Source organism: Lissotriton helveticus, chromosome 7 (assembly GCF_964261635.1).
Source record: "Lissotriton helveticus chromosome 7, aLisHel1.1, whole genome shotgun sequence".
NCBI lineage: Eukaryota > Metazoa > Chordata > Amphibia > Caudata > Salamandridae > Lissotriton > Lissotriton helveticus.
Window position 1 is genome coordinate 1,315,800,745 of NC_136068.1, and position 144,179 is coordinate 1,315,944,923.

The following is a 144,179-nucleotide window of genomic DNA, read 5'->3' on the forward strand; positions in this document are numbered from 1 at the left end:
GACGTCGTGCTCTTCCGTCCAAGCCAGGATTCTGTTTAGAATGATCCTCCCGGCAACCTTCGTCAGGCCATCGAGTAGCGAAATTGGATGATAGCAAGTGGGGTCATTTCTGTCCCCTTTTTTGAAGATCGGTACAATGATGGCCTCTGGCCAGGTTGAAATGAATCCGGTGATGTTTGTGGAATTGAGCACGTTGGTGAGCAAAGGTGCCCATAGGTCGATCTCTGATTTAAATACATCTATAGGGACACAGTCCGGTCCAGGAGCCTTCCCTGAAGAACTTTCTTTCAGTGACCTGATGACTTCCTCACATTGAAATATGATACCCAGGGGGAAGGAGCAAGATAAGGTATGCTCCACAGGAGCACTGACAGCATTGCCCTGTATAAATCCGTGTCCTGCAAGCTCTACTTTGTCATATAGGCCTTCAAAATGTGTGACCCAGGTTTCGCCCGGGATTACTAGATCTATGTGTGCCCCCTTATTGTTTTGCAGGAAAGGGGCATTTACTGCCTTCCAAAAGGCTATATTGTCCCTCCTCTCAGAAGCTTCATGGAGTGCCTGCCAGGCCTCCTTTTTTAGTTGTTTTTTCCTGCTGATTATAGCAGCTCAATAAAAGCGCCTGGCTGTCTGGATGTTTTCCTGGCATCTTGGTGAGGAGTGAAGAGCTTGCTTTAGGGCAACAAGTGCCCTGGTGCAGTTCTTATCAAACCAGCCTTGACTTTCTTTTGGGGCGTGGCGGGTCACCCTGGTTAAAAGTCTTTTAATTTCTACTGAAATTGTTGGAATCAGTGACAATCTGGTGCTCACCGTTATAAGTGAGGCATGTTTGAAATTCCTAGGTATTCTTGACTAAGGTTTGGAGAAAATTCGCAGGCACCACCTTGTCCCATTTAATGCAATACCCGTTACTACTAGCTAGCCTTGGTGTCAAGTTATATATGATGTTATTCTTTAAGTGTGCTACAGGATCTTTAGATTTCATGGTGATAGAGATGGGATAATAGTCACTAAGAACAGTGTCTAATGTATCCCAGTTAAGTAGAGTCCCTGAGTATCTAGATGATAGCAGCGTGAAGTCTATAGTTGAATTACATTCCCTAGTTTGGAGTGATAGAAATGAGTCGGCGCCTCTTCCTTGGAGTCACCCAAGCCACAGACGCCCGCCTCCCCCCGAGGGCAAAGAGGCAATTGAAGTCCCCTACCCACAACAAGGCCATGTCTCCCTCCATCTGCTCTTCTATATGTATGAGATTTGCCATTAGATTTTTTACAACAGACTCAATTAGTGGAGTTGGGATGTTATTATAAAAATTGACTAGTGTCAGGTTTTTTAAAACTACCCAAGGTGTAACAATGATTTGATAAAATTCTGTTGTAGAAAACTTTACAGTTGATGATCCTACATTGGACGAGATGTATGTACATAGCCCCCCCTTATGTCTACCATGACGGCTGGGGATGGCTGGAGTATGAAAAGTTTTGTATCCCAGTGTTAGACCTGGCATCTTTGGCGTGGTTTCCCCTATCTTTTTGCCTCTACCTCCTGTATTTTTGATGCTGTGCTGGATTTCGTTTTTGCTGGTTTAGATGCTTTGGACACTCTGCCACTGCTGATCAGTGCCAGAGTGTAAGTGCTCTCTAAGTAAAGTGTTATTCTGATTGGATATACATGTTTGGTATATTTGTGTCACCATGAAGTCCTTAGTTAAGTGCACTGGGTGTGCCAGGGCTGGTGATGACAAATGCTACTAGTGGGCCTGCAGCACTGATTGTGCCACCCACAGGCGTAGCTCTAAAATAGTGTCTAAGGCCTGCCACTGCAGTGCCTGTGTGCAGTTTAGAAACTGCCATGTCCTCCTGGTCAGTGTCCCCACTGACTAGGCCGAACCCTTCCCTTTTTGTGCGCATCAGTCACCCCTATGGAAGGCCCAAGGTACCCCCCTGGGCAGGGGGCAGTGTATGTAAAAGGTAGAGCATGTACTAGTGCAGGTGACATGCTCTCATAGTGAATGGCAGTCATTTTCGTTTTCACTATTATAAGGCTATCTTGCTCAATAGATTAACATGGGGATGCTGGCTACAGTGGTTAACAGCATTTCTTCCCATAGGAACAAGATAGGACATAAGTATCTAGTATCCCTGAACTCAGGATTTAATAACATCTTTTAGGAAAGGTTGTTTTTAAATCCTGTGTTTGAGAACAGCACTTTTAGAAAGTTGCTGTTCTCTTGTCTGACCTTTCTGTGTGCCTTGGCCTGTGTGTGGATTGACTGTCTGGTTTGAGAGTGACAGAGGCTGGGGATGCCCCAGGAGGCTGGCTGAGTCAGCCCTAGGCTGAATGACTGCATTTGCAACCAACTGGAGTGGTGGGAGGAGTTAGCACCTGGGCCTGAATAGGGCTGTGCCTGCCTTCCACAATGCTGGCTCCACCTCCTGCTGGGCGGCTGACGACCCTGCCCCTCACTCTGAAAGGAAAGAAGAAGCCAGCAAAAGAAAGTACTCAGGAGACACCCAGAACTGGTTCAGACCGGACTCAGGGCCCACATGCACAAAGAGAACAAAGACTTTTAGGGGTATAAGTACAGGACCCCTGACAACAGAAAATTAGATCATCCTGGAATCAAGAAGGAACCTTGGCCAAGGACAAAGCTGAATCTGAAGAAGGAAGACTGTCCTGCTGTTGCTCTGCTGGACTGACCTGTTGCTTTGCTGCCAAGGAGAGGGGAAGGACTTTGCTAGTGTGCTGTGTCCCCTGTCTTGAAGGAATCTCCAAGGGCCTGAGAAGAGCTGGCTCCCTGTTCTGAAGTCCCAGGAACAAAAGGACTTCACCCCCAGCTTCCCTGAACTCTGCTGAGAGAGTTCTGTCCTTCCTAAAGTGCTTGATCCAGTTGTGGGGCCTCTGGAAGTTGTACCTGTGCTGGGAAGCTCGCATCCTTCGTTTGCGGGACGCACCAGACCGGTGCGGGAAAGTCGAACATCGCTGCGAGTGTCGTCGCAGAGCCTGTCGTCGCTGGGTGAGATCGCCGCACCGCTTGCTTGCGGACCGCGTCACGTCGCTGCGAGCATCGCCGCAGAACCATCGCATCGAGGAGCTGCGAGAAAGAGGATCACCGCTGGACTGCGCATCGTCGCCCTGGAGATCGTCGCAGCCGGTACGAGATCATCGCATCGTGCCTTTGCGAGAACAAACTTCCTACGGAACCTACGCACCGGAATCCATACAAGTGGCCTTCTTCCCCATACAGACCGGATTCGTCGCAACACGCCCGCTGCTGCAGCGGGGTTGTCGCATCGCCTCCCCAGGGTCTCAAGAGCAACGCATCGCTTGTTTTCCACCGCACCAGCTTCTGCTTTTGGAACTTTGTTGCAAATAAAAGGTACTGTCAGTAAACGTGACACAACTGTGAACTTTTCATGCATCTGAGGATTATTCTATCGCAACCTAAAGAATTTTAACGCAACCTTAAGAACTCTTTTGAAACCATATTCTTGAACTGTGTATGTTGGATTTTTGTCGTTTTTTGTCTTGTGTAGTTTAGATTAAATACCTTTATTTTTCTAAACTGTTGTGGAGTCAATTTGTGGTGTTTCACTGTCTTACTGTGAGTGTTGGTACAAATACTTTACACATTGCCTCTGGTTAGCCTAGACTGCTCGTGCCAAGCTACCTAGAGGGTGAGCAGGGGTTATCTCAGAGGGTTTCCTCCTTACCCTGACTAGAAGCAAGGGTCCCTATTTGGACAGTGGTACCTACCTCTGCCAACTAGAGACCCCCAGTTTTAACACCCAGGATATATAGTTCATTGCTGGTCCACGTTTCTTGTGGGCATATAATGCTGTGCTTGAGTGCAATTTCTAGCCAGAGTGAGTTAGTGATTTTTTCAGACAGACCCGCCACATTCCAACTTAGGAGGTTATTGATCAATGGTGTCTCTATAATGGAGATGCTTTTGTCCGTCCCTACTCTAGGGCCCTCCACAATTCCCAGGGTTTGCATGGGACTTATGCGCAGTGAATGCTCGTTATAATGTATTGAGTTATTAATTACGGGTATTTTGGCTAAGTGCACCTCACTCAAATTACTAAGGTCAACAGATATAGGGAGAATATTAGAGACCATATTTATGTCTGAAGAGTTGGCAAGTTCCTTCTCCTGAACTTTATGTGGTTTATTCAAAGTTGGACTAAAACAATTAAGATGATGTTCCTTATTTCTCGTCTCCCTGAGTTTGGTTATAGCCATAGGTTCATCAATGCCTCCCTCAGTGGTAAGCAAATTGTGGTTAAACAGGGAATCCTTATCTGCATAATTTCTAGCTTCTTTCCTTCCCCAACTCCCTCTCCTTAAAATACCCTGTGGGATAGAATTAGTTTCGGCCAAAATATACTATAGTCCGTCACTATAGACATTTCGTCATCGCATTCTCCCTTAGGGGCAGGTAGTAAATCAATATGCTCAGGTGCATACTGGTACATTGACTTCTCATTTGCGAGTCAATCTACCCCTTCCAGCCCCGAGAGTGTAGCAAATCGATTAAAGGTGTGGATGTTGAAACTAAACTTCGCAGCATTGCTCTCATCTGGGTACAGTGGTCTTGATAGTTTAGGCAAGAGAGATCGGGGGTAGAAGTAGCTCAAAACACGGGGGGATAATATGAGGATCACAATTGATGACAAAAGCAATATGTTCACAAAGACAGTTTAAATATTATCACTTGATGGGAAGATACGTTCTTACTTTCAATGTCCCAGATTAGGTGTTTTAAAGGGAAAGGTCCAGCCCGACCTCCTCGGCCACGGACGGCCACAGACGGCCCGCCCTTTGCCCAGGCTTAGCCTGGCTAGTCCCACGCGCGTCCCGCGAGGCGGGAGATGTCACGGCTTTTTAAGCGCCTCCGGGCGCGATATGGGCGTGCTGAGGGCTGAGGGCTCCTGGGAAATGTAGTGCTTTGTTTCCCCCTCTTGGCGGCTGCGCCTGCTGTTCAATGGCAGCGGTGGCGGGGGGAACTGCAACAAGGCAGCAACAGGCAAGTGCCCCGGTTGGTCTGGTGCGGCAAAGTCCCAACTGGTGCGGCAAGTCAGGGCAAGACAAGGTAAGTGCTGGACTGAGCAACCCAACATTCAACTAAAAGGACTATTTCATAAAGTCTATCAGGGGGAGCTACTCTAGTGTCAGCTGTCTCCACAACAACATAACGGTCAGTAGCTGTCACCTTCAGTAGCGGACGCAGGGCCTCTCACACTATGGTAATCTCCGCCGCACTGTGCAGCAAGGTCAGAGACCATGTCTGATTCCGAAGCTGCATTCTCACTATCTGTGGTATATCTCGCTGTTAAAGCGGCAACTTTCTTTTTCTGAAACTGGGGTCTCTTCGGTGTTGAATTGTCCTGCTTGCCTTTACCGTCCTTTGTACGGGGCTGGTCGCGTCCTTGCTGGCCACCCCGAACTCTACCGCCTCCTCCACCACCGGTAGATGAGGCCGATGATTCCTGAAAAAGAGCGAGGAGAGCGTTGATCAGAAACCTGAAAACGATCAGGTGATTTTATCGTCGCGCGATCGCGCAAGTCATAAATATGGCGCAGGCAATGGAGATGCAGGACGAGACTCCTGTTTCTGCTGTTGTTGTTTACCCTGTCTGGCAGGAAGCACCGCACCACCTGGGGCCCTGCCCGGGAGATTACGGGTAATGTATTGCACTAACGACCTAATCACGCTAATTGCGACTACATGTAGTCGTCTTAACTCAGCAACGGTACACGCCCCGTGCTGAGGATGAGGTGTAAATCCAGCCAAAACAGGCCAAGTCGCGCCTGGAATAGACAAGGGACCTAACCTCGGAGCTGTTAAAGAGTGAGGTAGGACGCCATTAAACCAAACTCGGTGCTGCCAAGCATCTATCGGAACTTCCTGTTCCCTATATGGAGCATACACCTGTAGCACAGCAGTGGGAGTGTACGTGTCGAACACATTGGTATTTGCGTTCACTGCCGGGAAGGTCACCCACGAGTAAAAAATTTTGTACGGGTAAGCCACCTCTGCACTCACAACCATGATCACAGCCATGCCATCCTCGGGGACATTATAAGTCTGCAAATGATTGCGCACCGCAATGCGACTATGTTGCGGAATGTCCACGTGACACAGAAAGAAAGAGGTACAAAGAAAACTACATAGCACAACTGGGTAGTAATTCAAGGAAACCGTTTTGAAAGAATCCAGCTTCAAAAGACCTATTCAAATATAGGTAGGTTTTTCTGACACTACCGCTAACCGGAAACAATAGTGAAGGGTTAAGGACTGAATATTGCACTACTCAAGTGTCATGTAATCAGACCACCAACGATCGGGCGCCATGTCGCAGGGATTCTGCTCCTACACAGAACTGTGCATAGAGAATTGGAACTTCAGTGAATTAGAGTGTGCCAAAACTCACCTTAGTACCCAAAATCCCCTACCAGACTAGCTATCAGTGTCTCATTGGTTCTTACAAACTCCCAATGTTTAGACAACCCAGAACATGGACTTAGAACACCTCAGGTAACGTGGAACACATAAATACTCTTTCGTTATACAACCATATCAAACCAGAACGAGGAGTAAATGAAGACACGTGCACATTTGAAATGTTTATTTTCTAATGCAGTGTTCTCAAGCGCAGTATCTTAGCTAATACAAGCAAACATATTATAAGAAACAAAGTAATCAGCATAGTTACTAGTCCATAGTATACAAAGGGGAAGAAGGCTAAAAGATACCTAAATCTCACCCTCCCTTGCTAGTATATTATCTTATATCTAAGAAGGTCTCTTTGGGTTTTAGCAGGGCGGCCCCATACCTCTGATCATAGTGGAAAGGGATCACATCATCTTCCACCAGCTCTCTGCATGCGAAGCATCATCACGTGTGTGTGTATGCTCTGTGCAGTGTAATATGAAACGTGCCTAAAGCCAGAGTTGGCCGCAGCTGCATGTATGTTATGTCTAGAATGTGCGAAGATCAGACCTCACAACAACCACTGTGTTGGAATATCCTTGAAGGCCTCGGCTCTTACTGTACAGACATAGGTTACCAAGCAAAGCTGATCCATCCAGGGTGGGAAATGTAACCATCTATTCCTGCACTGGAGTTTTTGGGGCTGATCCACAAAGGTAGTCTGAGACAAAAGTCTATATTTATGACCTTTGGTATTCACAGAAGTAATTTGCGACTTTTGGTATTCACAGAGGTCATTTACGAGTCATATCTTTACGTCCGCAGTCGGGTTGAAATCTCCGTTTCTGGGCCGTACTCTCCACATCCAGGCCGAACTCTTCAGTTGGGGCTGTACTCTCAGGCTCGGGCCGGATGCAGTAAAATCAATAGGCTGGAATACAATTTTTACAAAAAAGAATTTTAGGAACGTGTGATAAATGGTAGACGAGGTCGTGAAAAACAGTTTGGGCAGGGAAAAGTGTATGGCCAAACACTACATCATAACCCAGAAAAGTTTGCTACTTTGTATCATCTTGCAATTTGCGGCCTCCTCTGTGTTGACTGTAGTGTAAACACTACAGTCAACACTAAGGGCACTCCCCTCAGTGTTGACTGTAGTGTTGATACCAGAGTCAACTCTGAGGGGAGCGCAAATTGTGCACTGCATGTACCATGATCCGAAGGAGCAAGCCTTTCTGGGATATAATGTACTGTCTGGCCACACCCTTTTCCCTGCCCAAACTGATTTTCATGACCTCCTCTACCATTTATTGCACATTCCTAATGTTCCCTATTATAAACATTGCATTCTCGCCCATTGATTACACTTCTTCCGGCTCGAGCCGGACAGTACAGCTGGAGCTGGAGAGTACGTCGCGGGTGCGGAGAGTACAGTCTGGGTGCAGAGATTCTGGCCCGACTGGGGACGTAAAGATACGACTCGTAAATGACCTATGCGAATACCAAAAGTCGTAAATGACTTCTGTGAATACCAAAAGACGTAAAGATAGACTTTTGTCTCTGAATACCTTTCTGAATCGGACACTTTGGTTTCAGAGGTGGAATTGAAAGGAATTCTGTTTTAATTGGGTTGAGTTTTAAATGATGGTAGACATCCAGTTTTGAATCTTTAAGAGCATAATTGAAAGCTGGCTAACATCTTCTGGAGATTCTATTTTCATGTATATTTGGGTGTCGTTGAAGTAGAGGTGGAAGAGAATCCAGGAGTTTCTGAGAACCACACATAGTGGTTTTAGGTAGAGGTTAAAGAGGGTTGGGGAGAGGATTGAGCCTTGAAGGACCTCTTGATATATGCTGACTGGTCTTGATAACAAGCTACTCATTTTCACAATTTGGGAATGGTTGGTTGGGTATGAGTTGAGGACTGTGCCTCCACATATGATAAGTTGTTCTGGAGTGCAAAGGAGGCCTAGATGCTTGACTGTGTCTGGTGCAGTGGATAAATCCAGCAGGACCAGAAGGCAGGAGTTACTGGAGTCGAGGATTCTAAGGGAGTTATCGACTATTTAGAGGATCACAGGTTCTGTACTGTGGCGATGGTGGGGCTGTGATTGGCGAGTGTCTTGGAGCTTGTATTCTCAAATGTGTGAAGTAAATTGGGATGCTGCAACGTTCGATGACTTTGCCTAAAAATGGAAGTGTGGAGACTGGGCGATACTTTTTCATGCTCTCTGGATCTTTGGTTGTTTTCTGTCTGTCTTGGCACTGTGTTTGTATGATTAAGTTGTGTGAGTGCAGAGAATGTGTATGGTTTCAGTAACCTTTGGGATGTACATGTGCATGCATGTGTGGTGTTTATAGTATGTGGGTGTATTGATTTGGAGAATATTACGAGTTTGGATGTCAGTGAACCGCCGTACGCGTGGTCCGACTGTCGCAAGCTCAGCGGTCCGATCGCTGTATTACTAGATGGGCAGATTAGTATTGCAAAGCCCGCGGCTGAACCACCGACAACTCCAGCACACTCCAGACCGCTTGGTTCTCAGTCAGGGAAAGGCAGCTGCCATAGGGTGCTACTGAGGAGTTTAACTCCCGTTCATATTACGAGTTGGGTTTTCAACGAGCCAATCACGGCAGTGGGACCGCCAGTTTCAAGTCGGTGGAAATGAAGGATTTGGGATGCATACTCACCTCTTTCCTGGTCTTCACATCAGATGTCAAAATGGATCCCTTTTTCCAGGTACCCCTTCACAGCAGAATCTTCACCCCGAGGATTAAAGCGGTGATATACAGGTGAGTCCTTTTTGTGCCATATACCATTGCATAGACTACCCACATATGAGCCACACTCCAGCAATGGGTAGATGGTATTTTTCCACATGTATCATGCATATGTGTACATTTGACACATATGGAGTCGAAATGTTCACATAGGCATCGATACATGTGGAACAATAATTACCACAACCGCAAGAACTCTGCAGCCATACTGCCGGCACCATGGTAAACTCATAATATGGTGGTCTGAAGACTGCCAGTGCTGTGTTCTACTGGCAGATGCAGCGTTCAGACCACCCAACTCGTAATCAGGCATTATATATAGATTGTGTATGGGAAGTATGTCTCTGCTGTGTGGTTGTCTTTTCTAGAAATGTGGTGGTGTGGGTGCTTGTCCCTAAATAATCTCCAATCTGCTTTGAAAGATGTATGTGTGAATATGTTTCTTTTAGAATCTGTTTCAATATTTTTCACAGATTCTGGAGGGTGTTTGGGGCACTCCGAGTTTGAAGCATGAAACTGCAAGTGTTCTCCACTTAAGTAGATGCTGCACACTTGGCTTTGCATTAAAAGATGAGATCCCAAAGAATATCAGGCTTTCCAATGCATGCATCCACTCTGCATGCCTTTAACAATGGTTTTTATCGCACATGCCGTTGCAACACAAATATATGTATTCCTATGTAAATAACTTTTACCATGCATGTCTTTACCACACGTATTTTGTTTCACGCTAGTTGTTTTATTTATGTCCGTTGTTTCGTTACTTTTATGGCACTGATGCTAAAAAGATTTTTTGTTAAAATAACTGTTTCTCATGCGAACTAAAGATGACCTCACCAAGATGGTGCCCTCAATGTAAAAAACATGAAAGTAAAAAAAGAAAAGACTTTGAAATGTGATGCACATAAAATACATGTTTAGTCATGAAGAAAATTATTCTTTTAATATACTTTTCGAAGCACTTTTTTCCTTTTAAAGAAGGATTTTAAATATTGTATATGGGAATGTCCACCATTTTGTGATTATTCTAGTCACTGTTTCGAGGGAGTGCACACAGCATTGACTTATCAGAGAGACCCTGCATGACAGTGCCATCTAGCATTAGAAAGAGGTAGGATATCATAAATATATTACAAAAAATCTGCCACTTTATATTTTAAAGAGTGTCCTGTACTGGAAGAAAATGTTATAAGTAAACAAATATGTACAGTAGGAGCCACAGACTCTTGTGCGGCCCCTTCTGTAATATTGAAAGCGCTGGTTCACAGACAGCGCCAGCGTTTTCTGAAAATGGCGTTACCTTATTTGCGTAGGGGCGTACCCATACAAATGAAGGAATCTCTTTGCCTCTGCGCCCGCGCCCTATTACAGATACGGGTGTAGAGGCAAAGAAGCTCTAAGGAAGTGCACTAACTGTGCACCATTTAAAAGGTGGCTCACTGTTAGTGTGCCCACCTGATACCAGGAGGGGAAAGGGGGTCCTATTGACCCTCCAGATCTCCCCTTGCAGGTGGGTGTACTCACTGCACCCACCTGCAAAGGGAATGCTAATCCCCTTTAAAAGTGCCAGCAGAGTGAAACACGGAGCGGCTGCTTCAAAGCCCCTCCGTATTTCACTAGAATGTGCTGCCCTGGGGGCAGGGCAAGTTCGTGGCTGCCCTGATGTCAGCGCATTCTATGTAATAGGTAACACTTTCTCTGTTTGCGCCGCACACACCTATTTTAAGGTGCGCCAGGGCCCCTGTAATATTTGCTGAAACAATATATAATTAGAATATCACTGATGTAATTTAATCAACATTTTCACCAGTGGAAGGCACAGTTAAAGACATAGAGATATATTTTGAAATTAAATATCTAGCCTCCCACTTGGGTTACAGAGATTGCTAATCAATTTTACAGCTTAATGGCTGCTGTAAATCAGTCTAAGACCAATATATTAGTCTACAGCCCTAGAAAGAATAAAATCAAAACCTGTATTGAAAATAATATCTTTATTAGTCCTGCTCCAATTTTCCCTCATATTGGGGTCCTATTCGAAGACCATTGTAGCAGGAGGCAGCTGGGATGCACAAGTTTGGCTGACTGCACAAGAAGCATTGAGAAATTATTCAATTTTGCTTCAAAACTGGGAAGTCAACCCATTAAAGAAATGGTGGCAGTGTACAAATCTAAATGTTTGTCAAATGCCCCTACAGTGCATGGCTCTGCGGCGTGCAGGATTGCGCAGAGATAGAGAACATAGAGAATGGGTTCCTGAGAAGACTTTTGTGAGCACCTTAGAATGCTTCTACTAATGTGTGTCATGTCATACAGACTGGAACTACATGATCACATTAAGCTGCACCCTCTTCTTTTATGATTGTCTGTTTGGACTAAGCAAGAAATCAGCTTTACCTGCCAAGTACTATCAAAGAGTCTTAAACTAGACAAGGCCATAAAGACGCCATTACTATGCTGAATAAAGAACGTGTGCCAGACGATGCAAATGACAAAATTGTTCAGCAACTAGGAGGCTCTATTTTCTTCTTGCAAAAATTCAGTAAGAGCTCACCTTTTTCCCTTGTGTTATAAGGCTAGAGAAAATACTGAACAGAGGACACTGTGATAAACAACAGCTTACTTACCACTGTTCCTGGTATGGGTCCCTATCTTACGTGGGTTTCAATTAACACTCAACCTAGATACATGTCGGAGGCTGAATACTGTACTATATGTGGCTGCCTTTGCAGAACCTGGTCCCTATTTTTGTAAGCTGCCCATATGCACCTCTGACTCCTGTTCCCCCCAGACAGTCATGCACTTCATGCTGTCTTGTAAATGTTATAAATCTCTCAGACAAGTTTTCCTGATTCAGATTCTGAAGTACACCAATTTTAGGCAATGCTGGCTAGCTATGCTTTTTATCCAATCTCTACTTTCTATTCATATTTGTTTGGCAGTAGCCAAATGTATTTAGTATGCAATCAAAAGGAGGATCACCCTGTGATAACACGTCTGCTGTTCTTGTTTGGTTTGTTATTCATTGCTTTTTTTGAATATCATCTATTCACCTTAGGAACTCCTACTGAAACAACTCTTTGAATTCTAAATATGTTATCTTGTTTTAGCATTTTTCTTTAAACTGCACAGTTTTGAACCTTGTTTATTATTAGTATAGTTACTATAAGATACTCTGTATTATGTTTTCTTCATTGTTACTGTATGTGTGAGCCTTTAATGGTCAAGTTGTTGACCGAATAAAGAAAGAATGTATTGATTGAATGCACAACTCGTTTTTTAAGGTTCAGAAATTGGTTTGGGGGAACAGACTCTTTATAAAAACATTCATACATTTTAAGTCACTAACAGCAAAGCATACATTTACAACTAACAATACGGAGGGGCCGAATCACACAACTAACTTAAGACAAAAACCTAAACGTACTACTTTTGGTATTCACAGAAGGCATTTAGTAGTAGTAGTAAAGTTAGGATTTTGTCTTAAGTTTGACTTAAGACAAACTTAAGAGAAACTAAAGACAGACTTAAGACAGACTTAAGACAAACTTAAGATAAAATCCTAACTTAAGTCTGTCTTAAGTTTATTTTAAGACTGTCTTAAGTTTGTCCTAAGTCTGTCTTAAGTTTGTCTTAAGTCAATTTAATACAAAATCCCATGCCTTCTCTGAATACCAAAAGTAGTAAGTTTAGGATTTTGTCTTACGTTAGTTCTGTGAATCGGACTCACAGTCTATAACACATTTTACCTGACAATAGTCGAAAATAATATTTTTTTTAATTGGCTAACTCTATCCAAAATAAATTCTAAACTTGATTCCCTCCCATCCACTATAAGAATATTAAAAATATATGATTGTCCTACTAGTAGCAATCTTTTTTCTTCAAGTGTTAGTAGGATTTTAAAATCCTCTCACCGACTCTACAGGGCTTGCCACAATAAATTCACAGGATCGGTTGTAATCCAGAATGAAGCTATCCAAAAAACGGAGCTAGGTTTTCTGTTTTTAACTCCAGAAGTATAATGCCTGGCTCTTAAGATTTACGGTTGTGCAGCCTACAATGGGAAGAAAACAATCTTCGGGTAAACCAAAATTCCAGCATTTACCATCAAAAACAGAAAAATATAATTTTTTTATTAATGTTTCATATGAGAAAAGATGTACAAACGGACCGTAATTAGGTGGGCATTTAACCCAGCACCCCATCAAAACCATCAATTTGCATATCTCATCGATCCATTGCGACAATCTACAAAAGTCAACTATTCCAGTATGAAAGCTTAAAAATTTCTAAAATATATGGGCCATATTATGAAGAACGGTGATAAGATTATCGCAGTTTTAGAGCAGGAAACAAGGAAGCAAGGAAGCAAGCGCTGACCTTATAGAAGTAGGCAAATGAGAGTGACAAATCTGCCAACCAACAGTAAGCAACGGGCGGGCTGTAAGCCCACAGTATGTAAACAAAATGTCTTGCAGAGACAGCGAATGCCCTGTTTAGATGAGACCTAAAAATGAATCATCCACCTCTTTCAAACATGGTAAATAAAGTGCTCCAAAAAATGCTAACATCGTTCTCGAAGAAAAATTCAGCTGGTGGACATCTTCTTTGGCAACCTACACAGAAATAAAACCAATGCAAAATACACAAAATACAGCTTTTCACAGCTGCTAACCTCCCTTAGAATGTACTTACAATATATTGGCACGTTATTTCATATTTTCAAGGGAGCATTTATCCCAGCAACCCAGCAGGATGCTTCTGTCCTTGACTACAAGCTTTCACAGACTAACAAAAAAGACGCTGAAACATAAAGCACACAGAAAAAGGGAACAGTAAAAGTCAAGAAGGGACAATTTCTCTTATGAAAAAGTAACAGAATAGCATGAACCACTGTTGTAAGTAGTGTGTTTGTAATGGTTTTTACAGTTGTACTGTTTTTATAGTTATTAGTGTAGGTATAATAACAAAAATGTAATGAAAAATGTGTTTTATTATTTATGTAACAAAATGAACTTTAATTAAACTACCATCTGTTTTTTATTATTAAAATATTTTTACCATTATAATAAATGCATGAACAAATGTTTTTAATAAAAGAATAGAAACAAGTATTTCTTTTAAAAAGGAAGCATTTATATCCCTAATAATTTTGACATTGATCATTACAAACAAACCACAAAAGAAATACCCAAATAAGATAGATATAATAAAACAAATATTAAAAAAAGAATACTGACGTATTAGGAAGCCACACTCCTTTTTCAAAAACTTCCTAAAACCTCCCAATAAATAAACACCCTCACCAATAAAATGAAAATAAGTATATAAATGAATACGCCAATATTATAACCAGGGCCGGCTTTAGCGCTGGCGCCCTGTGCGACAATGTCTGTTGGTGCAACCCAATGACCACCTCCGTGCCTCTCAAGTCTCCATAACCACTGTCTCTCAGATTCATTTAGTTTTATAGCACCATTCATACCAGTGTAAGGTGTCTTTACACTTTACATCACACACACTGCACACAGACAATCATATGTGTGTAAATCAGTGTATATAAAATGTTACATCAGACAATACTACAAGGTGTAGTGTAGGAGTAGCATGTCATCGATACTGGTAGGCAATATAGTTAAAGTTCCTATTCAGGAAAGGCACAAATTCAGAATTTAAAAAGCAACATCATTGTTAAGGGTTCTCTTTCATAATAACAATTATTTTCTACCCAAATGAACCCTGACAGGGCAAAAAACATATAGCTCTAAGATATACCTTGGAGTTTGCAGCAGCTCTAGGGTGACAGCTAATAGCTCAATGTTCTATATTAGGAGTTTGACTTAGAAACAAAAAGTAACAACAGGAACTCTCTTACAGAAGCAGTAACCCACTGACATATTTACATTATATGCACTTTGTTATCTACGGCCCCTCGCGGCGGGATGCCTGGCTTTCACCTTGTGGATACCCTGCCGGGGTATCTCACAGGGGAATACCAGGACGGGTTCCCATAGCAAGCGCCTTGATACCTTCGGGTGATACGTGCGCTATATAAGTCGCAATACATATACATACATACATACATTTACATACATTATCTGCATGGTATACGTTCTTAGCAGCAGACATTTCAACCCTCTGCTCTACTGTAGGATGAGTCAAAAATTCCATTAAACAAAGCTCTCTTTCCAGGAAGACAATTAATCACGGGACGTCTCTTGACATTTTAATTGATATCTGAAAGTTGCTGGAGGCCAGCAACGAGGCAGCAGGTGCTTTTAAAATGATGATACACATTTTCAAAAATGACGTCCCCACCCCAAGTCAACGACCGGGGCGGTTGCACCGATCGCACTGCCCTAGAGCCGCCCCTGATTAGAACACTCCTCACTAATTGCTCTTCTGTCCCTTGGAACATGCTTCTTAAAACTAAAACTATGTTTGCTAACTGTTTTTAAAATATTATCTATTTTATAAGAAAAACACACCCAGACCCCTATTAAATATGAATGTCCAAGTATTAAATTGTTGCATCCCATTTTTTCACAAAGAACCCCAAACTAAATACCCTCACAATATAAAAAATAAATACCCAAAAATTAATATACTTTCCATGCTTCCACTGCGACCCACTACTAAAAATATAAAAGTGCAAAAAATTGTTTGCATGCTGTTATCTTTTATTTCAAAAGCAAGCCCATAAAAAATGAATACTCTATTATTTAACAGCCACATGCACTTTAAAAAAATAATAAAACCTGCATAATAAATACTCTCCCACCTAAAACAAATAACCCAAATTACTCCTTGAGTCCTTCTTTTTTTTAAATTAATATTACTGTTTTACTTCTTACTATTGGCAGGATACCCTCCCTAAAACCCCCTTTTTCTCAATAAATATTACTCCTTACTTTTGGAGGGTAAGCACTCATCCACTTAAAAAGAAAATGTGACTCCTTTACTCCATATTAATTATTACTAATAATTTACTCATTTACCCCTACTTGCACCCACAACCCTTACTTACATCTACTTATTTATACTTAACTCAGTGTGTTGTAAAGGCATGTGTGGTAAAGAAATGGGTGGTACATGTATCTGCAGATTAAAGACTGTGTGGTAAAACCAATTTATGGTAAATCATGAGTTCTAAAGGTAATATACTGATCCCAAAGCTTTGATTCTCTATGGTACCTTGGTGAAGCAGTTAAGGCCCAGAACGGGGAAGGAGAGGGAAAGGTTGAGAACAGATACTGTGTCAACAAAATCAATATTAGATGCAAAATACATTTCAGTGTCAATTCTTATGTAAATTAAAAAAAAGGAATCCATCCCAGTTACACTCACTCTTAGCCAGAATGGATAAGAGTGAGTACACTGGTTGTGAGTGAAAGTGAGAATAAATGAGTGCATGAAAGTGAATGTAAGTGAGCATGAGTGAAATGAGAATATGTCTGCTGCTGGCCCTGGCCTACTGAAGGTAACTATAAGCATATGAGGCACCAATGGCAGAATTCTGGCCCTGCAATACTATAGGTAATATTTGCATATGAACTACCAACATTTGGGATCTGCTACATGGTACCTTCCTGACCGAGACCTGGCTGACTCCATCGCCTGCTCCTGTCATGGTCGCAGCATTCCCTCCCTGCTACAAGAACGCAGGACAAGACATGACAAACAGACCTGGAGGGGGAATCACTTACATCTTCAAATAATGCATCCAATGCTCCACCACCTTGGAAAGCACCACCAGGAGCAACATGAAACACTTAACCTTCAAACTCCTTATTGCCACCAAAAGTATCCTGAGTGGCACCCTCATCTACCGTCCTCCTTGACTATGCGCCACATTCAGCAGCCCCCTGAACCTTGACTCCATCACCTTCATCCTCTTTGGCAACCTCAACCACCACCTGGAGGACCTCACCGATCCCAACATAACCAAACTCCTCGAGGTCCTGACCAGTACATGCTGCTGGAAACCTACTGTATCCTATATTCACCAGCTTCAGCAACATCACAGTAGACAAACCCACATCGATCACCCGGTCCGTCCATACCCTCATCATCTTCAGAATAACCATCTTACGCCACCATCACCAAATCGTCACAAATGGAATACAACAAGAACCCAGAAGTATCCTGGTCTTCTGAACTCCTACACCACTGGTCTCGACAAAATAACAGCCTCCCAAACTCCATTTCCAACTTCAATGCCTGGATCACTGCCAGTGCAAAGCCTTTCAAAGTCTGGCTCCTCTCAAAGTCAACAATGTCATGAGAACCAGACAGCAAGTAAGCTTGCACATGAAAGAGCTCCGGCTCATTAAATGCCACTGCAAGCAACTTGAATGCATTTTGATGGAAACAAAGTCAAAATACCAGCTAGAGCATCTACAAATCTGCCCTCAGACAATATAATTACCAAATCACAGGCACCAAATGCTCAGCTCTTGCCAATTACATTGAGCAGCAACAACAGTGCCAAGCAAATTATTGCAATAGTGAAAGACTTCACCTCTTCAAGCAGCAAACTCCACTAGCGTAGCTCCTTCTCCGGACCTCTACACCCACCAGTCCCTATTCTTCAACAATAAGATCACCAGCATCCACAAAAACATAGAGCCCCAACGGGACCCTTACACCCTTGCTGCTCTCCTGCCCATCTCTACCAACAACCAATTCAACACTCTGACCCCTGGCCCACCATGAACACTCAAGTAACTACAACCGCCATGCAGTCCATACATTCCAGTGCACCAACGACCCATGCCTTAAGCATGTCTTCTGTAAAAAGAACAATTGAAATGCCGAACAATGTTAAACATTCACCCCACTGCAGAGATCAGGGCCTAAATCCATCTTTCTTTTGCTCCCCATGCCATTCCAGTTCAATGGGAACTGTCCAGCCCAAACTGCCAGGCCAGATCCTCCCTGGCATGAAACAAGCATCCTAGGACTGGTTTCGGGGTATCACCCCTCACTAGCCAGGCTAGCTTGACACCAGTGGTATGGAGAGCAAGGGACCCACATCTGGTCACACCCATCCCACTTGGGGTGACAAATGCAAAAAAAATAATTGATGGACAGAATGCGGAACAATGTCAAACATTTACCCCAGTACAGAGATCTGGGCCTAAATCCATTGTATTTTTGCTCCCCATGCCATTCAGTTTAAACCCAGCCATATGCAAATCAATCTTGATCCTCCACCCTCTGGGAACAGTCCAGCCTGAACTGCCAGGCCAGGACCTCCCTGGACAGAAAACACCATGTCTTCATAAAAGGACTGGACCGCATCAGCACAGCCCTAACTCTGATCCTCAATGACTCAATCATCACTGCTACCTACCCGGACACCTAGAAGTACACCACATCACTCCCCCACCACAAGAAACCCGCAGAAGACCCAAAGACAATAGCCAACTACTGGCCTCTATCCCTCCTCCACTACCAATATAAAGTCTTGGAAAAGATGATACACAAGCACCTAGCCACCCACTTCCCTGACAGCCGCCTCCTTAAAATGACTCAATCTGGATTTAGGCAGCAACCTCAGCATCTACGTCACCCTCAGCACTGCAAAGGATGGCATCTGGATGATCAAGGACAGGAGTGACACCATGGCACTCATTTTAGTGGATCTTTCAGCAGCCTGTGACACCGTCTCTCCTCCCATCCTTATCCAATGAATGCGCGGCGTGGCATCAAATGTCCGGTAATTCATTGGGTTTGCTCCTTCCTGACAGGCCGCACCCAGCATGTCAGCCTAGCCCCCTTCAAATCAGACACCTTTAACCTCATCTGCAGAGATATGCAATGATCCTCACTGAGTTCCACTCTGTTCTATGACTACTTGACCCCACTCACCAGCATCATCCTCGAGCACTGAATCAACATCCTATGCTGATGACACCCAGTTCATAATCTCCCTTTCTGACAAAACGCAAAACACCTGTACTAATTTCTCCCCCTACATGACCGAACTCATCAGATGGATGAAAATCAACTGCCTCAAGCTCAACACAGTCAATGCAAAAGTAGAAATCGCCTGCAAAGACACCTCGCTCTGGAACTCCATCTGGCATTTTGAAGGATCTGTAGTTTGTTCAAAAAGTGTTTTTGAATGTTGATAAACAACACATTACAATAGTCCAATTTGAAAGTAATAAAAGCCTTGACACCTGCTGAACCTGGACCCACACCCCTCCCGGCAACCCATACAAAGCACTTCAGAATAGTAATCGACAGCCAACTCACCATGACCTACCAAGCAAATGTATTCTCCATCTCTTGATTCCTCACACTCAAGAAAGATTTTCAAATGACTCCCCATCATCACTCACAGAACCTTCACTCAAGTGTTCATAATAAACACACTGGACTACAACAATTAACTCAATGCTGGAATAAATGCTTAATTGACGAGAAGACTCCAGACCATGCAAACCGCTGTGGCCATACTCACCCTGCACTCACAGCTCCACTGGCATCCAATCCAAAAATTAGCACTTTTCAAACTCCTGATGTACATACACAAAGCTTTACACAACATTGGTCGCATAAACTAATACAAACATACCAAACACCACTGCTCAGCCGTACTCCTACTCATACACCCCCACTACCTATGCAGAATCACATCTGGACATTGTGCCTTCTCCTACTCTTTTTTTTTTTTTTTGTAAAACAATTTTTATTGCAGAGATATTGTCAAACATACTGTATAAACATCAGCAAGAACTCTAGCACAACTGCAGGCACTGCCCAATTATCGTTTGTATACACAGCCTTTCGGCCCACATCCCGGAGGCTGGGCGGCGGTCAATCTTGTAGCGTGGAGCAGTTAGTACCCGCAGAAACAGCACAACTGTACAATGTTCTCCGCTTTTATTTCGTCAATGCCTATCGTGCCCCCCTGCTCTACAGTTGTGTATAAACTCTCTCCCTCCAAATAAACAGGTCAATTTTACTCCCCTCTTCCCCCCCCCCTACCTCCCCGTCCCCCTGGTGTCTAAGCCTACTTGTCCAGTGTAAAATCTCGGGCAAAGCTGTGTGAGTAGGATTGCGGAAACAGTACTTTAGGTGCTTGTGTCAGGTGTCCGTGCAGGGTCCGATACCTCCTCCCTCGGGGCTTCCTGTCGTGCCACTCCCTCCTCCTCATCACTCAACTCTACACTATCTCTGAGCGCCTGGACTAGGGCCTCCCAAGCCAGTGCCGCCTCCTGAGCCTTATCATTTGCTGTCCGCCGGGCCAGTTGGTATCTGAGTGTGCTTTCTGCCGTTGCCCATTTCAGAAATTCGTTCAGCCATTTTGTGTGTGTCGGAGCTGACTTTGACTTCCAACCCCTAGTGAGCTCCCTCTTTGCGATCAGAAGGCCCATGTCAATAAATTTACTCGACAGTTTTGTTTTGCGCGTGTGTGGGAACCAATGTAGGAGGACGACCGCGCTATCATAGTGCAGTGTTCTATCCGTGACCTCATTTAGGGCGTCCCCAACTCCCTCCCAGTACTCTTGAATGCGCGGGCAGGTCCTAAGCATGTGTTGCAAGTCTGCGCCAACTAGCGTGCACCTGGGGCATGCCGCATCTACTGCGCCAAAATATCTCGCTATCTTATTTGGAGTGAGGTAGGCTCTGTGTAGGATATAGAGGTGTATTAATTGGAAACGGGCGTTTCTGGTGCTCTTCCTTGCTCGCTGAAGCAGTTGGGACCATGTTGTGTCTGGGATTTCCTTCTGCAAGTCCTCTTCCCATTGTGTTTTGAGACGTGTTAGTGGTGGGATGTGTTCTGTATGCATTCTGGAGTAAAGGCATGTAACCGCCTTCCTCATTCCTGCTGACATCATCGTATATTGACATGCCAAGGACGTCACAGGTTCCATCAGTCCCTCTCCCCAATGTGCCTGAAGCGCCCGCACTATTGCTGCATGCACCAAATAGTCACCCCGTGGAAGATCATAGCGTTCCTGCAGAGTACGGAACTCCATCAGCACCCCGTCGGAGTATAAGTCCCCCACCATCTGAAGTCCCGCCTCTTCCCACAGTTGGAGGTTCGACCAATCCCCCCCATGTGGAAGTGCCGTCAACATCCCCAACGGTATCTCTGGGGCATAAGGGTGACCAGGACCTGCACGCTTTTGCATGCGAGTCCAACATAATCTTAGAGTCTTTTCTTCCTGGGTCAGTCCACTCAGCAATAACTTCTGCTGGAGGGCTATATAGGCCAGCACATGGCGGGGGGTGCCCGCGTCTCTCTCATGTTCCGGCCCCCTGTACACTCTTGCCACTTCCTGCGTAAAGAATTGAAGCTGCGCTGCCAAATAATAGAGCTCAAAGTCCGGGACCGCTAGCCCTCCTTGATCCTTGGGCCGCATGAGAGTCGTCAGTGCTATACGCCGTCTGCCGCTTCCCCATAGAAAAGCTGTTATGCTGGACTTCAGGCGCCTGAACACTTCTCCCGGTATCCATACCGGCAAGGTTCTAAAAAAGTATAATAGCCGCGGTAGGGCGATCATTTTGAGGAGGGACACTCGCCCCGTCATAGACAGGGGGAGGGTAGCCCAGAAAGCCATATTGCCCTTCAATCCTCGGATACATCGCCCGATGTTCCCATCCAACAAGTTGGCGGGATCGTGGTATATGTAGGTCCCAAGATAGTGCAGGCAATCAGGTTCCCAGCGCACTCTGTTGGTGGTCGTCGGGCATGTCTCCCCTTTCCGGAGTGGGAATAAGCATGTCTTCTCCCAATTCACCCGTAAGCCTGAGAGCGCCCCGAATCTCTGTAGGAGATCCTCCGCACCCCTGGCTGCCTCATCAGCGTTATCCAAAAACAGCAAAAGGTCATCCGCATACAACGATATATGGTGGTAGGTCCCTCGCACTTCCAGCCCGAGGTACGCATCACCCCGTCTGGCCAGCATTGCAAACGGTTCCATGGCCAGGGCAAACAACAGCGGAGAGAGCGCGCAACCCTGCCTCGTCCCCCGGTTCACATCGTAGCGGTCCGATATCAAAGCTCCCACCCTCACCCTCGCACCCGCCCGTGCATAGAGCACTGTGGTCCAATTTATATAACCCTCCCCGAGACCGAACCCCCGCATCACTGCATATAGGTAGTCCCATTCCAGGCTATCAAAGGCTTTTTCGATGTCGACTGACAACACCATTGGGGCTAATGCCGTTTGTGGGGGGTCCGCCAATAGCCTGAGCAGCCGCCGAATGTTATGGGTCGTGTTCCTGGTTGGAATAAAGCCCGATTGGTCCCTATGAATCAATCCCGTCATATGAGTGATCAATCTCCCGGCCAGAATCGTGCTCAGGATTTTGTAGTCCGTCGTCAGCATCGACAACGGTCGGTATGACGTCGGGTTCGCGCTATCTCTGCGCGGTTTAAGCAAAGGGATCATGATCGCTTCGCGCATCGACTGGGGCAGCTCACCTTTCTCCCTGGCTTCATTATACACCATTCTGAGTCTCGGGGCCAGGAGCTCCATATATTTCACATAAAACTCAATAGGGAGACCGTCCATCCCCGGCGTTTTGTTTCGCGCCATCCTCTTGATAGCCCCTCTAATTTCCTCGAGGCCGATCGGCCCCCCGAGAGCCGTAGCGTCGTCCGGGTCTAACTGGGGCAATTGGGCCTCTGCCAACAGGGCTTCCGTCGCCTCAGGTCGGTTCTCCAACCCCTTCCCGTACAAGGTTCCGTAGTAATCTTGGAAGCACCGCACTATGTCCGGTTGCGTGTGATAGGTTTCCCCGTTCGCTCCCGCCAGGGATAGTATTGGGGTGGACCCTCTGTGAGGGTTGGCCAGCCAGGCTAGGAGTGTCCCCGTCTTATCCCCCTCAGCGAGTGTCCTGGTCACATAAGCTTTATAATCGAAGCAGCGCAGGCGCTCTACTTCAACCGCCACCGCCTCCCTCGCCTCACTAACTCTACTCTGCAGTTCGGGACGGCCGGGCCTCAATCGCTCGGCCGCTCGCAGCGTCCGTTCCGCCCTGTCCACGTCCTCTACCAACGTCCGTCTCATCCCCGCGAATTTCCCTATACAGTGCCCCCTTACCACCACCTTGAATGCGTTCCGTTCAGCGGCCCTGGAGGAGGCGGTCCCCTCGTTTTCAGTGAAATATTGGACGATTCTGAGTTCCAAGTCCGTTCTAAAGGGCGGGTCATCCAACGTGTCTGGCCGGAGCCGCCACGTTGGAATCAGAGCAGTCCCAGTCATCCAGGCCAGGGTGAGCAGCAGGGGGTTATGATCCGATATTGTACGCGTGAGGTATTCTGTGTGCGCAATTGCCGGGAGAACCTGAGGAGAGCATAGGAATGCGTCGATGCGGACATGTAGGTCGTGCATGCTGGAATAGAAGGAATAGTCCCGCTCAGCCGAATGTTGTGCGCGCCATGCGTCAGTGAGATCCCATTGCCCCTGCCAATGGACCCTATGTTTCGCTAGCCTGTGCACTGGGGAAGCATGGAGCGGTGGATGTGACCTATCCAACGTAGTGTCCGCTATAGAGTTAAAGTCCCCCCCCAGCGTTATCGGCCCCGCGAAGTAGGTTGCTAAGCGCGTAGAGAGTTTAGTGAAGTAAGGTGCTTGTTCAGTGTTGGGCGCATAAATGCTGCAAAGCGCTATGGCACGGCCCCTGAGCAAACCCTCAACTGCTACAAATCGACCCTCCGGGTCCTCTGTATGCCTAGTGACTTGGAAGGGGATCCCAGCCCGAATCCATAGCAGCACCCCCCTGGCAAACGCTGAGTATGTGGTGTAAAACAGGTGACCCCTCCACCGCCTTTGGAGCGCCACCCCCTCCTGTTTGGTCAAATGTGTTTCCTGTAGGAAGGCAATGTGAACCCCTCTGCGGACTAGGTATGAGTGAACCTTGTGCCTTTTAGTCATCGAGTTCAGACCCCGCACGTTCCATGACACACATTTTAACGATCCCACACTATCCATAGTCTTGACATTGAAGGCCAAGAGCCCTGTTCCACAGTGGCCAGACACCAGTAAAGGCCCCCCCGCCCCTCTTCCCCAATCTGTTCGTTCCCCACCTCCTTTGTCCTACATCCCTCCCCAACTCCGTACCCCTTCCCCTACCCCCCTCCCTGTCCTGAGTATCCCCAACATCTCCAGACATCCACCCCCCCTAGAACAGGACCTAACTGCACAAGAGTTACCCCCGTCCAAACAAATGAGCAAAGTGCTCTCAAAACTTTCTAGCCCGCAGTCTGTACTGCGGTGGCCTTAGGGGCCTCTGGGTGCGTGTACTAGCTACCGCAGCAAAAATTAGCGTCCCGTTTCCCATTCGCCCCTCCCTGTACAGCCAAACTCACGATAGATCAGTCTCACTGCAGCCTGCTCCATCGGCCAGTTTCGTCTGTCCCTCCAGACCGATGCCGCCAGCCCCCACACTCCCTAGTTCAATACTCAGCTGCCGAAGATCTCCTCCGCCGTCTGTGGCGTCACCGTCGGGCCCTTCACGCTGTCCACCTCCGACAGTTCAGTCTCCGACCCTGTCTGCTTGTCCTCCGAGATCGATTTCGAGTCCTCCTCCTGCTGTGGGACCTCCGATCCCGAGACCTCTTTCACCGCCTGCAGTGCTGCTTTCCTTTCCATCATTGTCTGTGATTCCGTCAGTCGCTTCTGATGTTGGCCCCTCTTCCGAATTCGTCTCGATCGCCTCACCGCGCCCCTTTGGAATTCCTCCGCGGCCGCCCTTTGGTGGGCCCCATCCGTTCCAGCCTTGTAGGAGTCCCACCAGGCCCAGGCATCCGCTGATGAATTGAAGAACAGTGCCTTCCCATCCACCGAAATTCGGAGTCTCGCCGGGAATAACAGTGAATATTGCAGTCCCTCCGTCCGCAGTTCCTTTTTAATGGAGAGGAATGAAGCTCGTTGCTTTTGGGTTTCAAAGGTGTAGTCCGGAAACAACGTGACTGCGCTATTGTCAACTTGGAACGGGCCCGCTTCCCTCGCACGTTGCAGAAGCCAGTCCCTGTCCCTGTAGTGGAGGACTTTGATCACCACCGGTCTCGGGGGGAGCCCCGGTTTGGGGGGTCGGGCAGGCACTCGGTGAGCTCTTTCCAGCGTGAAAAAGGGGGAGAGGCCTTCCGGCGCCACCACTGTCCGTAGCCAGTTGTCCACATAACCCAGCATGTCCGTCCCCTCGCTTTTCTCTGGAAGGCCCACCAGGCGTACATTGTTCCGCCGGCTTCGGTTTTCCGCATCTTCCGCCCTCCTTTCCAGCGTCTGGATATGTTCCAGGGCGTCCGTAAGTTTCCCCTCCAAGGCTTTCTGTCCCGGTACCACTTCCTTCAGGATTATTTCTGCGTCTTTGACCCTGTCGGCCAGTTTCCCATGGTCTGCCCGCAGGAGTCCCAGGCCCGTCGACACCTGAGCAATGTCTTGTTGCAAGGCGGTCCTCGTGGCCGCTATAGCTTCCAGGATTCTGTCCTGCATTGTGAGTAAGTCCGACTGGGTGTGCGGCATGGCGTCCGGGGCCTCCGAGGCTGTTCCTGCGTCATCTTTTGGCCCTTTCGGTTTCCCCATGCCTCCTCCGGGCCAACCGCCGGGCAAACGTGGAGGCGATCGAGACTGACAAGTCACTTAGCCGGTTGGCCGGTCACTCCGTCGATGCAGAGCCGTCGCTGACCAGTCTGTAATAGTCCGCAGTCTGTGAGGCCAGGGGCGCCCACTCAAAGCCGTCCAGCCGTTATCTGGGCCCAAGCTGGCTTCCCGCCACTGGCCAGTTTAAGCCCCCATGCCGCACACTGGCGTCGTCTCCTCGCTTCTCCCCCACCACCTCGGGCCGCCGATGCCTCTACTGCTGCGCAGGGTGTTTGCGTGGAAGGGATCCTCTCTGCCTCCGGTGCAGGCCTCCCAGCGGTGGGCCCGGACGTCGCTCCAGAAGCGGGGTCGCCAGTCTCTAATTTCACCCAGCCATCCGCCGGCGGAATGCACGGCCGCCAAGAAGTCACTGCTTCGCAGCTGTCGGTGTGTTGCCTAGCTCCTCGCCCGGCCCCAATCAACCCACCGCTCCAATGTCCACACCCAGGAGCTCACCCCACTGTGGCCAGGCCGTCCCGCTGGTCAGCGCCACTCCGACCGCCCCGCCAGGTCGTCGCAGGATGTCGCATACACCTGCCGGCTCCTCCTGGGTGGTGTGCAACGAAACGGGGCAGCTGTGCGCGGGGGTGGGGGGGGCACGGCCCCCGGGATTGGGCGCTCTGCCCGGATACTCAGGTCAGCGTTGGAGCCCGCCGGGCCCCCACTCGGGCTCGTCAAAGTGGCGCTGCTGGGTTCTCAGTCCGGGCTCGTTTACCGCCTCTCTGGTGGCGAGTCACTTCACGCTCAGCCTCCTGACCCTCTGGATCGAGTCCACTCAGGCACCTCAGTCAGTTCGTGGGGGTGCCCCACCGCCGCCCCGTGGTCTGCACACGCTAGCGCAGGAGCGGGCGCCACCGTGCCGCCACCAGGGCCGCCCAGGCCCAGAAGCCGGGACCTCGATTTTTGAGCCCCTCAGAGGTACGGGAGGCGCCCCCCTCCACAGCGCCGCCTCCGGGTTTCTCCCAGTCCACCGCTGGCTCTGCTCCGATCTCCGCGCTCCCGCAGCCACTCCAGGTCCGCTCTCACCTTGCTCAGTTAGCCGTGGCCGGTTCCTGGGCGCCAGGACGCTCAGGGCTCAGTCCGGTGGCTCCCGGAGATCCACGCCGCCATTTTAGGGTCTGTCCCGTCCGGGACCGGCGGGGGCCGCAGCACCGGCCGTGGGTGACAGACACGCTCGGCGCGCCTCCCAGGCAGGCTCCGATGTCAGGGGCGGACTCGACCCGGTTATCACGGGGAGTCCGCGCTGTTTGAGGGATAAAAGAAGGATTTATCGGGGCTAAGGACGGGAGCCTCGTTAGGCTGCGTCCGCTGGCATCGGCTGCTAGCCACGCCCCCCCGTGCCTTCTCCTACTCGCCCCTAAAGCCTGGAACAACCTGCCTCTGCACATCAGAGCTCCTTTCTCAGTTCTTGAATTCCACAAGAAACTGAACTGAGTATTCCTTCAATAGTAAGAAGAACTCCCACTATTCTAGATTAGACTATGTATTTATGGAGCAGGCGGATATACATAGGGTCCTTTTAATCAAACACATGCCCATTAATTTATCGGATCATGGTGCATTGGCCTTTAACCTAGACTTTCCTCCAGACTTTTCAATTAGGAGGTGGACATTGAATAGGAGGTTTCTCCTATTAACCTCCACGTCTGGCTTTTTGAAACTAGAAACTGATATATTCTTTCGGAACAATCTTGGGTCTGCCCCACTCTATATCGTCTGGGATACCTTTAAGGCGTGGCTTAGAGGGATACTAAAAGTGGCAGTCTGAGGCTGGGCCAGGTCAGAGAGGGAAGAATGGGCCGATTTAGAACTGCAGATAGCGAGAGTCGAAGCTGAGCTTAGGGTGAGACCTCCTGAAGATCTGGGGAAAGAGAGTTGGGTAAAGAAGGTGGAGGACTGTCAATTAAAATTTAAAGTAAAAACGTAAGAAATTTTGCGTCAAAAATGTGAGTTAAGCAAAATGAGGGAGTTTGATCAAGGGGAGAACTGCGGTAAGCTCCTTGCCATGAAGTCTAGGTTTGATAGAGCCAACATATATATAAGAAAGGTCAAGAGGGGTACACAAATAACGGAGGAAAAAGATGAAATAGCACAGGTTTTCACAGGGTTCTTTCAAGATCTATATCATGAAGATCTCCATGGGGTTGATGAGCTTACAGATACCTGGCTTAAGGCGAAACTACTTCAGCGGTTAACAGAGGCTAGTCAAGAATTTCTCTCTCGAGACATATCAGGGAGTGAGATATCGGAAGTGTTAAACTTGGCTAAAAAGTGGAAAGGTGCTGGGCCAGATTCAATCCCAATCGATGTGTATAATATGCTGCAAGACAAAATTATCCCGGTCTAGTCGGATGTTTAATGAAATTTTAAAGGGTACTTCACCTTTACCTGAGTCATGGTCAGATGCAGTTATCACCCTGATTTTGAAGCCTGATAAGGACCCTTTGGAGTGTCAATCGTAAAGTCCAATATCATTATTAAACGTGGACTATAAAGTATTTGCAGGGATTTTGAACAAACGGCTCTGCAAAATTATACCCCAGATAATCCATGAAGACCAGAAGGGCTTTCTTCCGGGTAGGCAAATGTCAGACTTGGTGTATACCCTGATTGGTTCAGTGGATCTGGCCTTAGCTTTGGGTTGCCCTTTGTCAATTATCACGGTTGACGCGGCCAAAGCTTTTGACCGCGTCAACTGGCACTTTTCAGACAGAACCCTGAATGTTATGGGCTTTACTGTAGGCTTTAGAGAGGTAATTAAAAAAATCTATAGTTCAGCCCATGCACGCATTTTAGTTAACGGTAGTCTCTCCCCGATCGTGAACATAGAACGCGGAACAAGGCAGGGTTGCCCATCCTATTTGATACCTATTTGGAACCTTTTGCTCAGAGTTTAAGGTTAAATGAAAAGATCATCCCATTTAAAGCGGGTGGGCTTGTCAGAAAACTTGCCATTTACGCAGATGATCTAGTCCTGTTTTCCTCGTGTGTAGATACTGCCCTGCATGAGCTTAAATATGAATCTGATACCTTCGGTAAGTTCTCAGGTTATGAGATAAATAAAGATAAAATGAAGGTAATGGCTTGGAATATGGCTAATCAGGGGGAAGCCTATGAGACTGAATTAAGATACCTTGGTATCACATTAACTCAAGACCTTAAAACAATTCCAACAGTGAATCTAGCTAGAATTTCAAGGGAAGCGGAGACTCTCTTAAAAAGATGGCAGAACATACCATTATCACATTATGGTCGTGTTAATTTAATTAAGATGTGTGTTCTCCCAAAATATACTTATCTTTTTAATAATATACCTTTGGAGTTTCCAAAAACTGAGATCTTGAAAATCCAGGGTAGGATTTCTTCCTTTATTTGGGCAGGAAAGGAGATTAGACTCTCTTGGAAAAAACGTAGGCAAAAATTCTCACACGGTGGTTTGGGCCTACCTGACTTTCAACTTTATTGTTGGGCCTATCAACTTAAAAACGCTTGGATGCTACTGCAGTCCCCGAATGATTCCCTGACTGGTATTATGTTTAAAGCCATGTTGGAGGGGGTGGGGGAATCTGGTTTTATGTATAAATTTGGGTTCCCCAAATTCTACAAAAAGGTGCGGCTGAAAACACTGGGAATGGCGGTCAAACTCTGGTTGGACTGTCGTCTCTGTCTGGGGCTTTCTTATTACAACAAGTGGGTCCCTGTGTGGGGCTCTCCTGGAACGCGGGATTGCCTTTTAGACGCCCTATCTTACCCACTAAAAGTGGCAGGAGTCTTAGTGTGGGGGGACCTGGTACAGGACAGTAAATGTCTTCCTGGGAGTTTTAGAATCAAACCACTGCTGGAACTTTGTATAGATTTAACCATTACCAGCTTTTGTCATGGTGTAAATCTCAAAGTTGGTCTAGTAGTCTGGATGATGATATGGAGAATGACTTGCAAAATCAATCCCCGAGGAAGAAAGAAGTTGCACTATGGTACACTTATCTTCTGGCTGCAGCAGAAAGAAGAATGGATAAGCCGTACCGGGTCTGGGAGATCTACTTGCCAGGCGAAGACTGGAAGGAGTTATGGCAAGTATCTATTGACATGCTTTATTCTGTGATTAAATCTGCTGCTCTCAGAAGAAATCATTTCTTCACAATCCATAGGATATACTGGACTCAGTTAAAGATTTCTAAACTGAAGGGTGGAGGTGCTGCAAGCTGCTGGAGGTGTGGTTTTCAGAGTGCGGATGATGTCCATATATTCATGTCCTACCCCAGAATACAACATTTTTGGCTGGATTTCGGTAAGACCATCTCCAGGGTTCTGGGTCTAGAAATAGAGGTAATCCCAATTCTTATTTTTCTTGGTGTCATGGACATGCTGGCAGGGATACAACCTCATTCTGGGCCCCAATGTAAATTGGTGTTCTATTAGACACTGGTGGCAAGGAGGGAGATTTGCCTGTTGTGGCATCAGGAAACGCCCCCTAGCTGGAATGATTGGTGGAAGTCTGTTAAATATTGTCGAGCCATAGACCAGAGGGTTACTATCTCAAGGGGTAGGCCTGATTCTGAGTTGTTCTGGAATTGGCTGGATGACCCCCTGAGTAGACACTAGATCATATATAATGGCTTAAACTGGTTACACCTGGACTTAGGACATTTACAATGATTAACACCTCTGGGTCAGCTCAAGTTGAGTATAAACGGGTATTCCCCGTTTAGATTAAATCAGCATAGACTAAGTATCCACCAAAAGCTATTTGTGCCAGTGGCGGGACAGGCCGAGAGGCGGCAGTAGCTACAGAGGTCATATGAGGAAAAAAAAAAAGAAACTGAAGATCTGGCTCTTCACCTATCCCCATCACTGGTTCGGCCCATACAGTTCCAGCTTCAGTGCCAAGATACTGGGCGTTCGGGCACTATACAAATACACATAACATAATGGGAAGCTTTGGCAAAATGCTAGTACTAGCACATGGGAGGTAATCCTTGACATAAGAAGTGCCCATGCCAAAATGCAGGCTCTGGTGTAATATACATACTACTGCCATCAATGGCAAAATGATGTTGCATGTATGCTGGAGGAAATTTCTGGCATAAATGCGTTCTATGGTATGAAATGATGGTAATTTGTTTTGTGATTGACTCTGATGAAAATCCACAGATCTTTCACCGACAGAGATTTATAAGCCAGGAGCAAATGAAACCTGAATTAACGCAATCTCATCATTTAAAAATAGTAAGAGAAAACCACTGGATTTCTTGGATTTGTCTTACAGATATTCAATATGGCCCACTCAGACTCAGTTTGAAGAAGGAAGCCAAAGTGGGAATGGTCACAGAGTCATGGCAGCATACTGGTCTAATGATATAGACACACATAAGGTCAGTAGAGATAAATTCAATCAAATGCTTATTTTTGTATATGTCAACAGATACAGACTGTTGCAAAGTCATCCTGTGCCCTGGGCAACCCCAACATTTTGATGACTGATACTGGTGGTAACTGACTCTGCTGACCCTGGGCACTGCCTAATCAGGCTCGAGCCAGTGCTATGCTGAAAGAGACACATTAAAATGGCATGACCTACTCTATAGGCCCCCAGTATATAATAGAGCAGGGGGGTTGAAACTACCTAGAAGAAACTGCTAACATCGGGACTTCTTTTGGGCTGAAGTGTACAATCGTGACCGCCCACTTCGATTGTTTATGGCCAGTTGCTATAATTAGACTACCATGTCATCCACCTACCACCGATCCCGAAGATGGTGCCCCCTGTCCTGATCTGGAGGATCTGCTGAGCATGAAAATAGAAATGGGCCTGCTCCTTTCCCAGGTTTCGATGATGTGCTGAGCATGGAAATAGAAATGGGCCTGCTCCCTTCACAAACTATGGTGGCCATCTTGGAGTGGTCATTCACTTTACCTATACTCACACTCCTGGTCCCTGCTATGTTTGCACAATATCACATACTGAGTGATGTCACCTATCTTCAAAATGGCGCCAGTCAGGTGATTTCAGGTCTATGCCTTGTGTGGTCCCCAGAGGTGAGCAGAGGGGCCGACTGGACATCAGACATTGTTTTCTTCCTCATCTTGTTTTTCTATGTTTATTCAAGACACTAGCAACGGATCTAACTGTAATGTAAATGCAGTTGATTTAACGCTGTAACATGCCTTAATCCTCATGTAGAGCGCTCTCATAACTCCGGGTCTAGCCTGGACTTCCTCATCTCCTAGCTGTGTCTCTTACTCTCTCCCCCACCTCCCCCCTCCTTCATTCTTTGCTTGCCTACCCTATTCCTTCCCTCTCTCCCCTCAATCTCTTTTCCCCTACCTTTGTTTATCCTCGTGCCTACGCTCTGCTCAATCTCCCTCCCCGTCGCCCTTTTACATTATACCTTTACCCTTCTGCACGCCTTGAACAAATGGATGTAACTCGTAATTGATGTACCGTGTGTAATAATGTGTAATTTGTAACCTATGCAACCCTACCATCCCGACTCCCTATTATGGCCTCTCCAGTATGCCCTTGTCCAAAGCACTCCTACTCCCCTTATTGGGGATGGACCCAGCATTTTTGCCCTGGAGTCTCAGAGACCCTTCTGAGAGAGTCCAGAGTGACAATGGAATCTCTGTCTGGGATTGATCCCCTTACCACTGGAAACCGTCTCCTACCCTGCCGGAAGTCGGACACTGTGTTCACACTGAGTTTTCTAACCCCTCCCCCTCCTCCTCCCTCCTTCATTCTTCTAAGTGTGCCCATGACCAAAGCACTCCTCTCCCCTTGTTGAGGAGGGATCCAGCATCACGAGGGAATCACACAAAGTGGAAGACTGGGAAAGATCCCTTTACCATGGGAAGCCGTCTCCCACCCAGCCGGACATCAGACACAGTTACTTCCTTGTCTCCTCGCTGTTTCTCCTACCCCCAACCCTTCCCTCCTTCATTCTTTGCTTGCCTCCCCCATTCCTTTCACCTCTCCCCTGAATCTCTCTCCCCCTACTTGCTCTGTTTTTCCTTATGCTAATTTTCCACTTAATCTCCCTCCCTGTTGCCCTTATACATCACCCCCTTACCCTCTACACGCCTTTAACCAACGCATGTAACTTGTAATTGACGTACCTTCTATAACAATGTGTAACTTGTAACCTATGTAACTCTCCTCATGCAAAGTGCTCTGATACCTCCGGGTCTAGCCAGCGCTATATAAAACTCAAGTAAATAAAATAAATAAATAAAGGAGTCAATATTGAGTGCTGAATCTGCCAAAGGAACAGCGAACTCTTTGAAAGTACCAGAAATGTTTGGAAAAAGGGTCTTGAAAACTCTAAAACTGAAGATCTGGAGCTGGAAGCTAGAGAGCCTCATATTAGTAAATGAGCTGCCATTGTCTCCTAAAATGTATATTGATCCTAATTTTCCATTCTCTAATAGATATTCTCCTCTAATAGCTGAGGAAACATCTAGCCAACCCTCAGCTGCACCTTGAGTCCAGAATTTAGATTCTTCCACAGCTAGGGTTAATCTTATTCCCACTGGGTTTGCTACCACAACTTCTACTACGCCTTTAGCACTCGCAGATGCAGAAGGTTTCTTTGCACTCCATCCCAAGTTGGAGGTGTTAAAGCATTTAGTAAATGTACTATGTGAACAAACTGCAAACAAGAAAAACAATTCTGGCAACATCTGTTGCTGTTCTAGTCACTGCAGGCCTAAGATTGTGAGACAACAAACAGGGGGCCAAAGCTGGAGTTAATGCTACTGCTGACGAGTACGTAAGGTCACAGAACCCCAAACAGATGCTTTCATGTGCCCAGAATCTGAGTTGTATCCCTCAAAGACTGATACCCCCTATAGACGTTTATCCCAGTCAGAGAAAGGACTACCAGATGAGTGGTCCACCGCATAGGTGGACCCATGCAAGATACATACACACCCTACCTTCTGTCAGATCCACTGAACCCAAGTACAACCAAAGCTCCTCTTCCATGTATTCACATAGTTTCAACCAGCCTAGAAACTCTTCCTTCTCTGCTGCACCGATCATACTCAACGAGAGACAATCAGAGGAGATTAATTAATCTGACTCCTTTACCCAAATTGGCTGACGATGTATTTGAGGACATTGCATATCGGTAAACAAGGCGATGTACTGGATTAGAACAAAACGTAACTGCCTCTCTGTGGTGAGATCTGATATTGAGTATGCCATAAGGTGCAATACTGGCTCATCCTCTTCTGATTACATACAGGTGACAAAAAAAATGAATTGCTAGTTGAAGGCCTTATGAAATTTGAAATCCGCATTGCCATCTTTCAGGCTCTACCAATTCCGAAAAATAGGCCAAAACAGGCTCCTCTGTCCTTGCACCATAGCACCAATAACCTGAAACTCTTCTCTGACCAGACCAGGATCTCCCCTTTTTTAATACCGAATGCACCTGGACCTGTAGCAAGAGACAGGGCTTCTAGCCTGTACTCAATTGATTGAATGAATCAACAAGTACACCCTGACGTAATGGTTAGTCAAACTGGGTTACTTACTGTGACTTTATCTGAATATCTCGGCAAAAAGAGTGTGGAAATTAGGAGAAACAAATGGGAAAGGAGGACCTTAATTTTATTGCCACTAGAATGACACAACATAAGCAAATAGCTGAAGATCACCAGCCTTTAGCGACGTCTGCTCCACAAGAAGCTTTTCCATGATTTCATGGAATCTGGAAGAGATCAAACTGAAACTCATTGACTCTGAATGAACTTCCTTCATAGGGAACCACACGATGTCTGTTTATTCAAGAAATATGGGCAGCAGAAAAAGTGTTTATAAAAGGCTTCATCTTATATAGGAAGGATGCAATGCCTCCAAAGAAGTTCCGTCTGGCTGCATGTATGTCATGTGTACATATAACACATAATACAGTTTAAACATACCTTTTCTGACTTCTCAATTACATAAATATTAAACATATCAAAACTTAATTTGAAAACACATTTTAAAGCAACTCATTTAACAACGAAGAAATACATGTAAAGACATGACATTCAAATATGTGTGCCCAACTACAAATTTAAAGCAGGAATATTACTAGGGATTAGGGGGCATATTACCAACAAGTAGCGATATTTATCGCTAAATAGGCTTGGCGAGGATTTTTTTATCGCTGAGCATCGCCGGAATTTATCGCTGAGATAACGTGCTATTAGCAACGTTTATCTCCAAAGTGATAAATTTTCCAGCGATAGCGGCGAAATGCGTGAATATCGGTGGGAATACAGCGATACTCACGCATTAGCGACAAAATGCTCTTAGCCATGTTATCCACCTCCCATTGGATAACATCGCTAAGAACTGGTCTGGGCAGGTGTTAGTATTTGGAGATATTCGTGCTTAGCCCGAATATTTCCATCGCTACGCCTGCCTTGCTAATAGGCGATAGCGATGTTAGCGACTGTTTTCAGTAGCTAACAGTTTGGGTACACCCACTTTGCATGTCATTAGCGATAAATATCGCTAACATGCAAAGCGGGCCCCAAACCGCTCGCTATCACCTAAAAGCTGTCGCTAACTGCTGTTAGCAACAGCTTGCTAATAGGGCGATAGAATTATCACCGCTTAGCGGCCGAAAACGTCCGCTAAAGCGGCGAAAATTCCCTATCGCCATCCTTGATAATATGCCCCGTGATTCTTTAGGGTCCCTCCATCATTTAATCCTCTGTGGATCATGAGGCCATATGTAGACAGGGAAAACAAGGGAGAAAGTGTCGCTGAAAGTGGTGAAGCGTCTTGCATACGACTGACTCTGTCCCAACTTTTCTGCCCTTTCAGAGGCTCAAACATTTCAGAAAGCATTCCATCGTATATGTTAGTCCGCCTCTGTTCGGATTCCCCTATGTACAACAATAGCTATTGCCTTGATCTGTTGTCATAATTACAATCTAAATCGTAGAGCTGACCTTCTTCAGATGCAGGGACAATTATAGATGGGCGTTTTTTCAGTCAAATGGCTCACTTCTTTGAAATCAAAGTATATTGATTAGACCAACGGACCAATTTTAGACCCCACTTCAGATGACCAATAGACGTATAGGCATGCTTGTTTCTAATTACATGGTGTGCTAGGAAAAGTGATCACTGAAACGGGCAGCAATGGGACGCTTGTAATAAACTTCACAAAAGAACCATAATCTGTCATTGATCAATCACTGATTATGGCCTCACTGATGTTAGCAGTTAAATGGGCGGTGTGAAGTTGCCGTGGAGACCGGGTAAAACAAAGAATCTGTGGATTGCTAGGCGTTGCTCAGATCAGAGCATCACCTAGAGGGGGTTGGGCGGGGAGAAGCTTGTTAGCTACATTCTTGGCAGAGTTTGCCTCGAGGTTCTCAGAACATATATTGCAGAATTCCTTGAGGGCCAGTGAAAGAAGGTCCAATCTATGTTGACTTATTTTGGGCTACCATATTGATGTAAAACATCTCTTTTGATGTAGCGCCTGAAAGTGGTGCCAGTATGTTTCTAAACATGACATATTTCTCGATCAGGTAAACGACCGGACAGCTTGAGTGATTTGCTAAGGTTAATACGCTTAGGTCTCTTTTAGAGCGCGTGTTTTACGGTGTCTGCCTAATTTGCCGCATTGCATGTAACTTATTGTGGCGCTTAAGGCAAGTGTTATGTCGTGGGCTCTAGGCCCACATACTTGGAAAGGAAAGACACAGACACCGCTTCCTGGTCACTGGTAACTGGCCACGAGCACGTGCACCCGGGCCCTTTTATTAGCAGGCTCACATCCAGCAAGGTGTTCTTCACTCTGCCCACAGGCGTGCCTAGTAATAACACAGCTCTAGGCATAAAACTGGTTGCTCATAGAGCTCCCCCGTTAAATTATCCCCACAAAGGGCCGGTCACAGGGAGGGGGCCGAGGGAGCCAATATTCAACAGGTCAGCCTCTGGCTGTCTGCACTGTAGCAGTCTAGTTGTTCTGCCGGCCGACAGAACCCCGGAAGCACCCACACACAATGTTTCACTCTCTGGCCAGGCGTGGCCAGAGGGTATAAATAAAAGGGCCGGGGTCGCTCATGGCTTCCGGTCCAACCAAGTATAGCACTGAGTCTGTCTCCGTTATTACTGCCTTTCCTGATCGTAGGCAAACTGCTGCCCCTCCCCTGTGCTGTCCGGAGCCTGGTCAGCGCACCATCAGTGAGGTCCCCACACTGGCAACGAGGGTGGGATGTCCTATTTGAATCGGGTGCCAGAACCTGAGCCCGGTAACCTGCGTCAACCTGAAGCGAAGAAGTATGGCGACGAGCCCAGGGCGCCTGCCTCGAATTCACGAGGTGGAGACGAGGCGCCAGAGCGAGGTCAGAGCAGCGGAGCAGGATGGAGGTGAGCGGCGCTGTATAGTAGAGGGGAAAGACTCACCGGAGCGTCCAGCGGGTCTCCGGCTCTTGCTGCAAGGCCTGCAGTGAGGAGAGATACTGTGCGCATGCACAATAGCAGGTTGGAGCCGCACGTGTGCAGGGAGGCAGCCACGCGTCGCGGTGAGCCAGAGAAGCATCCAGTGAAGGCAGGCCCCGGGAGAGATTCGGAGCAGCGCGAGCAAGGGCGCGCAGAGGCGGCAAGAAGGAAGAGCAACCCAATAAACATTGGCAAAGGCAAGAGAGTATTTGGACACGACTACCATAGTGCAGGCACTACTAACATTGGTTAAATCAAGAAAATGTCGATCAAATGCCTGCGCACACACTAGTGGCAAGATCATTGAGAGGGGTAGCATCACTGTGGGCAGAACCAGCAACACACAGGTTCCTCAACGTCACAGTTTGAACCACCTGATCAACAAGCATTGATACAGACAGTTTGAGACCCAGACCAAAAGAAGCAAATACAAAGCATTCCCACGTCCAAACACACTTCGCCACTGGCAAGAGTGCACCATGTCCAATCAACCAGCACCGAATGCACCTCAGCAACAGGCCGAGGCGCCAGCTTAGCCGCCTCCACCACCAGTGCATTCGCAAATCCAGGCACTACCCCTGTTCAGTGAGTTAATCGATCCGCCAACTGCCGCACCAAGGTGCACTTTGTGGGTTGGGCGTCTGGACAATTATTTTGTCCCTGCACGAGAAACTGATGGGGCCGTCAAGAGATCATTGTTGTTGCATTTCGGGGGCGATGAGATCTACAAGTTGTTTAAGCACCTCCCAAACACTAGACCCCCGAATGACTACGATGCGGTGGTTAGGGCCCTCAATGCCCACTTCGACCCCCAGCTGAACCCACATTACGAACGTTTCAAATTTCAGCAGTCGAGGCAAAGAGAAGGGGAGTCAATGGATGCTTTTCACGCAAGGCTCAGAGAGCTGGTGAGCAGGTGCCCAGAGGATGATCAGACGAAAGAAGTCACGGCACAACTAATCCAAGGGTGTCGAAGCAAACCACTGAGGACACTCATACTCCGACAGCCCCGCATCACCCTGGAAGAGATCTTGGTTCTTGCTCACTCCCATGAGCTCTCTGATGTTCGGGCGACGGCCATGGAAGCCGCCCTCAATCAATCGGCGAGTGTGAAAACGGAGAGGGTGGATGCTGTCCACACACCGAGGCGGAGTGGACGCAGAAGATGGTCTGCTAAGACGACACGACAAACCCCGTGTGGATATTGTGGCCAGGAGGAGCACAATCAGGATGGTTGCCCAGCCAGAGGAAAGACGTGCTCCAAGTGCGGAATCCCAAATCACTTCGCGAGTGTATGTCGTGGAGGGTTCCGAGGCAAGAACACCACGGGGAAGAGGTCCGCAGCTGGTGCGGTAAGTCATCTATCGCTAGAGGAGCCAACGGGTTCATGAGCGGTGAAGGCGCCGTCCCGCAATTATCAGCATCTGGACAATTCGTCGACGGAGGATGATGAAGAATGCTACTTCGTATCGTTTGCGAGCGATCTCAAGAGAAGTCGAAGGCCACAGCCCACCTGCAATATCGAAATTGACGGATCATTAGTTACAGGTCTCATTGACACAGAGGCCACGGTCAATGTAATGGGATTGCAGCACTACAAGAAATTAAACCCGAGGCCGCAACACACTCCATCCAAAATCCGCATCCTGACATATGGGAGTCAGAACCCACTTCCACTCCGTGGGAAAATGGTAGTCCATGTGAAGGCGGAAGACAAGGAATTTACGACCACGTTCCATGTGGTCGACCGAGAAATGGACCTACTGGTGGGAAGCCATACCGCAGAAGACTTTCAGCTAATAGCATTTGCAAATGCGGTGAAGATGCTCCAGACCGAAGATATCCTGGAGTTGTTCCCACAGTTGTTCACCGGACTCGGGACGATCAAGAGGCCACCCGTCAAGCTCCACATCGACACTGCTGTACAACCAGTAGCCCTGCGACACCGGGTGATCCCGTTCCATTTGAGACCGCTAGTTGAAAAGGAGCTCCTGAAGTTGGAAGAACAGGGGGTGATTGAGAAAGTGTCGGGCCCCACCCCGTGGGTCCGCAGCTGGTGCGGTAAGTCATCTATCGCTAGAGGAGCCAACGGGTTCATGAGCGGTGAAGGCGCCGTCCCGCAATTATCAGCGTCTGGACAATTCGTCGACGGAGGATGATGAAGAATGCTACTTCGTATCGTTTGCGAGCGATCTCAAGAGAAGTCGAAGGCCACAGCCCACCTGCAATATCGAAATCGACGGATCATTAGTTACAGGTCTCATTGACACAGGGGCCATGGTCAAGTAATGGGATTGCAGCACTACAAGAAATTAAACCCGAGGCCGCAACACACTCCATCCAAAATCCGCATCCTGACATATGGGAGTCAGACCCCACTTCCACTCCGTGGGAAAATGGTAGTCCATGTGAAGGCGGAAGACAAGGAATTTACGACCACGATCCATGTGGTCGACCGAGAAGCGGACCTACTGGTGGGAAGCCATACCGCAGAAGACTTCAGCTAATAGCATTTGCAAATGCGGTGAAGATGCTCCAGACCGAAGATATCCTGGAGTTGTTCCCACAGTTTTTCACCGGACTCGGGACGATCAAGAGGCCACCCGTCAAGCTCCACATCGACACTGCTGTACAACCAGTAGCCCTGCGACACCGGGTGATCCCGTTCCATTTGAGACCGCTAGTTGAAAAGGAGCTCCTGAAGTTGGAAGAACAGGGGGTGATTGAGAAAGTGTCGGGCCCCACCCCGTGGGTGTCGCCCATAGCCGAAAAACCGAAGCAGCCTGGCAAGATCAGAATCTGCATAGACATGAGGATGCCGAATCGAGCAATTAAAAGGGAGAGGCACATCACACCGACATTTGACGATATCCTTGCTGACCTGAATGGCTCGCAATGGTTCTCAAAGCTGGATCTCAATGCCGGCTATCACCAACTACGGTTAGCGGAGGAGAGTAGATACATAACAAGTTTCTCGACACATCTAGGCCTCCGCCGACACAATAGACTTAGCTTTGGTGTGTCATCAGCTGCGGAAATCTTCCAGAACACGGTAAAGGAAATCTTATCCGGGGTTCAAGGTGTACTGAACGTCAGTGATGACATTTTAATCCATTCCAAAACCATTGAAGAACATCATCGACGTATCAGGGCCACATTACAACGACTTGCAGAGCATGGTGTGATGCTCCACAAGGAAAAGTGCCAATTCTTCAAAAAGAAAGTTGACTTCTTTGGCTACATCTTCAGCTCTGACGGAGTGAAAGTTGATCTCCGAAAGTCGCAGGCCATTCAAAGTGCTCCTGCTCCAAACAGTGCTTCAGAAGTCCGAAATTTCTTGTGGATGGCAACATACTGCTTGGGGTTCATTCCCAACTTGGCAACCATCGCTGAGCCCCTAAGAAACCTCACCAAAAAGGAGACCCCGTGGAAATGGACTTCTGTTGAGGTCAAGGCGTTTAAGCAAGTGAAGGCGGCCTCATTAGACAGCACCACGATGGCCTATTTCGACACGACCAGACCAACCGAGATATTAGTCGACACCAGCCCTGTTGGGCTAGGGGCGCTACTCACCCAAGAGACTGAGCCTGGAACGTGGGCGCCGTTGTCTTTTGCCAGCAAAGCCCTCACTGCCACAGAATCGTGATATTCACAAATCGAGAGGGAGGCTCTAGCAGTGAAATGGGCCTGTAACCATTTTCACCTGTACGTAACCGGATACCCGTTCCGAGTGGTGACGGATCATCAGCCACTTCTTCCTTTGTTCAAGGGCACAGCGCCACATCCTCCACCCTGAATAGAGAGGTGGGCTATCCAGGTGCAACAATATCAAATGGACCTAGTATACCGGCCTGGAGCCAAGAACCCTGCCAACTTTTTATCTTGTCATCCTGCGGGAATAGATGTATCTGAGGCTGAACAGGAGTCGACGACCAAGGAGTTCATCAATATGATTTGATTTCCCACATGCCCGTGGGCCATGTCGATCGATGTGATCAAGGTAAACATGGAAACTGATGTTGTGCTACGATGAGCTCAGCTTCACCGACAAGGGTGAAGTACTCAGAGGAGCTCAAATTGTAATCCCGAAAGATTTGCAAGAACAGGCTACCCTTCTTGCGCATGAGGGTCATCAAGGCACAAGAAGAATGAAGTCAAGAATGAGGGTGAAAGTATGGTTCCCCAACCTCGAGGAAAGTGTGGACACGGTGGTTCGAAACTGCCAGTCATGCCAGCTCACCTGCACGTCAGAAGCCCCTGCTCCCGTCATCACGGAAGATCCTGCACCGTCCCCATGGTCATGGGTAAGCCTTGATTTCAGCAGTTTCCCGGATGGAAGGGTCACAGTAGTGATGATAGACAGTTACACCAAGTACCCCATAGTGGAGGTCGTGCTATCGACGAGCTTTACCAACATACAGCCGATTCTGACCAAGGTTTTTGCACTATTTGGACTGCCCCACGTCCTGAAAACAGATAACGGACCTCCATTCCAAGGGAATGAATTTAAAGAATTCCTGGAAGAACTTGGGATCAAACATCACCGAATCACCCCCCAGTGGCCGCAAGCAAATGGGTAGGTCGAACGGTTCATGCGAACCATCAACAAAGTACTGCGCATTGCCAAAGCCGAAAATAAAGACCCCGAAGAAGTTCTTCAACACTTCCTGCGAGAATACCGGAGTTCCCCGCATTGTACCACGCTGCGTTCGCCATGGTCTCTCATGCTGACTGGTCCAAGGCGGTCCAAGGCAGGACATGTTGCCCATGGCGGAGACCTGGGTCTCTGAGCCCTATGACCCGCAGTTAGCCCAGGAGAGAAGACAACACTCCAATGACAAGGACAGTCGACGGCGGAGGGCTAGTTTCCGGATGTTCGTCCCCGGAGATTTGGTGCTGATACGTGCCAGACGACCCGAAGGAAAATTCCGGACCCCGTATGAAACGGGACCATGGACTGTCAAGTCAACGAAAGGAACAGCCATCACCGTTGAGAGAAATGGTGAGTTAGTGACCCGCAACGTGTCGTGGTTTAAGCAAGTCGCTCCAGTGGTTGATGAACCTACCGGTGCCGAGGTGGTACCAGCGATAAGTCCGGACGTGAGTGTCGTGGAAGCTGGTCCGAGCGGATCGCCAGCCCAGGAGCACCCGTGCAAGCTGATGGTGATGAAAGCTCGAGGCGAGGGACTGAGGACAATCAACGGCCATCCAACTTGAGGCCAAATCCTCAGCCAAGCCAGAGACTTGCTAATTTCTTGTGTTGAATTTTATTTAAAACAAATGTTTATTAAAAACTAACTTGGGATGGGATGTAGCAGTCTAGTTGTTCTGTCTGCCGGCAGAACCCCGGAAGCACCCACACACAATGTTTCACTCTCTGGCAAGGTGTGGCCAGAGGGTATAAATAAAAGGGCCGGGGTCGCTCGTGGCTTCTGGTCCAACCAAGTATAGCACTGAGTGTTTCTCCGTTATTACTGCATTTCCTGATCATAGGCAAAGGGCTGCCCCTCCCCTGTGCTGTCCGGAGCCTAGTCAGCACGCCATCAGTGAGGTCCCCACATGCACTTCATGACGATGTCCTTGCTTCATATGGAACATGGGCTGCACACTGCTGCCGGCCCTACTCGCCAGATCACATATCCAGTAGATCATGTATTAGCTACAATACATCTCTAAAACACCATCTCTCCACTAGACAGCACCTTATCCTTACAACATATTTACTGCATGATATTTTCAGCAGGTCCTATATCTTCTGCACATCATTGCCCCTCACTGCTCATTAGAGCACAGCTTCACCCCAGCACACCTGCAATAGACCACATCTGTGTGGTGTCTGGATAGAATGCCCGCAGGCAGGATTTGGAGGTAATCCTTCATTGTGGGAATCCCTATGGTACACATCAACGCTCGAGCAGGAGCTAACCCCCCTGCACACCTGTCACAGTCCCCTTTCGAATCATCATTCCCTTCTCTCCCCCCCTACTCCCCCGCTGCAGATATTCTGGCCATTACTGCAATTCAATGCAGATATTCCAGCCAGTACCAGAAATTCCGCCCATTGAGATCATCTGCATGGAATACAGCATTACCCATAATCAGGGAATCCGTGATCAATGTTACCGATTGAAACACTAATTAGTTAAGTTGTTTTTCGGATTTTTCTCCTCAATTTCACTAGTGATAATAAAACAGGTACTTGATTTTTCATAGATGATATGCAGATTTTTCATCATGTATTAATTATAACGAACTACTGTTAAGATTTGTCCTGCACTGGATCATGCACTAAAAGCATATTTTTAAGGACCCTCATTATATGTTAATCCTTCTAGCCTCGTGGGTGTGTAGGTTTGCGGTGTCTTGATTTGGAAGTGGATTATGAAGTGGTTGGTCCAAGTAAGAACTGATGTTGAGGTGTACTTGATGCTATTGCATAAGGTGAAGATGCGGTCCAGCATGTATCTGGCGATGTTTGTGGCTTTTGTGATGAGTTGGGTTAGTTCAATGTTGTTCAGGGTTTGATGAGTGCTGTTGAGCAGGGGTTGGTTCTGTCATCTCGGTGGACATTGAGCTCATTGAGGAATATGAAGGTTTGAGTGTAGATGGTGAGAGGGGAGATGAAGTCTGTTTTGAGGCTGTAGAAGTTAGCTAGTGGTCCAGGTGGTCTGTAGACAAGGATTCCATTTAGGGTAACATTTTCAGAAATTTGCAGTCTAAGGTGCAGGTGTTCCATGAATGGGGTGGCTTGTTCTCTGGTCATTGAGCACTTGATGGAGTGTTTTTAGATGATGGGGAGTTCCCCTCCTGTCTTGTGAAGGCATCCTGTCATGCAATCTTATAGCCTGCTGATATTGCAGTGGCAATGTAAGGTGCTGATCTTGGGTTGAGCCAAGTTTCTGTGAGGAAGAGGAGGTCTGGTGAGTCGCTACTCAGCAGGCCATTGATAACGGTTTTGTGTTTGCTGAGCGAGCGGATATTGAGTCGCATACATGTGAATGAGGGCTGGGGTGCATGTTTGCTGTAGTGTGTGGGTGTTGATGGTGGTCTGGTGTTTGTGTGGACTGTGTGCGTAGAATGCTGCAGGTGAAGCAGCAGTGGGTGCAGGTGTAGGCACCTACGATGGTGTGTGGCATGGTGTGGCAGCATCAGGAGGAGAGGCGTCCTGAGTCAAGTGACCAGAGTAGTGCTATGGTATATTGCTGGAGGGTGGTATGGACCAGGGTTCATAGTGAAGAGTGCGGTCCAGGCATAGACAGGTTCAGACTGACTTCAGCTTGCACACAATGCAGAGGGACTGCAGCAACATTAAGTAGGTCCTGGTAGGGGGTGGAGTGAAGAGGCCGGTGGGAAGGGTATGTGAGATATAGAAAGAAGATGCAGGAGAAAGAAGTTTGCAAGGAAGGTGGGAGGACAAAATTTGTGAGAGAGTAGTGGGGGGCTGAGGGTAGCGCACAGACAAGAGAGGAGAGCAGAAGACTTGAAACTGGGAGAAGAAGAAATAGCTACAGTGGAGTTAAAAAGCAGAGTGAAACAGAGACAAAGAGCTTCAGTGGAGGCAAAGAGTGGGGTGAAAACAGAGACAAAGAGCTTCAGTGGAAACAAATAGGAAGGTGAAAGTAGAGTAAAAGAGCTACAGTAGAGGCAAGAAGCGTGATGAAGAGGGCAAAAGAAAGGCTAAGAGAGAACATGGGGTCAAGCAAGAGCAAAACTTCCTGAGCCAAGCCCAGAAAGTGCAAAGAGTGCAGAAGAAAAAGGTGCGAGAGTGAAAATAGATGAAAAGAAGGTGAGAGGGTGAGAGAGAGAGCGAGACAGAGAGAGATGAGAGAGACAAAGAAAATGGTGAGATGTGTGAGAGAGTCACAGGAGTGAAGCAGGAGCCTAGAGGTGAGAGAGTGACGTCTGAAAGGGCCTTGGAAGGCTGGAGGACAGGTCACACGTAAGTGGAGGGTGGGTCAGGCATCTGTTTAGAGGAGATGTGCAGCACCCACCATTAAGTAGGTCCTGGGATGGGGAGGAGCGTGAGGGGTGGTGGGCTGGGCTATGCGAGAGCTAGAAAGAAGGCCCAAGAAGAAGACTCAGAAGGAAGAGGCAGGTAAGGAGTGGGAGAAGCTGGAGGCAGAAAATTCTCCGGCAAAAGGTTGGCGGGGCTGAGGATAGTGCACAGAGGAGAGAGGCGAGCTGAAGGCCTGAAACACGGAGAAGCAGAAAGAGCTACAGCGGAGGTAAAAAGCAGGGTGAAACAGAGACAAAGTGTTTCAGTGGAGGCAAAGAGCTGAGAACAACACAGACAAAGAGCTTCAGTGGAAGCAAAAAGCGGGGTGAGGGAAGAGAAAAAGAGCTAAAGTGGAAGCAAAAAGTAGGCTGAATAGGGTAAAAGAGCTTCACTAGAGGGTAAGAGGGAAATAAGGTTCAAACAATAGAAATACCAACTGTCCTAATCCAACGGCAGCTGGCATGCACCGATGGTGGGGGGGGGGGCACATAAATAAACGTACCTCCCTTTCTTTGCCTTGCAACATCCTCCTCCCTCCAGCATCTTCTGTAAGCCTCAAAAGCAGCAAACTGCACTACCCAATCCTGGCACTGCATTCACAGCATGAAAGCAGCACCAGGACTGCATAGAGCGGCCTCTGAAAGCGCTCCTAAGACCACTGCAGGCCTGCGCTTTCTCTAACTCAGCTGTTGAAGACAGCTGAATTAGAGAACTTTAAAATGCGCATGTCTGTCTGGCCGGCCCAAGCCGTCCAGCCAAAGAGACATTCACAGTTTAAAGTGCATAGCTCTCTGCACCTGCTACTCAGGAGCACTGGTGCCACCTCATCCTGACACTTAGTTCAGGACAGGTTGCTGAAAAATAAAATGGTAATAAATAAACGTTATTACCAATTTATGTTTCACCTCTGGGGCTTGTGGGGCAACAGTGGCATAGCTAGACCTACTGCCACCCGGGGCAGCCCATATGTTTGCCGCTGGGGTGCAGGTAAGAGCAGGAGGGTGTAGGCGGACAGATGCCTTGTTCTTGCCGGGCCGGATTGATGGTGATAGTCGACAGACACGTATCCCCCCCCTAGCTACTCCACAGTGGTGCTACACTCCTCTGCTCAAGTGAAGGAGCCGTCCCTGACCTAATCCCAGAAAGTGCAGAAGAAAAAGGTGTGAGAGGGAATACGGCTGGCTAGAAGGAGAGAGAGAAAGAGAGAGAGATGTGCGAGAGAACCAGAAAAAATTGTCATTTCCAAAATAATATTTCTAATGTCTGGTCTTGGTTTGGTACAGAACACAGAAACCTCTATGCAGTCAAGCTTTCATTCATCATAAATGTCCCTGTTTTCATAAATTCTTTCTGAAATCGGAAGCTATGTTACCGTGTTCAAAGTATTACATCTCTTAAAAGAGATTCTTTCATCTGCAAGGATGACTTGCTCATAACGTGTCAACCTGCTATTTGTAATATGCTGTGTTCTTGTTCTTGGCAATAGAATCTCAACCGAGTGAGGGACATAAACAAATAACGTACAACCCATCACTCACTATTCCTTTACTTTGTTCAATGGCAAAACAAACAGCTCCAACTGATTTCAAACAGCTGCAACTGATTTCAAACAGCATGGAAGACTTCTAATACAACTGATAGATATGGGCCTCATCAATCCACCTTGACTTTGGGTATGGAAGGATAACACACATCTGTTTCTTTTGTGACAAAAGAAGAAAAATGTTAGATTATAGTCTGGCTATCCAAGTGCTGATACATGGCAAAAATTCTCTCTCAATTCTTGGAATGCTTCAGAACATTCTTTGTTAAATTGTGCAAGACATTGTATATCACTGCGGGTCTGCTTCACTTAAGGTTTTATAATCAAGGAAAAGTTTGGAACTTACTGACTGACAACAGTAGCCAACAATTCCTAGGAACATCTGAACCTCCCTGTGGGTGGATAGCGGGCTCAAATTGCAGAAACATGTTCTTTTGAGACTTTCCTCACACTTTTTTCAACATGTTGTCTAAGATAAATCACTCCCATTTTACAGTCCTGCATTTTAGTTTGAGAGACCTTATATCCACTGTCAGATAAATAATTTAACAAGGCAAATATTTCAAGTTTCCAATCCTCTTTTGTCTTAGATGCTACTAAGATATCATTAATATACTGCACTAAGACTGAGTTACAGGGCAACCTTAAACTTTCTTGATCTTTCTTCATGATTTGAGAAAACATTGATGGACTTTCAGTATACCCTTGTGGGATATTACACCAGCAAGAACTTTATCAATAAATTAGAACACAGATAAGTATTGACACGCCTCATGTGGTGGAATCCAGAAGAACACTTGACATAGGTCAATGACTCTATACCAATCTGCACCTGAAGGAATTTGCAAAGAAAATCACTGCCAGATTCAGTGCCACAAGACAACAGTTTTATTAATCTTTGCGCAAATCCTGAACTATGACCACTTACCTCTCAGTTTTCTTAATTACTATTGCAGGAAAATTACAAGGACTAACAAGTACCTCCTGGAGGACTCTCAATCACTGGCCTCATTCTCTATTCTGCTTCTTTTACAAGTTTGCACTGTGTAGTACTAGGGAATATTGTCGGAGTGGTAGTGAGTTCCATGTTGTTGGGCCTATTTTAGAAAAGCTTCTGTCCCCATTTCTTACCGTACGAACTTTTGGGACTTTTAGGAGGTGTTTGTCTGAGGATCGTAGGGTTCTGGTTGGGCGGTGCTCTTGGAGTTTTCTTTCCAGATACTTAGGCCCTTGACCGTTGATGGATTTGTGGACCAAGCAGCATATTTTGAATTTAATGCGATTCTTTATGGGGAGCCAGTGCAGTTTCCTAAGACAAGGGGCGATGATGTGCGGGGCGGGATGTCAAGGACCAGTCTTGCCGCTGAGTTTTGAAGGGTCTGGAGTTTGGTCAAAAGATTGTCATTAATGTCAGCAAGCAGTGCGTTTCCATAGTCCAGACGGCTTATAATTAGGCCCTGGACTAGGGGTTTATGGGATGATATAGGGATCCATTTAACCCCTTCCAGGCTGATGACGAGCTCAGCTCGTCATGTAACGCGGTATTTTTAAAATTACCGCGTACAGCGGGAAAAGCCGCCGCAGCGATGCGGTTAAAGATCTTTCTGAGGCTGCGCATTAGTCCTATACTAGTGTGCACTACTTTGTTTATATGGGATGACATAGATAGTTTGTTGTCGATTGTTACTCCCAGATTCCTTACTGAGTTTTTCGGGGCAGGACAGAGGCCTAGTGCAGGTGGCCACCAATCGTCTGTCCAGTATTTATGCGCATTTCCGAACAGCATGATTTCGGTTTTTTCGGCATTGAGCATCAGATAGTTGTTAGTCATCCATTCTTTTATAGAGGTCCTGCACTGTTGAAATCTGGGTTTAGTGTCAGAAGGGTTAGGGCCTAAGGTGATTAAGAGCTGAGTGTCATCGGCGTAGGATACTGTTTCAAAGCCGTAGGCTCTGATCACCTTAGCTAGTGGAGTTAAATATCGGTTGAAAAGGGTGGGTCTTAGTATGGATCCCTGGGGGACACCCTTATCATTGTCCACGTTAGCTGAAGAGAATGGTCCAAGTTTAACCTTTGGTTGCCTACCGGTTAGATAGCTCTGGATCCAACGTAGGGCAGAGCCTTCGACACCAATCTCTGCAAGGCGCTCTACAAGAATGCTATGTGAGATGGTGTCGAAGGCTGCCAACAGATCGAGTAGGATCAGGATGGCTGATTGTTTTGCATCAATGGACAAACGGATGTTGTCTAAAACCTCAAGCAGGGCAGTCTCAGTGCTGTGGAACACTCTGAAGTCTGACTGGGAAGGCGCCAGTAGCATGTTTTCTTCCAGATGCTTAGTTAACTGTTTGTTTATTAATGATTCCATGATTTTCCCAAAGAAGGGTAGGAGAGAGATCGGGCGATAGTTTAGGGGTTCTTTTTGGTCGGCATTATTCTTTTTTAATATCGGTCTGACTGTGGCCTCTTTCCAATGAGTGGGGAACGTGGAATGGGCTAGTGAGAGATTCAGGGTTGCCGTTAGTTCAGTGTCTATGACCTCACAGACTTCTACAACTCCACTATTTTTTAACTACTTGACTCAACAGCCGCCCTTCAACAAAAAAACTTTTCCACCGAAATCTCTAAACCATGGTTCAATCAGAATCTGAACTCTGACCGATGCAAACTAAGATCAGCAGAAATAATATGGATATTGGCACCCTCTATGGAACACCTAAATCACCTTAGAGCACTGAGGAATTCATACAACAGGAAAATCATAAAGGCAAAGGCGGTCAACCTTCTTTAGAACTCAGCTGAACCAAGCCATTAATCGTCCCAAAAAACTATTTGAAATAGTTAAGCAACTATCGTTCAACTCATCAAACTCTATGCAACAGAGAGAGACTGCTACCTCCAACTGCGAGGTCATGGCCAATTTCTTCTTAGAAAAAACAAAAACCATTGAACTAGACATAAAATCTAAGAATGCTCTCCTACAATCTTCTGATCATGACTCTACACTCGACACCGAGGTCAGGTACCAATTTACTACACCGGTGGGAGTCCCAAAAAACAATGCCTCCTGGCACACCTTCGCGACCTACACTTAAAATTACATCTATAACATCCTTTTAGCGATTAATCCCTCCAATCACTTCATCGATCCACTACCTCCTGCCATATTCAAAATGATAAAAAAACGTTGATTCTTCTCTCAAAGATCGTAAATGCCTCTCTTAAGCAAGGCACTATTTCTGACGGCCTCAAAGTAGGGCAGGTTACACCCATACTAAAAAAAAGCCAATTCCCTCTCCTCAGAGCTCAACAACTACCGCCCTATATCCAACATCCCCACTCTGGCGAAACTACTAGAAAAATGTGTGCAAACTCAACTATGCAACCACATTGAGAACTTCAATCTTCTAGATCCTTCCATCAAGGACAAAGTACTGAATAAGCACTCACCCACATTACGGATGACATACTAAAAATGCTACACCATAATGAATCGTGTCTTTTGATACTTCTAGTCTAGTTCCTATTTCCCTTAGAGGTTCTGCGCATTGGAATAACATACACGATAGGCTTGGCATAGGACTGAGGTCAGTATGCCCCTATTATGTATATTAAACTTAATTACTGTGTACCAGCTAGCTCAGAGCCCACTAGAAACTTCTTGAAGACAAGAAGGGAATAGCTTCTGGCAACCACATAACATAAAACCCTGACCCCTCAGGTTCGTGGAAACAATATACTACTTTTCATTCAGTCACTCATCTCAGAGAAGTACATAGAAGAAACAGTCGGGTGTGTTTACAATAACATTTATTGCACAGCTGTTATTCCAGTACTGGTTATATGTGCTGCGACAACTGTTGGACAGTAGCAGAGAATTATGGCCAGCAGTGCAGTTAAATAAAAAGGCATTGTATAGTTCTACCATTTTGCAATAGTAATGAACACATACATAAAATACAGAATGCATTAAGATAAAGCCTATACCCCTATGATGCCTAACTAGGTGTACCTAAGTGTACCTAGCATGTGTGTAGGTCCTAGAGAGCCAGGAATCCCCCTAGGATTTAGTCCAACCCCATTACCTTAGTGGGACTTCATTCTGATCTCGAGCTGGACACCCAAAGATGGGTGATGGACCTCTGCCAGCTGGAGCTGCGGCATGATGCAGGTTGCAGTGTCTCAGGCAGAGTGTCGCCATGGAAGTCTCGGTCTCCTCTCTTTTGCTTGGGCAAAGGGAGGTATAGTTATACCAGATAGGTGCCTTGGATCGACGTAAAGTTGGTCAGAGGAAGATGAGTTCTTGGAGAGAGGGTCTGTTTCCAAGAATTTGTGTTCTTGGAGAAAGGGCCTGTTTCTAAGAATTTGTTGTGACGTAGGTTAGTCACTGTTGGACATGGAGATTACGTATTTAGGATGGACCGTCTTCTGCGCCCAGAGCACACATCAGATAAGGGACAGCCTCTTGTTGCTTGTTACTGTAAAGGGAGGGCTAATCTAGGTCAAAGGGCCTTAACTGTGTGAAAGGGCCTGCCTGTCTCTGTGACACGAAGGATTTGTGCCTCTGAGGCAGAGTACCTATGTTAGGGCCTCAATTTCGTTTATAACACCCACTCCAATCTATGGATAATCGTGAATAACCCATTAAAAGCAAACTACATGACTAAAATAGGCATTTGCATATAATTGGCAGGTAGTTGCATGAGAGTGTTTTATGAGCTGATAAAATAGCAGCTGCTAAAATATGTAAAATTAATATAGACTCTGTGGAGACAGGAAAAATCTATAGTGTCATAAAAAAAAATATATATATACTCTTTAGAGTCAGTAGTTACTTATAAAAGTTTCTGTTTATAAAATAGAACTCTCATATGCTGTTCCTGAAGACCATGCTTTCTTTAGACAAAAAATAAAGTCAATTTAGAGGGAAAGCTCCAAGCACTCGGTGAAAGTTGAAACAATAAGAGAAAAATGTGTTTCAGGACATGTTTTGCAAAAATAGAGATAAAAAGTGCTGGCTGGCAGTCACAACATTTTCGTTGCTAGCTGCTGCAGTGAACAGACCTTTTTAATACCTCGCATAATCGTGGGAGCACAGAAAAAACAGTGCTGCCAGTCGCTGGTTCTGAGGCAGCCGGTGCAGTAATCCATACCTTGGTGCAGCTAAAGGAAGCAGAAGGCACCCACGATTTGCAAGGAATGCTTTGGTTTGATGGGAATACGTTTTGACACAGCCAAGCATGGGACTTCAGCAGACCCAGCCTGGTGGTAATTGCCACTGGCGTTTTCCTTTGGATGTGTCAGACAGATGATGACCACGCATTCTTTATTGCAAGAAACAGGCATCAGGGAACAGGTACGTTGCAGTCTTTTCAGACTGGTCTTTTAAATATTAGAAACCATGAGAAGCATAGTTCCTGTTCGAGGTATTCCCAAGGTGTATCACACTGCTTGTATATGAAAGACAACATTTATCAAAAAGGAAAGAGGGGCAGTCTGTATTTAAGAGTGCTTTTTTTTCAAAAAGGAAAAATATTTCTTTAGCTGATGTAAAATGAAAAATAAAAGTGCTGCACAAGCATGGTTTTCAGATTGCCGTAAGCATTGAATTTTACAAAGGAAACTTTCGTTTCACTACTGTCAGTGTTGGGGCTTTTTTTTAAAAAGGCACAACTTCCCTACACTGTAGGATTTCACTACCTCTGGATGTTATCTGTGCATAACGTAGGTCTGGCCTATGTATACTGAGTCCCTTGGTGACGTTCAGGAATCATTTCTATGACAGGTATTTGTGTCAAAAGGCCAAACCACCCATACTTTCCTAACTGGTTCTGACCTGATGTGTTGTAAATGGCATCTAATGTTGCCCCTGCTGATGTGTGTCAACTATCCCACCCCTGTGCAATGGTGTTTGGTGGTGTTCCTACTTGTGTTTAAACAACCACATTTCTAGATGCATTTCAATTCTGTAGGAGTTGATCACCTTAATGAAGGTAACAGGTATAAAGCGTTGCAATATGAATAAATGTCTAACACCTCATGATCTGAAAATGTAGCAATTATTCCTAAAACAGAGAGCATAGTATACACTGTACACATCAGTAACCCAATTTTCAGAAAAATATACTGAAGGTAATGACATCACTGAATGAATGATAAAAATAAATGAAAATGAATGAAAGTTCAAAATACATTAATCAGAATTAAAAAACTGGATGATTAAGTACATCATTTAGAATATAAAGGCTTGTTCAGGTCGAATACATTTATAAGTCTCTTTTGCATTTGAATTGAAAATGGACGGGGCTTCAGTTTTATGTTGATCCTTTGTTGTAGAAAGTGTCCACTAAGAGTCATACTTAAAGCTAGTTCTAAGCAAAGCCAGAACAGAAAAAGATGAACCCAGAAATACCCTATAGTTCTACCCATGGTGAAGCAAGGTCTGTATATTTTGGAAAGGAAAAGGTTCAAAAGTTTGTACTTGCATGTTTGTTATTTGTTTTTGGGCTGGCTGTTGCTTCCTGTTCACGTGGAGCCATGGAAAACGTATCACAGTTAATGAAATAGCCAGTAGCTGTAAGATCAATTGTTGAAATTGCATCGTATTTAGTTGAAGTTATTTCTGCTGTTTTTGTTGAAAAACGTTGAAGCTTTTATTATTTGATGCTTTTGTTGAAAAACTTTGAAGCTTTTATTATTTGATGCTGTTGTTGAAAAACGTTGAAACATTTATTATTTGATGTTTTTGTTGAAAAAAAGTTGAAGCTTTTATTAATTGATGCTTTTGTTGCAAAACGTTGAAGCATTTATTATTTGATGTTTTTGTTGAAAAAACGTAGAAGCTTTTATTAATTGATGCTTTTGTTGAAAAACGTTGAAGCATTTATTATTTTATGTTTTTGTTGAAAAAACGTAGAAGCTTTTATTAATTGATGCTTTTGTTGAAAAGCGTTGAAGCATTTATTATAATAATAATAATAATAATACTGATACTTGTAAAGCGCGAACAGCTACCTCACAAGGAGGTGTCCCGGCGCTAAGTGAGCACATCAGAAAAGGAGGCAGGAGGCACGGGGGAATAGCTTAGGTTTTCTGCATAAAGAGCCTGATTTTTAGAAGCTTCTTGAAGCTAGACTCTGTAGTAGCCGATTGGATGGCAGAGGGCAAGGCGTTCCAAAGTTTCGCCGTGCCGACCGAGAAAGATCTGCCCCCAAGTCTGGCTTTTTTAGCTCGTGGGGCGAGTATCTTAAGCAGGGAGTTAGAACGCAAGTGCCTCTCCTGGGGGTAACGGGGGAGTCTACTTTTTAGGTAGCTAGGGCAGGTCCCTTTTAGTGCTCTAAACGCCAGGGTAAGAGCTTTAAATTTTATTCTGCTGGCCACTGGGAGCCAATGCAGTTCGTGCAGATGCGGAGAGACATGCTGTCTGAAAGGAATGTGCTTTATCAGTCTCGCTGCCGCATTCTGCACGATCTGCAGGCGTTGCACCAGATATTTAGGCAAGCCGAGATAGAGGCCATTCGCGTAGTCCAATCTGGATGTGACTGTCGCATGGACTACCATTTTGCGACACTCTTCAGGTAGGAAAGAAAGGAACCTACGGAGATTTCTGAGGTTATGAAGACATCCAGTTGTGACCTGCTGTATGTGAGATGAGAAAGAGAGGTTCTCGTCCCATTTTACTCCCAAGTTCTTTGCATTGGTTCCGGGGGAGGGTGGTGGACCCATTTCAGGAGGCCACCACAGGTCCGCAGGAGGATGAGTGTTTTTACCAAAGAATATTACCTCCGTTTTACTTGCATTAAGTTTCAATTTGTTTGCATTCATCCAGCTAGCCACATCTCGAAGGCAGCCCTTCATTTTGCTGAAAGCTGCCTCTGACACATCCAAATAGGGGAAGACTAATTGCGTATCATCAGCATACGAGATCGCCTTGACCCCCCAGTTGGCAATCAGGGTGAAAAGTGGGGCTAAATAAACATTAAAAAGAAGGGGGTTGAGTGCCGACCCCTGAGGGACGCCACACCAAAGACGTTTTGGTTTTGAAGAGAAGGAGCCCAATGCTACTTTCTGGGAACGATCTGTAAGATAGGAGTGAAGCCAGCTCAGTGCCTTATCTTCCAGGCCTGTGTCCTTCAGTCGTAGCAGCAATCTGCCATGGTCAACCGTATCAAATGCGGCTGATAGATCCAGGAGCACCAGCATAGCTGATGCTCCTGAGTCTAAGGACCACCTGATCGACTCAGCTACCTCAATAAGGGCGGTCTCGGTGCTGAAACCGGACCTGAAACCTGACTGCGTTTCATGTAGAATCCCTTTATCCTCAATAAAGCTGTTCAATTGTCGTTGTATCAACTTTTCAAGCATTTTACCTGGGGCTGCTAGTAAGCAGATTGGGCGAAGATTACTTAGGTCTTCGGGAGCGCTATTGGGCTTCTTTTTCAGAGGGAGAAGTGTGGCATGTTTCCAGCACTCAGGAAACGTGCCTGTTTCAATGGACGTGTTCCAAATATGTAGGAGTGGTACCACAATTGCATCCGACATCATTTTCCAGAGTTTAGGCGGGCAGGGGTCATCAGGTGCCCCTGACTTACATTTTTGTAATTCCTTCACGGCTTCGAGGAGGGAGATAGGATGAAATTGAGCTAAGGAGAGAGAGGGCAACTCATTTTTAGACGTGTCCGCCATAACTGTGGGCTCAGGGCTCGTGAAGGTATCATAGACTTTCATATTTTTTTGTCAAAGAAGCCCGAGATGTCTTCACAGAGTCTCACCGACGGGGTAACTTCAGTTTCAATAGCCCTGGGTTTAAAAAAGGATTGAACAATCTTAAAAACGTATTTACTTGATTGCTCCGCTTGCTGAATGGAGGTCACAATAAAAAGTTTCTTAGCTTTTTTTATGGATTGATGAAGACCACGTAGGGCTTTTTTATAGCAAGTTTTTGCTGAATCACAATAGTTTTCTCGCCAAAGGCGCTACAGCCTTTTACAATTGCTTTTTTCAGCCATCAACTCTGTGGAGAACCAAGGGGCGGAAGGGGATTCTCTGCGCGACGTAGCGACTTTTGCAGGAGCAATGGATTCCACCGCGTTGCCTATCCAACGATTGAACGCCACTGTAACAGAGTTCACGTCAGTAGAGAGGGCTGGGGGGGCAACTGCTAGAGCAGGGCCTAGGGTATCAACTGATATGTTATCCCAGTTTCTACGCACATAAGAACGTGTTCCTATTGTTTGGCCGTGGGCTGGGAATGAAATTAAAAAGGGAACTAAAAAGTGATCCGTCCATAACAATGGCTGCGGAGGTTTAGCCGTCGTATCCAGTATGTTGGAAAAGATAAGATCCAGCATATGGCCTGCCCGGTGCGTAGGTCCAGAAATAATTTGAGTTAGGTTGGCGGCTTGCAACGTAGTGATAAGTTGAATGGCCTGGGGACAGTCAGGTCTATCCACGTGGACATTAAAATCACCTACTATAATACAGTGTGGGTGGGCTAAAGAACTTTGGACTATGACGTCCATAAGTTCACAGGTGTTTGTAGAGGAGCAATCCGGGGGTCTGTAAATAATCAGGCCGGCTAGAGACAGTTGGGGGTTGATTTGAAGGCAAAAGTGTAGCCCCTCTATACCAGAGATAGTGGTAGGTGTAGAGGACGCTAGTGTGTATTTATCCTTAAAGATAATAGCCACTCCGCCACCCCTTCTGTCCTCATCTCTGTTCGAAAAGCTAATTTTGAAGCCCGGCAGAATAGCTAGAGGAATGGAGGCCATATTGTCTTCATTAAGCCAAGTTATTGTGAGAAACAAGGCGTCCCACTCTAAATCCGCCATTAGCAGCCACATATCATTAGCATGCCTAGGGAGGGATCTGCAGTTCAGTAATCCAGCCCTAAAAAGAGTGGCTGGGGAGTTACCTGTACGTTTACTTTTTGTTTTTAAATAGGAGTTTTTTTGAGACGCACCCTCACATAATGTTTTGCGACAGAGCACGCATGATGGCGGTAAATCTAGAGTGGCTAAGTCGAGCCTGGTCGCCTGACAGGGTTTGGCTGTGTTCAGCGCCAATAGTTCCGACCTGGACCAGACCAGCCTCCTAGTATCTAACCGCTCACCGGCAGCGTGGCTGGTGCTGGTCGCGGTCTGGTCGCGGACGGGCGCAGATGGGCTTGCCTTAGGCGCGCCTTCGGCGCGCAAACGGCGCGCCCGCTGCGCTCGTCCGCTGCGCGTCCGAGAAATGCATATGATTTATACTGTGCAGGGGGGGCATGGCCTGAGGGTGGTGGGCGTGGCCTCACACGCGAATGGGGGCAAAAGTAAATCATTGCCCTCGCAGCGCTAAGGTCCGCTGCGGGAAGTGCACAGGGAGAGTGACGAGTGAGTTTAAAATACACAATTATTACACCAACAATAGTTAAAAATATCAGCTTTTCTCCTGGCTTCCGCCTCAGGAGATAGACAGTGCTCTAATCGCGCTCGTAGTCAGCGCGCCTAAAGTACTGGATGCGGGGGGGCGTGGCCTGAGGGTGGTGGGCGTGGCCTCACACGCAAATGGCGGCAAAAGTAAATCGTTGCCCTCGTCAGCGCTAAGGTCCGCTGCGGGAAGTGTACAGGGAGAGTGACGAGTGAGTTTAAAATACACAATTATTACACCAACAATAGTTAGAAATATCAGCGTTTCTCCCGGCTTCCGCCTCAGGAGATAGACAGTGCTCTAATCGCGCTCGTAGTCAGCGCGCCTAAAGTTCTGGATGCGGGCCGGGGGGTGCGTGGCCTGAGGATGGTGGGCGTGCCCTCGTCAGCGCTAAGGTCCGCTGCGGGGAGTGCACAGGGAGAGTGACGAGTGAGTTTAAAATACACAATTATTACACCAACAATAGTTAAAAATATCAGCGTTTCTCCCGGCTTCCGCCTCAGGAGATAGACAGTGCTCTAATCACGCTCGTAGTGAGCGCGCCTAAAGTATTGGATGCGGGGGGGGCGTGGCCTGAGGGTGGTGGGCATGGCCTCACACGCGAATGGCGGCAAAAGTAAATCGTTGCCCTCGTCAGCGCTAAGGTCCGCTGCGGGAAGTGCACAGGGAGAGTGACGAGTGAGTTTAAAATACACAATTATTTGATGTTTTTGTTGAAAAAACGTTGATGTACACATTTGTTTTTGGCCAAATTGCAACTTGAGTGTTGTCTTGACTTTTATTTTGAATTTGAAAGGTTGATTGCAACGAGAACTGGTTCTATTGCATTGTTGCATAGTCCCCCAGTCCATGGATTTGATTTCTCAAACCTGATGAGCCTTTCAGTTTGAATTTCTTGAATAGTAGTGACAGGGATGTCTACTAATGTGAAATTCACGAGGCCTACTGCTCAGAATTGGCCACATAGTTTTTGGTGGATTCTTTCATTTGAAATTAATCTGGTGCTTTTATCACGGCAGGATGCGGCAAAAGTACAGTTCTTGTTCCTTTCACTTTAAGGACTGGCACATGTATTTCAGTATGAGGGCCCAAATTCCTTTGTGTCCGCGATCTTTTTCTCTCTCTTCCCAGATCCACGACTTTTGGGATTCAGACAGGACTTACCGTGATTACCTCGACTTCCCAGTGGCGGCCTGTTTCATTTTGACAGAATCTTTGTTTGTTTCTTTGTTTCCTTTAGTTCCTGCAAAACAGCCAAATGATCATAGATACAGAATGGTTTTCATCCGCCTTCACATGTATGATCAGGTTCCCACATGTGTAAATGGGGTGACACCTCCTACAGAGCTTCTTGGTTGGTGTATTGCTCCCTGAATCCGTATAAGTGTTTGACCCCACAAATACCCCGCCTAATACCCTAGATGTTAAGGATTGCTCTATGCCCCAGTCCTTCCTCTTCTCTACCTTAATTCCCTCAGGATGCCATTAGAGAGGAGTACCGCAATACTACGTTCATCCCTTCCATGGCCTCTTAGTAGGTTCGAGAGCCAAGTGTGGGGCCACAGTCCGGGTGTAACATTGATTGCGTATCATTGATTGCGTATCTCCTGTTATGGACTCGCAAATCTTTTTATAACAATTTTGAGCATCAGCCAAGTGTTGAGGCCATACTTATAGGAAACTTATAGGAAACTTGAGCAAGGACCCACTGCCACTAAGATATATTTTTAAGCCACCTCAAAATTTGAGGGGCCGCAGTGGTCCTTTACACGACACGATCAAGTGGACAGTCTGATGCTGTCTAGCAATGGGACCTGCGTGGGTCTTGTGATGGTGTAGCCTGGCATTCGTTTGCAGATGTTGCAGTTCAAGACAAAGCCAATAGTCTGACTTCTGATCCCAGGCCACCAATAGCACTGTTGCAATTAAGAAATGGTAGCTATTACCCTGAATGCACGGAGCCCAAGCCTTTGTGTGCTTTAAATGATTAATTCCTGCCTACTATCCATATTTGGAAATACTCTATCCCCCACTCCAGGAATCTGAGCATATGGAATGTTGTTTGCACCTAACTTTTAGGAGTATTTGAGTGGAAATTTCTTAGACACTACTGTGCTGCCTTTGCATGAAGCAATTACAGCCACCATATTCTAACCGTCTATTCTCGTTGTTGGATGAGTGTGCGCAGCTATGGAAGCTGCGTGAACAGCCCCCCATGTGGCTTCAACAGACAATGAATTCCCTTCAACGTGCACGCCATCACGTTGATGACTCAGAGTGTTAATCACGTGACTTTTTGGTAGGTCATTTTTCAACTCCACTACCTGTTCCCATAATTTTTGTGTTTAATTATACCACCTTTTTTCATCTTTAAACCCATTTTGTTCCCAATGGTGTAAATATTTATTATATCATTGCACACAGTAAAAGGAAACACACACAATGAGTGTGGAGAATTCTTGACCCATGTTTACAAGTGCAAGTATCAGGGCCTTTAGAGCTGCCAACCAAGCCGTGCTATTACCTAGAGGTAGTTTTTTGCTGCAATGAGGACGAAACTTGCCATCCAGCATCTGATCTTTAACAAAAGCGGCCGGTGGGGCAGACCCATCAGTGTAGATTTTTTAAAATTCATACTGATCTAGAGGCAAGATTTAATTTGGTAGATGGTGTCATTTTTCATATTGCAGGAATGCCTGTGTTTTTAAACTTGAATCAAATCTGGATTCAAAGTCTGATGCAGCAAATAAATTAGCCCTTTGTATCCATTCTGGATTTGAGGCTTTGGCATTAGGAATGCTAGCGCCAGTACTGGGGTGATGACAATATTGTCTCTTCCCATGAGCCAGTCCTCTTTCTTTTTGCTACAGCAGTCTGAATGGTTGTCAGAATTTTTTATTCTGTTGAATTAAAACTCATTTCTGTCTTTGTGGACAGATGAGAATCGTATATGATTGGTACAGTTTCACCTTTATTAAAAGATAAAATAAGTGTACCCACATTGACCCAAAATTATACTGAGTACCAAGTGGTGCCAGTTTACACATGTGTGTATTTGTTTAGAAGCAATAATATCTTCCTGGAGTTAACAAAGAATATTGGTGTGTTCTTATGTCCAGTGCTGTGGATGCCTGGCTTCACCTTGGGGGTGCCCAGGAGTGGACATTTCACAGGAAAGCCAGGATGGGTTCCGCAGCGGTATGAATACAGCGCTACGAGGCCTCCGGGTAGAAGTGCGCTATATAAAATACAAACATTTACATTTACATTTACATTGTATGACTGAAAAGTCATGTTTGAAAAACGTCGTAGAAAGGTTTTACTCTCTCTGTGAAATCAAAAATGTATGTTCTGCCAAAATCTAGGAATCCCAGTACTGATTGGAAGTTCTTTAATGTCTTTGGAGACTGGAGCAGTGCACACTTTTCTAAAAAGTTAGCTGCCAGGCTTTTGCCTTCACTTGAAAGCTCATATCCCAAAAATAGAATACTGAGGTGGGCAATTTCTGATTCCTCAAAATTAAATTTGTAGCTCCCAGAGGCCAATCCCATAATAATGGTGCTCATCCTGGTCAAGTGTTTCCCCAAAAGGTTGTCAGTTAGATAAATATCACAGAATATAGGACAACACTTCTTCATCAAAGTGCTTTAGCAATTCAGTAATTCTTTCAGAAAATACCCCTGAGCTGTTATACTCACGGGGAGATGACAAAAAATTGTCGCTGGGACTCTAATATACTAAATGCTGTTAGGTAGCTGTTTTCAGGTGCTATAGTTTGACAGAAACATCCATTTGAGACAACAAGTGTTGATTTGTATTTTCTCCCGCATAATGTTATTCATTAATGCGGCACTACCTACATGTTGGACAGCATATGTCTTTGTGCATGTGTTCAAGTGTCTGTAAATGAAAACTAGACTAAATGTATTATCAGGTTTTGATAAGTGATGCAAGGGATTGTTCATTTGTGAAGTGCATTTCAAACGATCTGCTTGGATTCAAGTTGATCTAAGATGTAACTGACCTATGTTTTAGCTTCTTGCTTAATACGATATTGTCTTTGAACATGTGGTGAAACTATTAACGGGATCACATGGTGGGTTGAGTCCTCATCCCATCCAGCGTGATTTTTATACAATGCTGGAGCTTGGGCTACTGCCCACTCCTGTGCATATGTATGTATAAGGTGAACGGGAACATGGTTGGAAAATGCAGGAAAAATATACTTTCTCCCTTTGTGTGGTCCCTGACGAATGCTGGCGGCTAATCTTATTTTGCTAACACTATGTCAAAACCAGACTATAGGTTCTTCGCAAAGAGACCTTCTACTTTCCTGTGTTCGTCCTCCTCCATGTGGAGTGTTATTTCATATAACTTATGTGGGACGCTCACCCTTTTGTCTGGTGTTTCCAACGTGATGTAATCATTCAATTTTGCTGTCCAGAAATTCCTTCAGGTTCTGGTGAGCTATTGTTACTTCTGCCGCTCTGCCTTAGCATTGCTGAGCCCAATCCCCGTTCAGAAGTTGAGTCCTTAGGATTCTGTGCAAGTCTAACTTTGAGACCTGCAACTTTCTTCTTTTTTTAAATTTAAATTTAAATTTTTTTTATTTAGGTGTCGCTTGTCTTCTGTTTTAGTAGAGTCCTGAGCGTGCTTGTCCCTGGACTGCTTGCGCTCTTCTTTGTGTGCTGACTTTCCTTCTCTCCCTGTGTTGTTTGTTGAGAGGAATGTGTATCAGTATCCTGACACCTGTCAGGTTTCCAGTGCTTAATTTGTGCCGGGGCTTATGACTGTCTGCCACATGGTAGTGATGTCTGCCAATTTAGGTACGAGCACACCAACTTCTGTTCATTATTTAAATTTAATTTAGTAGTATTTGCCTCCAAAGCCATTCTTATAGCTTTGGGGGCCTGTAATAGTATGAATTGTCACACTTTTAAGAGTGTGATGATTAGTAGTGTGTTGGTGCTGTCATTGGCAGTGATGCCAGGGGCAATGGATGGTGTAAGCTCTAGTGTCCTCCTGTCGAGAGCCCCGGTACTACGTTTTTTACAAATTAAGCACTGCAGGTTTCCTAATATTATCCCTATTCTAAAGGTTATACCTTTTTGCAGAGGGCTCCTGTTGAGCAGACCTACCTCCGAACTGAGAATTTTTTCTGAAAAATATTGTTTTTTTTATGATTATCCCACTTCTTTTTAGAAGAAGTAGGTGTCTGGTTAGAAGTGTCCTTCTCAGGACTGCCCATTAGCTATGGTTTTTAAAAGCTTTCCCACCCAAACTGTCCCTTCCCAGTTCTGCATATGCAGTTTTAATTATTTTGGGAAGTTCTTGTGGTTGGTCTATAAGACTGACCTCTCTTAGGTGTTGGCGGGTCGCCACTGAAGCTGCTTCCCTTTTAATGTTAGCTAGTATTATTGTAGATACCTGGTCATAATTACCTAGTAATTTCATACCTAAGGTCAGAGCTGGTAAAGCTTGATACTTGTTCTGTATCTGTCATAAGACATCTGGAAATACAGCTAAGGAAGGAATTCCATGAGTTCTGGTATATATGGCAGCAAATACAGTACCCCAATTGGCGCAGTCCTCTAACTGTGGTGTGATCCCCATGGGCAAGCAGAGTGTTAGCATTATATGGTTTCAAATGGTGTGGTATTTTTAGAAATACTGCTTCTAACTGGGTGATTTTCTGAGCTACCCAGAAAGGAATCTGTTCACGTTTCATGGGCAGTTTACCCATTACTGTGTGTACGTTTTGTGGAGTGATTTTAGTAGCGGTGCTCTGTGTAGGAGCTGTATTATTTGTAGCTACTGTGGGCTGGACACCAAGTGTCCTCATGACGAGTTGCGTCATGGCTCTGTAAGAGTTTTACCAACTCTTTGTGTTGTAAGAGCAGTGCATCTTGTGGCATTATATCAATGTCAGGATGTGGTGTGTAACCGGTTAATGTCGGCCATGTAGCTCCTGGTCTACCTAGTGGACCGAGCCTTGTTTTATTTATTTGTTGTAGGGCGCCATTAAACCAGAAATTGTGGTCCCGGTTAGTGAGCGGAATCTTAATCTCCTCAAAAGGAGTGTAGACCGCTGCGACTTTTTCCTGTATGTAAGAATGAAAAGTCTAAGTTGTTGCATTTACTGCTGGGAATGTAACCCAAGAATAGAACACATCTGTTTGATAATCTTCGTGTGCCTCTATAAATATCACTGTACCTCCTCGGTCTGTTAAACCATGTCTGAGGTGTTTTTGTGTGAGTGTATGCCTGACTTTGGGTGAAAATTGTATTGCATTTGCTTCCTCTTCATTGTTTGAGACCTGTGTCCCAGTGACAGTAGCAGCTGCCTCAGCAGACATTGTGTTGTGAAAACAAAATGTCCTAAAAAAGGGTTTTCAGATAAGGTTTTAAAAAAGGCACAATTGTTCGGGAACTTTTTCCTTCAAGCTTGATTAACCAACAGCCAATACATAGGAAGTTTGCCTACTCAGCTGTGGCGAAATTTTGTGCCTACCCACTCCAGACGTCTCTGGCGTTTTGTGAGTAGGTGTCTCTGAGAATAAGCATGACTGAACTACTCAGACTCTACTGTTAAATAAGTGCCACGATCAAGTTGGGCGCCATGTAGTGTAGTTCCTATTTCCCTTATAGGTTCTTCGCATTGGAATAACATACACGATAGGCTAGGCATAGGACTGAGGTCAGTATGCCCCTATTATGGATATTAAACTTAATTACTGTGTACCGGCTAGCTCAGAGGCCACTAGAAACTTCTTGAAGACAAGAAGGGAATAGCTTCTGGCAACCACATAACATAAAACCCTGATCCCTCAGGTTCGTGGAAACAATATACTATTTTTCATTCAGTCACTCATCTCAGAGAAGTACATAGAAGAAACAGTTGGGTGTGTTTACAATAAAATGTATTGCACAGTTGTTATTCTAGTACTGGTTATATGTGCTGCGACAACTGTTGGACAGTAGCAGAGAATTTAGTCTAACCCCATTACCTTAGTGGGACTTCATTCTGATCTCGAGCTGAATACCCAAAGATGGGTGATGGACCTCTGCCAGCTGGAGCTGCGGCATGATGCAGGTTGCAGTGTCTCAGGCAGAGTGTCCCCATGGAAGTCTCGGTCTCCTCTCTTTTGCTTGGGCAAAGGGAGGTATAGTTATACCGGATAGGTGCCTTGGGTTGACGTAAAGTTGGTCAGAGGAAGATGAGTTCTTGGAGAAAGGGTCTGTTTCCAAGAATTTGTGTTCTTGGAGAAATAGCCTGTTTCTAAGAATTTGTTGTGACGTAGGTTAGTCACTGTTGGACATGGAGATTACATATTTAGGATGGACCCACTTCTGCGCCCATAGCACACATCAGATAAGGGACAGCCTCTTGTTGCTCGTTATTGTAAAGGGAGAGCTAATCTAGGTCAAAGGGCCTTAACTGTGTGAAAGGGCCTGCCTGTCGCTGTGACACAAAGGATTTGTGCCTCTGAGACAGAGTACCTATGTTAGGGCCTCAATTTAGTTTATAACAACTTATCCTCCTCTTTCGAAACGGTTAAACATGACAACCTATTCTCCCTACTGGAACAAAAGATAGGGTCATCTGGTCCTGTACTACAATGGCTTACCTCTTTCCTAAACAACAGAACCCAAAGAATCAAGATTAAGCAATCCCTCTCTCAACCCTCCATGGGCACCCTTGGAGTTCCATAGAGCTCTGCACTATCACCCATCCTTTTCAACCTAATTATGGAACCCCTGGCAAACACATTGAACTCTGCGAACATTCCATATCACATGTATGCAAAAGACACACATTTGTATATGAAAATCTCCTTCCCAGGGGACTTCATCTCCCTCAACGCCATTCTGCATAACACTCATAATTGGCTCACGGGCAACCACCTCCTGCTCAACACCAACAAAACGGAATTCATCCTCATCTCCCCCCCAACCACACACCAAAGATAGACCGCTGGGTGGAGCATCTAACAACCTTTAACTGCTCTTCCCATATCATTGACTCCGCTAAATCATAGGGAATCACCCTAAACAAACACTTGAATATGCAGATGCATATCAGTAATACCACCAAAGGAGCTAATCATCAGATGAGTATCCTAAGGAAACTTAAACCCTTCCTCCCACAGGTCGACTTAAAAATGGCTGTACAAGCCCTAGTGTTACCTAGATTGGATTACGGAAGCACCACTCTATGCAGACTTCCCAAATGCAAGCTTGCCCAGCTGCGGGCCTCACTTAACACTGGAGCCAGGCTGATATCCGGAACAAAAAGGAGCAACCAATTTTCTCCAACCTTAAAAGCATTGAACTGGCTACCATACGAGGCAAGAATACAACTAAAGATCACCTGCATAACCCATAAAGCCCTTCACAACAAAATCCTCAGTTACTTAGCACAAAAGCTAGAGCTGTCCAGAGGTTGCAGACATTCGCGAAGCGCTAGCTCACTGCTACTGAAACCACAATCCTCCACAAAAAGAGAACATACTGCAGAGCCTTCTCAGGTATGGCACCGAAGATTTGGAACTCATTACCACCAGATGTTCCCAGGATCCCTTCCTCCTCTTCCTTCAAAAAAGAAATGAAAATGCTCTTAATGGACAAATTCACATCCTAAGACTTTAATTCTTCTCAAGTCATTGTTTTTCAACATATGTTACCTTACCTACCACTGTCTACCTGTAAATTGAATGTAAGTATATTACCCCTACCTTCTATTGTTTCTGAAAGGTGTTATGGAAAGCGCTCTGATACCCTTTAGGGTCATGTTCGCGCTTGTCAGAAATAGGGGTCTCTAGTTGGCAACGGTTTGCACCTTTGTCCAAATAAGGACCCTTGCTTCTAGTCAGGGTAAGGGGCTACACTCCTAACATAACCCCTGCTCACCCCCTTGGTAGCTTGGCATGAGCAGGCAGGCATATCTCAGAGGCAGTGTGTAAAACATTTGTGAGCACATACAGTAATACAGTGAAAACACTACAAATGGACACCACACCAGTTTATAAAAATAGGTAATCTTTGCTAGACTTAACAACAAAAAATCCACAATACTGTAATTAAAAATAAGTCTTTAAAATGGTAATATTAGCTTAGTTCGGTGTAAATGGTAAATGTGACACTTTACTCTCAAAGTAGCTGGAATGCGTCACGCAATCTGAACAAAAGGGTTGCAGGTAAGTTGTTGCACCGTTCACCGTTGCACCGTTCCTTACACTCAGGGAAGTGGATGTGTTGGTTCCTTACTGCAGCGCAGGGGAGGTGATGCATCGCTTCCTTATCGCGCAGGGAGTTGGTGCGTCGTTTCTTACTGCGGCCCGCTCAAGATGCGACAAGATGATGCCTCAATGCGATGTGACGATCCGATGCAACAAAATGGCATCTTCGATGCGGTGCGACAACGTGGATGCGATGCGTGCACGCCCGACAGCCGTGCGGCAAAATCGATGAAATTTAGAGACGCGACAGGCCCTGTGACACACTTCTCCGGTGATGCGACGGCAACCTCTGCGGCATGCTGCTCCAGTGATGCGACACGCTTCGTCTGCAATGCAACGGAAAACAGCTGCAGCATGCTTCTTCGGCGATGCAACGGCAACTGCTGTGGTGGTGACACGCTTCTCCTCGTTGCGTAGCGCTTCCAGCTCCCAGCGACATGCAGTCTCTTAGAGGGCCCAAACAACAGCAGGCACCTCACTGCGGGTAGAATGCCCAGCAAGGGAATTCAGGGGGAGCTGGTGGTAAAGTCTTTGTGTCCCTGAGACTTCAAAACAGGAGACAAGCTCAGTCACAAGCCATTGGAGATCTTCCTCAAGATGATAAAGTACACAAAGTTCCTTTTTCCCTTTTCTTGGAATTGAGTAACCACTGCAGGCCAACCCCAGACAGCAAGTAGCACTGGGGCAGTCTCATCCTTCAGCTTCCTTGTTCTCTCTCCTTGGCAAAGGTCCGTCTTGATTCCCAGAAGTGATCTAAAGTTCTGGGGTCTGGGCCCCAATATTTATACTGCAAAATCCTTTGTCCAGTCAAAACCAATTCTATCCTCCTGGGTGCAGCTTCCTGGCAGGAGGTGAAGATAGTATTGTTTGAGAGCAGACCTGGCCCAAGTAGCTGACAAGAAATCTTCTCCCCCTACTCTCTATTCTATGAGGCTCAGGTCAGTGAAATGATATCTCCGTCCCCTACTCTCTATTTATTGCAGGTCCTATTCAGCCCAGCCCTGACCCATCAGACTGTTGGAGCCAAGACCCTCTCCAGCCCCCTGTCACTCACAACCCAGACATGGAATACACAAACCTAGCAGAGGCATGCGGGATGGTTAGGCAAGAAAATTCCTACTTTCTAAAAGCAGTATTTTCAAACACAGAATGTAAAAATCACCCTCACTAAAATATGTATTTTAACATTCTGAGTTCAGGCATACTAAACTCGAATTTCCACTCATCAGGGCATGTCCTACCTTATACATACAATGCACCCTGCCCATGGGCCTACCTTAGGGGTGACTAATATGCAGAAAAGGGAAGGTTTAAGGACTGGCAAGTGGGTGCACTTGCCAAGTCGACATGGCAGTTCCAGACTGCACACAGGCTCTGCAATGGCAGTCCTGAGCCATATTTTAGAAGCTGCTTCTGTGGGTCGCATAACCAGTGCTGCAAGCCCACCAGCAGCATTTGATGTACAGGCCCTGGGCACACATGGTGCACTGTACTAGGGTCTGACAAGTAAATCGAACAAGCCAATTGTGGAGTCACTAATCCATTACAATAATTTACAATAGGGAGCACTTGCACTTTGGCACTGAATAGCAGTGGCAAAGTGCTCAAAGCTTCTAGACCAGAAACAACATAGCATAAAGATGGGAGGCAACAGCAAAAAATAGAGGGGAGACCCACGCTAATGGTGCCAGGTCTAACAGCGCTATGTAAAACTGTATAAATCGATAAGCAAAAAATCTCTCTTGTAGAAAAATTCCAATCATCATCTTTGACAGTATGTCTTAAATTCAGAGGCATGTCTTCTTTTGTTAAAGCTGGGAACAACTGAACTCTAGAGTCTTGGGAATTCATTTTGAATACCGAGGGGCATATTTACACAGGCTTATCGTCATCAGAATGTCACTTTTTTGGTGTTCTGGTGGCAATAACCTCTTCGCCTTATTTACCAGGTGGCGTTAAGCCACCTAATGTGGCCTAATGCCACCTTGTAAATACTGCCCCTTTCACGCAGCACTTAGCATGAACGGGCCATTGCTTTTTGGTGCTGCCCCCATTTTACAAGCCTGGCATAAATATGGGGCAGTACCAAAAATAAGACCTGGGAAAACCTGGGCTTAACTTGGCGCAAAGAGGAGAAATGATTAATTTCTCCTCGTTTTTGATGTTTCTATATGTGCTGCATTCTGCAACACACATGGAAAGAGCAACTTGACATTAGTGATTGTTCATGTGCAGGAAGGTGTCCCTTCCGGCACATAAACAATTATTTAATAATGATGAGTTACAACTTCTATACGTGCTGCATTGTGCAACACACATAGAAGTTCCAAATTGCCATTAGTAATTGTTTATGTGCAGGAAGGCACATGAAAAATCGTTCCCTGCCTGCGTTGGCGCTAGGCAGCTAAATTTAGTGCCAGCACTAGGGGAAATGCAGGGGTGCACCGTAGTATTGTAAATACGGCACATCCCTGCTTTTTCAGAATGTCGGAGCGTGGCTTTACCAATTGTGGCGTATCACTGTCCTACACCATTCTGTTGTACATATGTCCCTGAATCTTCTTCTTGGGTCTTAATTGCAAAACCAGCCGGTGTTCAATAACTCACGCAATTAATTTTGCAAAAGAAATTCCTTTTCCAGCAGTTTCCCAGGACTTGAATCACACAAAATTACCTGGTGTTTGTTCTCCATCCGACTGATTTCAGCTGGTGTTAGTTCTCCATCTGACATATTTCAGCAGGGCTATCTGCTGTAGCCTGACAAAAAATGTGTTTATTGCTAATCTCTACAATCTGGACTTTTCTCCCAAAAGGTGTACTTTTTTTTAACATCCACTTCTACTGTTGAACGGGTACCCCTGTGTCAGTCGAAAAGGAAACAGGATGACCATTGACTTCTCCATCAATATGTGGGCCACTTAGCTCTACCTACAGGATTGCTGCAAGTAAGCAATCCTCCTCCCTCCTCAGTCAGCATCATTATGAATTGCACCCTGATAAATTATTTTTGAGAATCAATGGTACCATACACAATAGGGCATTTTGTTTCTGATATTTTCCTGCATCACTGGTGCTGAAGGCAGGAACATCCAAATGAATACTGATTCTGCACATTATCCACAGAATTTAAGACAGTCTGGAACATCATATTCTTCTGCATTTAAGAAAAACCCCTCCTTGAATTCTGGCGATACTCCCGCTTCCAGTGCCTGATCTACCTACATAAGTGACAAGCAGTGTTTATTTTCATCATTTCGACATTTCCATTTGTCTTGTCATTGATCACCATCCTTCTCCCAGTAGTTTGCACTTGCATCGCTCCATTTTCCATGTGCACACCTTGCAACTGATTCATCTCTTTCATTTCAGACTGAGCATTATTAATTTTTGAGCCCATCTGGTTTTGGGACCCTCGCTCAAACTGCTTCATTTGAACAGTCATCAAATTCTTCTGAATCTTTTTCTGTTTTGCATCACAGTAATCACAACTATATTTTGCCAGCTTCAGGTTCTCATCTATGCTTTTCATCTGCCAACACAATTCACACTGCTGTATATGGTTACAAAGCTGCAGTCTCAAACCCATCACGATAGCAGAAATGAAACCACCGACGCCATGTTTTTTTGGATCATTGACGCCACTGTGTTTCTTAAAAATCTGTAAAAGTCTCTCAAATCTATTTATTTACCGAGTTTTATTTAGCATGGATTCGACCCAAAGGCATCTAGGCACTTCAGATAGTTTGCATAGCGGCAAATACATGAGTTACATTTTGAGTAAATATAGATTCATAGTCACAGTATGTAGATGAAGTATATGAAAGACATAAGATATGATGAAGATACATATTTGTGGTAGATAAGCTATATATGTAGCGCTTTACAGAGTTGGCACAGCAGCCATTGCACAAGATTACATGTGGAGTACATAAAAATGCATAGTAACTATATATAAAGGAAAATTTATGATGGACAGTAGTATAGATGGACATCGTGAAGGTGGAGAGAATAGAGGCAACAGTTTTCTCTGAAGTAGTGATGCTCCTTTTTATTTAGAGAGTGCTAAGTGGGAGCAAACAGACCAGTCAGACAGTTTAAGAGGGAGGTTTTAGATATTTGTTGAAGAGAAGTTGCAGTTTCTTCTTGAAGTGAGGGAATGATTGATTGTCACATAAGTCCTGGGGTAGCGAGTTCCAGACTCTTTGAGCGTTCCCAGAGAAGGATCGGGTGCGAGATTTCTCTTACTTAAATTTTGGCGGAGTGAGGAGTAGTCTGTTAGAGCTTTGAAGAGGTCTCTTTTGACCGGCTTTTGGTAATTTATTTGCGAGGTAGATTCTTCTTTTCATTTAGAGAACTTTGTGAGTTAAACAAGCGGTTTTTTGTATAGCTCTAGCCTTGACAGGAAGCCAGTTGAGCTGCTTCAGAGTGGGAGTGATGTTGTCATAGCGATTCTTGTGCGTTTTTGGGGTGCCCATAATCATTGTGTTGCCGTAGTATTAATATGCTCTTTCATACTCAGGTGACTGTCAAGTTTGATCCACAGGGATTTAACAGTTTACAGTTTAATGCAGTGAGTTTGATGAGCCAGATATCTCTGGGAAAGGACTTTTCTTTAGGTTGAATGTAAAGGAGTTCGGTTTTGTTGGGGTTGAGCTTAAGATGGTTGCTGGTGAGCCAGGATTGAACCATGGAGAGAGTGCTATTTTGGTGATGGATGTCTTTGGCTGACAAGATTTTCATGTAGAGTTGCTTGTCATCTGCATAGAGATGGTAGGCAATTCTGGCTTTTCAGGATCATTACAATGGGTTCCATAGAAAGGTTGAATAGGGCAGGAGACAGAATTGATCCATGAGGACCTCCTTGTGAGACTGGCATCGCTTTTAAGGTCGAGTTGTTGATTACCTGAGAGCAGTGGTTCAGGAAAAAAGAGAACCACTGAAGGACAGTTCCATTGATGCCTGCATGCTGTTAGATGGTGTTTAGAAGAACATCATGGTTGGCAGTATCAAATGCAGTTGAGAGGTCCAGGAGGACTGGAAGGCAGGCCTGGCCATCATCCAGAGATCTGTGTAGGTTGCCTATGATGTTCAGTATTGCTGTCTCTGTATTACAGCCTTTCTTGAACCCAGATTGGAAGGTGTTGTGCAAGTTGTACTTTTCAATGTAGTTGTATTGAGTTGTGCAAGCACACATTTTTCGATGGTTTTGGCAAGGAGAGGGAGGTTAGTTATAGGTCTGCAGTTATAAAGGTCATTCTAGTTGGTGTATGTTTTTGATGAGGAGAGTGACTTAACCAAGTTTGAGGGGGAGGCGGCATGGAGCCACTTAATAGGGAGGAGTAAATGATTTTGGTCCATATAGGAGAAATTATATGACTGAGATTTTTTAACAAGCTCATCTGGAGGGGGGTCCGAGATATGCGATGTCTGCTTCATGCTGGTGAGTAATTTGAGGACTTTTTCATGGATATAGTTTAATTCAGTCCAGATTGGATCATTTTTCAATTGCAAGGGGTTGAGGTTGGTGAACTGTGCTGAGGGTTAAATAGTCATCATTTGGAGGTAGGGCTTCGAGTGGACCCTTTTCGCATGGGGAATCCTTGGTGTGGGTGGGGAGGTGGGTGACTCAAGAGAGAGTTCAATGTAAGATATTTTTTCAGAGAAAGATTTTGTGAATTCTTTGCATCGCTTGGTAGAGTGTTGAGGGAAAGAGGAGGTTTGCTGTTTGTTGATGTTGAAGAGGTTGTTGGATCTGTTCCTAGACCAGTCAAGTTGGTCTTGGAAAAAGGAGGATTTTTCTTTCAAGATGTATATATTGTGTTTTCGGCATTCAGCCGGAGAATCAAGAGATTCGTTGATGAGGGTTGCTGTCTCTAGTTTCTTTCCGCTAAACGGAGTTCTAACCTCTCATTACTAAGATTTTATTGAACCAGGATCTGGAGGGAATACTAATTGATTTCTTAAGTTACAGAGGTGTGACAGCTTCAATGATTTCTGCCATTTGTGCGTTGGAGTGGGCTGTTGGGTCGTCGACGGAGGATAGGTCGGGTGGGGGTAGGATTTGGTGACGGACTAATGCTTCTAACTCAGCCTGGGGGATTCAATGCATGTTCCTCACCCAGTACTTGCGACGGCTAGATTGGGGTTGGGCATCTGGTTGAATTGTGTTGAGATCAAAAAGAATTAGATGGTGATCAGTCCAGTCAGTAGGTAGGATGGCGTGGATGGATAGGGTGTTATGATTAGAGATGATTGCATTAAGTGTAGAGCTCTTGATGTGAGTTTGTTTATTGCAGTGTTGGGTAAGAATGTATGCATCCAGGATGGTGGAAAGGGCTCACACTGAAGGATGTATTCTTCAGGTACAGATTTAGGTCTCCAAGCATATATTTCATGTGCTGCCTTTTAGGGAGTTTTGTGCTATTAGGTCTGGTAAGTCTTCAAGGAAATATGGGTTATCACTTGGAGGGTGATAGATTCCTTTAGAGGAGATATGACCTCCTAGATATTCAAAGGTAGGATATTTGGAAGGGAGTAAGGCAAAGATCTCTTTTGTGTATGATGGCTAATCCACCGCCCCTGTGATCCTTGCGGTTGTTGAGAATGATTTAGAAGTCCGGTGGGGTGAGTAGGTCAATGTAAGGGAATGGGTGGTCGGTTAGCCAGGTTTCAGTTAGAAAACAGATGTAAGTATTGTGTTGTAAGATAGTTTCATCTATTTCAATGGCATGCTTGACTGCTGACTGACAGTTTCGTAGCATGCAGCAAGGCGCAGGTAATGATCTCGGACCATTCTGACTGGGTTGGATGGTAGTTCGTTGGGCGGGCTGCTTGGGCCGGCGAGTGGTGTTGAGGGTCCTATTCATGCCAAGGATTTTGGCATGTCTGGGATCTTGTGGTTACAGGGTTGGCTGTGGCACTGTCATAAGTATTGCTTAGTGTTGGAAGTGGGGGTGCTTATCCCTCACCAGCACCACCAAATGCTGGAGGCGGGAGTCCCTGTCGCACACCGCTGTTGCCAGGTGCGAGATCCAAACCCCTCGTTTCAATGTTAGGCTAAGTAAGGACACCGTCTGAGATAGCCCTGCTCACCCCCTTAGTAGCGTGGCACGAGCAGCCAGGCTTATCTACAAGGCACAAGTGTACAGTATGTGCAATCACACTCACAGCAACTCACAGTACAACAACCCAATGATATCACCACAAATAGACTCCACACAAATGTTTATAAAACGAGTATAATCTTTATATAAGAAGATATACCATAAGACCACACGATACAAAACCAACATATAATACCGGGTAGTGTTCCTTTCGGTGGACTGGTAGGTTCTAATCCCAACCACCGCTTCTAACCAACAGTTAAGCCCACTTCTAACCGTTTCCACAAGGTTAGGCAGGTCGTATTGCTAGAATCACACACGTTGCAAAAGAAAATAAATACTGCAATGCGTAACGATATACTCCTGTACTGTGGAATAGAGAAACAATGCCATACATAGCGCCACAGTCATGTACTTTGCAATAGAAGGAATAATGCAATGCGTATCACTACCAGCATTCCCTGTGCAAGGAAGAAGCAAAGCAATGCGTCACACTACAATCATGTACTGTGCAATGAAGAAACAATGCAATGTGTCACGTTATAATCAGGTACTGTACGATGAAGAAATAATGCAATGCCCCACATTACAATCATGTACTCTGCAAGGGAAAAATAACGCAATGTGTATCGCACCAAGCATGTAGTTCGTCAGACACAAATAAGGTCGGGCAGCATACGACAGTTCGTTAGCTCGTTATCAGCAATAATGCAAAGTGTAATACGACAGTTTATGTGCTCAGTTAACAGTTGCCCCCAACCTGGATCAATGATGTCACAAAAGTACTGATTCTCACTCCGGCCCCAGTACTGCCCCTCCTTGGGCCAGCACGGGCCTCAGTCCGAGCCGAAGCAACAAGCTCGCGCAGCTGACAGAAGCGAGAGGCCAAGAGAGTGTCCTTCCGGACCCTTACCCCACCCCAGGTGGTGTTCCACTTTACCTGGGGGGGGGGGGCAAAACCCCACTCTTCACTCCTCCTTCATCGACTTGGGCCTTGATCCAGAACTCCGTCAATGGGCACAGCGAGCTTGGGCCGGAGGCTAAGCTCCTCCGGGGCTGCTGGACTGGGCCGCTACTGTTTCACTCCGAGGGCCCAATGACCTGGCCCTCCTTCCGGCGGTCTCAGTGGACAATGAGACCCGCACTTAGCATTGTGGAGACTTACTTCAACTCCGATGCACACGCTACCCAAGTACTCCTCACCAGCGCCTCTAGTTGCACCTCGACAAGCACTCTGCGCGGTCGAGACTCGCCTCTTCTCTGGTGCACAAGATGACTAGGCGCTCTTCACAAACGCCTCGGCTTGCACCTCGACACGCACCTTGTGTGTCCGAGTCTCACCTCTTCTCGCGGTGCACACGATGATCAGGCGCTCTTCCCCAATGCCTTGGCTTCGCCACGACACGCACCTTGTGCGTCCGAGACTCACTTCTTGGCTCGGTACACACAACGACCAAGCGCTCCTCACCAACGCCTTTGCTTGCACCGCGACACGCAACCTGCGCGTGCAAGACTCACTTCTTCACTCTGTGCACACAACGACCAGGCGCTTTACACCAGCGCCTTGGCTTGCGCCACAACATGCACCCTGCACGTCCGATTCTCCTCTAGTCTCCCAGTGCACACAATGACCAGGCGCTCCTCACCTACACCTTGGCTTGCACCACTACACGCAACCTGCACGTCCGAGTCTCCTCTCTTCTCCCGGTGCACACAATGACCAGGCGCTCCTCACCAATGCCTTGGCTTGCACCATGACACGCACCCTGCGCATCCGAGACTCAGTTTACTCGGTTGTGCCCACGATCACAAGGCATGACTTCTGAGGGTGCAAAAGCATGCGCACACCGCGATGCTTGGGACTTCTCTGGAAACTTTTATGTTCCTATATTTCCAAATAGGGAGAGCGCACACCTTGGGCCCTTGGGGTTCAGGACACAGCACAAAGTAAAGTCCTGTTCAAGAAGGGGAGGACACCACCCACTGCAATGTCCCTTCATTCTTCAGTCTACAAACTGCAGGCCTGCCCCAGATCACGAAGCAAGGGTCAGTCCTATCCACTAGTCTCTTCAGCAACTTCTTCCGTGGCAGAGGTTCTTCTTGACCACGAAAGAGGTCAAATACTTTGCAGACTCGACCTGTAGATTTCAAAACTACACCAAATTCTCGGGGCTTCAGTTCTCCTAGTTATACCCATTCCTCTCTTTGAAGTTCTTTGTGCTCAGAATTCCTGACCCCTCCCTAAATCAGTTCTCGGTGTCTTCCTCCCAGGGCCACCTTTCTCTCTTTGATACTGAGGGTCTGGATCTTTAATCACTCAGCAGGAGATGGGTCAATTAGTTTACAGCACTAGCCCAGGCCTTTTCACCTCCTGGGCTACTCCTCCCCCTACTCTCCAGATGCAGGGCAGCCTGATGCCATCTCAACTCCTCCCTGGGCAAGGCCTCTCCCAGCTCCTCTCACCTCTCACATCCAGACAGGCAAGCCACATTCAGCAGAGACGCACAGAAATGCTTAAAACACAAAACTCAGCCACTTTCTAAAAGAGTAGTTTCTGAACACACAGTGACAAAACCACTTTCACAGTCAGATGTGTTATGACACTGTGAGTTCATACATACTAAACTTCACCCTTTTTTTTTAAACGTATAGGAAACTAGGCTAACAAACACAACACCCAGCCTCCCCATTCTGTCTGATGGGCAGGATGGCCTTTCAGCAGTGAAAACAAAATGGAGTGTTTTTCCCTGTCAGGACATAACACACACCTTAGTATATGTCCTACCTTTTACTTATACTGCACCTTGCCCAGGGGTTACCCAGGACCTACCACAGGGGTGCCCAATGTGTATGAATAAGGGAAAGTAAGGCCTGACAAGTGGTTGCACTTGTTAGGACAACATGCTAAGTTAGCAAACTATGCAAAGGCCCTACACTGCAGGCCTGAGTTCCCTTCTCCGTGGGCCTTTGAATTACTAGCCCTGGCACACACAGTGCACATCACTAGGGACTTTACTAGTAAGGCAAACATACCAATCATGGCCAACCAATTACCATTACACTTTACACAGGGAACACTTGTACTTTGACACTGATCAGCAGTGGGAAAGTACTCGAAGCATGTAAATTGGCAACTCTATGTCAGGAAATGGTCTAGGGGGGAAGCAAAAAGTTTAGGGAACTTTAGCCAAAAAGGCCAAGTCCTACACTCAGCATTTCAGCTTCCTGCTGTAACATTCATGTCGTAGTCGGTCTAGGTTTGAGTTGGTGAAGAATGTACAGTGTGGTTTGGTTAGAGATGAGGATTGGGGGGTCAAAGTGCGTGTTTGTAGGGGAATCGATAGGGGAATCGATGTTCACCATTGAGGCGTGGGTTTGGGGCAAGGTGTGGCTAATCTTTGCATCAATATGAAGTGACAGGATGTCTTTCAGAAAAGTGTTGATTTTGAGTTCTAGAAGGGCTATTATATGGATCAGTTGAGAGATGATTGTGTCTGTAGTGGGGAGGAGTGTGATGGAGCTCATCAGATTCAGGGATAGAGGCTATGATGGTATCCAGCCTGCTGAGGTTGATGGATTGAAAGGACACAGGTGCAGAAGATAACTTGAACTGGGCAGTAGAGGCATGCCATGGAGAGGGGGAAAGTAATTCTGGTTGCAAAACCCTAGTGCCATGGTGTCTGGTAATGGAGGAGGCTCTATGGGGTGGAGGTGGTGGCCACGCAAAGGGTATAGGGAGTAGAATGTTTAGCTGGTGGAGATGGTGGTGCATGTATTAGTTCTATGAGAGAGGATGTAGGAGTTTGTTGTCTGGGAGAGGGAGGAGGGGTGGAATTGAGACCATATGGCATGAAGGCGCAGAGCGCAGGGAAGTGGCGATCAAAATTAGGTAGGTTTTGGTCAGAGGCTTGGACCAGGATGTTCCATTTATGTAAATGATTATGGGCAATTTTCCGCTAAAGTTCAGAGATAGGGATATAGTGAACTTAGTTCCAAAAGGGATATTGGTAATATTGGTTGCATGAAAGTGTTGCAGGAAGTTCTCTCTCCATTTGGTGGGTTTCTTACTGTAGAAGGTGAGTTTTATGGTCTCTGTGCGTTGTACTGTAGAAGATGTCTGCTATTAGTGTCTCAGGGTGTTATTTGAGAATTTAGTGCTTTCTAATTTTTGGGGGCTTCTTAGGAGAGGTTTCTTGGAAGTTTAATGCAGTATGAGTTGGCGGCGTACCTTGCCATGATAGTGTTGAGGTGGGACATTGGTGAGTGGACCTTTTGCAGCATCAGCGGTATGGTAAGGGGTCCGCCTGAGAGGATTGCCTGTTGCAGCAGTGGGTCAGTCAGTAGTGGAGTAGGACACCGATGATGGGGGCATGGAGAAGGGAAGCCTTCAAGAAACATGGACTAACCCCTGCTCCGGACCAGACATTGCCATTCCCAATGGCTACAAAATCACCTGCAAGGACCGCCCAATCGCCCAGTGAGAGTCATCAACATCGTCCACAAGAACACCCTCAGACTGACCACGCACTCCGATGACCCTACGACGACCATGGAACACCTCCACTTCCAGCTCCAAACCAACCTAAACACCAGCCTCCATGGCACCGCATCTACAGGTCCCCTGGCCCCGCCCACCGTTCACCGATCCCATCGTAGACCTCACTGCACCCCAAGCTCTCGCATCCACCAATTACATCCTACTCAGAGATCTCAACTTCCAATTGGACAACTCCAGCAACCAGAACACTGTCTCCCTACTGGAGAACATCACCAACATCGAACTCAAACATCTAGTCACTGCACCAACCTGCACAGTCGGCCACACACTCGACCCTGTCTTCTCTGCCAGCGGAAACATCAGCTACAGCCACACCACCAAACTCTCCTGGACTGACCACCACTCCTACATCTCACCTTAGCCACACCCACAGTACACCACAGTCCTCACTGCCCGCGCCACAGCTGGATCAAGGTCACCAAAGAACTTCTCAATGACGCCCTCAGTACAACCACTCTGCCAACACCAAGGGACTCCAACACCGCAGCACACAAGCTCCACCGATGGATCTCCAGCTGCACCGACATTTTACCACCCCTCGCCAAAGTTCCAGAAAAACAACATGCCAAGAAAGCCAGCTGGTTTACCCGTGCCCTCCATGAATCCAGAGGCACCTGCAGATGACTCAAGAAGACAGGGAGAAACAGCAAAACCCCGGAAACCCACACTACCTTCAAATCTATCTTCAGCACACACTCCTCCTCCTCAAAACCACAAAGAAAACAGCCCCCAAGACAGAATCAATGCCAAGCCACACAACAACAAAGAACTTTTTACCATTGCCAAGGAGTTTGCTAGGCCCAACAGCAAGACCATAGATGTCCTTCCCTCCCAAAACCTGTGCAACAAACTCGGCACCTTCTTCCACCACAAGATCAGGCAGATCTACGACAGCTTCCACACCGTAGACCCTGTCACTTCGCCCGCCACCCCCACATGCAAACATGCCGCACCCCAACAGGCCGAGCTCTGCTGGACCCGGCCCACAACAAAGGACATACTCAAAACCCTTAAGAACATCCTCTCAGGAGCCCCTTCAAATCCCTGCCCATGCCACATATTCCACAGAGCAGCTGACGCCATCGCCCCCCAGCTCTGCTGCACCATCAACTGCTCCATCGAAACCACAATTTTCCGCGACAACTGGAAACACTTTGAGATCAACTCCCTGCTGAAGATGCCGCCCTCAGACCCGACCGACCTCAAGAACTTCAGACCCAACTCCCTCCTTCCCTTCCCAGCCAAGGTCATTGAGAAGCCCATCAACTCCCAACTCTCCACATTCTTAGAAGGAAACCAGGTCCTGGACACCTCCCAATGCGGCTTACGAAGCAACCACAGCACGGAGACCGTACTTCTCGCTGCCTCCGATGACATCCGCTCCCTCCTCAACCAGGGTCAGAGCACAGCCCTCATCCTTATAGACCTCTCGGCTGCCTTCGACACTGTCTCCTATCGCACCCTAATCAAGAGACTCCACGACGCCAGCATCCATGACAAGGCACAGGATTGGATCCTCCACTCCTTCCTCACCAGCCGCAGTTAGACTACCCTCATTCCTTTCAGAACCTACAAAGATCAGCTGTGGAGTGTCCCAGGGCTCCTCCCTGAGTCCCAACCCTCTTCAACATCTAAATGCCCCCTTCACACCTATTGTCAAAAGCCACTGACTCAACATCGTCTCCTATGCTGACAACACCCAGCTGATCCTCTCCCTCACCAATGAACCCACAACTGCCAGACTCAACTTCCACAGCGGGATGAAGGCTGTCGCTACCTGGAGTAAAGACAGCTGCCTCAAGTTCAACTCTGATAAGACCGAAGTACTCATCCTAGGACCACCGCCTTCAGCCTGTGACGACTCTTGGTGGCCAGCTGATCCGGGATCCCCTCCCACCCCGAAGGACCATGCATGGAACCTGAGCATCATACTGGACTCATTGCTCACATTGAACCGTGAAATAAACATTTCCTCAGTCTGCTTCCACACGCTCCACCTGCTTCGAAAGACATTCAGATGGATCACCACAGAATCAAGAAAAACGGACACCCATGCACTCATGGGTGGAAGACTCGACTATGAAAATGCACTCTCTGCCGGCGTTACCCAGAAACAGCTAAAGAAACTACAGTTCTAACGTTCTCCCACAATAAATCAGACCCATTGGGTTTCCTATGACTCTTTGTAACAAATAGATTAGACCTACTGAATCTGACATAACATTTCCCAATTTACCAATCAGGCCTACAGCCTTTACCATTAGCTTGTCACCATAACCAAGTGAGGCGTACTGAACTGAGTATAAAATCACAACCATCAGGCATACAAAAATTACAAATATGAATAAAATTACAGTTGTGAAAACAGTATGCACCCTATTAAAAAGATGAAGTATGGATTATCACTTGGTCTTCCAGTTTAATATATAATTTTTTTAGACACTTCTATCTGTATTTATCCATATTTATTTATTGCTCATTGTAGCTGTATTTATCGGTATTTATTTTGAGTTTCATGAATAAGTGAACCTTAAATTAGTATATGTCCACATTATTTAACTAATAAAGGTACATCCAAAATTGGATAAGTGATGAATTTTAGTGAAATAAGAAGCCATACAAGATGCATTACTTCTATGCAGTACTCATAACTAGACTCATGGACTAGAATTACAGTAAAGAATGGCATTCTTTTTAAAAGTTTTTTTATCCCTTACATTTGATTTCAAGTTCAAGTTCAAGTTCAAGGATTTATATAGCGCGCTACTCACCCAGAGGGTCTCAAGGCGCTTGGGGAGGGGGGGGTCATATTTTGTCGAATAGCCAGGTTTTGAGTTCTTTTCTGAAGGAGATGTGGTTCTGTGTAAGGTGGAGGTGGGTGGGGAGTGAGTTCCAGGTCTTGGCCGCCAAGTAGGAGAAAGATCTACCTCCCATGGTGGATCTTCGGATACGCGGGACTGTGGCGAGGGCTTGATTGCAGGATCTTAGATGGCGGGTGGGTGTGTAGAAGGACAGTCGAGTGTTGAGGCATTCGGGTCCTAGTTTGTAAAGGGCCTTGTGTGCGTGGATGAGGAGACGGAACGTTATTCTCTTGTTGACGGGGAGCCAGTGGAGGTCTTTCAGGTGTCCAGTAATGTGCTCTTGGCGAGGGATGTCCAAAATGAGTCTCGCTGATGCGTTTTGGATGCGTTGTAGTTTTTTCTGTAGTTTGGCTGTGATTCCGGCGTATAGAGTGTTACCGTAGTCCAGCCGACTCGTGACCAGTGCGTGGGTGACAGTCTTTCTTGTCTCGGGGGGAATCCAACGGAAGATTTTTTTGAGCATACGAAGTACGTTGAAGCAGGAAGAGGAGACTGCGTTGACTTGTCTGGACATCGATAGTGAGGAATCTAGGATGAAGCCAAGGTTACGTGCGTGGTCTGTGGGTGTGGGTGCTGTGCCCAAAGCAGTAGGCCACCATGAGTCGTCCCATGCAGAGGGGGAGGATCCTAGGATGAGCACTTCCGTTTTGTCTGAATTGAGTTTTAGGCGGCTATGTTTCATCCATTCGGCTACTTCTTTTATGCCTTCGTGAAGGTTGGTTTTGGCGGTGTTAGGGTCATTGGTGGGGGAAAGGATTAACTGGGTGTCGTCAGCGTAGGAGATGATGTTGAGGTTGTGTTGGTGCGCGATGGATGCGAGTGGGCTCATGTAAACGTTAAAGAGGGTGGGACTGAGCGATGATCCTTGTGGTACGCCGCAGATGACTTCAGTGTCCTCTGAATTGAATGGGGGAAGTCGGACTCTTTGAGTTCTTCCAGCGAGGAACGAGATGATCCAGTCCAAGGCTTTTCCTTGTATGCCGATGTTGTTGAGGCGTTGTATAAGGGTGCTGTGACAGACTGTGTCGAAAGCGGCGGAGAGGTCGAGTAGAATGAGGGCCACTATTTCTCCGTTGTCCAGTAGTGTCCGGATGTCGTCTGTTGCTGCGATGAGGGCGGTTTCGGTGCTGTGTTTGGCTCGAAATCCTGATTGAGAGGGATCGAGGGAGTTGTTGGATTCGAGGAAGGCGGCGAGCTGTCTGTTGACGGCTTTCTCAATTACTTTGGCAGGGAATGGGAGGCGGGATATGGGGCGGTAGTTTTTAAGTTCAGAGGGGTCTGCTGCGGGTTTCTTCAGGAGGGCGCTGACTTCGGCGTGTTTCCAACTTTCTGGGAAGGTTGCAGAGTTGAATGAGCAGTTGATGACATCGCGGAGATGGGGGGCGATGATGGAGTCTGCTTTGTTGAAGATGTGGTGGGGGCAAGGGTCGGTTGGCGATCCAGAGTGGATTGAGTTCATTAGGCTGATGGTGTCTTCAGTGGTGACTGGGTTCCAGGCGCTGAGGTTGTTGGATGGCGGTGAAAGTTCTGAGGGTGGTGGGGAGGATTGTTCGTGGGGAATGTTCTTGAAGCTGTTGTGAATGTCGGCAATTTTGTTGTAGAAGAAGGAGGATAGCGAGTCGCAGAGGTTTTGGGAGGGAGTAATGTCGTTTGAGGCTGCGGTGGGGTTGGTGAATTCTTAGACGATGTTGAAAAGTTCCTTGCTCTTATGGGCGTTGTTGTCGATTCGATCCTTGAATGCTGATTTCTTGGTGGCGCGAATCAGTTGGTGGTGTTTACGGGTGGCTGTCTTGAGGGAGGTCATATTGTCGGTGGTTGGGTTTTTTCTCCATGTTTTCTCTAGTGTGCGGCATAGCTTCTTGGATTTCTTAAGGTCATCGTTGAACCAGGGAGCCTTTTTGTTACCTGATTTGATCTGGCCGTTTTTCAGGGGTGCTAATTCGTCAGCGCTGTGAGTGATCCATTGCGTGAGTTTGGTGGCAGCTTGGTTTGGGTCCAATGAGAGGGTGGGAGGGTTTTGGTTGAGTGATGTGAGGAGTTGGTCGGTGGTGATTTTGTTCCAGTTTCTTCGCGGAATAGGTTGTGGGTGGTTGTTGGTCGGGATGGTTTTGTAGCTGAAGTGAACACAACTGTGATCCGTCCAATGGAGAGCTGTGGAGTGATCGAAGGAGATGTGTTTGCAGGAGGTGAAGATAGGGTCGAGCGTGTGTCCAGCTATATGGGTGGGGGAGTTAATCAGTTGTTTGAGTCCGAGATTGGCCAGGTTGTCCAGAAGGGAGGTGGTGTTGCTGTCGTCTTTGTTTTCCAGGTGGAAGTTGAGGTCTCCTAGTAGAATGTAGTTCTCGGAGGCAAGGGCATGTGAGCTGATGAAGTCAGTGATGTCATCGCTGAATTGTTTACGGGTTCATGGAGGCCTGTAGATTAGGGTGCCTCTGAGTGTGGATCTATGGTCGGTGTGGATCTGGAAGTGGAGGAGTTCGGCAGTTGTAAGGATATCGTCGGAGCAGTCCTGATTTTGATGGTTTTCTTATGGGCGATGGCGATGCCTCCTCCTACTTGATTGATGCGGTCTTTTCGGATGATTTTGTAAGCGTCTGGAATGGCTGTGGTGATGTCGGGTGCTGATGAGGCATTCATCCAGGTTTCTGTGAGGAAGGCGATGTCCGGTGACGCAGTGTCGAGTAGGTCCCAGAGTTCAGTGGCGTGTCTGTGGACCGAGCGGGTGTTCAGCAGGATGCACTTCAGGTGGTTAGAGTCGGAGCAGTGTTTGGGGGAAGTGGGTTTGGTGTGGGTTTTGATGCAGGCGTACTTACAGGAGTGGCAGGCGAAAGGACCGTGGGTACGTCCTGGGGCAGCCTCGTAGCATAGTGATGTGCGTCTGGGAATTAGGGCTAGGAGGGTGGCGGCATCGTACGTTATGCGGCGGGCAGGGTGGGTATTGTGGGGGCCAGGGGGTCTGGCGCTGGGCGCGGTCCAGGCGCCGACGGGCTTACCTTTGGCGCACCTTCGGCGCGCATGGGGCGCGAACGCTGCGCGAGAACGCTGCGCGCAAAACAATCTGTCCTAAGTGGATGATGGGGGGGAGGGGCGAGGGAGGGTCAGCTAGGAGGCGGGATCGGGCGGAGAGGACGGGCTCCGAGGCACAAACAACAAACAAGATAGCAGCAAAGTGAAATTGGCAACAGGATGGGGCACACCGAGTGAATGGCGACTTAAACACACTCAATATGTATAAAAACACTCGAAAATGCATTTAGCACTCAAGCGCTATGCTAAGCAGCAGCTAGCAGAAACAACAACTGGCCTTGCGCATGTAAAACCAGGATAGTGCTAAAATCGGCAAAGCGCTATTAATAAATAAATTACATACGCTTGGGGCTTCTATTACTTCAGCGCTATGACAAGCAGCAAATTATTAAAAAACGAGTATCACAGAGCAAAGCAGCGAGTTCAGCAACGATATCCACTGGAGCAGGGAGCAGGGTGGCGACCGCCTCTGAGAGCGTCAGGACGGTCACGGCGCTTCTGGGGGTGGGGGTCAGGCTATGTAGTTCGTGGGAGGGAGGGTCAGCTGGGAGGCGGGATCGGGCGGAGAGGACGGGCTCCGAGGCACAAACAACAAACAAGATGGCAGCAAAGTGAAATTGGCAACAGGATGGGGCACACCGAATGAATGGCGACTTAAACACACTCAATATGTATAGAAACACTCGAAAATGCGTTTAGCACTCAAGCGCTATGCTAAGCAGCAGCTAGCAGAGACAACAACTGGCCTTGCGCATGTAAAACCAAGATAGTGCTAAAATCGGTAAAGCGCTATTAATAAATAAATTACACACGCTTGGGGCTTCTATTACTTCAGCGCTATGACAAGCAGCAAATTATTAAAAAACGAGTATCACAGAGCTAAGCAGCGAGTTCAGCAACGATACCACTGGAGCAGGGAGCAGGGAGCGACCGCCTCTGAGAGCGTCAGGACGGTTCACAGAATAATCGCTTAACGGAGCACTGTCCAACTTGCATTTCAAACTAGCACTGTACTTTGGTATAGGGCATCGGGGGTTTTGCGTGTTCTCCATTTAAAAAAAAGAGCAGAGGCAACATACCTGTTTAGTAACCCTTGACTCTCTGGTCCTCCACAGGAATCGTCCTGTTTGGGGGAGAGAGCCAAAGGAAGGTTTCCTCCCACTACTGCTTCCTCACTTCCTGGCTGGCCATCATCTTAGTGGTTAGCAGTCCAGCATTTTCTTTACCCAGGCTATAAATGGAAAGGAAGGACCGGGCGTGCAAAGGCAAGCCCATCTGCGCCTGGACGGCACCAGGACTCCTGCTCCTTTAGGAAGTTTTTGAGAGAAGAACTTCTTGAATTACACTCCATTAGTAAAACCAGTCTCTGTTACACCCATAAATGGGGTTTTAACATAGACAGCTACAAATGTTGACTTTGCAATTTTGTCTTCAAGAAAGAGAACAAGAATTGACAGGGGCATGACACATCAACAATGTCGGCGGTAGAGGCAACAGACAGGCAAGCAGCAGGGAGAGTTTACTCCTGCATATTACTTAACTCTAGGTCTCTTATTAAAAATAAATATGAATTTGCAGATTTTATCCTCCAACACAATCCTGTTATCATCTTTCTCACTGAGACCTGAACAGATAGTCTCTCTGACCTAGATCTTAAAATAGCCATTCCTAATGGTTTCAATATTGAAAGGCTGGACAGAGCAGATAGGAGAGGTGGGGGGATCGCATTTGTGTATCTTAGCGCAATTAATGCCACATTCAACCCATACCTCATCTAGACTGCAAAGCTCGTAGTTTTAGCATGAAACTGAATAACTCATATAAGTTTCAGGGACTATTTATATATCGACCACCAGGCCCGAGGGCCAATTTTATCCAAGACATTTAGACCTTCATGGAGTCATGTATAAATTATTCAATTTTTACAATTGTGGGGGATTTTAATTTCCATCTTGAGCTTTTAACTAAAGCGGATACAGATCGATTGGTCGACACTCTTAAGAGCTTCAATGTATACCAGTTAATAGAAGAATCCACCCATCTGGCCAATCATAATTTGGATATAATTTTCACCAACTACCAAAAATTAAAGATAGACAAAGTTGTACCAGTTATATGGTCAGACCATACAGCCATTTTTCTCAATAAAAGTCCCCTTTGACAAAGCGACATATAACAATGCAACCAGAACCTTTAAATACCGTCCTTGGAAAAATCTTAATAGGGGGGCATTGAAAGACATTCTCTCTAAATCAAATCCTATTCCGGACAATAATGTCAATAATGCAGCAATCAACTATACACATTGGTTAGATACAGCACTCCTTAGACTGGCACCGGAAAAAACATTTAGAAACTATAGGACAAACCCAGCAGCCCCATGGTTCTCCCAAGAATTAAAATCTGCGCACCTGAAATGTAGACTTCAAGAGCGCAAATGGAGGAAGGAATATTGTCCAGATGAAAGAACTAAGTATAAGAAATCACTTTTAAAGTATAAGGAATTAATTAAAGCAGTTAAGAACAAGTATCTTTCTGGAAAAATAAGCTCAGTTACAAAAATTACCTGGGAACTCTTTGTCCAAAAGGAACAGCAATATCTTTAATCCTGACACATCCTTTTGTAACCGGCTGGCTGATTTTTTTTTTTACTTAAAGTTGACTTTATCTTTCAAGCGTTTTTCACCTCCTTTAACACGCAGAGTTTAGATGTTGGTTCAGGGCAGGTTGAGGTATTGAACCCCGGATTAGATCTGGGGTTTTCAGATACAGCTCAATTTTAAAAGTTCTCTCTTCTCACTAAGGAAAAATAATCAGTCTCATTAGTTCAATCAAATCCAAGGACCCTTTGGATCCCTGTGCCCCTCAGGTAATTAACTTCGTGCCCAGCGCTGTGGCATGACCATTTATGGACTTAGTTGATGAGATATTGACTGCTTCAAAACTGTATAGTTCTTTCCTTAATGATAGACAACAACGGTTAGAAATGGGAGATGCAAGCTCCAGGCCTTTCTCTCTCCCCTGTGGTGTGCCCCAGGGGTCTACTCTTAGCCCAACGCTTTTTAATATGTATGTTACTCCCCTTCTTAATCTTATTCGCAGTTATGGTCTAGCTGAATTCTCCTACGCTGATGATACACAAATAGTGGTGTTTATCTCATCGGACGTAAAAAAGGAGGCAAGCCATTTCTGTATTTGTATGTCCCATTTTTCTAGCTGTATGCAAAGAAACTGTCTCAGGCTGAACTCCGAAAAATGGAGGTTCTGCTTTTTGGAAATGAGACCACCTTTGGGATGCATCACGGTGGCCTTCGGACCCATGTGTGTTACTGAGACCAGCTCAGAAGGAAAGAAATCTGGGAGTCATTTTCTACACCAAATTATGTTTTTCAGAACAAACCAATGCTGTCACTTCATCGAAATCTTTTATGCTGAAGACTCTAAAAAAAATCCTTCTATTTATTTCTTTTGATCTACAAAAGACGGTGATGAAGCCCTCATTTTTTTGAAGATGGATTACTGCAATGGCTTACATTTAGGTACTCATAAACATCTGATAAAGAAACTGCAGTCTTTGCAGAGGGTGGCAGCAAGAGTGCTGTTGAAAGTTCCCAAGTTTGCACCTTTTCTCAATGGCTTGCACTGGCTCCTGGTGGAAAAAAGGATTACTTTTAAGGCCCTGTGTGTAATCCATAAGGCCCTTCTTTGGGTCAGCCCCACCTACTTCCAGGAACAGTTCTCCTGGTATACCCACAGTATGATTCTTAGATCGAGCTCTGCACGAAAGGTCACTTTTCTTAGAAAAACGAAGCAAAATGGGGTGGAAGAATGTTCTCCTACTGTGGAGGGAAGCTTTGGAACACTTTGCTGCTCGCTTTACGCTCTCATTCAAGCTTGCAACAATTAAGGAAGCAGTTGAAGACCTGGAAATGTACTCAATAGATCGATTGCTCCTTCTAGATTTGTCCATCGTCTGGCAGAAGGTTTCCATTGAATGGTCTGCTTAGCGCTAAGACACGTTTCGGTATTGTGCGCTCTATAAAATGATTTCATTTAATTTCACATGATATTAACATTCCAATAAAAACGTGTGCACATCTGTATTAAATGCTCTTCTAGAAAACTCTCCCTTATGTGTTTTAAGTCACTTGCTTATCAGTCTGCACAATTATCAACCTAACAGTCTTGATTGACTACTGTCCAATCAAATCCTATAAGTAAACAAATTCATAAAGAGGCTGAGACAAAGCCTGTCTTTCGTTAGTGCTTCTGAAAACTTTTTTTGTGGATACATTTTCAAGCTAGACCTAATGGAAGATGGGACATGTTCTCTGTGTTTCAAAATGTTAGCATATTTCGATGTTATTAGGGGGTGTGAAGTACCACAGTGAACTGGCTGATTGAGAATATAGTTCTGGAAAGAGGATGATGGGCTTATGTTATACATACATACTTCGTTCCAGATTTAGTAAGGGCTTGCATTGCCATTGTATCATGCAAGGTGATCCACAGGCAACAAAAGCACTTAAGTGATATTTACCATGCCACACAGACCCATCATGTGTGGCTCTGCGTGACATAGTAATTCTAGAGTAATGCAAGGCAATGCAAGTTGCTGCCTTGCGTTAATCTGTCCTGGAAAGACATTCCATGGGAGGAGCATGGGTATTCCAATGCATCGACTCATGGTTTTTGGCCCATTCCTAGGTTTTCCAATAATGGTAAAGCTGGCAATGTATCAAAATGCTATGCCTTCCCAGGGGAGTCATGTGGTTTTTAACACATTAAATAAATAAACATGAAACTTGAAGAAGAAGTACGTGAGTATTTATTAACCTCATCCACCGAAGTCCAAACGATCAACTGACTTCCAGAGAAGTCTACATTCTAAGTAAGAATCTCTAAATGGAATTCTATGAGTTAAAGGTACAAAACATAATAAGAAACATATACATGTCATCACACATCTCCCTTTCTAATAAAATAAAAACAAAAAAAGAAAGAGGGAGAAAATTAAACGTAATCTTTTAAGTACAAAGGAGGTCTACGTACTCTCTGACCCAACCTAGAAAAAGAAGACAAACTTGGAGACAAGGAAGAAGAGAAACGGGAATTGCCTGAATTACCCCCAACAGGATGGGCACTTTCGACAGCAGGCAACTTTGAATCAACCAGAACCACACGACTGTTATTCCATATCCTTCCATCATCCGTTTTGACAGCATTTCTGAAGATTTTCACTACAGAGCGAACCTCAGTGAACTTTGACCAAGGCCTACACCCAACAGGAGCTCTGATGCGAACAAGATCACCAATTTTGAACTTTTGAAACAAAACAGACTTTCTGCTGTCAAAGTATTTTTTCCTAGAAACTTGTTTGTCTAATTCCCTACACCTCCATTCACCAACACTATTATCTACCAAACCTTTGTTCAGCTTCATCCAACCAGGACACCACAACGTATTGGGAACTCTTCCCTTAAACAACTCAAATGGAGATCTTCCAGTAGTTGAATGGGGAGCCATGTGGTAACTATTAATTCTATCCTTAAGAGAGACCTTCCAATCCAAGCCAGAAGACCTTGCCAACTGAATAGCCTCTTTAAGAGTCTTATTAACCCTTTCAACCGCAGCATTTGACTCAGGATGATACAAAGAACATCTCTTATGAGACACACCACACCTCTTCAAATAATCTTCAAATAACTTTGAGCAAAACTAAGGTCCATTATCTGAAAGTAAACTATTTGGAAAACTCTCTTTTAAAAAAATACCATCCAAGAATTTGATGACAGCATCTGAGGTTATGTCTCTCACAGCAGAAACCTCAATCTATCTTGAATATAGGTCTATTAAGACAATTAAGTATGGAGTATCAGAAACTCCAGACAAAGGACCAACAATGTCGATTGCAACCTCATCCCAAGGATGATTAGGTAAAATCCTCTTTACCATGGGCATCTGTCTAGTCTTCAAAATTTTGTCACGTGCACTACACTCAGGACAATCTCTCACCATTCTCTCTATTTCCAGATCCATGCCAGGCCACCAAAACTGTAAACGAAGAATTTCTTTAGTCTTAACAATGCCTAAATGCCCACAATGAGCATGGGATAACAATTTTTTTCTAATACCAACCGGTGGAATTAACTTTGTCCCACGAGTGAGAAGACCATCATCAGTAATAGAAAGTTCATCTGAAACCAACAACCATGGTTTTTCTAAACGATTATGATTTTTCAAGGAAGAAATAAGCTTGGAAATCTCTTCATCTTTCTCTAACTCAGTCTTCCATTCACACTCCTCAACTGCTCCTTCAGTAACTTCACACACTCTGATACTGTCATCTGTATCAAAAATATCTTCTTCTTGAACATTCTCTACAGTAACTAACCTAGACAAGCAATCTGCTGACTTATTGGCTACACCAGGAATGTAATCCACCTCAAAATCAAACTCTTGTAAAGAGATTATCCATTTCCTAATTCTTGATGAAATGGCATCTAAACCCTTCTTAGAAAATACCTCTTTTAGGGGTTTATGATCTGATAAGACAGACACCTTTGAGCCCCAGATTAAATTTCTAAATTTCCTCAAAGCCCAAAAAATAGCAAGAGACTCCTTCTCAATAACGGAATAATTTATTTCCGCACCCTTAAGACACCTTGATGAACAACAAATCAAGAGATCATGCCCATCTTTTCTTTGTGTTAAAATAGCTCCAAGACCTTTATCACTGGCATCAGTGAACATAAAAGTCGGAAGACCAGGAACAAAAGCATGCAAAGATGGAGCCTTATTTAATTCATTTTTTATGCCTTCAAATTCTTTTCTACAGTCATCTGTCCAATTAAAAACAGCACTTTTAGCAGTCAACTTTCTTAGGCTATGTGTTTTTTCTGCAAAATTAGTGATAAACTTTCCATAGAACTCCACCATTCCTAAGAAGGAAAGTAACTCATCCTTGTTAACAGGTTCATTTATCTTCGAAATAGTCTCCATTAGCTCTTTTTTAGGGAAAACACCTTCACCAGTAATTCTATGTCCAAGATAATTCACCTCTCGCACAACGAATTTGCACTTACTTTTCTTCAATGACATACCAGCTTCACGCAAACGTCTAAGGACTAGACACACACGTTCATTGTGTTCACTCAAATTATTCCCAAATATTAACAAATCATCTTGATAACACTTCACCCCAGGCAAACCTCTCAAAATCTTAGCCATGATCCTTTGAAATACAGAGGCTGCCGAAACAAGCCCAAATGGCATTCTTTTGTATTTAAACGTTCCCATAGGAGTGATGAAAGCCGTTAGCTCCTGTGAAGACTCATCCAGTTCCACCTGGTGGTAGGCAGAAGCTAGATCAAGAGTGGTAAAGTATTTTGCTCCACCCAAAGTGCCAACCAACTCATCTATGTTGGGTAACGGAAACTTATCTACAACTACTTCCTTATTTAGAGATCTCAGATCAATGCAAAGACGAATTTCGCCAGTTGGTTTCTTCACAATAACAATAGGAGCCAACCACTCTGTTGCCTCAACAGGCTCAATTATCCCATTAGTAATTAGCTTGTCAATTTCTTCTTGAACTTTGGTTTGTTCTAACCAAGGAATTCTCCTCACTTTTGCTACAACAGGAATAGCATTCACTTTCAGTTTGATATGATGTTTATAACCACGTAGACATCCCAATTTTTCTTTAAAAACATCTGGAAATTTTTCTGAAAAAACTTTACATAAATCATCACTCACACAACTTTCAACACTCTCATGCACTTCTTGAATTTTAACTTGAGGAGTAGAATTTGGATCAAGCGTCACACCAAGTTCTCTTTGATGTAACCACCCTAATAAGGCATCACCTTTTTTTGCTACATATATTTTTCCAACAGTTATGCGACTGCCCAATTCTATCTCACCTAAGAAATATCCTAGAATTTTTATTGGTTTATCACTATAACCTAGAGGTAAAATGTCTGATCTCATTAATTTTGGATTGTCTGGAAAAGTATTCTTAAATAACATCTCATCAATTAAGGTAATACGAGAACAAGAATCAAATTTAAAATTTATCATTCTATTCTCTACTTTCACTAAATGTGAGGGATGATCAATCTCATTACCTTTTATCTCAAAACTCATAGTTCTAACTTGAGGTTGAGACCATTTCTTTTTTATAACTTCTCCTTTCAACATTCTTGTTCTACAGAACTTTGCATAATGTCCTCTCTTTCCACATAAGTTACACACAACTTTTAATGCAGGATAAATTGGAGAATTTGCTAAATGTGAATTTTGACCACATCTGAAACACGAAAACCTACTAGATTGAGAAGAATATAATGTATTAGGCATGTTAGGATTCATTACGTTTGCCTTTGCACCCTGTTTTTTCTTTTTACAAGCACTCTCCTACTTTTTTATTTGACATACAACATCATCAACCTTAGTTTCATCTTTAGTATCAGGTTTCTCCTTTTCTTTCTTTAATTCACCTACACATTTAGTCATATGTTCAACTTGTTTTGCGATAACTAAAACTTCTTCAAGTGGAGGTTCATCTTTCCGTACCGAAGAGAAATATGTTTATTTCTCCTCGTTTTTTCCCTCTTTAAACATGTAAGCATGTAGAAAGAGGAAAAAGCCTCAAAGGATTGTTTTTGTGCAGGAAGGTGTCCCTTGCTGCACAAGTACAATCCTGCCTGCATCATAGGCACCCTTGCACTATTGTGCAACAGTGCCTGCATTGGTGCTTGGCACACTCGGGCGCCAGCACAGAGAGAGAGAGCAGGAATGCACCATATGTTAGTAGATATGTTGATTTCCTGCCCTCTCCATTTGGCGCAGAACAGTGCAGCAAGTTGTCTTGCTGTGTTGTGCTGTATCAATTGTTCGTAAACCTTCTGCTTTGTTTCCTAATAACCTTATTTCACTTATTCTCCCTGTAAAGGAAAGTTATATTTTGGAATGCACAGAGTTCTAGTTTACATGTATTACTTCACACCCATAGACAGACTTTTGCTATAAACAGGGCACAATTCGGGGATACACATGGGCACTAAACGTTGAACCACTATTTTCCTAGGTTGGATGCTGTTTACCCTGCCAAGAAGTTGAGCCCGCTTTAAAACTGCCAAACTCATCCCAATATAATTTTCAGACACCGGGACACATTCAGCAGCACCTGCACGTTGTCTGTTTTCGTTCTGAGTAGCATCACGCTGGAGGGGCTTTATGACTTTAAATTCCAGCGGGGCACCAAAACAAAAGCCGAAGTTAAGCAGCCATAAGGCCTCCTATTATTCAAATAACCTTGGCAGGGAGCTAGCTGGAGCCGCACTCTTAGGTGCAAATGAAATAGAGGGGAAGCAAAGCCACACAGCTTAGTAGGCCTGGGAGTTACTCACAGAGCTTTTCACTGTGTGGAATTCCGCAGAGTTCTAAAAAACACTCAGTGAGATTCCTTGGAATTCATCCCACGGGTGGAAAAATGCTTGTCAGATTGTTTGCCGTGCACAAGGATGCGCCACTTTATTTTGCCTGCTTCTGTTCCTCTCTCTTTGCTGGATGCCTTTTTCTCCAGCCAAACTAATCCAACCCCATCTGCTCTTCCCTATTCCCAATCCCAACTTTTTCTGTTCTTATTGATTTGCCATCTCACTTTCCCTGTGTTTATTTTACATTTCTGTGACTTTTTTGGACTTTGTTTTTTGTTCTCCTTTTGGCCTATCCTCTCTGTCTGTCTGTCCTCCTGTTTATTTTCTTCCAGTTTCAATCCAGGACTCAGTCTATGTCCTTCCCCACTTGGTTTCAATGGCAGAAGCAGGCAGCGTCACCCAAACCCCCTGTGGGCGAGTCACCTTCAGAAAGTTGGAGGTGGTCCCACTAATCTTTAGGATGTAGTGCCACCTCCCCCTGCATGCTGGCAGTAGGCCGCAGGCCCCGGTAAGTGTTATGCCAGGCAGGAGCATGGACAGCTCTGGGGGGATGTGCACAGAAATCCAGCACACCCAGCAGCAGCTGATGCACCACTGGGCAGATGTCCTTGACCGAGAACAGGACCTGCTCGACCTGCTGGGTGTCAAGGCTAAGGGGATGTGCTGTTGGAGGGTGTATAGGTATTGTTCGTGTCAGCCAGAGACACGTTAAGGAGCCCAGTTTCACCAAGTTGGCTGGAGGTAGCTGGTGCATTGTAACCAGTCCACGACCTAGTGGACCTGTACCCTGCAGGTTGAAACGTCATGCGGGAACTCGAGGGGTCTTGAAGAATATATTTGAACTGAACAAAGTGCGCCCAGCTCTGCTTACGCCCAAACACACAGAGATTGAACTTTGGTTTCTACATGTCCCACCGACCCAGGTATGCAGCATTCTGGGAGTTGCAGTATTCACTATTGTGGCAACTTAGTGGATGATCACATGGTTGGGGAGGCGTTTACTCCGCAATTAGGGAGTGCTGCAGAAATAGTTAAAGGCTGGGCGCTACAGACATTCAGTTGAGCAGTGGCGTCTGAAGAAGGAAGTATCTGAAATGCATTATGCCTTACCTGCCTTTTCATTAAAGAACCCCGTCTGAAATCCCTGCCTGTGGCTCCTTCCTTCGGCGCTGTTGGAGGGGGTATTGGTATTGTTCGTGTCAGCCAGAGACACGTTAAGGAGCCCCGTTTCACCAAGTTGGCTGCCTGCTTTTCTGGTTCCTGCACAAGCAGTTCTGTTCTTCGCCAAGGTATTGGCATGCGGCAGCTCACCTCCAGGGTGCGGGAAAGCAAGGGACGCTGCCAGTCGGCAGGCCGTGACTTCACGGAGGTGGCTGGTGCATTGTAACCAGCCCACGACCCAGTGGACCTGTACCCTGCAGGTTGAAACATCGTGTTGGGACTCGAGGGGTCTTGAAGAATATATTTGGACTAAACAAAGTGCGCCCAGCTCTGCTTACGCCCAAAAAATTAGAGATTGAACTTTGGTTTCTCCACGTCCTACCGACCCAGGTATGCAGCATTCTGGGAGTTGCAGTATTCACCATTGTGGCAACTTAGTGGATGATCACATGGTTGGGGAGGTGTTTACTTTGCAATTAGGGAGTGCTGCAGAAATAGTTAAAGGCTGGGCACTACGGACTTTCAGTTGAGCAGTGGCGTCTGAAGAAGGAAGTATCCAAAATGCAATATGTCTTACCTGCCTTTTCATTAAAGAACCCCGTCTGAAATCCCTGCCTGTGGCTCCTTCCTTCGGCGCTACAAATATATACACACACACACACACTTATATAGACACATTGACTTCTTAAGTATAATATTTTTTGTATTTAATTTTGTTTAATATATTTCATGCCTGTTAATAAGTGTGCATATACATTGTTATTCACAAATGTAACTATATAAATACAATATATAATGCCAATATGTTAATTTATTATACATTTTAAATTACATGTGTGTATTAAATTGATTATGTACTTTGTAAATGTAAATATATATATATATATAAAAGCTCCAGGGTCCCCCTCTCATTCCAGAAAGAGAGTTAAAGCACTCCAGGTTTAGGCAAAGTGTCTTTATTCAGCACACAACACAGATGACAGACGCGTTTCGAACTTTTAGTCCTTCTTCAGTGTCACCGACCTAAGGTCTATGACGCTTATTTGTACCATGTGCTACAGAAACAAAAAGCGGACTTAGCGTAAATTATATGGATGTTAATTCAAACGCAGATGTGGGGTGATTGTGGCAGCCATATTTACATAGGAGAAAACAAGATTTGCTAGCGACATATGTACAAATAATATACAATAATTCTATCATGCTTGTATTCAGATATACACAATCTTTAGTTATAATTTCCTAGTACACGTTTTTCTATTTATGTACCCATATTGTTGATGCCACTGCCAGAAAACATAAAATATTGCCGTGTATCGGCATAGGTCTGGCATGTCTACCCCGTGACCCAAGATCACAATTCTATTAAATGGCAGTACGCTGTGTGGACAACATAGAGACAAGACAACCCAAAATCTAGCCGTGGATCGGCATAGCTCCCATAGCATTCAACTTATACTCAATTGAAAATTACCTAGCAAAGTTAGCAAGGCATAATATTTACAAAATTTACAGGAAATTATCTCAGGTTTGCAAGAACCACAATGAGTTCAACATTATCTCAGGTCATTCAATTAAGTTGACCAGATTATCCTATTCTTTTTTAGATACAGCTTAAATGTCTTACGAACTGGTTCGCAAAAAAGAAGAACATTTCTCTATATATTTTCTGAGAATAGAATGGTAGGGGAGAAAAAGAATTATCATAAGTAATAGGAGAACAACGGACGGGAGGGAGGGAAGGACGCAGGAGTGGGAGGAAAAGCATTGGTAAAGGAAAAAGAAAGGAAAATGGAAAAAGAAACTACAACCCAATAATGTGTGCCTTTTCAAAATGTAGATGTTATAATTCATTACAGTTTATCCTGGTGATAAAAGGCTACGATGGCTATCATGCTTTATCTTCCGAGATGTACTGTCATTTCTTCTCCTATATTCAGTCCCTGAGGCTGTTTGGTTTGCAGATCTATTATGAATCTAGATTCAAGTCTGCGGAGACGGAGTACTCTGTCTCCACCTCTGGGGTTCTGAGGCACATGGTCAATCCCGAAAAAACGGAGCAGTTCCCTATTGCTTCCGTGTTTCTCGGCAAAATGGCGTGCAACAGGGTAATTTGGATCTTTATTCATGATTGCCCTTTGGTGTTCCAGTATCCGAAGTTTCACGTTATTCATTGTACTCCCAATATACTGGAGACCGCATGGGCAAACAAGACAGTATACCACAAAAGGAGTTGTACATGTGATGAATTTGTTAATGCGTCTAGGTTGACTGAATTATATATATATGCATATGCACCATATGTACCATATGCATATGTTTAGGCGTATGGTTGACGGGGTTGACTCGAGACGGTATGGTGGGTCCAAGCATGTACGCTGTCATGAGTGGGAAGTCTGTACGAGTATGAAACAGGCAAACCAGATGACCTACCAGGTCAGGTCCTTTTATTAGGAACATCCATGGCAACAACACGGGGAAATCGTAGCAAAGTGTGCCAAAGTATTATTTTTCTCACCAGAATTCCAGTAAATGCTTCTAATGGTACCTAAATGTTAGCTGTGATTTTTAACATGCTACATGATGAAAAGGTTGCGAATACCATTTTAATACACATATTTGGGTGATTTTATGAATTTATATTGTGTGAAAAACATTTCTGATGTAATGCTCGCCATATGTGTAAAAACTGAGAAAAGACTTTTGTCACAATACAGGTTTTGCCTTCAATGTAACCATGGCAACATCTGGATTTAACCTGTATGCTAATTGACAGATACACCCATGGCTCTCTTAGTATAAATTTAGAAACCGAATGTAGATGCAGATGTAGTGAACAAGGCGGCAACGCCGAAACGCGTCTTAAGCAGATACTGATCGAATAAATCGAGTTTGGATTCAGATTCATGGTGTCAGCGCCTTCTTTAAACCGGACAAGTTTGGCAAGATTGAATATATATATATATATATATATATATAAAGCTCCCCTTTCAAAGAACAGAAGAACCAGCACTCTTGTTAGTACAATCCCGGTTAGGATGTATTCACGCAAAGTAAATCAAAACAACAGGCATGTTTCCCCCTTAGCTTTCGTCAGTGTCGGCTGGCGTCTGTGAGGCGGAAGTTGATATTGACAAATCGTAATCATCAAAACAAAGTAAGGACGTATACAGTTCTGTAACAGTCGCCATATTGGAATGTGCAAAAACCTCGCAATAGTCTATTTACGATTATTCAAATCAAGATGCAATACATGATTCATTGAGGCTTTGAATTGGAATAATCCTATCAACATTTAACTTTGCAATGTACATGATTCCAATATTTACATTAAATATACCATATTTACAGAGAAACAAATGTAATTTGCAGTTATTAAGCCCTGGATGGGCTGATATTGGTTTACACAGTGAGAAAACTTCTCTTAGTCAATACTTTCTGTATCCAATTATAATTTTATGTTGATGTTCGTATCTATATATATAATTTACAATATTTTACTCCTAGCTAATAGGTTGTCTAACTCATAAGTGTTTTGGTTTTTAGGTCCTCCCATTCACTAACTCAGACATAAGTGAAATTTCTCAGATATATATATATATATATATATATATATATATATATATATATATATACATACTATAGATGAGTTATTAACTCTTCCCCAGCGTTCAAGCCTTTAGGTAACTTTGTTTGGAGTTCGATAATATATCTGGACTCCAGACGTCGCAGTCTCTTCTCCTTATCCCCCCTGATGTAATTGGGGATACAATCTAAACAGAAGAACTGTAGGAGAGCTCTATTGCTGTTATGGTAGCTAGCAAAGTGGCGGGCTACGGGGTAATTTTCATCCCTATTAGCAATTGCTCTTTGGTGTTCCAATACGCGCATCTTAACCGCGTTGACTGTACTCCCAATGTAGCGATAGCTGCATGGGCATTTCAGACAGTACACTACGTGTGTTGTAGTACAAGTCATGAATTTAGTAATTTTAGTACGTGATCTTTTATCAGGGACTTGATAGGTCAGTGTTCTTTTGCTAGTGCTGCAAGCTTTACGCTTCCCACATGGGAATGGGCCATGTAGGTTCTGTAGTCCTGACGCAGGAACAGATTTGGTGAGATGACTCTGTACCAATTGGTCCTTTAGGGATCTAGACTTTCTAAAAGTGATTTTTGGATAGTCTGAGAGTTCTTTCCCTATCACATTATCTGATTTTAGGATTCTCCAATTTCTGAACAGTATAGCTCTAATTTTACTGGCTGCTGATGAGTAGTTGGTAATTAGTCTCAGACTTCCTGTCTTGTCCTCTGATGTATTGGTGTGTACGTCCCTCAGTAGTGTCTGTCTGTCAACTGACTCAACTTTCATTCAACCATTCCCTGGGGCCGGCCTGCGGCCTTTTTAAAAAAAAAATGTTTTCATTATTTCGGGAGGAGGGCCGTGTGACCCCCTTCCCGGGTCAAATCTGGCACCAGGGACCCCATTCCCCGGGACCTAGCCCTCTCCGTTGGGGCCGTGGTGGGGTCCCCAAGCCCCCCACGGTCCCTGCAGGCTCCCCGCATCCTCCGGGAGCCGGCATTGCTTTTCTGCATGGGGAGCAGCTAACATGCTGCTCCCGATGCAGAAAAGCAATCCGCTTTGATTTTTGAAAGAGAGAGCGGGTTTCCTACTCTCTCTTTCAAAAACCAAAGCAGTTTGCTATGGTAGGGCGCGAGCCGCGAGGCTCCCGCCCTACCATAGCAAACTACAGTGTCCCGGGGGTAGGCACCCCAGGACACTGCAGGAGCGGCCCTGGGGGATAGTGCCCCCCCTCCCAACATTTAAAAGCCCCAGGGGGTGGTGGTCCCCGGGGCTGGGGGGGGTCCATCACAGCCGCCCAATTTAAATATGTAGTGCCCCGAGGAGGTGGCGGTCCCCGGGTTGTGTGGGGGGTTTGAGCCCCCCCACACAGGTTTTTAAAAAAAAAAAATTAAGAAGAAGCCCCGGGGGTGGATGTCCCCGGGGCTGCAGGGTAGGCAATGAGCCCCAGCATACATCATATTAAAGCCCTGGGCGGTGACGGTGCCCGGGCTCGGGGGCCTTAGAGGCCCCCCATCATTATACGTTTACGCCCCGGGGGTGGCGGTCCCGGGGCTGCGGGGGGCGGTGTGCCCCCGCTATATTACATACTTTGCCCCGGGGGGTGGTGGTCCCCGGGGCAGTGTGGAGGGGATTGGGAACCCCCACACTTTATTTTTACAAAGCCCCCGGGATTTGGCCCCCCAGGGGCTAATTAACATTAAAGCGCAGGAGCCAGCGCTTTGTTTTTTTGGGGGGATCGGCAGGGTATGCGTACCATACGCGCATCACGCGATTTAAAAAAAAGAAAAAAAGCAGGCCTAGGGCGTCAGGGTGTTTCTACCCTGCCCCTTTTCTTGTTTTTCACGTTTCTTTTTCTGTTTTCTTGAGCCTCGGTTCTACCGAGGCACAAGATGGCTACCAACACTTCCTGGTTTGGAGTGTTGACAGCCAGTTGACAGCCAATTAGCAAGCAGCTCATGCTCGTAAGGGTACGCGTATAATCCTCGGACGGCACTTCGTCCATAGATATATCTATGATTTTACTTTTGATTTTCTCAGGCACTACGGCATGGATTTACACCATTTAACAAAAAGCGTCATCTGCGAACCAAACTCTACCTTTCTGCCAAATTTGGTGTAATTCCGTTCAGCAGTTCGGGCTGTAGCCCGTCTTTAAGGACCCTTTGGAAAATTGCATGGGGAAAACATGTTTTGGTACCCCCCCTTTTTTCTCTGCCCCCGCTTCACGAATCACCCCCAAACTTTCAGGGAAGGACCGGAGCGGAGCAGGCCATCTTCTTGGAGAATGTTGCGGATTTCCTATGGAAATTAGGTCCTAACTATAACTACCTACTTGCGACCGATATATATATATATATATGAAAAAAACACCAACGATGTTCTCCGCATTTCCATCCGGCAAACAGCGACTTAAACCCAGTAAATTAAGGCAGATGTTATTTATTTGGAACCTTCAAGCCTGATGCGTTTTGGACACGAAGTGCCCTTGCTTACAGGTCTCTTTTACAATTTGTTTGCCATTTTTTATATCTCTTTGTGCCTTTGTGATGCTACCATGTGATTAATGAACATGAAAGAAACACTGGCATCTTTTTCCCTTCTTTCTTATTTCGCAGTTATCTGTTTTTCTAGCATGCTCTATCAACACCATAGATCTGCAATATATTCTAACACAAAATATTTATCTAACTGCATAAATGCAATATGATTCTTTTGAATTGAGCCAACCAATAAACAAGCAAACATCAATAATACAAAAGTTGCAATTTGAACTCACATATATGATTGTTTGGGCATGGCTCACCACAGTTAAAAATGTGTTATTCGCTTAACATACGAAATTCATAAATGTAAAAAAAATCCATTATTGCATTTATAAAAATATGAATTATTATTTAAAAATTTGTATAAAATACAGATCAAGCTGATTTACTGTGCAAAGATCGAGCATTTCTAGAAAACAATTCATAATACCGAATTCTGCCGATAATTCTCCTCGTATTTTAACCAATATCTGCTTAAATGCATCGAAGAGGAACTAAAGTGCTTAATGCCAACATGCAAATACTGCAATGAAACGTGCCAGATGCCTGTTAAAGTGCCATTCTAACTTCAAAATTCACCCTAAATATAAAGTGCAAGTGCAATCAAATATCTAAAAAAACAACATTATAAAAAAGCCACAAAATTATCATAGTTTTGAACCCATATCCAGAATCTTAAAAAAATACAGGGTAAAACAAGTCAAAAAGCTTTTGCGGACTGAACGTTAATGCGATTCATAAAATTAAATATACATAGAACCCCACAGTTTTTTTATTCTTACATTTGTCTAATATCACTCACAATCTACTATAGAAAATGATAAAGGTCCTCCGTATTGTTGAGGCCATTTGGAATCATGCTATCAAATTCTAATACCATTTTTGATTCCAAATTCCTTAATGACCTTTCCTTATCTCCCCCTCTCCAGGGTTTGGGAATAGCTGCCACAACAAAATATTTCAAGCAACTGAGATTGTTATTATGCATTTGTTTAAAATGGCGAGCCACCGGATATGTAGAATCATTATTTACGATGGCTCTAAGGTGCTGTAAAATTCTGACGTGCACCTGGAGCTTAGTACTTCCCACATATCTTAACCCACAGGTGCACGTCAGAACATAAACCGCAAACTCAGTTTTGCAATTGTAGCTGCCTTTGATCAACACTCTTTCTGGAATAAAAGGAGTCAAATACGATGTAGTGGTTTCACCAAACCTGCAAGCTCTGCAAGTGGAACATTTCGTGAACCCCAGCTTGGGTTGTAACACATTTTGGCAGTTGCAAGTTCAGGATTAGTCTTTACAATTTATGTTGACATAGAAGGACCTTTTCTAAAAGTGATCGTTCGTTGTGGTGGAAGACTAGGTGCTAGTACCCCATCTGTCATGATTATATGCCAATTATGTTTAATAATTGACAGGATCTTTCTTTCTTGTCTATTGAATGAAGTTATGAGTCTTGGGACAGTGCTTGTTGTTTCTGAATCTTTTATATTGCTTGTGTTAGAAAAAAGGGAGTCTCTGGGTCTTGTGATGATTTTATTTACTGCTTCTGTTAAAATGTATTCACTATAGCCTCTCCTTCTAAATCTCATGAGGGCCTGTTGTTCACATACGGTAAAGACCTCATCCGTACTATAGATTCTCTTTAGATGCAACAATTCCCCAAACAGAATGCTTTTAATTAAATGTTTGGGGTGTGCACTACTGGCACGGAGCGCCGTATTTCCCGCTGTTACCTTTCTATGTAACGTAGTCACAATGCTGCCATTCTTAGTATAGACTTTAACGTCTAAAAAGTCTACAGAATCTTTACTAATCTGTGATGTAAATTTAAGGTTGAGGGTATTGTCATTAATCCTGTCAATAAAATCAATTGCACTCCTTTCATCCCCATTCCACACAATAAAAACATGATCTATATATCTTAGCCACTGCTGTACATGGCTATTGTAACCATTGAAGAATGTGCATTTGAGGACCTGCTTCTCCCACCAGCCAACATGCAAACACGCATAGCTGGGGGAGAAGCAGGCCCCCATCGCCACACCCCTACCCCTCTTTTGTAAGTACACATCCTTACCAAACATAAAAAAAGTTATTCAAAAGACAACACGAAGCTTGATCTAAAAGCATTTTGTTATGATTATCAAGGGGTCTTAATCCGACAATGTGTTTTAAGGCATTTAAACTATCTGCATGATTTATACTTGTGTATAGTGACTCGATGTCTAATGTAATAAACATCAAGTCTTCTGTCCACTGTGTACTCAGCAACTTTCCAAGAAAGTCGCCTATATCTTACAGATTTGTAGGCAATTGCTTAACCAAGTCCTGTAAAAAATAGTCTAGATATTATGATACTCATTCTCCCATACTCCCAATGGCTGCTATAATAGGTCCTCCGGGGGTGGGTGAAACTTGCTTGTGGACCTTTGGAATCAAACATATTCTTGGCAAGGTTGGATGTTCTACATGAAGGAAATGGTATTCTTCCGTCTTCTCTTTTCTATTGCATCAATTTCGTTTTTAGATTTTCTCTTGCTATATTGTACTTTTTCATGTCCGTTTTTTCAAGACATGACTGATCTTCCAAATACATATATATATATATATATATATATATATATGTATATATATATATATATATATATATATATATATATATTCCACGGGTTGCTCTGTGGGTTGCTGGAGGCCCCTGGGGAGGTGGTGTGTACTCCGGTCGAGCACGCCGGAACTCCAATGCAGGTCAGTGATACACGTAACACACGCTCTCAGCGGCAGCCAAAAATATGCGAAACAAGATCGGTCCAAGGGTGTTTAATCACCTGCTACATGTTTCGGCTTCTCACAAGCCTTGATCACGCAAATGGCAGAATGTGCACGAAGTTTAAATAAGACAAATCACAGTGATAGAAATGGGACTGCTGAATGCATTAAGGGCAGACATCTTGTGTGGACCTGACACTGCAAATCATAACAGTGACCTGGGAAAATCTTAATAAAGTAAAATGCTTTTCTTGAAGCAGCGATTCTCAGAAATGATATTGAGTCATGTCACAACACAGAATAAAACTGATCTCAGTCAAGTCAGTGCAACCAACGGCGTCAAATGTCATAAATGAAAATCACATTACGTTCCTCAATGTTGTACAAATTGTGACAATTTCAACATATAAATGCATACATGTGCATGGCCTGGGGCACAAAGTGTCGTGGGACCGATAATCAGTCAAGTCTGAATGACTCGCGGTCCTCCGGACGGGAAGGAAAGGTTGCTTGTGCTGTCTCTGTCAGTTAAAGAGACAGCTCCGGGTAACGGTAGCCCCAAGAAAATGCCCTGTGCAATCGAAGGACATGGCGTGTGCATGCAGGTAATAAGACAAGTGCCTTAGAATGGACAAAGTCATGGTAGACGCAGGCCGAGTCAAGGGCCCAGTCCTGGGAGCAAAATATCAAGAAAATACTTGCAGGGCCGTGCTGCAATCCCAGGTGATCGAGTTAGTGGAGAACAGGTCTGCACGTCATGCCCAGTGCTCGTGTAGCAGTCCGTGATGTGTTCAGTGCTGCCCAAGTGGGCGTGCTCTTTAACCCCTTCAGTGCTAATGACAAGGGTAACTCGTCATGGAGTTTCCATTGATTTCAATGGAAAGTCAATGGAGGTCCATGAACACCCTTAGCAGCCAAGTGGTTAAAGTGTGGGCAGGAAAAAGAAGTGACTGGCAAGCCCTGTGCAAAGTGCTGTGGGGGGCTAGATTCCAGAAGTGCTCTGTTAAAAAGAGAACAATGTTAAAATCATACATGACAACATCATGTACACATGTTCATAAACAAGTTCAAACAACATGGAGAAATGTAGTTACAGTACACACAAATGTACAAAGAAGGGCTGCAGGTCTATGAGTAATCATCTTTGAGATGAACAGCAAGTTCCTCATCGTAGTTAAGCCCTCCCGGGGCCTTGGTGTGAAAGGAAATGATGTATTTAGATTCCATCTGCCTCAATTTGAGTAATCTGTTACCACCCCTGGGATTCCTGATAACCTGCTCTAAGACGAAAAATTTCATCAGCGAGGGATTGGAAAAATGCTGTTCACTGAAATGTCTAGCCACTGGGTATTTGATGTCTTTGTGTATTTTGGCGCGATAATGTTCAAGAATGCGTTTTTTGGCATGTGCGATGGTACTGCCAATATACCATAGTCCGCAGGGACATACAATGACGTAGACTACGAATATGGTATTACATGTGAGGAATTGATTGATTTCTTTGCAGACCCCATTGTATGTGGCCTTCTTGATCGAGGTGCTGTATCTGCAAGCCTTGCAGTGGACACAAGGAAAGAACCCTTTGAGACCAAGATCTTGGCTGTTGGGGTAAGCCGTGATGTCACTGTGGACACAAAAGTTCATCTTAGAGCAGGTTATCAGGAATCCCAGGGGTGGTAACAGATTACTCAAATTGAGGCAGATGGAATCTAAATACATCATTTCCTTTCACACCAAGGCCCCGGGAGGGCTTAACTACGATGAGGAACTTGCTGTTCATCTCAAAGATGATTACTCATAGACCTGCAGCCCTTCTTTGTACATTTGTGTGTACTGTAACTACATTTCTCCATGTTGTTTGAACTTGTTCATGAACATGTGTACATGATGTTGTCATGTATGATTTTAACATTGTTCTCTTTTTTACAGAGCACTTCTGGAATCTAGCCCCCCACAGCACTTTGCACAGGGCTTGCCAGTCACTTCTTTTTCCTGCCCACACTTTAAAGAGCACGCCCACTTTGGCACCACTGAACACATCACGGACTGCTACACGAGCACTGGGCATGACGTGCAGACCTGTTCTCCACTAACTCGATCACCTGGGATTGCAGCACGGCCCCGCAAGTATTTTCTTGATATTTTGCTCCCAGGACTGGGCCCTTGACCCGGCCTGCGTCTACCATGACTTTGTCCATTCTAAGGCACTTGTCTTATTACCTGCATGCACACGCCATGTCCTTCGATTGCACAGGGCATTTTCTTGGGGCTACCGTTACCCGGAGCTGTCTCTTTAACTGACAGAGACAGCACAAGCAACCTTTCCTTCCCGTCCGGAGGACTGCGAGTCATTCAGACTTGACTGATTATCGATCCCACGACACTTTTTGCCCCAGGCCATGCATATGTATGCATTTATATGTTGAAACTGTCACAATTTGTACAACATTGAGGAACGTAATGTGATTTTCATTTATGACATTTGACGCCGTTGGTTGCACTGACTTGACTGAGATCAGTTTTATTCTGTGTTGTGATATGACTCAATATCATTTCTGAGAATCGCTGCTTCAAGCAAAGCATTTTACTTTATTAAGATATTCCCAGGTCACTGTTATGATTTGCAGTGTCAGGTCCACACAAGATGTCTGCCCTTAATGCATTCAGCAGTCCCATTTCTATCACTGTGATTTGTCTTATTTAAACTCCGTTCCTTATCTGTTCCTTTTTCTACCCTTGGGGACTGTCTCGCTGACATAAATGGACATAGGAACTTAAGTAGAATGTCATATATAACTGTCTTTTGAAATTTATGTGATGTTTTAGGCTGACATAAATGGACATAGAAATTTTAATACAATGCCTTATTAATTATGGTGAATTGTTTAAAGTGTCCTTTTTATAATATTGGCGTACATTGCTTTACAAGCTATGGAAACTGTTTATATTTCTAGTGTTGGATCGATCATGTTTTTCCAAAATTCACATATGTCGCTATTATCCGTGTCTTTTTCGTATATGAATCTGTGCTTGTATCATTAGGGTCTAATAGCTATTATATGGAGGACGTATTTTCCTTTTTAGAATATTGTAAATGCACGAATTGTTTTTTTAAATATAATTAATTAGGTGTTGTTATAATTGTATACTTTTCTGTTATATTGCAGAAATCTTTGTGGCTCCTGAAGAAGGCGTTGTCCTTAACGCCGAAACGCGCGTCGAAAAATAATAACCTGCCACATTTTTTGCTTTTAATTATTAATTGTTGTTCTTTCCCTTTGAATGTTGGTGATTGTATCATCATTTTAATTTATTTTTCTTCTAACTATGTATATTATTGTGTTGTATTAATTACAGCTTTTTATTATATGTATACAAAAATATGTTTGGTAAATAAATAATATATGAATGTACGTGCATTTACTTAGTTTTTTGTCCTCCCTTGCATTAGTTCCCGTATTTTTTGATTGCCTAGGAAGTTTTGCACATTTGTTTATTTCCCTGTCCTAGGAATCTTTACCTTTATTCAGGGGGCCCTTGTTTTTCACATGTGATTTTCATTTATGACATTTGACGCCGTTGGTTGCACTGACTTGACTGAGATCAGTTTTATTCTGTGTTGTGATATGACTCAATATCATTTCTGAGAATCGCTGCTTCAAGCAAAGCATTTTACTTTATTAAGATATTCCCAGGTCACTGTTATGATTTGCAGTGTCAGGTCCACACAAGATGTCTGCCCTTAATGCATTCAGCAGTCCCATTTCTATCACTGTGATTTGTCTTATTTAAACTTCGTGCACATTCTGTCATTTGCGTGATCAAGGCTTGTGAGAAGCCGAAACATGTAGCAGGTGATTAAACACCCTTGGACCGATCTTGTTTCGCGTATTTTTGGCTGCCGCTGAGAGCGTGTGTTACGTGTATCACTGACCTGCATATATATATATATATATATATATATATATATATATATATATATATATATATATATATATATATATATATATATATATATATATATATATATATATATATATATACATTCATACATCTTAACTAGATTGTTATAGCCAGGTCTTCTTTCTGATAAATGGAGAATTTTATGGTGTGCTAATAACTGTGGCCTGTTGACAAATCTCGCCGAAAATTTTCATCCATCACACCTACTTCCTGGAAAGTTTCTGGATCATCCGTCAAGCGGGGGGCATAGAAAAAAGGTGGGTCCCAAAACACAAAGGCCCAATGCATTTTCTGTAGACTTCTTTAAACATGGCTACAGCAAAAACTGCTAAACCCAGTTACACCAAATTTGGCAGGGAGCTTGACCGCGGTGCAAATTGTTTTTGAGAAATTGTGGGTAAAAAATAATATTATATTTTGACAGTTGGGCTCGCGAGAGTCCCGCGAGCCTCACATGAGAGCACAAAATCAAAAAATGGAGCACTGTGATTGGTGGAGGATCCTGTTTTTCCTGTGAGCCTGCTCTGATGGGCTGGCTGTTGGAATGTTTGAAATAAAATGCCACGTAAAACTGTTTACTACGAAAAATTGGAGGTGTTGTGGAAATGAAATTAAAAAGCTGTCTAAGGGGGCAGCAGAATGACATGCTGCCCCCCTAAGTTTAGAGAGAAGGTGTCTAAGGGATAACTACTGTGAAGAAAATAAATGTATCATTATTTAAACACATTTTTATGATCTCACATGACTTTTGCAGGATCATGAATAGTATAACGGAGTAGATGAGCTCTCCATTTACTCCATTTGTAGGTATACACAGTGTGGTCATTGTTTTTGGGAGGAAGTGTGAGCGGATCGTGAAAGCAGGGCAGGAAGTACAGCCCCCTCATAGTCAACACAGGGGATTGTGTATTCAACTCTTGCGATCGTCTTGCAAGACCCGTAGTTGTAAATTAAATAATTATTATAATATACATACTGTACTGACTTTATTATTAAAGATAAGCATTCAATAATAACTGACAACATGAAAAAGATATCTGTACAATAGATTAGAACAAAATGTCTAAGTCTGCAATCCTGTGAGCTTCCCGCAAGCCTCTTGCAAAAGCAATCACACACCTTAAAAATGGATGTAGATAGGAAAACCATTTGGGGCCAGATGTAGGTAAATCTAATTTACCGATTCATAAATATCGAATTTTACCGATTCGGTATTTATGAATCGGTAAATTAGATGTAGATAAAAAAATCGGTAATTTTTACCGATTCGGTAAGATAAGGTATTTACCGATTCGGTAATTACAGAATCGGTATTTGCCATTGATTCCTATGGGCCTTGAAGCCCATAGGAATCAATAGCAAATACCGATTCGGTAATTACCGAATCGGTAAAATTACCGAATTGACATGGGGTACAGGGTGTCACTTTGACACCCTGTTGCACCCCTGTTACAGGCTTGTGTGCCATGTGACACACATACATTCCCTTAGGGCATGTCTGTGTGCCACATGGCACAGGTGTACATGCACAGATTTGCATGTACACAGGGATTCGTTATTTACCATGTAATAGTATTACATGTTAAATACCGAATCCTAAAAGCCCTGTAGCACTGTTAACAGTGCTACCTACATTTGAAAATACATATTCGGTAATTTTACCGCTCTATAAAATTATCGAATCGGTAAAATTCACAAATTCGGTAAATTTACCGATTCTGTAATTTTACCGATTCTGTATGTTTTAAACACCCCTACATGTCAATGTCCAAATACCGGTCGGAAACGGCCGAAAATCGGTATTTTCGGCCGTTTCCGACCGGTATTGCCCTACCTACATCTGGCCCTAAGTTACAGTATAGGAAAACTGACCAGTGTCTTTTTGTAAAATAAATATGAAGTTTGATGTGAGAGAGAGGCACGGCCGGAGCCCCAATCCCTACCCGACACCATATCCCCGGGAGCCGCCATGGAGCAAGGGCTTGCAGCATCGAGGGGAAGCTCTCAAAGGGTTACTCCTTTGACCTTCCCCGTGCAGGTCAACGAGAAGACCGCCTCTCTAGAGAACCTATCGGGAGGGAGAGGTGGCCTTGAAGAGGAGGAGAGCCGGAACGACGAAGGCAAGCCGGAAGTGGAACAGGACCCAGAAGATGCTGAAGAACAGTGCGAAGCCGAGTTCCAAACATCAAATATGGGAGAAGAAGAACCTACACGCCGCCTTCAGGCCCTCAGAGACAGAGAGGACCGTGAAGATGATGTCCCGGAGAGTTGGTCCGAGAAGTGGTGGACCCTCCCCCCAGGGGAGCCGATAAGACCCTGCGGCCTCTGCGGTGAGTGTCTGAGCAGGGAAACAGGGGGGGGAGAGAAATCAGCTGCCTATTTGAGAGTCTGTATTTTCCCGGTATTGGATTTTGACTGGATATAGTGAGATAAAATACGTAGTATAGTGAAGGACCACTAAGCCCAGAAAGCCCAGTAGAAACAATATAATAAAAAAGCAAAATAACGTTCCCTGAATATCGGGGACTGGTATTGATAATGAGACCCACCTCTGAACATAAGGTCCTAGATCAGGTAACCCCAGTGACATATTGCCTCAAACTAGAACCCGGGAACAAAAAGAACACACAGATTTATCATATCAACCCGTTAAAAAAATGGGAGGGGAATAGACCAACCTTTTTTTTTTTTTTTACTTTATTTTTGCATTTTCAACAGAGAACATAAAAAAAAAGTTTGACCGAGCAATACAGAGCAATAACACCAGAGGCTTACAGTGCAGGCATGGCATGTGTACACAGCAATAAGACTTGGTAAAGGGAGAGCAATAGCCCAAGCATGAAACATGGCAAATAGAAACATCAAATAGCAATCATTTCACAGTACTGTCGCAGGTCATAGTACAAGACGATAAAATCCGTAGGCGAATAGTTAGTTATTGGCTAGGGCACCATACAATGAGAGATGTCATGAAAGCACTGCATATGCGAAGTTCAATCATACAGATACATAGAAAAGTAGTGACCGGAAGAGGTGCCCCCTGGCAGTAGTGCATTTGTGTTGAAGTAGGCACAGTACGGTTATATACCGTCTCCATTTCGCGCCTCCCCCACACTCGGGATGCCATCATCCGCTCCCTGGGCTAACAGATATGTGACTAGGGGACCCCAGATGTCTTTAGGTCTACTGGAGATCGGGAGTGTCTCAGCAAAAATGTTAGATTGTTCCTGACAATAGGTCAAATCCACGAGCCGTGGCGCCCTCACGGTGCAATTGACGAAGTCTGCAGGCCAGTGGCTCAACGGCGAGCGCAAAAAGGAGAGGGGAGAGCGGGCAGCCTTGTCTGGTGCCCCTCGTGATCGCAACTGAAGGAGAGAGACAGCCATTTATCAAGACTCTCGCCGAGGGTTGCGTGTACAGTAAGTGGACCCAGGATATGAATAATTTAGGGAAGCCCATGCGGGTCAGAACAGAAAAAAGGTAGGGCTTGCAGCATCGAGGGGAAGCTCTCAAAGGGTTACTCCTTTGACCTTCCCGTGCAGGTCAACGAGAAGACCGTCTCTCTAGAGAACCTATCGGGAGGGAGAGGTGGCCTTGAAGAGGAGGAGAGCCGGAAAGACGAAGGCAAGCCGGAAGTGGAACAGGACCCAGAAGATGCTGAAGAACAGTGCAAAGCCAAGTTCCAAACATCAAATATGGGAGAAGAAGAACCTACACGCCGCCTTCAGGCCCTCAGAGACAGAGAGGACCCCGAAGATGACGTCCCGGAGAGTTGGTCCGAGTAGTGGTGGACCCTCCCCCCAGGGGAGCTGATAAGACCCCGCCGCAACTCTGGAGAGTTGCCGCCTCTGCGGTGAGTGTCTGAGCAGGGAAACAGAGGGGGGGAGAGAAATCAGCTGCCTATTTGAGAGTCTGTATTTTCCCGGTATTGGATTTTGACTGGATATAGTGAGATAAAATACGTAGTATAGTGAAGGACCACCTAGAGCAAGCCCAGAAAGCCCAGTAGAAACAATATAATAAAAAAGCAAAATAACGTTCCCTGAATATCGGGGACTGGTATTGATAATGAGACCCACCTCTGAACATAAGGTCCTAGATCAGGTAACCCCAGTGACATATTGCCTCAAACTAGAACCCGGGAACAAAAAGAACACACAGATTTATCATATCAACCTATTAAAAAAATGGGAGGGGAGTAGACCAACTTTTTTTTTTTTTTAAACTTTATTTTTGCATTTTCAACAGAGAACATTAAAAAAAAGTTTGACCGAGCAATACAGAGCAATAACACCAGTGGCTTACAGTGCAGGCATGGCATGGCATGTGCACACAGCAATAAGACTTGGTAAAGGGAGAGCAATAGCCCAAGCATGAAACATGGCAAATAGAAACATCACATAGCAATCATTTCACAGTACTGTCGCAGGTCATAGTACAAGACGATAAAATCCGTAGGCGAATAGTTAGTTATTGGCTAGGGCACCATACAATGAGAGATGTCATGAAAGCACTGCATATGCGAAGTTCAATCATACAGATACATAGAAAAGTAGTGACCGGAAGAGGTGCCCCCGGCAGTAGTGCATTTGTGTTGAAGTAGGCGCAGTACGATTATATACCGTCACCATTTCGCGCCTCCCCCCCACTCGGGATGCCATCATCCGCTCCCTGGGCTAACAGATATGTGACTAGGGGACCCCAGATGTCTTTAGGTCTACTGGAGATCGGAAGTGTCTCAGCAAACATGTTAGATTGTTCCTGACAATAGGTCAAATCCACGAGCCAGTCCTTAAACTTTGGGGCCCTGCCACGACCCCACCTACAAGCCACGAGGCGCTTCGCAAGAAGCAAAGCAATGTCGAGGAATTTCCTACAGGACTTGGGGACGTGTGGTGTATGTCCCAGTAACAACAGCAAAGGGTCTAGGCTTATCGAAACCCCAGTCATGGACTCGAGGGCAGCATGTACACACTGCCAGTAGGCATAGACCTGGGAGCATTCCCAGGATAAATGAAAGAAACCAGCATGTTCCGCGCGACAGCGTTCGCATCTATCATCACTGGACAGGTGGAACCTGAATTTCCTCACCAGGGTGTAATATAGTCGCTGTAAGAACTTATAGTGGATAATCTTGATTCGACAGCTGGCGGATATCTTAGACGTGAGGTCGCAACAGTAGAGCCACTGTTCATCAGTAATCTCTGCAGCCAGATCAGTGGCCCAGTGTGAGCGGGCCGGGCTTGCCAGACCGGGACACGATGTTCTGACGAGACGATACATACCCGACACCAGGTGCGAGCCATCCTGCGAGTTTAGCATGAAGTGCAGAGGAGGAAAAATCTCAGGCTCAGTGGGGAAGTCAGGGAGAATCTCCCTCATCCCCTGGCGCAGTCTCATATAGTAGAAAGAGTCAAGTGGGGTGGGTGTGTGAGATTTGAAGAAAAGATCTGCAGATTTGAATTGACTGTCGGTGAAGAGGTCACCCCAGCATAGGACTCGTAGACGCTGACAGAGTGATTGAAAACCGCGCTCCTGGAGGAGCACCAATTTGGGGTGGTACGCCAGCGGCATCCGGGGGGAATATGGGAAGAGGGATCCCAGTAACTTCGCCATACAGCGCCAGGCGTCCATAGTGCACGTGGCGGTGGTAAACGGCGTTTCTATGGATTGCACTGGGTAATGTATGAGCCCATTCAGTGGAAGGGGGTTCGCGATCCAATCCTCGACCGCCAGTTGGGGCATGTAGGGCGTGGGGATCATCCAGTGGTATGCGTAGTGCGCCTGAGCGCATATATAGTAGGCCTCAAAGTCAGGGATGTCAAATCCCCCTTTGTCATACGGTTGAGTCAGCAATGACCATCGCAGTCTGGGTTGTTTACACCCCCAGAGTAGCTGGCACAGTTCAGCTTTCAATGTCTTAAAAAAATACGCACCCGGGTGGTATGGAATATTGTTCTCCCAGCCATGGAGAGAGGGAGGGAGGTCCAGCGGTCAACCGATGTGATGAGTGTCGTAATCGCGACCCCGTAATTCAGGCGTAAGGTCTCGTCTTAGTCGCGGGAGATCTGGATACCCAAGTAGCGGAGATCGGATCTGCACCATTCTAAGGGGAAGTCGAGCGGAAAGTCGGGCACTGAATCCGTGAGGGTGTAGAACTGCGACTTAGCCCAGTTGTTACACACCCCGGAAAGACTTCCAAAGACCACGAACTCTCTTAACAGCGGGTTTAAATTATGCAACGGATCTTTGACGTATAAAGTCATGTCATCAGCATACAGCAACACATCGATCTGTCGCTGAAAGCAACGAATGGCGCCCTCACGGTGCAATTGACGAAGTCTGCAGGCCAGTGGCTCAACGGCGAGCGCAAAAAGGAGAGGGGAAAGCGGGCAGCCTTGTCTGGAGCCCCTCGTGATCGCAACTGAAGGAGAGAGACAGCCATTAATCGAGACTCTCGCCGAGGGTTGCGTGTACAGTAAGTGGACCCAGGAGATGAATAATTTAGGGAAGCCCATGCGGGTCAGAACAGAAAAAAGGTAGGGCCATTCGACCGAATCGAAGGCTTTAGTGGTGTCTAAAAAAAACGCCACAACTGGGGTATCGGGGTGCACTGTGTGAATTAGGGAGAAGAGTGTGCGTAGATTATGGGAGGTGGACCGACTGGGAACAAAGCCAGACTGATCAGGCAGTACGATTCGGGTCATAAGGAGAGATAGCCGGGTAGCAAGGACTTTCGCTAGTACCTTCACATCGCAGATCAACAAGGAGAGTGGACGGTAAGAATCACAAGTTTTAGGACTCTTGCCCGGTTTCAGAAGGGACATAATGGCAACCTCGCGCATGGAGCAGGGAAGCATCCCGTCAGCCAATGATTCTTCAAAATCCTCTTTGAGGACAGGGGCCATTATATCTATATGTTTTGTAAAACTCGGCAGGTATACCATCTAGGCCAGCCGCTTTGCCATTCTTGAGAGACATGATGGCATCTCTGATCTCATCTAACTCTAGAGGGGCAGCCAGAAAGGCCCTGTCCACGTCACTAAGCCAACACAGAGCCACATCACCAAGGAAATCATCGAAAGATATATCTGGGGTTGCAGCAGTGGTGTAAAGTGCGTGATAATGCGATGTAAAAACTGTCAGAATGTCATCTGAGTCACGAACCGGCTGGCCCTGCGTATCCAGAACTTCGAGAATTGTGTTTTGAGTGTGAGGAGGGCGTGTTAACAGTGCCAGGGCTCTACCGGGTCTATCACCCTCGCAGTATTTTCTCGCCTGCCAATATTTCCCCCTCAACTTCGTTTCTCTAGCCGCCTCTTCTTCATATTGTGTCAATTTGTCCCTAAATTCCGCATGTGCATCAGTTTGGTCACCCGACGCCATACGAACCTTCAAGTCCTTCAGCTCCCGGTCAAGGGTGCGCAGCGTGCCCTGTATATCGCGTAGCACTCCGAAGCTTTTCGATATGCAGTAGCCCCTAACCGTAACTTTGAATGCCTCCCAGATACTTTCGACAGAGTCAACGGACCCCTTGTTGCGAGGGAAGAAGGCAGCAATCTCCTCGCTAAGTTCAGTGCGGAACACAGCATCCAGGAGGGCAGCAGGCTGTAGCCGCCAATGTGGACGGGGGTTATCCCTACCAGGCATCCGCATGAGCATAGAAACCGGGCTGTGGTCGGAGTACGTCCTGGGCAAATGAACCACTCTAGTCACTCCAGCATTCAACTCTCGAGACAAGAATAGGTAGTCCAAACGCGCCCATGTGCCCGACAGTGACGTGAAATGTGTGCCCTCTTTCCGCAGAGGGTGTGTGTTTCACCAAGCATCTACCAAATCGCCTTCAGTGATTACACCCAGAAGAGCCTCCCTAGAGCGGGGTTTGTAGTGTGCAATTCCATCTGCCCTATCCAGGTGTGGCACCAGTGCCACGTTGAAATCACCCCCCCAGATGACATGTCGAGACCCCACGTCCAGGATCTTACCCAACAATGTGGTGAAGAAATGTGGCTGATCTACATTAGGTGCATAGCAATTCACTAGTGTGATAGTGTCTCGGCCCAGACGACCCCACAGCAGAGCAAAGCGACCGTCCCTATCTGTAAGTTTGCCACACATCTGGAACGGTAGAGTACGTCTAATCAATATAGCTACCCCCCTCGCATAAGTGGAGTAAGATGAAAAAATGTGGGAATTAGCCCATTTGCTTGCAAAGGTGGTGCGTGTCTGTGGCGACAGGTGTGTTTCCTGTAACAAGGCGATATGAACTTGATGGCGATCCAAGTATGCTATCACATTCCGACATTTTTTAGCATTATTAAGGCCCCTAACATTCCATGATATACAGTGCAATTGCGTTTTGTGCTCTATCCCCGCCATAAGAATAAGGTCATCGCATAATTATAGACGCATAAGTCATCATTCACTGAGGCAACTCCTCCCTGCAAAGAAAGACCTCCCCCACAACAATTCCCCGCCCCCCTCCCACCACTGCATCCCAATTATGCCAGCAGCCACAATTACCCTCCCCTTCCCACCCTCTCATCCCCCTCGGCAACCTCAACGTGACAAAAAAAGACCCCAAACACCCTCCGTCTCTCAGAGTTCAGTGTCAACCGAAAAACAAGACCCATGTGTGGGGTGTACCCGTAGGGGGAATTGCATAAATAGCGCACAACCACAGTAGCCCCCTCAAGCCCTGTAACGTGTGCCGCCCTCAGGTGGGACTGAGGAGGGACAGTGGACCCTGGAGTACATTACCACTGGATGTGTGTCGCAGCTCTTATTCCAAACGACCTGCCATGACCATCAGAAGGAGAGAATGTGCTATAAGCAAACTCAAAATATCACATGCAAACTGAACAAGTCCGTATCAGGGACAGGTCAGGCGTCTGCATCCGAGTCGAGATGGTTGTCATCATGCGCTGCACCACGGTCCCGTGGTCCATTCCGTGCTATCATGACCACTTTGAGGTAGTCCTCCACCTGTTGCGGATTGGTAAATAATCTTTGTTTCCCTTGATGAGTGACCCGGAGTTTAGCAGGATACAATAGGGCATAATCTAGTTGCGCAGCGCGAAGTTTTTTCTTCACCTCAACGAACTTACGTCTCTGTTCCTGGACCACTGGAGTGAAGTCGGGATAAATGGAGAAGTTGATGCTATCATAGGTCAGGGACTGCCTGGAGCGGGCTGCCCTCAACGCAGCATCACGGTCACGATAGTTCAACAGACGAGCTATGATGGGCCTCGGAGGCGCGCCCGGTTTGGGCACCGGGCCCAAAGACCTGTGCGCTCGTTCGACTATGAACTGCGAGGAGAAGGACTCAGCTCCGATAGATGTCTGAAGAAGTTTTTCAACATACAGTTCCATCCTGCCCGTGTCCGTGGATTCCGGAATGCCCGTGACGCGTATGTTGTTGCGTCTGCTGCGGGCCTCCAAATCCTCATTCTTTGCGGCAATGACCCGCAGCAGGTTATCCATTCGGGCAAGCTGGGCGGCATGGGAAGCCGCAGTATCATCGGCATCAGAGATAATCTGTTCCGTGGCAGTGATCCGCTCCTCGTGCCGGTCGACCTTGTGCACAAGGGCGTCCATTCTTGACGACAGTCTGTCCACCTTGTCCACCACTGTGGCAAACCCTTGTCGCATCTCTTGCAGGATCTGTTGCAGGTCCTGGGCTTCAGGGGGGGGACAACGCCAGCCGTTTCCCCGCCGTCAGCGCCGGGCTTCCCGCTCGGCGTTTTTTGGACTTTCTTAGTAGCTTCAAAGGATAGCTTCTGTTGGCGGTTGTCCTGCCGAACCATCGCGCCACCACACAATGCCCGGCTAACTCACCCCTGGCCAGAAGATGAGAGGAATCCTGATACCACTAAGCCGATGGGCCGAATATCCAGATGTGCCCTGGGCTCACAGTTGTACACAACGTCGGAGGCCTCAGAGGTCTCCCCCCCTTCCAAAGGAGGTGTTATGGTGACGGGGGGGTTGCACTCAGCGCCGCACCTCAGCAGGGTAGTCCACAGGGCGCCGCCAAGGCCCACCACGCTGCGCCCACGCCAGGCAGTTCCAGCAATGTTAGCCCCTGCCGCAAAGTGCCACGTCAAGGCCCAATGCAATGTCCGAGCTCTGCAATGTGGGGTAATAGCCGGAGGGCGTCAGTCAAAGCCCGCAGCACTCACCAGCCTCACTCTGCTCGTCGCATCCAGATATGGTGTGGTCGCCGCTGGAATACACAAAGGAGCCCGGGGTCCGCAGCCCGCGGAGGCGCGGGGGTTAGCAATAGGAAATGGCGGGCGACCTTCCCGGTGGCGGCACGCCAGGCACCTTATTCCGTCCAAGCGCTTCAAAAGGCCCCAGCGCCGCAACGATATGCCCGAGGACAGCGGGTGAGAGTCACAGGCACACACCCCGGGGCTCCCGGCAGGCCGCAGCGTCCGCCGTGATTCGGTTCCCAGCAGCCAGAGATCCCGGTCACTCCCGAACCCCAGCCGCGATGATCCAGTACAGGGATGAAGATGACAAATCAGGGGTCGGGAGGATAGGCAGCGGGCACAGCCGTGAATCCTCAGCCCGCTAAGGGAAGGCAGGTGAAAATTCAGTAGGCAGGAGAGTCTGGGCTGACCGCACTCCGGGGTGAGGACCCCCGCCGAGGCCCACCACCTCGTGGCAATCCCCGGCCTATCTTACTTTCAGGGATCCGCGTTCGGGCGCACAACAGCTCCGGCGGCAGCTCCGGTGGGAAACAGCGGGTCCCCGTGCTCAGGTGTCTCTGCACCAAACTTGGACCGAGTCGAGAGGATCAATGTCGGAGCAGAAGTAGTGGGTTTCGGAGCTGCTAGGACATCAGTGTGCAAGGATTACTGGAGGATATATGCTCCAGGGTACAGGAGCCTCAACGTTAGGCGGCCATTCTGTGTGCGCGCCCTCTAGCGCCCCCGGGAGTAGACCAAACTTAATAGGACTTGTAAACCACAACAGGTTTTTATTTCAACAAAGCATAGATCCCGACTGATCTAGGGAACAATGGCAGGAGTTGACAGCTTTTCTATCACCCCTTCAGGAAGTATTATCCCTCATCCCAGGGAGAACCTCATTGACCGAACATGCCATCAAACTGAGCCACAGAAGATCATACGATTACGGCCATACTGAATTCCCGCATCCCGGATGGAGGGTATAGAAAAGGAAGTCCAGCAGATGTTAGACATGTACATCATAGAGCCCCCAAACTGTGAGTGGAGCTCGCCCATTGTTATCGTCCCAAAACCCGATGGCGCTATAAGATTTTGTATCGACTTTAGGGAAGTCAACAAAATCTCCCAGTTTGATGCCTACCCATTACCCAGGGTGGACGAAATGATCGAACAGCTGGGATAGCCTAATACATAAGCACCTTAGATCTCTGCAAGGGGTATTGGCAGGTACCTGTAAGAAAACAGGACAGAGAGAAAACCACTTTTTCAATCCCTAGTGGGCTATTTCACTTTAAGGTCCTCCCGTTCGGTTTACATGGTGCACCAGCCACCTACCAAAGACTCATGAATCTAATTCTTAATTCACATCTAGCCTAAGCAGATGCCTATATCGATGACAGAGTTATCTATAGTGATTCATAGAAACCACATCTAGCACATATGAAAGCCGTAGTTGATGCCTTAAGGAAAAGCGGCCTTACCATAAACCTAGCTAAAAGCTGTTTAGCTGCTCGATCCATAAAATACCTAGGGTATTTGCTAGGGGAAGGCCTCATTAAGCCGCAAGAAGAAAAAGTGGTCGCCATAGACAAAATACCATTTCTTCAGAATAAGAAAGGCCTCTGTGCTTTCCTGAGTCTCCTTGGGTACTATCGGCAGTTCCTCCTTTCTTTTTCAGAGGTTGCGACCCCATCGCTCCATTAGCAAAACCTGCCAGAACCCCATTTGTCTACAGCCATTGTAATTACCCTTATCTGTACAGTTGCCCCTCAGTTTCGCCTATACCAGACTTTCATGTCCACTGCCTGGGTCACCTGCCCTGGCCTCTTGGTCCGGTGTCATAGTCACAGAGTCTGGGACTGTCTCAGTGTCTGAGGCCTGCAGGGTGTCATCCTGAAGACCTTTTTGGATGTCTGCGGCCCTGTAGTGTGCCATTGATCCAGTTGAGGCCATGGAGGACACCAGTCGTGTTCCCCCCCAGGCCCCTAGCATCCAACCAGTCGCTCGCCTCCTCCGCCGAGAAGAAGAACTCAGTGCGGCCCTCATTCTCCACACGAAGTTTAGCAGGGATCATTAAGCTGTACTTTAAATTCAGGTCCAGCAGTCTCCGCTTGACCACAATGAATGTCTTTCTCTGCTCTTGCACTTTCTGAGTGTAGTCTGGGTAAACCAATATAGAATGACCCTCAAAAAAGAAGCGCGTTCCACTACGGGACAATTGGAGGAGATGATCTTGGTCTCGAAAACTGAAGAGCTTTGCAACGAAAGCTTAGGGGGGTGCTCCGGGTCTAGACGGCGCAGCCAGCACCCTAGGCGCCCTTTTAATGTAAAAGAGTTTAGATAATCGTTTTGGGGCCATTTCCTGTGTTATCCACTCCTCAAGGAACAGTTTGGCTGATGGGTCTTCTGCTTTTTCAGGGAATCCAACAAATCTAAGATTTCCCCTTCACTATCGCCCTTCACAGTGCTCTGCCCAGTCATCTAGTTTTATGACCTGCCACTTAAGTTCAACCACTGTGGCACTAAGATGCTTGACCTCCATCTTAAGAGTGTCCACATCTTTTTTTGGTGACTGATACTCTGTCTGAGACCTTCCTCAGGTTGCACAACAGGAGGTGCACATCGATGTCCACCCCATCTATTTTTTGGATCGTATTGTTCCTGGTCAACTGAATAGCCTGGATGACATCCGTCAATGTGGGAGCTACCTCAGGCGACCGCTCAGTTGTCCCCTTCCAACCAACAATATCTTCTTCTCTAGCCTCGGCACCATGAGCGACGGGCTGAGCATAATTCATGATTCTATTTGCCTTGGCATTAGGTGCTTTGTCGTTCACCATGATTGAAGGCTAGGCAAATTGCCCCCTGATGCTCAATGTGGCCTCAAATCGACTGATCTCCAGCTCCTAGTCCAATAATTTCTTAGGCACTCCTAAGCAGCCCTTTCGTGAAGGCCTCCCGTAGATCATCGCAGCCCTAGCTGGCGTGCATCTCCCATTCCCCGGATCCTTAATGCGCAGTCAGGCCTCAGTTTGGCCATTCCCTGTCCCGGGAATACATGGCCCTCCCAGTACTCACAGGGGAGCGCAGCACCCAACGCAGGGTCCCAATCAGAACCCTGAGCCAGCTTACACTCCACAACAGGTCTGGCAGACTGCAGTCCCCTGAGATACACCACATGCCATCGTTTAGGAATGTCTCTGCCCCGGAGATACTCTCACGTGGTCTGGAAGCGTAGGCCCAGCCCAGCACCAGGCCTCTCTGCACTGCCAATCGTCAACCGGTAGGCGCCTTTCAATTATCCTCAAGGGAGGCCCCCAAACACCAGCTTCTCTATTATATTGGCCCCCAGAGCTCAGGGGTCTGCACTTGCAGCTACCAGGCCCACCAGCAGGCTCTGACCAAGAAGCGTCCACTCCAGGCCCAGAGCGCCTAATTCCCAGATTTTAGGGCCGGTCCAGGTCGTCACATTGTTCCGTTGCAACCTCGCCGGATTCGGCCCCCGGGGGATCAACGGCTGCACGCCTCTTCCAGAGGCCTCGGGAGGGCACCAACCGCCCCCCTCAACGTGCCCACCAGACAATGAGGTCCGCACGCTTCTCTATTGGGCATGGGGAACCGCTTCCCCCAGGGCGCATCAAGCAAGCCCAGTGCTGCAGCGTGATTCCAGCCTCAGCTCCCGGCCTGGTCCCTCTGCTTCCACCTGTTAGCTCCTTTTTTGTCGCTTCTGTAGGCCTCAGGAGGGCTGCCAACCACCTCCCAGTCAAGCACCCCCCACGCAGCAGTGTAGTGCGCTCCCCGGTCACAAGGAAGGGCTGCCTCCCCCCAGGCGCAGCAATTGAGTCCGATGCTGCGGCCCGGCCCGACCCTGGCCCCTGGCCCAGTCTCTTCACTGCAGACAGGTAGCAGGCAGTTAATCACCCCTCGCAGGAGGTACAAGATGGTGGCTGGCAATCACCCACCGGTCCGTCCGCCAAGGCTCAGGGCATGCCAAAGGTGTCCTCTACCTCCAGGGGAGGTCCCCTCCTCAAGGGCTCCGCTTGGGGCTCCGGTCTCAGGCCCCTCTGGTCCCACCTGGATGCTGTGTGCTCGGCCGCACAGGTAAGGGAGTAGTCAAGTTGTACATGAGTATTTCGTTGTTTGCATGTTTCTTCCTCGGTACATGTTTCTGTGTTTATCGGTGGTCATGTGTGTGCACATGTTACTAGAACACTACTGGCCTTTTAGTCCAAACTGTTGTGGTGCTACTGACTGTAGCTTTACCAATATGGAGAATTGGCGAATGTACTTCAAGGAAAAATAGGCATCTCTTCAACACAACGAGCAGGACAAGCGGAGGCATGGCGGCTGGATTCAAGTAGGTGCAGCAGAAACATGTCTAATGTTAACAACAGTAAACCCACCTTACCCTGTCCGGCACATGGCTGGATGTTGAGCAGCCAGACATCCTATGGTTTGTGGGATAGTGGGGAGCATTGGCATCATGGTTAGTTGAATAGACAACAAGAATCATTATCATTGTCACTTTGCTATGAACACTCTTTTCACACATGTTGGTATTACTTTAGCAACATTCAGTAGGTAACTTATGGATTATTTAACAGGGCTGTTCTATTTTTTTGTGCAAATTCCAAGATTCTACACAGCTGAAAAGTAAAAATAAGGCCATTTTTGGATTTAAAAAGTGACAGGCTCCTGTTTAAAATTGGAGTATTTGCATTACCATAGATGCAATACTGCTCCCGGGAAAATCACAATTTCCCTCCCTCTGCGAATTTAAATGACACCTATCCTAAACTTTACATCCATCCCAAAGAACTGTATGTCAATAACCAAAGTGAGATTACTATTCAGCTAATGGCGAGTAAAAGGACAAAAAAACGGAGAATCAGATTTTCCAGATTGTGTTCTGATTAGATTAAAGACATGGAGGTGGGCATTATGCTCTCCTGCTTCGTTTTTTTTTGATAATCAACTTTATTAGATTTATAACAGCAGGGAAAATTCATTGGTTGCAGTTCAGTAATCATTGGGAAGAACATGTCTGGACATATTGCTGACAGGGAGAGGGGCGGTCCATCAGGGTTGAGCACGGCAATCCATACATTAATGACAGTTATACATGGAATAAAATGAAGGCAGATCATCATGGTGGCATCATATTAAACCATTTACCCCACACTTTGCTGAATAAGTCGGGGCATCCCCGGGCTTCGAATAGGGCTTCCTCCTGGATCCCAAACCAGTCCACTTCCCTCCTCCATCTCTGCACAGAAGGCGCCTTGGACTGGGATCAGTGCGCTGCTATGTCTGCCCACCGCCACAGCTGTCCCCAAAAGGCGCTTGTCCGTCTTAGAGCCGTCCAAGCCATCAAACACCCCCAACAACATACACATTGGATCATGGGGAAGCTCCCATCCCAGGGCCTGCGTAAGCTCAAGCTCCACCCCCATCCAAAACGGCGCCAAAGCTGGACAGCACCATACCATGTGGTAAAAATTGGCAGGGGCGGAGGCACTTCGTGTGCATGCTGGAGAGGGTCTCAACCGGGCCTAAAATAGACGTGTCGGGTGAGGTATGCGGCGTGGCGATAATACAGTTGGACCAGGCACAACTTGGAGGATGTGGTCAGGGTTTTGGGCACCATGAGGGCATCCCTCCAGTTCGCCTCCTCTAGGGGGCCCAACAAACCCTCCCATCGAGCCCTGAGCCAATCTAAGGAAGCGGAACCATTGTTCATCAGGGACCGGTATATGCGGGATGCTCCCCCCTTCCTAGGTTCCCCATCATCACCTGAGCCTCCAGCGGGCTGAACTCCGGAAGGGAGACAGGAGGTGAGACATGGGTGTAGAGGGCATGTCTAAGTTACAGATATCTAAAGAATAGGGAGTGAGGAAGGGTGTGGCGTTGCTGCAGGTCTGCAAAGTAGCGGATGTGGTCCCCCACCCAAACATCTCCGAGCACTGAAACCATGATAAGTTCCCATCGTCGGAACCCCTGCAGGGACGAGACCTCTTGCATCCAGGACCCATGCCAAAGTGGCGTCTGCCGAGTGAGCATCTGGTCCCACCTCACGTGACGTAGGGCCGTGCACCAGGCCGTCCTGTGACCGGGGGCATAGCCTGTGCCACTGGCTACCATATAAAAATGCCTAGATCTGCGTGAAGTCCGACATACTGAGTTCCACACGATATGCAGGGTCGGACCAGCCGCCCGCATACCAGTCGTGGATGAAGATGAGTTTCGTGGCCAGGTAGTAGAGGTGGAGATTCGTCACCCCCATCCCCCCGTCAAAGGGGTGGGCTATGACCGAGTGCCAGGGATAAACGTGGTCTCCTGCCTTCCCAGAGAAACCGGGTGAGGACGCAGTCAAGCTCGCGAAACCAACTACCCGGGAGGTGGATAGTAATGTTTTGCAGTATGTAAAGGAAACGGGGAAGGACCCTCATTTTGAAGAGTGCACTTCTGCCCAGTGGGTTAAGTGGGAGGGCCTGCCATCTCTTGAGATGTGCCTTCATCCTGACGACCAAAGGCGTAACATTCAAGGCCCACTCAACCTCCGGTAGAAGAGCTACCCAAACGCCAAGGTATTTAACCGAGTGTCTCCTAAGAGGGATGTCTGACTGCCAGTCATAGCAATCTCTGGAGGGATGCAGGGGACCAAAGTGGACTTCGCCGGATTTAAGCGAAGTCCAGAGACACGCTCAAACTTGGAAAGGACCTCCAGGCACCTGGGGCCAGAGCTATCCGGGTCCGCCAAATATAGCAGAACGTCGTCCGCATATAGGGCTATCTTAGCCACCTGGCTCGAGTCCCAGGCCCAACCCCTTATAAGTGGGTCCTGCCGGATGAGCGTCACCAGGGGCTCCATTGCCAGCACGAACAAGAGTGGTGAGAGTGGACACCCCTGACGCGTGCCCCTCCGGATCGGGAATGCCTCAGAGAGCTCTCCATTAATGAGTACGCGGGCTCTGGGATTAGTGTAGAGAACTTTGATCAGATGGCGGAACGAGGGGCCGAAACCCATCCTGTCCAGCACATCCTGCAGATAATCCCAATTCACCGTGTCGAAGGCCTTCTCAAAATCTATAAAAAGCAGTGCTAAGTACGGGGTTAGTCGATCGCGGTGGGCCAGAGCCAGGTGGAGACGACGGATGCAGTGGTGAGTACCCCTAGCAGGCATGAACCCGCACTGGTCAGGTGGACCAGGTCTTGCAGGAGGGGTCGGAGTCTCTGAGCCAAGACAATGGCGAAGAGGTTGATCTCCGTGTTGACCTATGAGACCGGGCGGTAGTCCGCACTGCCCAAGGAGGGCGGCTGCGTCTTCGGAATAACCACTATCGTGGCCACATCTGACTCAGGTGGGAATGTTCCTGTCTCCGCCACATGACGGAAGAGGTCCAGCAAATGGGGGGCCAAGATATCCCGAAAGGCCGAATAGTACTCCTGAGGGTACCCATCGGGACCAGGCGTTTTACTTGGGTGTAAGAGCGAGATTGCTTCCTGGATTCCTCCAGGGTGAAGGGGCAGTCTAGAGCCTCTACAGTCTCCTGAGAGAGACACGGCAATCGGGTACCAGTCCCGTCCAGCAAGTCAGCCAGAGGAGCGCCCGGGGGACGAGCAGTGTAAAGGGTTGCGTAGTAAGTAGCAAACGTTTGCGCAATGGACGCGGACATCACTTGGAGGGCCCCAGTGCTCGAACAAACCTCGGGAACAATACGGTTGACTTTGGGATAGGACACAAGGTTGTGGAGGAGCTTACCGTTCTTATCCCCCACCCATAAACGCGAGCGACCGACGAGCGCCAGAGCATCTTAGCGGATTCCAACGAGATCGGGCGGATCTCCTCGCGAACTGCTGCCAGTTGTCAGGAGGAATCCCCTTGATCGCCAGGTAGTTGAGCAGCTTCCAGCTGTGCCGCCTGGGATTCCAGCTGTGCAAGCTGGGCCGTCTGCTCCGATCGCTTCGCATGGACCAACCCCCTGGCCACTCCTCGGACAATGGCCTTACCAGCCTCCCACAGCATCCCCGGCGAGGGAACCGAGCCCTCATTGGTGGAAAAATAGTGACGCAGCTCCTGACCAAGTGACTCAACTAACTCCGAGTCCTGCAAGAACCAGGTGTTCAGTCGCCAAGTCGCACGTTGACCCGTCGGGGGGAATCCTAGACAGAGGGAGACGGGAGAGAGGTCTGAAATCCCCCTGAGCAATATCGCAGCTCCAGATACCAGCTGGCAGTCTGTGGCCGGCATAAGAAGAAGGTCAATTTGGGAGTGAGTATGATGGGCTGCCGACGTGTGGGTGTACTGTTCCCCACGGGGTTCCAAACTCGCCACATGTCACAGAGACCTAGTGCCTAGGACCAGCTTGAGAGGATCCTAGCGGAGGTGACACGGGCCCCGGACAGGGTCCCCGTCGTATCATGCATGGGCTGCAGAACGGCGTTGAAATCCCCCCCAACCACCGTAAGTCCCTGCGGGAGGGAGGAGATTACCTGTGTAAGATGGCGAAGTGTTGGAGGCAGAAGTGCAGGGGGAATGTAAAGGCTTAGGAGGCTCAAGGGGCGCCCTTCAATGGTTCCCGAGACGACCACGTAGCGGCCCTGTACATCTGTCTCGGCTTTAGCCAGGGTAAAGGGAAGACCTTTCCTAAGTAAAATAGCCACCCCCGGGAGCCCCGTGTGAAGCCAGAGTGCCAGACCCTGGTGAATCCGTAGCGAGCTAGGAAGTTGCATTGCGTACCTAGGAGGTGCGTCTCTTGGAGGAAGAGAATGTCCGGTGTGTGGGGCTGAGCAGCGTGGAGGACAGCTGTATGCTTGATGCGGTCTAAGAGGCCATTAACATTCCAGGAAAGGATGTGGATAGGTCTAGTGAGAGTGTATGTCATCGAAGGGAATGGAATGTGCAGGGGCGGATATCTACATGGGACCATACCCAACCGGAGGAGAGCACCCACCCGAATGCAAGCTCAGAAAAAGGGCCATGGAAATTGGTGATCTGCTCCTCAACTGTGGAAACCAAGAGAGGAGGAAACACGACTGCCGACGGCAGCCCCCGATGGCGGCCCATAGGCGGCCACAAATAACAAACTGGTGGAAGATGTGATCTGCGTGTCAGCTGTGGACCGATCTGAGAGACATAGCTACCAAGAAGAACTTCAACCAGCGGTCCGTAGGCGGCTAAAGGACAAACTGTCGAGGAACAACTGTCCCCCGTCCCTCCCAACTCCCCCCACTCTACACTTCTGAAGTGGAAGCATGTGTACCCCCAAAACCCCAATTACTAACTACCCCACAAAGAGGCGATAAGCTACTCTAAAATGATTAGCAACAATCAGTCAGGAGCATGGCTGAGTTGGACCCCCCTCCATGTATACGGATGCATGCCCACAGTTGAAAAACATGGAGTGGATAACAAAGAAGTCACAAAATGGTGCATATTCAGGATGGCAAGGAGAAGGTAATCCCTGGCCGGGTCATCCAGAGGGGCCAGGGAGGAGCCCCGTCCGTGGGCCTGGGACAGGCCCGCTACATCAGGCCCTGAAAGGTGGAGTGGAGGCAGGCAACCCGTAAGACGGATCACACCCCCTCCTCCCCTCCAGAGCCACGGATCACGGGGCTCCCAGACAGGTACGAGTCCGACATGGCCCTCCGTTGAGTGACGTCTGATCGCGGGACGCTGCCCATGTCGATAAGTGAAGACACCAGAGCAGGGAAGGAGGCTCTTTGGCTCGAGGTCTGAATCGGGGAATGTCGGGATCGTGCCCACGGCGACTGAGAGTTCCCTCACCGGCAGTTGCCTCATCTTCTGGATCCAGTTTGGCGTCGCTGCGCCTTGGGTGTCTCTTGGCCGGGGTGGGTCGCTGTTTTCCGGACAGGGGAGGGGGCCGCACGAGGCAGGAGGGGCCGCTCTTCCATAAGCCAGGTCCATGCCGCCTGTGTGTCAAAGAAGAAGGTCTTGTCCTGTAAAAACACCTTAAGGCGATCCGGGTAAAGGAGTTCATAGCGGAGGCCCATGGCCCTAAGTTTTTGCTTGACCTCGTCGTAAGACCGGCGTTGAGTTTGCACCTCTCTAGAGTAGTCCGGGAAGACCATAATTTTGGAGTTTTGAAAGTGCAGTGAACCTAGTGCCCTGGCAGCCTCCAGGATCGCATCCCTGTCCCGGAAGTTAAAGATACGGAGGATAATGGGGTGAGCAGGAGCTCCAGGAGGGGGTTTGGGAGCAAGGGAGCGGTGAGCTCTCTCCACCGCAAACCAGGGGGAGACTTTCTCTTTGGGGATCCAGGACCGGACCCACTCCTCGATGAAGGTGTCAGTTCGTCCCTTCTCCACTCCCTCCGGAAAACCCAGGAGGCGCAGGTTGTTTCTCCGGGCCCTATTTTCTGCGTCCTCGGCCCTTCCATGCAGCTCCGCGGTCTGTGTCTGCAGGCGGGCCACTTGGGATTTGAGAGTGCCCACATCGTCCTCCAACTTGGAAAGACGAGACTCCGCCTCTGTAATACGGGCCGTGGCGTAATGGAGGTCTTGCCGAATCAGTGCCACATCAACCCTCACCTCACCGATCTTGGTTTCTACTGAGTCCTGTGATGCACTAATCCCCTGCAGGATAGTGGAGAGGTCGCCTCCCGCCGCCCCAGGCGCGTCCGTGGACCCGACCGCTGTATCACAGTCAGGCTTGGTGTATTGGTCCATTGTTGTTTGGGTGGAGGGAGTCACGGCCTGAGTAGCGCGGTTTCTGCCGATGGTCCCAAAGAGTCCGGTGAAGGTACTTGACGGGGGAGGGGGCGTGGGGAACGCACCAGCGCCTCCGTCGCTGCCCTGCCACCCAGTATGGTGGCAGATTCTCCCCCCCTCCTCTACAGTGAAGGGAGGCGGCCACTCTCCAAGTCAACACCGCTCTTCGTGGCAATGGCAGCCCTTCGAGGCGGCCTCGGTGGGCCCACAGCCCCAGGGCCCCTCCACAGGCCTCACCTGCAAGGTCCTGGGCCTCCATGGGAGAGAAAGGTGGGACAGGCACACACATGTGCCACCCGACACAGCAGCCAATCTGCCCCTCCCCAGTCGTAGTGCACCTCACGGCCCGCAGCTAGTGGGTAAAAAAAGGCCTCTCAGACAGCGAGTTCAAGGCAGACCAGGGAGCTTGCCGGGCACCCAGAATTGGGCACTCCGTCCCCCCGGCAGCAGGGCAGTCAAGGAAGATGGCCCGCGTCACTACAGGCTCTGCTGCCAGCAGGCGAAAGCCTCCACTACAGGTAGAAGGAAAGTCCTGGGTCAGCCGCCCAAGGTGTTTGTGGTTTGTGCGCAGTTCAAACTCCAACCTCCACACAAACGTTTGAAAATGCTGCTCACCCCCAAAAGGCAAGAGCCTCCTTCTCGACTGTGGAATACAAACTCTCTGCACCCTTCAACATGTGTGAAGCAAAAGCTACCACTGTCAACTTCTTGTCCTGATCTTGCATCAGCAATGCCCCTAGACCATGATTGCTAGCATTAGTTAATATAATGGTCCTGTCCTTGGGATCAAATGACTTGAGAGCTACCACCCCCACAATGGCCTTCTTAAGATTATTAAACAAGATTTGACACTCCTCCGACCACTGAAAACCAAAGCCTTTCTTCATGATGGCCCTCAATGCGTGCACCTTATCAGCAAAATGGTGCACAAACTTGGCGTAGTACTCAGCTTACCCCAAAAAGTACCTTAACCGATCCTTATTCCAGCAAACTGGAGCTTTCTTGATGGCCTCAACGAGATTAAGTTTGGGTTTCACACCTTCATGTGACAATGTATGGGCCAGATATTCCACCTCCTCAATGCCAAACTTGCACTTTTCCAGTTCAATAGTGAGACCAGCGACTTCTATCTTATGCAATACCTCCTTCAACACATTGTACCATTCCTTGTCCTCACCCAACACTAGCACATTGTCTTAGAACACTAAGACATTAGGCAAATCCTTTAGTACACCTTGCATAACCCTTTGGAAAACAGCTGAGGCGAAACCAAATGGCATGTGGATAAATCTATATCTGCACTCATGTGTTATAAAATATGTTAAGTGCCTCGATTCCTTCTGTAATCGTACCTGGTGGTAAGCACTGGACAATCTAAAGTAGTGAAACATGTTCCCCTTTTCACACTGGCCAACGTCTCGTTGATTCTCGGAAGAGGATGGCGATACACCCAAATGGAACTGTTCAGATCTCTGAGATTAACGCACATGCAAATTTTCCCATTTGGCTTCCTAGCAATTACGATCGGACTCAACCATTCTGAAGGCTCAATAGGCTCAATCACTCTCTCCTTGCACAGTCTCGTCAATTCTTCCTTCAGTGGTGCCCTCAATGCCAAAGGCACATTACGCACTTTGTGCACCTTGGGTATAGCTCCTTTCTTCAATACGATATGATGCTCGAACCTGGTCAAGCATCCCAACTCTTTTCTGAACAACTTAGGAAACATACTGACCCAGTTTGTTTCCGAAGGCACTTGTGTCAACAAAACCTGATTAAGATGATTGGGGTCTAACACATTTCCTAATTCATGCTGCTCTTTCCATCCCTACAAGGACCGCCCATTTTCAACAACATATACTTTGCCACGGACTTCCCTATCTTGAAACTCCAACTTAGACTTAAAATATCCCAACACAGGTAACTTCTCGTCTATAGCCCTCCGGCTCAATGTCAGCAGGAATTAATTCCTCAGTTTATATGCTCTTCCATGTGTGAACATCGATTAAGGTAAACAACAAACAAGAATCTGCCCATGCATGTACATCCTTCCCATCATCTTAACCACAAACTTGGGGGGATGGTACGTGCACATATTGACCGAGTTTATGTCCTCTAACATCAGTACCTCCACTTCCTCACCATCGGTCACCTCAGGATTGTCCTCCCCACCAAGTATTCTGCATTGATCCACACAACTTACAGTTTTTTTAATCGAGCTCTTTGGCCCATTTTCACATACTCTAGAAAAGTGACCTTTTTTTTACATTTAAAACAAGTACTATTAGTAGCTGGACAATTGCTTAATTCCGCAGTTTGTCTTACATTTCTGCATCTGAAACAAGACTTAACCTTGGCATTCTCTTGCAATTTCTGACTAGTGGTATATTCTGGCTTGTTTTTTAGTACCGGTTATTTGATGGCACAAATCTTTCATGACTTGTCAGAGTCATTGTCCCCTTAGCATTTGCCACCCCAAACTCTTTCACATACAAGGAAGTGTTCTCAATAAGTTTTGCCACTTCAATAGCCCCATCCAATGTAAGATCCTTCATACTCAATAGCTTTTCTTGGATTTTAATATTGCACATTCTATTAATTATCTGATCTCTTATAATTTCGTCCCTGAGAATCCTAAACTTGCACATGACAGCCAATCTGCATAGAACTGCACCGTATTGATCCATTGCTTCACCTTGTGCTTGGCAGCAAGAAAATAATGTATGCCTCTTCACCACCACGCTTATTTTTTCCTCGTAGTTTTCTTCTAGCACTCTTAAAGCTATGTCAATTACATCCTCTTCGGCGTCAGATCCTTCATCCACATTCCTACCTTCCATAGGTAGAGTTTTTAATACTTTCCTACCCTCAATGCCTACATTGTGCTTTAAAATGGCTAATTTCCTTTTTGCGCAAACACATCACCACCAATTACCTCAGGAACGTAATGAAGGCATCCTTCCAATCCTCCCATCCCATGCATGATTGACCAGGGCTATCCAAAAAAACTGGTGGGGGTGGTATGCCCTGCGAAGACATAATGATGTCTTTCTGGTACTGGAAAGATAATGAGTCTTAAATACTCAAATGACCAATCACAGGGTTAGAGGTGTGCCAGTCCCTGAGAAATATAGGGCAAGTAGGTACTGTCAAGGATGATGAGGAGATGTGCCAGTCACCGAGAATTGGTTGGGCGGTATGGCAAGCTTCTTAGTGAAACTCCCCCAAAACAATATTGTTCAATCCTTACCGCAACTGTAGCCAGATTAGCACAATTCTTCACTTGTAAAAGGTGTGCCTGTCGAATATGTGATGCCATCCTGCTGTATTTCACCCCGCAGGGAATCACAACACGGTCGTTGCAACGACCGCTTTGTGATTCCGCATACCATTACTCCGCTACTCAGAACAACGACCTGCGGAGGGGGGGCACTGGATGTTGGAATAGTATAATTTACTATTCCAACTCCAGTCAATGCGGACAATAGAGAAGGTGTTGGATTTTAAATCCAACACCTCCCCCCTTCTCAAGTCGTTATTTCTACTTGCGGAGTAATGGTATGCAGAATCACAAAGCGCTCGTTGTAAGGACCGCGTTGTGATTCCCTGCGGGGAGAAGGATTTGCGGTAAACGTTGTTTACCGTGCCTGTCACCATATGACAGGCCGATGTAGCAACGTATATTGAGGTGTGCTCTTCAATCCGTGGTTTGCCTGTCACCGAGAAGACTGGCTGATAAAACCACCAGGACTCTTGACACACTTCAATTGCACAAGGCGTGCCTGTCACCGTGAACGACAGGCTGATATAGCAGGGGACATCGACACGTTTCCACCAATTAGCGGTGTGTTTGTCACCGAGAAGACAGGCCGACTCATCCAACAGTTGACGAGGAATTCCACACACCCAACAATCCGCTGAGGAATGTGTGTTGCATTGTGATGCTGCCTCAATTAACAGATTCCAAGAAGAGGCATGCACACTAAACTGACACACTGCGAGACGTGCAGATGTTTTGGGCGAGCTGCGCAGAGTGGAACGTTGAGCAGGAGATGAGCTGCACTATGACGTGGTAAGTGTATGCCTTGCTAGACAGCTAGACATGCGCTGTGCAGAGGTTCGATTATGCCTCCGAGCTCTGGCTCATACACAGTAAACGTTAAATGCCGGCTTGTGCAATGGCGTCCGTGGGGCTGCCAATAATAAAATTTTTTTAGCAGAAATACTGCCAATACAAATGCCAGCATTACTCACTGTGAGTACCTCATAGCGTACCATGGCCAACTGTGAGCAGTACAAACACTCAAATGTCCTTTCCCAGGAGTCACAGTTCCATTTTGCCTCACTGAATTTGAGTTGGTCCTCGAGTAGTAGGGTTCTGTACTCCCAATCGCCGCCACGTTTAAGGAGACCAAGACTCCGTGAAGTATACGAATATGTTCTTTATTAGTGGGGAGAAACGGCCCCCGGTTAAGCTGGTCCACGGCAACTGAAATCAAACTTTCTCAAACACGAGAACCCCGGATTGTGGAAGTTGAACACAGCTGCTGTGTTCCTAGAATACATGGAGAAGAGATAATATCCACCTTACCTGAAGACATCAGCCAACACTCACCTCAGCACTCTACGGCACAGCACCCGCATAACCGGCAATGTTCCCAGCCTCAGGAAAGCTGCCATACCCTGGGAAGAGTGCCGCAGTGCCAGTTAGTGGCCAAATGTGGCCTTGCACCAGTTTAAAGCAAACATCCCACATAGAAACGATCCCGAGCACTAAGAAGGTTGCTGTGGGCCTCGCCTTTGAAGTGGCAGCACCTGCACTGCATGGACCCACCTGCATTGCGTGGACCATGCCCGCATTTTCCACACCTGCAAGGTGCAGAGAAATAGACATGCAGTTATCTTCTGCATCCATGCAGTTATCTTCTGCATCCATGCTGTCCTCATCATCAAAGAGCCTGGATATTCCAAAGCGTCAACCTAGGCAGCAAAGACTGAGAGTGTGGTCCTGCTGACACACACACTGCCCATTGCAGCAGAATCAGTGACGGGGAATGATCCTGGCAGGAGTCTCCAGGCTCATGCTTCCACTCAGAAAGGCTCACACAGTAAGGTACCTGTACTCGAAAGGATGTTTATGGCTTAAACATCAAAGCTGGCTGGTAGCCACGTTTTCCCCCTGCACAGAATTGCCAGAGGAGGGAGTTACCAGCACAGCTCCCCATCTCCCATGCTGCAGCAGAGACCAAAGATAAGACTGGCCAAGGGATGTTGCATGCCCCTAGTGGTGAACAGCCACCAAGCAAAAAAGAACAAGCATACAGAGAGTCAGCCAAGAGCACTCTCCAAGAGACTATATAGTTTACAGAGAGAGCATGGCTGCCGGTCAGGAATCCAGAACTCCCCTGGAGAAGAGATTAAAGTAAAGGCCTAGCGTGCCAGGATGAATGAGGGACAACCTCTACATCTCCACTGCAGAGGTACAGCCCCGCTGTGGGCTGAAGATGGCACAGAGTGTCCTCCCCCACACTGCCTCAAGACTGAGTCAACAGTGGCCCAAGACAGGCCAGAGGATAGTCACACACTCCAAGTGGCAAGCTGCCACCATAGCATGTGTACTTAAGACATGCAACATATGGTCGGGAGCCACATCACACTGCAAGCAAGAATGAGCGTGGCACAATACCACCTTGTGAAGAAGACATGAGAAGGAGAAGAGAGAAAGGAGTGTGACCACCAGAGCAGTCACACTGAAGAACTGGACGACCATAGAGGCATAAGGTCACTTGGTGAATAGACCAAACACCCGGCCACTACCGGAGCATGCCCCGCAGACGCAAGCCAGCCACCGAGTGAGAGCGACATCCCTGGCAACAGCATAGAGGGAGAACCAAACATAAGCCGCCAGTAAGCGTAAACTGTGTCTCTACCCCACACTTCCCAGTGCGTCCATCAGTTCCCAAGCGGTGGCTGCTCAAGACGAATCACACCCCTGCTCACAATCGCAGACTCCGAGGGAGAAGACCAAGGACTCCTACCACAAGCCAAGAGTGCACCTGCAGACATAAGACAGCCATCAAGGCGGAGCGACTTCCCTGTGGACAGATCAGTTAGAGAACCACAAGTGAGCCGCCAGCAAGCGCAAATAACATCTCTCCCCCTACGCATCCCAGTGCGACCATCAATTCCCAAGAATTGGTAGTTTGAGTCAGATGGCATTCCTGCTCCCGACCACAGATGCCACAGGAGAAGAACGGCACAAGCAAAGATACATGGCTGCAAAGTCCATTCAGTCATCCTTACTCTAGGCGAATCAACACCACCTGCCATCCAGGTCTAATGGCAACCACACGATCATGGCCATGTGCATCACCCAATCCAGCGAAGGAGCAAATCATCACCAGGGTGGAACCTTGCAGCTGCAATGCAACAAGAGACCGAGGCACCCCTATACAAAGTGAAGGACCAAATATCCATGGGAAATCTTATGGCCACCCACCCCTGTGTCCTGTTGGCAAGCACACCGATTATTGTATCACCTACCCTGGTGGTTGCATGAACAATGTCATCAGATCCTGTCAGTGATCATGCAGCGGCCTCCAGGCGGCCCTCAAGCAGTCCTGCACAGTCCACACGGTACCATTGCAGCCTTGCAAAAAGGCCTGAAGGACATTCCTGCACCAAGGGATTCTGGTGTGATAGATGGTCTGGAACTGGCTCCATCGACACGGTACCAGGAGGCACTGGGGCTTCAAAGAATCTCCCAAGCATCATCAACACCACCCCAGTCCTGGCAAGACTTTCCATAACAGTGCCCATCTGCCATAAGAGTAGGTTTGTAGCGGGACTCCACCGACGCTCCTGATGCACAATGTTTCAACTATTTGACACCAACAGCACCACCGCAACAGCACACAGGCCCATCCAACAGTGTGTATGTGGACATTGATCTGACGGACAAGCTGCAGGGACCTGGACTCCATCGACACATCGCTCGGGCCGAGTAGTAGCTGGTTACATTTTGGACATGTGCCGAGATGCCCGGGTGCTCTCAGGTTCACCTGTCCATGGTTGTCCTACTGACTGCCTCTTGAGGCCGAGAGACTGAGTGGTGTCTTGTGTGCATTGTTTATTTCCATAAGTTGGACTTTGTTTTGTTTTAATATAGTTTGGGAGGGATATAGTGTCCTGCTGGACACGTTCGAGTGTCTCAGCAGGCACTTGCTTTACCAACCACTCCCTCGAGAGAGTGGCTGGCGCCACAATCGCACCCCACACCCATCTAACACAGGCGTCAGGAGTGACATGGGCATTCTAAAAAAAGGTCCCAATTGCACGTGCTTGTGGCCAGTTAGCAGCATACCCCAGGTGTCTGTGTGACTTATTTTAGTAGCATGTAGGCCCAGTGCCCAGAACACCACCCCTATATATATATATATATATATATATATATATATATATATATATATATATATATATATATATATATGGTTCCTTTCCCCCGCCCTCCTTGCCAGCGCCCGCATGGTAGGCTTCTGTCAGGTGCTTTGTGCTTGTGAGGAGAGCTGGCACTGTGCTAGGCGCTCTGCCCAGTGCCGTTCATCATGCCCGAGCGCGGCTGCAACGATTAATGGGCAATTGTTGCTTAATCGTGCGCCCGGTCTGCCTTTGAAGGCTATTAAATGGAGAGCGCAAGGAAGAAACGCGCGTTCAGTGTCAGGCTTTAGTCACTCTCCTGGCGCCTGGGGACAGAGCCGCCTGGCGACAGTCACCAGACAACGGCTCGGCGAGAGGGGGCCGAGCAGACAGCCCCCATCCACCTCACGCAAAGAGAAGGCGCGAACGGCCCTGAGACAATATACGGTCTGTTCCCAGCGGTAATAGGTTTTCTAACCGTGCACGTCCCAGGGTGGGGAATACTTAGGTTATTTACAGACCCACTGCGAGGTAATGTATGACATGTTCCCTGAGGATAGACGGGGTGTATAAACAAGCAGGTTTCTCTGAGCGGTAAAATTCTCCGGCGATAATATACAGAGCGTTTTCAGGCATTTCATGGGGAAACAACGTGCACGTCCTGGGGTGGCGAGTGCTCTGGGTATTTATAGATGTTTCTTGCTAAGGAATTATAGTGAACTGTAAAGTTGCATTTTTTAGCGCCTCATACTGGCGAGGCCCCAAAGCGCTCCTGGGTGGACGAATAAGAGGTGGGCACTTCCCCTTGTGCTTGGTTGGTAGAGGTTGATAATGCCCAGGCCTGGTTCTAGAGGGTAGGCCGGGTGGGCCAGGCCCACCCAAACATGAGCCTGGCCCACCCAAATACGAATCTTGGCCTTTGCAGCGACGTCAAGAAGGCAGCAAAAAATTTGCACTATAATTTAAAACATTCCTCTGAACGTAATTTATAATCTCCTCCTAGGAGTTGCGTGATTGGGCCTGGGCTCTCTCACAGGCCCCCGAATCATGCATCTCCTTTAGAAAGGTGAGCTGAGTCCCCGACCACTCGTGAAGGTAGAATAGGGGCATGGAGAAGGGGACAAATCCCTTCTTTGGCACCAGGTGACGTGCGTGCTGTATGGATATTTCCTTCTTTTCAGCGCTTGAGAAAAAGAGTTTGTTTATCCTGATTCACCTTTCCTGACCCCCTTCAGCTGCTTATCAGATCGGTTGTGAGACAGATTTCCAACCCAGCAGGTATGATGATGTGTGGCTATTCCGTTTTTAAAAAAAAATCTGCAAAGGCCCAGCAAGATACATATACTTCATGTATGCTCCGAGAATGTGTGGCTATTTGTTCATATTTTTAGAATTCACAGATTTAACATAGGACAGTGTCCTATGAACTTTATTGAGAGAGCTGCATACAAAGCTGAATGGTATAATTAGAACTTTTTTTGTTGGTTGCGAAATAGTTAAAATATCCCCCGTCTTTCATTATTCTAATGTTGCTATAAATAGTTTGTTCGGGCAGATATACATTTGTATCAGTAAATACAAACCCTAACCACTGGGGTATGCTTTAAATCCTGAGTTTGTGCTTCTCCAGACCTATCCCTCTTAAAACATACCACCCACCAGAATGGATGATATGTGATTCCTACACTTGGTAATCCTCATTGGCTTATGTGACATTCCCTATAAGATGATTTACATATTTGTATGATTCATTGTCTCTGCATAATGTGTGTGTGTTATAAAGTACTGTGAAATCCTACACTACGAGTAGCGCTATACAAAAAATGAAAAGCATATGATAGAGTGGCTACGGAGAGATGATGGGCACTGTTGGAGGGGGACAATGAGGGCATCCGAGGAGGAAGTGATTATGGGGAGGGTCTATGTAGAGATGAGGGTACTGTTGGAGGGTAGCAGTGATCTAATCAAAGGAGGAGGTCATGGGGGGCTACGCAGAGATGAGGGGCACTGGTGGAGGGTGGTAGTGAGGGAGTCTGAGGAGGGGATCAGGAGGGGGAGAGGCTACAGAGAGATGAGGGGCACTGTTGGAGGGTGGTAATAAGGACATCTGGGGAGGAGGTCAATAGGGGGAGAGTCTAAGGAGAGATGTTGGAGGGTGGCAGTGTGGTAATCTGAGGAGGTTGTCATGGGGGGGCTACGCAGAGATGAGGGGCACTGGTGGAGGGTGGTAGTGAGGGAGTCTGAGGAGGGGGTCATGAGGCGGAGAGGCTACGGAGAGATGAGGGGCACCGGTGGAGGGTGGTAGTGAGGGAATCCGAGGAGGAGGTCAAGAGGGAGGGGCTATGGAGCCATATGGGGCACTGGTGGAGGGTGGCAATGAGAGAATCCGAGAAGGACATCCTGCGATGGAGAGAGGCTACAGACAGATGAGAGGCACTGGTGGAGGGTGGTAATGTGAGAGTCTGAGGAGGAGGTCATGAGGGGGAAAGGCTATGGAGAGATGACGGGCACTGTTGGAGGGTGGTAGTAAAGATATCGAGAAAGAGATCAGTGGTGGGGCTCCAATAAAGACTTTCACACCAGTGCTAAAGCCGGCCCTTTCATGGCCTTTCTGTTTTTGTTTATTTATTTAGCAGTCGGGTCATTAGGGCCACTGTAGAACATATTTTAAAAAGTGTGTGCTAATTATATTTACTGGTATATTTAATGTTTTAAGTTTGAGGGGGATTTAACTAATGTTTTTTACCTGGAATAATGAAAAAGGATCCAGATGGCGGCTGATATGGGGTTGGGGCCCAAGGTCAGCTGTGAGGTAAGGTGCACAAGAGATGGAGGGTTGAAAATGGATAAGCAGGGCTGGAAGGGAGGGTGCTGCAGAGTCCGAGGTCAGGTGGCATTAGTAATGAAGAGAGATTCTCTCTGAAGGCTGGCAACGAAGGAAGGCTGAGTAGTGTTACTTGCCTGATACTCCCACCTCAGAAACCGCCTCTTCTCATCAAAGGGACCTTACATGGGATGCATTTAAAAAATAAAATTGAAACGTCTGTTTCATTTTTTTAAGAGCAGGCAGCGGTCTGTGGGACCACTACGTGCTCTTAAAAAATATTTTCACATCCTTTCACAAAGGGGCAGGGATACCCTGGTGACCCCTTCCTCTTTCTGAGTGGCTTACCACCTACTTGGAGTAGGTGGTAAACTGCGAGTGTTTTGTGACTTTAAATGTGGTCGCAAAACAATGATACATACAAATGCGACTCGCTATTAGGAAGGGACGCCCCTTCCTAATACCGTCTTGCACAATAGCATTTGTACATGCGAGCAGGACAGGGCCACATAGGCCCCTGGCTGGGTGCGTACTGACCAATCCCAGCGCTGCTTGCAGCATTGTTATTGGCATAAGGGAGGGAGCCTGGCTGCCTGCTTCCTCTTTTTTTAAAGGAATATTATTAAATTGAACCCCTCCCAACCAGACCTCTGCGCGCGACCCCCCCGCCAACCCACCATTGCTCTCTCCCCACCCCCTCCCACGAGTCGCAACTGCCCCAGTGGCCCACCCGAATGCACCCTTGGCCCACCCAAATAAAAATTCCTGGAGCCGGGCCTGATAATGCCACGTGAGAAGAGCGTGGAATTGCGCATGCGGTCGAACCATTGTGTACATATGTCGTCCCCTGCCTATCAGGATGGTGGGGTAATGTCTTCTGCCGCCCTGACCGACAGAGAGACCAGGCCTTACGTTTTTCAGCTTTGGACCACACTGGTCTTTCCCCAAGTGTTTGCTGACATATTTTGACCTAATGAATACCAAGGCGTTCATTTAGTTGTAGACGGCATTGGGAAATGCGTTGCAAAATAACAGAAGTTCCACGCAGCAGCTCACACTTCCTGTAGGCTCTTCTAGAGGTGTGTGAAAGGATGTTTCCTGTGACAGAACTGTCCTATCAGAAATAGTCTGGCACCACACAATCACTGTACAATCATTGGCTGCCATGTCATCATTTGGCCCACTCTATATGGGGTAGGTTTTCAGATGTCAGCCATGTTTTTTGCGGTCCAGTACCTCCATGCACAGCAAGGTTGTGTACCTAACAGGAAATATTGATACATGATCTCCACCCACTGGAAAATAAAATCCTAGCATATTAGGTGCATTGATTTTTCCTTTTCCAGAAACAAACCCGTTTTAGTAGTCTGTCTTTGGGTAGTGAAAATAACAGCCAGTGTATCATAATGCCACAGCATGACTGGCCAAACCAGCAAGGGTTCTGCTGACCAAATGTGCTGAAGACTCATTGGCAAAGCAATTTTGGTGAGATAGGCTGATGAGCCAGCGGCAAACCCACAATTTGGCAGTTGGGCTATGCCTCCATCGCCCTAGCCACTTGGCGGCCCACACTCATTACTGTAAATGAGACCCCAAGACTGTTTTGTGGCAATGAACTACCACCTCTTGCTGCTATGTATCATTCCTTGATTGAACTGAACCTACGCAGCAGTAACCCCAGATTCCAATGCACACTGAGTGAGGCTCAGAGAACCAGACCCTGAAGAGTACAAATGATGGGCACTTATGCCCCATAGAAATGCACTACAACCTGTTTGAGTTTCTCACTCACCAACCATGGGTATAGGATGTGGCATAATGGTCAGAGCTGGGGAACCAGGTCCAAGTCTCTGCGTCTGCTCAACATTCTGCTCAACATTCTGTGATTCTGGGCAAATCACTTAATCTCCCTATGTTTACGAAGAATGAATGTGTCCTTGTATAACGTAACTGGTGCTCAAGTAAAGTGCTTTGCTATATAAAAGCTGCAAATAAATAAATAAATTAGGACTAGGCACTTCATATTTCGAACATTATGATCTGTAGCAACTGCTATCGTCTTTTGATATTAAAGGTGCATTCCTTTTCAAATAAATGCCACTGTCCTCACGTTCATCTTTATTATTTTAAATATGTATTTTGTTACATTGTATCTGAACAACAACCAGTGCTCATCTACACTGAAGACTTAATTATTCATGACATATCTATGCGATTATATGCACAGTTTCCAAGCAGACCAGCTAAGAACTAAAATCTCTGAGCATCGGAGAGGGCATATCAACAAAGTTGAAGGTAGTTTCTATACATCAAGGAAGGGAAGTTATTTAACATGTATGTATTTACTAAATTCTTACTATGCTTGGATTTTCAAACATTTCAGCTTCACACCAGAACATAGAGACTTGGTTGCTTAGAGATACTTTTAAGACATACCTTTTTCACTGTTGAAGTAACATGCAACACTTTAATGACAACCTATTTAGATATCCTATTTGACCTTAGATATCTACTTAAGGTGGCAAACATCAGTGCCAAGTCAGATCAGTGGCAGCCAGCGTCTCTGATCTCTCTCTTATCCATCCTTACCAGTTTTCCTTTTTCTACTATTGGGCAACACATTTTTACTGGATGTGGTCATTGGGTCTACACCTCTGTTCTGGAAAAAAATGAAAACTTGTCTCTATTCATGCCCATAACCATTCTTCCCTGCTGCTACCCTTCAGCTTTTAGCGCCAGGACACTGCTTGGAGTAACAGTGCGCTCTATAAATACCCCACATATACATAGGCATAGACACTTTATCATCTAACCTGAGCTATGGACCAGGGTTGGATTGGTAAAGCGGGCACTCGGGCAATGGCCAAGGGGCCGGTATCTGAGTTTCAACTGTGGGCTGCGTTTTTGGGCAGCCTGGGAGGGCAATTTGGGCAGTGTCTGTGTTGTCCATTACCTCCCTTTAATCAACGGGCAGAGGTAACACTCCCTTTCTCTCGCTGGTGTGTTTCAGCAGTGTGAACTAATCCATGCATTTTTTTTTTAAATCTAAGTAAAGTTAAGAAAACTTGCCTCTGTCAGATATCCCCCTTTCTTTTTTCTAAAACTTCACTGAAGCAGTGTTTTGAGGAAAGGCAATATGCAAATGTGGGCCACTTTTTTTTTTAGTGTGCCCAGGCTGATTTTGAATCCCAATCCAACCCTGCTATGGGCTATCACACTATTCTGTACTAATTACTAACTATTGTAACAAAATTACAGCAGGAGGTTGGCTCATTAACATCTGGGAATATGGCTTTGTAGTCAGAATTAGTTGCAGTTAAACAAGGGACAGGCATAATGCAAGAAAATAGTAGCGCATGATGCTAGTCAAGTGCTTTTGCCTTCAGACCCTAGAATGCAGATCGCTGGGCATTAACACCTCATTTAAGAGACACTATGGCCCGATTTATTAGTTGGGGGTCGGGCTGTCCACTGCCAGGAAGACAGATTATTTTACTCCATCTTCAAATTTATAAATGTCTGTTGGTCTGGCGGATATTAAATGTATTGACAGGAATGATCATCAAGGTGGTTCTTATTAATGCTTTGTAACTTTGCCATACTCTGTCAAAAATGAAGGAGGCACATTGCAAAGTTCCATTTGTTTTCAAAATTTTCATAAAATACGAAACAAGATTTTGCTTTTCAAAGTACAATGCCCCCTCATCATTAGAGTTACCTCCCATGGCGAGGGCAGCATTTTGCAATTTGTAATGCCACTTACCATTAAGGTTTTCCTGGCAGTGATGGGCAGTGATAACTGACCTGTACGTCTGCCCTTCTAAATTAGGTGGGCAGACACACAGGACCTCCTCCGATGGCCCTATCTCTTTCATGCCGTCGTAGGGGGTCTAATAATGCCAGAGACAGAGTAGTCTTCCCGTGGTTGCGCAAAAGTTCTGCCCTTGTGACGGTGTACTTTTTCCGCCAATATACAAATTGGACTCTAAGTCTATTGCACATTCTAATTCTATGATAATTTCTGTCATAGCTTTAGCACTTCCTGAGAGATCTTTTGGAGATACAAATAAGTTTGAGTTGTTCTTTAGTCAGTCACCGTAAACATACAAAAAAAATATACATTTGCCTACTAAAATGACATATTTTTTATATGAATGACCACCGTCCCTAATTAGAACATTGGAATGTTGGAAGCTCCATTTAAAACAATGGAGTGCTCCGGGCATCTAATGGCCGGTAGAAGCCCAGAGCCCCAACATTTCAATTTTGTCGTTCACAGCTGTTGCTGTGAACTAAGAACTCACTGAGACCAAGGGCATTTCAATCTACTTGGGCTCTGTGAGGCCTTTGTTTTATTTGTTAGAACGTTCTGCCCTCTAGTGATGGAATGTTCTAATAGCCCTACGAAGCTGGGCCATTCCATTAAAGTCCTGCTCCCTTGTTAAAGGCCCTCCCCTTCGGCTTGGGCCTTTAAAGCTGGAACGGACCTTTAATGGCTGGAATAGACCACTACGGGGACCTATAAGGCTTTAATATTACCTTTAGATTTGTTGCTATCAACATCAGTCAATTCTGTGCAGGAAGACTTAATGAAGTTAAAATAATAGAGGCAGTCCAGAGAAAGCTAAAGCCTGTCCCACAATGTATGCTGATCGCAGGAGAAATCCAGTACCCCAATATGTAATGGGTTAGAAAACATGGTTATTCTCAAAAAGTCAACACTTGTAGAAATTCTTTAAGTTGCAATCAAAATTAGATGTTCCACTTCTTATAGAACAGACTGTGAATTCAATTCATCTAGCATTTCATGTATTATGGTTGAAACTCCTGTAAAGCAAACACACATCATGCTTTACACACTGTACTGGTTTTGTTAAATGTGAATATGAGGTACATAGCTTCTTAGAATTAGGAATTGTCAGAACCAACTGCAATACTTAAAGAATTGGAGTTGAGTTGGTCTTGAGTAACGATCATGGGACCCACCTTTTAATCTTCATATCCGACATTTGTTATGGGAATTTTATGCGGACTACACAGACAAACTAGGAGCTCCACCACAGAGAAAGTGAATTTTGGGGGGGGGGGGGCTATGTCTAGTTGTAAGGCTTATCTTTTATGATTCGGTGTTTGAGGGTTGCAATACTCAAATCCACTGCCCACTGAGCTTATTTCAAACAAAGAAGGGCTGCTGATGATCACATGGTCCCAGAGTCCCTCTGTTGCTTGCGGAAAGGCTTTTTGTCTGTGGTTGAACGTACCACACGACTGCACCAGACATTACCAATGAATCTCGGAATCTCAGAAGTTTCTTCAAGTGCTACTGTACCCTTGCTAGGCATTGTGCTACATGTTGCTGCAGCCAGGACCTTGGTATTTGCTTTTTCATTTAGAGAACAGTTTCTTCCATCAGAGATCGCTGGAGAACAGTTTGGAAATACAGAGAAGAATACTGAAATCATTTTGTTTGGAAAAGAAACTTTTGAACGTTTTTTAAACATTGACTTAACTCTAGTAAATGACAGAGGCA